We start from the raw sequence: 107,979 nt of genomic DNA on the forward strand, positions 1-107,979 counted from the left end.
TGCCACTCTTATGTTGCTATAGACTACAATTATCAGAACAATATGAACATTCATTTGAAAGTTTTCCATCCACCCATCCATCACTGGATGAGGAATAAGCACCGCAAAGCGATCAATTCTCACCCAAGCAAGAGCCAGGCTGTGGATTTCTCCGATCCGGTGTTGTGACCCAGTCTCTAGAAATGTTTTGGATGAGTTGCCGACAGTTTGCGCCTCCAGCCAATCTGCGAGCCTGCCTATGCCGTAGCCTGACGTGCACCTCGTAGCTAACGTTACCGGCTATAGCCAGCCAGTGGAACTGTCGTGTTCAGACGGCTCTAGCTCAAAAAGTATTTATGTCAGCTTAGATATTTAGATGGCTAGAATCAAGACAAATTGACAAACAGTTTGATGTATAATATGTCCCATAATAGTTTACTTTCGGATTATATTATGGAGCTACGAACACACAAAAAGTCTCCAATCGCACAGGGAAGAGAAACACAGACATCAACGCCGACCCAATCGGCCTTCACTGTGGTAAATCTGGAATCTGGAATGTGATTGGACTAACAAAATGTCAATATCTGAATCCTGTTCAGACAGGGCCGGAGTACTGTCCTCCCTTGCGGTAATTTTTCAGCGTTTTGGCCAATCACAAATTAGCAAGAAAAAAGGCATTACATTGATTTAAGAGAAAAGAACCCGCCCTAAGGGAGGCTAGCCTCCCTTCTATAGATATCTATGGGTCCTCCAGCTGCATGTTATATATGTCACTGTTGGAGCTTTAGAATTTCAATAATGGGTTTTTATCCATAGGGAAAACCTGCTTTATGAACAAAACTGAGATAATATTAATTATGAATAAATAAATTCATATATTTATATTTTAATCCCTCTCTTCTCTCCAAAAACTGAGGAGGACTGTCCTCCCCTGCCTCAATGGACGAGCCTCCACTGATACATACATACATACATACATACATACATACATACATACATACATACATACATACATACATACATACATACATACATACATACATAGTCCAGTAGATAAACAGACTTTTGAGTAGAGCCTTGAAAATAGATCTTCAGTACAAACGTTCTTATATGGCCATTTTTGCTTTCTTTAAATTACAGACCTCAATTCCCTGTTCACCTTCATGGCAGAATGTTTATTTTATCCCAAAAACTCTAAAGTGAGCCAACTGGTAGGCCTATATTCACTGAAACGCACTACCCAATTAAACCGATACTGGCTTATACAGCCCCCAGTCATATGGCCCTATGCTACAGCATGTTTTATTTATTGTAAACCAGGCCAGGTCATATACCTGGCATATGTGCATGGCTGGCTTGTTTCTGTTCAGGACTGGTAGGATGGAAGCTAGTCATGCCACTGAAATAGCTGTGAATTGAAATGACATGAAATAATCCATCCATCTTCATCCACTTATCCGGGGTCGGGTCACGGAGGCAGTAGTTCCAACAGGGGGCCCCAGACAGCATCAACCAGTTCTACCTGGGGAATCTCCAGGCCAGTGCGGAGATGTAGTCCCGCCACCTAGTCCTGGGTCTACCCCGCGGCCTCCTCCCAGCCGGACACGCCTGGAACACCTCCCTAGGGAGGCGCCCAGGAGGCATCCTCACTAGATGCCCGAACCACCTCAACTGGCTCCTTTCGACGCAAAGTCTCTCCCGGATGACTGAACTTCTCACCCGATCTCTCAGGGAGACCCCAGCCACCCTCCTGAGAAAACTCATTTTGGCCGCTTGTATCTGTGATCTCGTTCTTTCTGTCATGACCCATCCTTCATGACCATAGGTGAGGGTGGGGACGAAGATAGACCGGTAGATCGAGAGCTTTGCCTTTTGGCTCAGCTCTCTTTTCGTCACAACAGTGCAGTAAAGCGACTGTAGAACCGCACCAGCTGCTCTGATACTCCCTCTCCATGGTTCCCTCACTCGTGAACAAGACCACCAGATACTTGAACTCCTTCACTTGGGGAAAGGACTCATTTCCTACTCGGAGCGGACAGACCACCGGTTTCCTGCTGAGAACCATGGCCTCAGACTTAGAAGTGTTGATTCTCATCCCAGCCGCTTCACACTCAGTTGCGAACCTATCCAGAGAGTGCTGGAGGTCGCAGGCAGATGATGCCATCAGGACCACATCATCTGCAAATAGCAACTGTGGTGCGCTGGCTTACAGACATACGCAAAAAGGGAGCAGAGAGGACAGGAAAAAAGGTTGTGGCTAAAGTTAGGAATCAAACAGGTTCGTTTTCAATCGGGGATCGAACCCCTGATCTCCAGTATGGAAGTTGGACGCTTAATCCACTACACTACCGAGCAACTTGAAAGTGTGGGATGTCATAGCGTATTTATTTTAGTGTGCTGGGACTACTGCCTCCTGTGGCGGCAACATAGAAATGCAGGTCAACAACGGAATGGAGTAAGGGAGGGAGGGAGGGAGTGACAACCCTAGTGCTAACCTACAGGGCAATGAAAGGAACAGCCCCCTCCTACCTCCAGGCCATGGTCAAACCCTACATCCCCTCCCGACCGCTACGCTCTGCTACCTCAGGGCGACTGGTTGCCCCGTCACTCCGAGGCTCCTGCGGTCGATCGACACGGTCACGGCTCTTCTCTGTCCTGGACCCGCAGTGGTGGAATGAACTGCCCACTGATGTCAGGACAGCAGAGTCGCTGCCCATCTTTCGTCGCAGGCTCAAAACTCATCTCTTCAAGAAGTACTACAACAATCCTCCCGCCTAAGCACTTATTGTATTATATTATATTGCACTGTACTTTAGATTGCGATTCTTGCACTTTGCCTTCAGCACTAGTTTTAGAAGGAAGATGCACTTGTGAGTTCTGGCAAGTAGTAGTACATTGGCTCTTCCTACGTTAAATGCAATTATTGTTAGTCGCTTTGGATAAAAGCGTCTGCTAAATGACTTTAATGTAATGTAATGTAATGTAACCCGACAAACTATCTATGGTGGCTTACAGCCACGCACAAAAAAGCTGGCTTACAGCCACGCACAAAAAAATAAAAAAAGTTATTAATATTTGTTATTTATAAAAAAGTTAATTTCTTTTATTATTTATAAAAAATATATATTTATATTTGCCTTATTTTTGTCTTTTATTGAGCATGAACTGCCTGTATATAGCCTACTATAGTCTCTGTTTGTTGTTGCATCTTGTGAAAGCTAATTCATGCAAGCCATAGGCAGGGTGAGATACAGTATGGAGGTGGAATTGCAACTAAATACTAATGATGGGAGTTTGCAGATAGAGTGACACAGTTGGCCGTAACAAGGCTATTTCAGTCAGCAAGACAGTTCATTTTCTCTGTAATGTTTCGTCCCGCAATTCATCTCTGACACATAAATTGTATTTGAGCCGGATCTTCTGAGGCCTAAAGTGAAGTCCCTCCTCTGAGATGTTAAATGACCTCTGAAACAATTTGATTATGATGTTCTGCTGACAGACAGATTTATCATGGGAGTGGGGGCTGGGTAATGGATACGAGCACAGCTCCGGCGACACTGTAGGAAGGAGGGTGTGGTAGGCAGGGGACGGGTGGGGAAAGGAAAATCAACCAAGGAAGTGCTTTGAGGCTCTTAGGCCCTGGTAAGTAATCCCTTTACAGCTATGGCAAACGCTAACAAGTGACTGATCATACACTATCTGAGCCATTCGGGCTAGAAAACATGAAGGATGCCTTTAGAATACCTATAAGTTCACTGGTGGCAAATTTGTCTCTGGAGAGCAGTTTTACTTCAGTACCCATGCATCACTAAAATACAGTACCTCCTCTCATGAATGGAATGGCAGTTGGGTTGTGTAAAAAATGTAATTCCTTTGATCACTCTCCGATCTATCATGGTATGGGGACAGTTCCACCGTTCCATCAGTCTGTCCAACCACTAGCAGGGTTGGCATTGTCTCAGCAGACACAACTCAGACACTCAGGACTAGATGTGACTTAGTCATGTTATATGGAGCATTGTACGAATGGAGTGCACAGTGTCACTATGGGGCCTACCTCTTCTGCATAGTCTTAAGTGTTGAACCCTTCTCTCCCCTGTCATGTCTGTCATGTAATTCAGTCTCAGTAGAATAGAAACACTGAGGGAGTAACACTCCTGACATTTGTAGAGAGAACATTGTAATAACCAGGGACAGATGGAAGAACAGTGCCACTGATAGAAATATCTGGTAGGGAAGTGTTGACATTATTCTTCCGCCTACAGTGCACTTCTGTATCATTCACTGCAGTTACCAGGGAGACTGGGGACGATAAGGGTGGGACGGGCATGAGGGCTGGCTTATCTGTCAAGAGAGACAGGAATAATATGTCTGGTCCTAACAGACCTTTCCCTGCTCTGCTCCTCTGACACCTGGTCTTTTTCAATTGACAGGACACAGCAGGTATTAGGTTTGCTCTGTTAAAGGAGAATTCTGCTATGTGCTGTCCATTCAATCATGAAACAAGCACCAAGAATAAGTGGCAATTTCATGAGGTTTTGGTTAATATATGTGATAGCAACATAAACATTGCAATATGTAAATGGTGTGTATTATGTTGCAAAATATACATTTTTCTTCAATCTTCATCACTTATGTGTTCATTTCAATACATTTGCAGGGCAACACATACATTTACTTTTGATTTCTTGGAAATGCAATTCTCACACTCTTTCTATATTCACGGTTAAGGTTAGGTTAAGGGTCAGGTTTAGGGCTAGGGCAAGGGTGAGGGTGAGGGGGTGAGAGTTAGGGTTAGGCATGCAACTCTGGGTGGTCAGGTACAGTATAGGGTTAGTGGAACAAAAAGCACTCTACTTGGCTGGTGTCCACCCTGGAAAGTGCTGGTCTTGACCTCAGGATGCATGGATAACATGGGATTTACCCCCTTCCACAACCCAGCCTGCCACCTTAATCCCTAATCGCTATTGTATTTCAGAAATCTGTCCTATAACAGAATTCCAATTGTGACCGGCACTGGAGGTTTGGTCCTGATGTCTGCCAAGGTAATTTTTCAGTTTACAAATCTGCAAATATTTGAGGAAGATATGCTTCTGTGAATGTTGGTACACCTGAATTCACTATAAGCAGAGAAAAAGATTCAAATCCTGTTCACACCTCTCACAGGACGATTTTGGTGACAAAAAATGACAAATTTATGTTTGCTATATTGAGGGGGTTCTTCGCAACTTCAATTTTCATATTATGAACAAAAGGAAAACAGGAAAATAAGTATTTTGCCCTCTAGCACATTTTGAGGATTGCAGATCAAACCTCCAGTGGCGGTCATATTATGTTGCATAGATGACTATATTCATTTGTATCTTTTCAGGTGACATACTGTACAGAATAACTACTAGTGAAGGACCTTTTTATATTTTCGTGCAAATTTGTGCTGTTTCCAGACCACGGACTGGGACCTGTTCATGGAGGTCTATGGGGAGGACGTTGAAGGTCTCTGCTACTGCACTACACACTACATCAGGTATGGGGTGTATCGTACCCACCAAAAAGGACGGTTGCTTTCCCAACAATAAACCGTGGATTAACAAGAACATTAAATCCCTACTGAAAAGAAAGAAGAGGGCCTTCATGGCAACAGGGAGGTGACCAGGTCAATTCAGAAGGAGCTGATGAGGGAGTTGAGGAAGGCCAAGAACAGATACAGGGAGAGGCTGGAGGTAAAACTTGAGCAAAAAGCACCAAGGAAGTGTTGGACGGGATAAAAAAGATCACAGGACAAAGTCAATCAGGTCCAGCTATGTGTGTGTGTGTGTGTGTGTGTGTGTGTGTATGTGTGTGTGTGTGTGTGTGTAGGGAGTGGGTGGCAAGAACAGCATAATGAGCTAAACCAGTTCTTCAACAGGTTTGACTCAGCTACTACCCCCACCCCTGTGAGCTCAAAGGGCAGCCCAATGCCCCTGCCCCAGCCCCCCTCCACGCCCCCTACCCCCACCAGTCCATTCATCACAAACAGCCAGGTAAGAGGAGAGCTTCTCAGGCTCCAATTCAACAAAGCAGCAGGCCCAGACAACATAAAATCAAATCAAACTTTATTTGTATAGTGTATATACTCTCGTAGGATATACACTGCTCATACACATACAGCATCATCTAGTTCCTCATCAACCAATAAAGGCCGGTCCCTACGCAACACACATCTTATACACACAATGCACTATACTGTAGGATACACAAAGGATATACTGTACATAAAGGATTCACTAGCAGGCTGGGGGCTGCCTCTCTGTGTCTCTTGGTCCTGGCTAGTGATTATAGGCAAGATTAAATAGGTATGTATTAAGATCTCGAAATTCCACAGTTTCAGCCATTCTTAGGCTCTCTGGCAAGGTGTTCCAGAAGCTGGGGGCACAGAACCTGAAGGCTTCCGTCTCTTGGTCCTGGCTTTTGGAACTGTTAGGAGTCCAGTACCCGAGGACCTGAGGGATCTACTGGGCATGTATCTAACAAAGACGTCTGAAATGTATTCAGGTATATGACTGTGGAGAGATTTAAAGACTAGTAACAGAATTTTGAAATCTATTCTGAAACTGACAGGTAACAGTGCAGTTATTTTAAGACGGGTGTGATGTGTGCCCTCCATCTAGTCTTGTGCTACAGCATTCTGTATCATTTCTAGTTTAGAAATAGCTTTATTTTCACTTTGTCAACTGGTGGAACCTGACACTGATTCAGTAGAAATATCAATTTGTTGTTGTTGTTGTTGCTGTTGTTGTTGTTGTAAATAATTGACTGTATAAAAGAGCATAACCTTGTGGAGGAGTATACAAGTGTATGTTTAAAAGGAAATTATGGCTCATGGCTACTTTTTGGCGCATAATCGATTAGTGATTATTCATGGCAACGTTCATACTCAGCTGTTTCTCAGGTCTGGGATCAATACTGTACAAACAGGATTATCTAACCTGACTGTTCTCAACATGTTCAATTTAAACTTAGAGAACAGGTAGCACTACTGAGACAGGGCTTCTCAATTCAAACCTCACATATTCCTCATTAGGACCTAAATAAAAACCGCTTGCACTCACTCTTTGATGGCATCAGTGATCTAAGATGGGGAGTACCACTCTTCACCAAGTGTGGGTTGGCATGGAATTCAAATAATATCTTAATGATAAATCCCAAGTAAAGCTTGGGCAAAAGAGTCACACTTATTTTTTCATATGTTCATGACATTAAATTCTAGTTGGAAATCCTCTTACATGGTTGTGTGTTGTTATGTTAATGAATCATCATCATTAATCTTGCATAAAGAGAGATTGCACTCTGCATTTCATATGCTTCAAGATGATGAAAATGATTGAGAAAAATGTTGCTCTCTCTATACATGAAAACCCACACAGAACAAAACAGATATGGGCAAATAATCTTAAACATATACTGTAAAATGTATTTATTTTGCCAACAAGCCAACTGAGTGAGCAAGACTAATCAGAATTTAAATACATTTATTTAATACTTAATTTATATTTAAATGTAGGCTAGTAGTTTTAATAGCATAATATTATTACCACAAAATTCTGCTATTGTGATTTAATGACTTAAGTGTTATGTGCTGTCCTATAGCTAAAGCAAGTCTAGCATTAATAACTGATCCATAAATTGTATCAAGATGTATCACAGTTGAAATACTTCAGACATCTACAGATGAATCATTGCACAATCATTGTTTGTCAATTAATTATACAGTTGACATTTCAGTGAGTGCCATAAAGTGGGCTTTCATAGAATTAATCATCATCAAGTGTTATCGGAGATGTCCACCTGCAGAATGCCTCATACAGTAAGCCATTACAAACATGGATAAGATAATTAGATTTCTAAAATAAATCCTACAGTAATATGAAATCTAGAATCGTATATGGAAAACATGTTAATTATAAACCTTTAATTATAAACCTTAATCTATTGAGAGGAACCCTCATTTTCAATGATACCGAGCATACAAAGCCTTAAATAATACATTCAATAAATGAAACCAAAAAAGATACATGATACATGATACCTGAAACATGTAAAAAAAAAAAAAAAAAAACACACACACACAAAACACATGATTCCTGGTTAACTCTTGTGGTAACTGACCTACATGGGAAGGCTAACAACAGACAGATGTAACATTACATATAGAGTAGACCATAAGGATCTTTGAAAATGTAATATATGGGAAAACATACCTTATCGTATTTCTGTAGGAAATCCTTGGTCCTTTGTTTCTTGTTTTCCCTATGTAGTTGGAGGCAGTGCTGACATGGCAGCTGCCCCAGATTTGGTTCCCAGTAGTACAGCAGCGTGATCAATAGATTGGGATTCATCGGGACCTGTAAACAGCAGTATGAAACAGCTCCTGTTCGGACTTCACAGAATTGCCTGTGCAGGGTAAAATCAATCAATTAAGTCTTACAGAAAATGTACAGGAGATTGATTATACAAGCCAAAATGGGCCATTTCAGCATTATCACAGGTCACATATGCAGCATACTCTATATGCTGGAGTCAATGAAATAGGATTGCAGCAGCATTTGCAGTCAATCTTCTAAAGGTCCTAGGAGGTAAAGTGTGGATGTGCATGCTTCAGTGCATGGCTGTGTGCATGCACAGGGCAGTGTCTACTGTTGAATGTCCTCCAGTGTTGTAGTCGAGACACAAATCTCGAGTCCTCCAGTGTTGTCGTTGAGTTCCCTTTACCTGAGTCTTAGTTGAGTCCCCATTACCCTATGTCCGAGTCATCAAGATTGAGTCTGAGTCTAGTTCCAAGATGGGCTCCAGTACTCCACTCAGGCACAAGAGCAAAGAGGGGTGCTGTAAAAAGAGGGGGTGGTGGGGTACTGACAAGAGTCGAATGCAGTCAGTGCTCGAGTCCAAGTCCAAGTCGAGTCACAAGTCCTGAAAAAATGAAGGTTACGTATTATAACCCTAGTTCTATGAGTAGAGCGAAGTCCCATAGGGCAAGAAAATAAACATACACGCACCTGCAACCAATCAAAACAGGGGCACCACTATAAAGTGCGCTGACAGCCACACATCTGCTTCTAGCCGGAACTTTCAGCGAGCAGACTGGGGTTCAGCAAAGTCTGCACCCTGTGGGGTTTCGCTCCACTCAGAGAACTAGGGTTGCAATACGTAACCATCGTTCTATTTCGTAGAGCTCCGCCTCACAGGGCAAGTTCCTTATTGGTGTAAGCGGAGCTACACGACCACACCATACACTCTTGCTGAGCCCGTTAACAAAAAACAGCCAGCCAGATCACAAGCTAGGGCTCCAAGTTAGTGACAACACTGAGAAAGCATACAGCAGTGCCTTCAGACAGGGGGCATGCACAAACGTGTCCACTTCTAGCGGAGGCTGGTCCCACTGACTCTGGGAGAACCAGAGGGGACACTTCGCATTATCTTTCGAAGTGAACAGATCCACCTTGGCTGTCCCGAACCAAATCCAGAGTTGAGCTACAGTACAATCAGAGGATGTAGGCTCCACTCACCCCTTTGCAGCCTGCCCCGGGACATCAAGTCTGCCCCGACACACAGGCAACTGGCTATGTGGTGCGTCATCAGAGACGGAAGGTTGACATGAGCCCATTGCCACAGCTCCCCCGCCAAACGGTGAAGCATCGGTGACCAAATTTCTCCCTGCCAGTTGATGTGAGCCACAATTGTCTGGTTGTCCGACCAGACCATCACATCACCCGTACCATGTGGGCGAAGTGGCGCAACACCAGCGACACTGTCTCTAGCTCTAGTAAATTGATGTGGCGCCGCTCTCCGATGACCCATAAACCATCTATGACCTGGGACAGACATGTACCATCCCAGCCGTCAAGAGACGCATCTGTGAAAACCATGACGTGAACTGACACCCTGCCTATTGGAATGCCGCACACTATTACACATTCTCCAATAGCTGAGGTCTGCTTCCAACGACCTCGGTACCAATACAAGGCGCCATCTGTGTCTCACAGGATCTAGACGGAGCCGTGCAAACCACCTCTAGGTGCGTCTCAAGTGCAGCAGACCCAGTGATACCACCGTGTGAGCTGCCGCCATGAGACCCAGAAGACGCATTACTGACAGAACCGAGACCTTTACAGAGGGGCGGAAAACACTGAGACTCTTCTCCAGCATTTCTCTCCTTGGTTTGGATAGGCACTCTCTCATGGTGCCCATGTCCAGGCTGATACCTAGGTAAACAACCTGACGGGCCGGCCATAGAGTGCTTTTTTCCCAGTTGACAGCAAACCCCAGGTCGGTGAGATGGCTCACCACCACGGCAGTACAGTATGCTTCAAAGCGGCGATGGAGCCAGAACCAGCAGGTTGTCCAAGGGGGAGGCAGGTTGTCCAGCAGGTTGTCCTGGGGCAAGAGTATACCCAAATGGGAGTCTGGTATACTTGTACGTGAGAACACCGCCATTCATAACAGACTCTTGAGCTTTGCCCGCTCATTTGCATAACTTGCTGAGGCTGGCAAGGCTACGGCCCGGGATCACACGAGCCACTCGCATCTGGGGCTTCGGAGGCTGTGTCACCGTCGGCCTCAGAACCTTCTTCTTTGTCAGACGGAGGAAGGGACAGCATGGGTGCCGGCTGCTGGGGCGGAACGCTGATATCTTCTCCCTCGTCTGAGCTGCCATCTGGGTTTAGTTTAGATTTCAAAGAACACGCTGAGTGGTCGGTCAAGCTGGTTTCAAACAAAGACAATAAGTTTATTCTATGTTACGATTTGCAAGTCGGACTCAATGCACAGGAAGTAAATCCAGGCAAGAGTGAGTGACTGGGGAACGAAAGCGATAGTTTATAACGTGAAAAAGGAAGTGACACAGTTTCAGGATGAAGAGGACAGGGAAGTGATGTCACACAGGAACAATTTGTAGTTTTAACAGACTGATTCTAGAGGAACGAACTACAAATTTAGAACAACAGTCAAGTAGGAAAACAAAACACAGTGGTGAGACTTGAGTTTCATTCACACTACCAGCTCCATGTTGAGTCACTGGCTAGTCATCTTCTTCTTTCTTCTAGTCGTATGTGAGCTGAAAGTTTCTAGGACCAGATGTGTGGCTGTGAGCACACTTTATAATGGTGAACATGTTCTGATTGGTCGCAGGTGCGTGTATGTTTTTTTTCTTCAGTCAATGTCTACAGTATGATTGGTTAAGCCAATAAGGATCTTGCCCTGTGGACCATAAAATAGAACTGGACTGGACTACACCACTGATGTCCTCATACTGATGTCTGTAGGAATACTGTATACAATACAACTTATTTAAACTAACCAGGGCGAGTTTGTCAGCACAACGAGGGAACAATTTAAAAATAGGGCTTGAAGCCATCATGTTCAACTATTGAAATGTAAGTAAAACGCGAAAACGCATGCATCTTTTAAAGGGAGCTTTACTTCGTAAAATGGATTGCGGTAATGTGATAAACGTTGGGTGACTAGTTTTAGCAGATCAAATCATATTTAGACCGGTATGGTCCTTTAAAAGCATGCATATTTGTGACTCTGTGTGTATGTGTGTGTGTGCGCAAAAAAGTTTACACAGAAACAATCCTTAACTCCACCTGCAACGTTTCCTCATGATTGCTGCATTTTCAGCTCCGGCAAATGCTCTCGATGATTCATCCTCCAATTAAGCACCACCAAATAAGGGCAACCACTTGGAATCCAGACAGTTGTATTCAGTGTAGATGTGGGAGAGTGAAAATGTACTGGGGGAAAAAGGTGGGTTCTGAAGTCCAGTCCAGAGAGAAGTGTTCTTCTGCCCACCTGGCCAACCTGCCCACCATGCCTGCCTCACAGAAGCAGGGCAGGTTTATCCGTTGGCACAGAGATCGGCCCAGCCTCTTTCTCCTCGCTGCGCTGCATGCTTTATCCACTGCTTAAGCAGCCGGCAAATTGGGAGAAGTTGTTTTTTTCTAATTAAAAGGCTGTATCACTAACAAGGCCCCCCATCCCCCGGGCAGTTGCTCTGTGATTTATGTGGTTTGGTCTTGGGAGAATAGTCATTCAAAGGATGCATGTGTGACAACGAGTGTTAATGATGCACAACTGCAAAAAATGACACAATTAATGAGCAACAAAGCTATGGATGCTACCATCAGTAAATGAGTGCTAAGATGCACTTGTTTCCCTGTAATCTTTCACGCTGACCCTGAAATATCTAAATAATTGAAGAGTCAGCGTGCGGAGGAGCCTAGAATAAGGTTAAGCTGTTTATGTACTGCTGTTTACCGTCTCTTATGTGACTACTACATGCCTCACACGCGGTAGACTTCAGCCATTAAGCTTCCCCTCTGTCAGAGACAGAGCTGAACTTGTGTGGGAACTTTAATATGAAAGTTTCTCATGCTCTCAGACAGAGCTCCGGGCTGCTTCCCAACCCCAGGCAGTGGGGGCTCATTTCAGGGCTCAGAGGGATTCTGTCTCTTATCTCCCCTCAGAGGGAGATGATACAGGTTTGGTGATGTCTCACCCTGAGCTAGTGGCTCCTGTGCAGATAATAAGCCTTTCCTTAAAGACATATTTTGTCCATTTTGAAATGGACATCTATCAGAACCAAATCTAATCTTTTTTTTCTTTTTCTTTTTAAACATGAATTTTTGCAGTTTAGCATGGTATAGCTTTGCTGTAGATAGGGTGTATACTGCATTTGAATATGAACACCCATCCACCATATGGTTTGCTGCTCCAACCCGATCCAGATCAATGTCCCAGTGAGTGAGGCCTGTGAGTCAGGCGCTTCCCTCTGGCTGCCGAGCTCTGTAATTGGCCAAATGGGATCTAATTCAGGGAGATTACTGGTGAGGGCCTGCTCTGTAGAACAGCTGGGAGAAGCTTGGTGAGGAAAAGGTCAGCAGATTGCTGGTGTTAGAGCATAAAAGGAGGATTCCACCAGTGTGTCCTTCACTTTAGGCCATCTTCCAAGGAAGGCCACAACTTGAACCCCTGGTGTGCAGTGTTCCACTGTATTAGATGAAAGAAGCTAAGCTGCACAGTTAAATTGTTACTGTCTCACATGTACATGGTTTCCCCATATTGAGAGCATTCTGCAGAGCTCCTAACATTTTCAAACAGTGTTCTGTTCTGTGTATTGAAGAAAAAAGCATGATTCATGTAATTCAATGTATATTATGATATTGTATGACTCCCTCAGGCCCAGTTCTTCAGTATGATACTCATTATTACAGCTACAGCGAACCATAGGCCTGTGGGGAGTTTGACTGCTTTCAATTCCCTCAAAGCCTCAAGACAAGGTTTCCATTTTCTGTCAGTTCTTCCCCATCTTCTAAATCTCAGTAGCTTGGTTTCTGTGTGTGAGTAAATTAATTCTCCCGATAGTCAGGATGAGATCTGAGCGCAGCAACCGGCGCACTTAAATCTAGACTATCCATCCAAGAGCCCCCCCCCCCCCTTCACCCCAGTCTCAACAATCTCTGTTCAAACACTTGCTAGCAATACAAAAGAGATTACAGGACCGCAGCTCTACCTCTCTCCACCCTCTCTCTTTCCCTCTGTATGTCTCCCTCTCTCCCCTCCAGACCATCGCTCACTCCCTCTATCCCTTTCTCTCTCCCTCTCTCTCTCTCTGCCTCTGTCTTTCATCTCTACTTTTCAGTGTCTCTTACCTCACTCCCCTCTCTCTCTGTTCCACTCTATGTTTCTCCTGAGGAAGAGGCGCTCTGTTGGCAACACCATTGCTCTTTCCTTTGGGCTGAACCAAACTAACAATAATAGCCTAAATTTTAATAATCTTCCTCACATTATGAATCAAAAATATATATGTGTCAGTTGTGTTAGATGGCATTCAATGTTAAGCAAGTTGTTTGCAGCCAAAAATATCATGAAATTACATTTGATTTGCAATTACCTTTATTTGTGCATGGCTTTGCAATCACATGTACATGAAAATGACTACCTTATCAGAACTTTTCCATCCATCCATCTCAATGGAGGCTCGTCCATTGAGGCAGGGGAGGACAGTCCTCCTCAGTTTTTGGAGAGAAGAGAGGGATTAAAATATAAATATATTAATTTATTTATTCATAAATAATATTATCTCAGTTTTGTTCATAAAGCAGGTTTTCACTATGGATAAAAACCCATTATTGAAATTCTAAAGCTCCAACAGTAACATCTATAACATGCAGCTGGAGGACCCATAGATATCTATGGAAGGGAGGCTAGCCTCCCTTAGGGCGGGTTCTTTTCTCTTAAATCAATGTAATGCCTTTTTTTCTTGCTAATTTGTGATTGGCCAAAACGCTGAAAAATTACCGCAAGGGAGGACAGTAGCTACTCCGGCCCTGTCTGAACAGGATTCAGATATTGACATTTTGTTAGTCCAATCACATTCCAGATTCCAGATTTACCACAGTGAAGGCCGATTGAATAGGCGTTGATGTCTGTGTTTCTCTTCCCTGTGCGATTGGAGACTTTTTGTGTGTTCGTAGCTCCATAATATAATACATCCGAAAGTATTATGGGACATATTATACATCAAACTGTTCGCCTATTTGTCTTGATTCTATCCAAGCTGACATAAATACTTTTTGAGCTAGAGCCGTCTGAACACGACAGTTCCACTGGTTGGCTATAGCCGGTAACATTAGCTACGAGGTGCACGTCAGGCTACGGCATAGGCAGGCGCGCAGATTGGCTGGAGGCGCAAACTGTCGGCAACTCGTCCAAAACATTTCTAGAGACTGGGTCGCAACACCGGATCAGAGAAATCCACAGCCTGGCTCCTGCTTGCGTGAGAATTGATCGCTTTGCGGTGCTCCTCCCAGCCGGACATGCCTGGAACACCTCCCTAGGGAGGCGCCCAGGAGGCATCCTCACTAGATGCCCGATCCACCTCAACTGGCTCCTTTCGACGCTCTACTCCGAGTCTCTCCCGGATGACTGAACTTCTCACCCGATCTCTCAGGGAGACCCTAGCCACCCTCCAGAGAAAACTCATTTCGGCCGCTTTTATCCGTGATCTCGTTCTTTCTGTCATGACCCATCCTTCATGACCATAGGTGAGGGTGGGGACGAAGATAGACCGGTAGATCGAGAGCTTTGCCTTTTGGCTCAGCTCTCTTTTCGTCACAACAGTGCAGTAAAGCGACCGCAGAACCGCACCAGCTGCTCCGATTCTCCGGCCAAACTCCCTCTCCATGGTTCCCTCACTCGTTAACAAGACCCCCAGATAATTGAACTCCTTCACTTGGGGTAGGGACTCATTTCCTACTCGGAGCGGACAGACCACCGGCCTCCTGTTGAGAACCATGGTCTCAGACTTAGAAGTGTTGATTCTCATCCCAGCCGCTTCACACTCAGTTGCGAACCTATCCAGAGAGTGCTGGAGGTCGCAGGGAGATGATGCCATCAGGACCACATCATCTGCAAATAGCAGCGACACGATCCCCAGCTCACCGAACTGCAAACCCACCTCCGCACGACTACTAGAACTTTTCCTATTTTTCATTTTAATGCAATCATAAGAAACACAGAAAAACAATGCAGTACAAATGTGACATGTAACTAAAACCCCATCATCTGTGAAAAGATGTTTTCAGTGACATCTGCACCATCTAAATGAGACTAATTTGAATGTTGTGTGTGTGTCCTCTTTACAATCCATGTGATGCATGCATATGACAGAGCAATTCAAAGATTTGACATGTCATGTTGGTGTGTCAATTTAAATAAAATCCCCAAAACACACACAACACAGTGTACGATGTAAAGATCAGTAAAAATGAAAGTTTCCCTGTAATACTGAGCATTTATGAAACCAAACTGCAATTCTCCCCAATGATGAGCAAGTTTATAATGTTGAGACAGCAGTATCATTTTCATCCTCATCATTGTGCTGAAAGAACGAAGAAGAGCGAGAAAAACAATAATGTTCCTGAAGTCTAAATTGTGTTTGCTGATAGCGCTATCGCTCGGCTGGCTGTTGATGGATATTATTTTCCCTGCCGTTCCCCAGGCCGGCCTTTTGAAATGAGCGATTGTGTGATGCTCCTCTTAAACTAGTTCAGCAGGGCATCATTCATCATCCTCCTCTCTGCCAGTGGGGAGCTAAGACATCCCCCAAGTCTGCAAGTCACAGCGGGGCTGAACAGAGAAACGTCTCCTGTGAATCTCACAATGCAGTTTGCATTCTCCACCACTGAGGCAGATCTGTCTCATAAGCATTCTCTCATCCATTTTATAACATTTAAGGTTTTTTTCCATCCATATCTGTAGAGCAGGCTATCGGGACTAGATAAGAGACTGTGATCGTGTGGGGACAGAACATGTACATTCTTTTCACCACTCTTCTCTGTCTCCCTCTCTTTCTCTTTCTCACACACACACTTCCCAGATAGTGTAGGATTTTGATGGTGTGCTCAGACAGAGTTCATCCCTGGTAATAAACATTATTTTGAGCAAACCCCTGGTGTCACGTAGGATCACCTCCAGAACTCCGACTTCTTTGTTTAATCACGTCTCCAAGGGTTCCATAGCTGCACCAAGCCAGGATTGCTCCAGGCATGACACACAAGGCTTGGTGGAACTGGTTAGGATTATGGATTTATTTGAATACCTAAATACAGTACTTTATACCTCTATTGAGTCTAAACGTTGATAAGAATTAACCTATCAGCATTTTAATTATGACATCTTGAATCTGAATTTTTAAAAACCCAGTGTTTCACTTCTATAATGTTTATAAAGAGCCTGCTGTCAAATGCTCCTGATATCATTGTGCACAGAAATTATCTATTCAAGATTCATAATGCTTCAAGGTTTAGAGCTCCTGCACAAGAGAACAAGAACAAGAGAAGAACAAGAGAGCAGCCATGGGAAGTCACAACCACACATTTTCACATTTCAGGGGAGATGTTGCTGTGTCTAACTCAAAAACATGTAATATATTTTGTATGCTATTTAGCATTCTACCCAGAGTGTACAACACCACAAAGAACCAAGGCAGTCTGTTCTTCCACTGTGGAAATATGTAAGATGTTAAATATAATGGAATGGCACCTGCTGAATATAAGCCTATCATGGTGCTTTGCAGAGCAATCAATTCATTGTTACCACTTCTACTTGCCTGTATCAAAGTTCCTTACTGTTGTCCCTTGAAACACACATGCTACAATTATTAGGCTTCTAGGCATTGTTAGAGGCAGTGCTCTTTATTGTTGTACCTTGACACACACACATACGCGCACCCACCCACCCACACACACACACACACACACACACACCCACCCACCCACACACACACACACACACACAAGCTGTAAAGTGTTTTTCTATGTTCTCTGTTTGTCATGATGTTAGTCTGCTGGCTTGTTAGTGGGTGGTAGTAGTGAAGCTGGAGATATCTTTTGGTGGGAAGGCCCCTCCAGGAAGTTGAGAGATAGTTTCTTTAGGACTGATCTTTGATTGGGATATCTCAGGCTCCCATGGAGGAGAGAAACAGGAGACTGAAGACACAAGCTTAATGCTCAAGTGGGAGGAAAAGAGGATTCTGTAGGCCAGTGAGAGACAGCTGGATTCCATGAAAAGATTTGTGTGTGTGTGTGTGTCATGTCATTTGTGGCTGTACTGTCAGTTATGTACACTCTTAGAACATATGTGTTAAAAACAACATATGTTGTGTTATATTGTCCTTAAAGGAGTAGTAATGGGAAATGCATGTTTAGCCCTGTTTTAAGGTTACTTATGATCATATACAATGGTTCAGATCAAAGTTGACAAAACTAGCACTTTTGAGAAAGTCTGATAATTGCTCTACCACCGTTTAGGTCATACAATGGATGTGGATGGGCACCGTGAAAAATCTTTCAAAAACAAGAAAAACTCTTGAAAAACTTAAACTCTCGATTTCAAAGACAAGAAGCTCACCGAGGGGGGTAATTGGTGTCCATTGGTGTTCTGGCATCAAATTCGCCGCAAAGTATGAATCCTGTAGGGTTTTATTGATCATTTTATGAAATCCATTGACTTGTATTGAAGCGACCGTTGTAGATGTGTAGATCAATCCGCAGAGGGGATTCAGGAAGCGGAACTATTTCAAGGCATTGCACGAGATCGGAATCGGTTCAAGCGGAAGTTTACACACGTATGTGCTGCGACTAAATAGTTCTATGCTAAATATTTAAAAAAGCCTTTCCAGATGAACTAGAATCTTACTTTATGGCGAATTGTATGTCAGAAAGCCAACTAACACCTCGGTGAGTTTCTTGTCTTTGAAGTTGAGAGTTTACAATGTTTTTTGAATTATTTTTCATGGTTCCCACCCACATCCATTGTATGACCAAAACGGTGTTAGAGCAATTATCAGACTTTCTCAAAAGTGCTAGTTTTGTCAATGTTTTGATCTGAACCATTGTATATGATCATAAGTAGACTAGAAGAGAGGAGACGCCACACACTCTGGCAGGTCCGATGCAAGCAATTTATTACGAGACTAAAACAAATGTATCGACGTTTCGGCGTGAGCCTTCATCAGGATAGAAGGATATCCTGATGAAGGTTCACGCCGAAACGTTGATATATTTATTTATTTGCTGTCTAAGCAAACAATGGTATCTTTCTATGCATGTAAAACTAAATAATATCTGATTCCTGAGAAACAAATCATATTATTCGGAACGGTATTAGGAGAAAATTCATTTTCTTAGCCTGGATTCTGAGGTAGGCTATTACATATACACTGATGCGTGACTTCAACCATTTCAACTGAGCTACACCAACAAAACGCATTGATGCATGCCGTGGAGGCCTGTGCCCTCTGAGCACCCTTTCAAGTTTTGTATCTCAATTAGGAACCATACTGTAGGTCCTTCCTACCATCCTCCATCAATCTGTTTAACGCCTCCCCTCACTGGCTGATGGTAAAGGCTATGACAAGAAAGACATGGACATGTCCAGACACTGTGGTCAGTACACTATTGGGTTGATAATGGTGAGAGCAGAAGTTAGAGGATATAGCCATTGTAAAAGAGTAAACAGATAAACATTACATGTGCAGTATATCACATTTGCATCAGTTCTCTGGCACCATGGGAATTGCGTCTTAAACTACTGTAAAATGTGACAAAGGGTTATTTGTATGTAGTTCTTTGTTGTTGTCCTTCTATTCCCAAGATGTCATTGCTAATGAGCGTGGGTCTGTTGAAAGCTATACTGTAGCTTTGCTATGTACTGTAGCAGAGTTGCAGAGACTTGGGATCCTGACATTTGACAGAGAGAGAAAGATAAATGGAATGGAACAGAACTGCAGTATGTTGAATAATTTAGTGCAGAGCTCCCATCAAAGATCTGACTACTCTCTCGTTTAGGAAGATTAACATAGGCGACAAATCTTTCTGGTGTCAATCTTTTTTACACTTTTCTGTGAACTAAAACTATGAATAATTCTCCTTTCATGTTTCCAATGGTAGCAGTTCCTTATGTTTTCCCTCTTGCTCATCCCTCTGCTTTCTTTTTCTAAAAATAAAAAAGAGAAAAATGTATTATTATCATGTGGACTGAGTGCCGTGGTTTAAGAATTGTATCTCTGAGCTGTTCATATCGTCCTCTTCAAATGCTGCCAGTGCAGCAATTTGGAATCAGTTAGTTTAAAGAACTTAACTTCCACTGGCTCCTGGATCTCCACATAATGATACTGTACATATATGGGGCTGATATAATACACAAGATGAGTGTACCTGTTAGTGTTGAGTAAACCAGGGGTCCCAGTGTAATCACCTTTTTAGAGTAGCACCCACCTGGGTGATGCTTGTCTGCATTAAAGCAATCACCACATGAAGTAACATTACAGTTGAGAGACTGACACATGCCAGTAGAAATGTGAGGTAGATTAATGGTATGGTCAGATAAGAAAATGTGTCTAATGTACTCAGCTAGCTTAGAGTACTGTAGTTTACATCTTGGTACTGTTTGCTTTTGGTTATAATAAAACTCTAAGCTAGCTATCATAAAATATGATTTACTTTTACTGTAATCTACTATAGTTTTGTCTGGTACAGTAGATTTGTTGTTGTTTCCCCTAAGGGCAATTATAATTATCTTGGTATTAAATGAAAGCTAACACCTGCGGGGTGGCTGCAGTGTCCGAATCAAAATAGTTGTTACTGTGCCAGAGCAAATAGACCTAGAACATTGTAAAAAAAAAAAATAATCTAAAATTCAGTAATCAGCTAATAAAAAATATAAATGCTTTTAGAGTGAATATCAGCTTAGAAACAGGAGATAGTAATACTGTGAGCCAGTGCAATTTTGGAGAGGTTTTAGTATGTCCAGGCGGACCACCAAATTGTGCCATTTGGAGACTTTTTTCTTCAGTGACATTTTACCTTATTTGCCGAAAATGTAAAACCATTTGGAAAGGCACACAACAGTTTATATAAGGTCTCACACTTGACAGTGCATGTCAGAGCACAAACCAAGCCATGAAGTCAAAAGAATTGTCTATAGACGTCCGAGACAGGATTGTATTGAGGCACCAATCTGGGGAAGGGTACAAAACCATTTCTGCAGCATTCTGCGGCAACAAGCACAGTGGTCTCTATCATTTGTAAATGAAAGAAATTTGGAACTATCAGGACTCTTCCTAGAGCTGGACACCCGGCCAAACTGAGCAATCGTGGGAGAAGGGCCTTGATCAGAGAGGTGACCAAGAACCCAATGGTCACTCTAACAGAGCTCCAGCGACAGAGACCGCAGTGACGGAGTCACTCCATGCCACGAGAGCGAACTCTCTCCTCGGTCCTGATACTCCTAGACCTGTCAGCAGCATTTGATACGGTAGACCACCAGATCCTCCTCTCCACCCTCGAGGAGAAAGGCGTCGCTGGCTCTGCACACTCCCTGTTTGCATCCTACCTGACGGGCCGCTCCTACCAGGTGACATGGAGAGGGTCGATGTCGGAACCGCACAGTCTGACTACGGGGGTTCCACAAGGGTCTGTCCTGGGTCCTCTCCTGTTTTCCCTCTACACTACATCTCTGGGCTCTGTCATTCGCTCGCATGGCTTCTCCTATCACTGCTATGCCGATGACACCCAACTGGTCCTGTCATTTCTCCTTTCTGATACACAAGTGGAGACATACATAGCTGGGTGCTTGGCTGACATCTCGGAGTGGATGACGACACATCACCTCAAGCTCAATCTGCACGAGACTGAGCTGCTGTTCCTCCCGGGGAAGGGCTGCCCGCACCGGGACCTGGCCATCACCATTGAAGACACAGTGGTGACCCCGACTCGGACTGCGAGGAATCTGGGTGTGACCCTGGATGACCAACTGTCATTTTCCGCACGTCACATCCGTCACACGTTCCTGCAGATTCATGCTCTACAACATCAGGAGGATTCACCCTTTCCTCACTGATGAAACGGCGCAGGTACTCATCCAGGCCCTGGTCATCTCCCACCTGGACTACTGCAACTCCCTCCTCGCTGGGGCCCCAGCGTCAGCCATTAAACCTGTGGAACTTGTCCAGAAAGCTGCTGCTCGCCTGGTGTTCAACCACCCCAAGTTCTCCCACACAACGTCCCTTCTCCGTTCCCTACACTGGCTCCCTGTAGCGGCTCGCATCCAGTTTAAAACTCTGGCGCTATCCTACAGGTTAATGAAAGGAACAGCCCCCTCCTACCTCCAGGCCATGGTCAAACCCTACACCCCCTCCCGACCGCTACACTGCTACCTCGGGGCGACTGGTTGCCCGGTCACTCCAAGGCCCCTGCGGTTGATCGACACGGTCACGGCTCTTCTCTGTCCTGGCCCCCGGTGGAATGAACTGCCCACTGATGTCAGGACAGCAGAGTCGCTGCCCATCTTTCGTCGCAGGCTTAAAACTCATCTCTTCAAGAAGTACTACAACAATCCTCCCTCCTAAGCACTTATTGTATTTTATTGTATTGTATTGCACTGTACTTTAGATTGCTATTCTTGCACTTTGCCTTCAGCACTAGATTATGCTCTTAGTCACTTGTTTTAGAGAGAATATGCACTTGTGAGTTCTGGCAAGTAGTAGTACATTGGCTTTTCCTACGTTAAATGCAATTATTGTTAATTGTCACTTTGGATAAAAGCGTCTGCTAAATTACTGTAATGTAATGTAACCTGTGCTACTGTAGTTGCAGTAGTTTGTGACTCACGGTGGTTGACATTGTCTGGGACAGGTAACAACAGTGTGGTTTGTCTGTAACCTAGATCTGTTGTGAACCTTTGCTAGTTGCAATACTTTGTTACTCATGGTGGTTGACAATATGGCTACAAAAGAGTTAAAAAAGGACATTGAATATCTTAAAACTTAATTGAACTTAATTACCGAGGATCTGGCTAAGATCACGACCAACCAGCTTACCATTATGTCATTGATGGCTGATATCAAGGACTTAAAAGCAAAGAATGAAGAGAAGGATAAAAAGATTGGTATCCTGGAGAATCAAGTTTCTGACTTTGAACAGTATTCACGAATGAATGATGTCCTCATAACAGGGATGGTGATTAAACCTCGATCATATGCCCACGCCGTGACTTACCCCAGGCGACAGGTCACTGGCACCCTGATCATGAAGATACTACAGAGGCTCAGGTTACTGCTTTTCTGCAGAGCAAAAGTATATCTATTGATAAAAATAATATCGAAGTCCAGACACACCTTGCCCACAAAAAATCAGATGAACTAACCGCCCATAATAGTCCACTTTGCTAATAGAAAGCATAAGATTGATCTGCTCAGGCAAGGCAAGAATCTGAAGGGCTCCAATGCCTATATTAATGAGCATCTCACCCCAAAAAAATGCAGGTATTGAAAAGAAAGCTAGGGACCTTAGGAAGCAGCAGAAAGTCCAGTCAACCTGGACTGCCAATTGTAAAGTGTTCATTAGAACAAATGGCTCACCTTAAGTGCTAAAGTTCTATGCATTAAAGATATCGCACAGCTAGAAAAATGGGACTCTTAAGCATGAATAATGGTCTCATAGGTTGGTTTATAGTTCGGTCTTTCTGTAGGTTAATAGTTCATCTCTCTTATTTTCCATGATGTATTTTGGTCTACCAAACAAAGGTTTGAAAATTGCTATTCTCAGTATATGTAGCTTGATGCATAAGGTACAAGATCAATCAATGATACTGCACAGTGAAAAAATACACATTATGGCTCTATCGGAAACACATCTAGACAATACAGTGGAAGAGATAAATATACCTGGTTATAGCATTTTTAGACATGACAGAAATAAACATGGTGGAGGAGTTGCTATATACATACAAAACCATATTCCTGTCAAGGTCAAGAATGATCTGATGAATCCAGCTGTTGAAGCACTTTGGGTTCAGATTCATCTTCCACATATTAAACCATTAAGCAGCAGTAGGCTGCTTTTATAGACCACTGAGTTCTAGTGTTAATTACAGATGACATTTGCACTATGCTTCAGAAAGTCTCAGAATATGACAAAGAATTTCACTTTTTAGGTGACTTCAACATTGACTGGTTGGCCAAGTCCTCTGCTCTTAAAGAGATATTATTAAGGGTCATGAATGTATGTAATCTGTCTCAGAGGCTGAATGTTCCAACACAAGTGTTCTACAACACTGCTGGAGTAATGTCATCCACATGCATCGATCATATTTATACCAATGCTGTTGAATTGTGCTCTAGGGCCGTATCAAAGCCAGTGGGTTTTACTGATCACAATTTAATAGCAATGGTCAGAATTACTAAAGTACCTAAGCCAGGGCCCAAAATAATGCTTCAAAGGTCCTATAAATTCTTCTGTGAAAATGATTTCATTGAGGACATTAAAAAAGTAAAATGTCTTGAGGGTAGATTAGTACGAATCGTTGCTGAATATATCATTGAACCTGTGTTTTTTTCCACAAGAATGGAAAATCGCCGAGATAATTCCCATACCTAAAAACAGTAAGAGTTCATGGTAACACTTTATAATAATGATCAGTTATAAGGCATTTATAAAACATTTGTTAATAATGAGCTATCATTAACAGATCATTTATAAACATGTGTAAATGATTCATAAATGATTTGTAAATATACTAAAGATTCACAAATGATCTGTAGATGATTTATAACATATTATCAACATTACTTGTAAATGTGTTCAACATTAATTAATGTTAATTAATATGTAGTAAAACATTTGTAAATTATTTTAAGAATGCCTTATTTATTTGTTTTTCATGTTTATCAAATGATTTGTTAAACATTTACTAGAAGTCTACAAATGATTTGTAGACATTATTGCAGCCCCAAAGACAATTTTAAACTACTAGTTTATAATCAACTAATCATTATTCTTATAACTGATCATTATTATAAAGTGTTACCGAGTTCATTTTGTGGTGCTAATAGTAGACTCATTAGCATTCTTCCTGCCCTCAGCAAGCTATTAGAAAGATTTGTGTTTGATCAGATTCAGAACTACTTTGCCAGCAATGAGCTTGATTCTGTTTCAACATGCTTATAAGCAAAATCATTCCACTTGTACAGCATTAACTGAGATGACTGACAATTATAGGCTTAGTCAAATTGATCAGAAAAATATTGTTGGTGCTGTGATGCTAGACTTTAGCGCTGCTTTTGATGTAATAGACCATGAACTATTGTTGGGTAAATTGTGTACTTATGGTTTCAGTAATAATGCTATTAGATGGATAACAAGCTATCTCTCAAAGAGGAGTCAAAGAGTGATTTTTAATGGCACTCTTTCAACTGTACGAAGTGTGATATGTGGTGTTCCACAAGGCAGCTGCCTTGGTCCACTCCTGTTTTCAATTTTTACAAATGACTTGCCACTTGCTCTTAATAATGCAGCTATTACCATGTATGCTGATGATTCTACCTTATATATAGCTAAGGCAAGGCAAGGCAAGGCAAGTTTATTTATATAGCACATTTCAGCCACAGGGCAATTCAAGGTGCTTTACATGAGACATTAAAAGCATTAAAACAAAAAGCAAGACATTATAGACATTTAAAACAAAAGGCAGGACAAATTAAAAGCATTAAAACAAAAAGCAAGTCATTATAGATATTTAAACAAAAAGCAGGACAAATAGAATACAGGAATAAAAGTTACAGTGCAGTATACTGATAAACATAGCTCCTCTTAGAAAGCAGTGGCAAAAAGAAAAGTCTTCAGGCTTGTTTTAAAAGAACCAAGAGTTGCAGCAGACCTGCAGTTTTCTGGAAGTTTGTTCCAGATATGTGGAGCATAAAAACTGAATGCTGCTTCTCCATGTTTTGTGACTGGGCTAAGAATAATGTTTCTGAACTAAACAATATTCTTAAAAGTGAACTCGATTCTGTATTTGATTGGGTTGCAAACAATAAGCTAATACTTAAGGTGGCTAAAACTAAAAGCATTGTTTTCGGATCAAAGTATGTATTGAGAGATGACCAGTCACTCTCCCTCTCTATGAATAATATTGCACTGGAGCAAGTCAAGGAGGTAGAATTTCTGGGTGTCTGTCACCCTGGATGATCAACTGTCCTGGACTAAACATGTTGATAACATTGTAAGTAAGATGGGTAGAGCTGCAATAATAAAGAGGTGCGCCTGTTTTTTAAATAAACATTCTATTAAACAGGTCACACAGGCACTTGTGTTATCCCATCTAGACTATTGCTCAGTTGTCTGGTCTAGTGCGAATAAAAGGGATATACACAAATATTGTTTAATATTATGTCAATATTGTTTTTGTTATGTATTATGTTTTTCTATTAGGTTGTTTTGGGTTGTATTATCTGTGTTGTTTTATTTTATGTTAATACTGGTTTTGTTATGTATTATGTTTTGTATTAGTCTGCTTTAGAATTCTGTTGTAGTTCAGGTTGAAATACTAGTTTTGTTTTGTATTTATTGTAGTTATGGGTTGTATTATTTGTTATGTTCTGTACTACTTTTTGTATGCTTTGTTTTGTATTACTTGTTTTGTGTTTCAATCTTGTGATGCATTTTGTCAATATGTTAATGTAAGCTTATTAGTTATTATGTAGTATATTATGTATTCATGACATGTTTTGATTATGCTGTTTTAATATATTTTAGGACCCCAGGAAGACTAGCACTCACTATTGTGATAGCTAATGGGGATCCAATAAAACAATAAACAAAACAATAAACAGCCCGCTTGGAGTTTGCCAAAAGGCAGATTCTCTGGTCTGATGAAGCCAAGATTGAACTCTTTGGAGAAAACTCGTCTGGAGGAAACCAGGCACCGCTCATTACATGGCCAATACCATCCCTACATTGAAGCATGGGGGTGGCAGCATCATGCTGTGGGGATGTTTTTCAGTTGTAGAAACTGGGAGACTACTCAGGATCAAGGGAAAGATGAATGCAGCAATCTACAGAGAGATCCTTGATGAAAACCTGCTCCAGAACGCTCTGGACCTCAGACCAGGGCGAAGGTCTACCTTCCAACAGGGAATAATAACTAATTATTAATTAACTAATAACTTCGCTTTGCGTCGTGCCTAACAACACCCCCTAGCTGTTATAAAATCACTATAAGCACATAGCCAAGATGACAAAAGAGTGACTTCGGGACAAGTCTGTGTATGTCCTTGAATCGCCCTGCCAGAGCCCAGACTTAAGAGATCTGAAAATGGCTGTGCACCAACGCTCCCCATTAAACCTGATGGAGCTTGAGAGAATCTGCAAAGAAGAATGGGAGAAACTTCCCAAAAATAGGTTTGTCAAGCTTATAGCATCATACTCAAGAAGACGTGAGGCTGTCATTGCTGCCAAAGGTGCTTCAACAAAGTATTGAGTAAAGGGTGTGAATACTTGAGCATGTGATATTTGAGTGTTTAATACATTTACAACTTTTTTCACTTTGTCATTATGGGGTATTGTGTGTAGAATTTTGAGGAAGAAAATGAATTTAATCCATTTTGGAATAAGGCTGCAACATAACAAAATGTGGAAAAAGTGAAGGGATATGAGTACTTTCCGGATGCACTGTATAACAAATGGCAAAGATTCCATCTTTTGTTTTTGGTGTGCATATAAAATTGCTTCAAAAATGGTCGAGAAAGTTTGCGCTCTTATCGGCTCAGGCTTACAAACAATTGGCGAAGGTGTGTGAAGCCAGATGAATAGTCCCAACATAAAAGTAAAAAGTGGTCGCACACTAACAACAGATGAGGCATTCAATGCAAATAAATAAGGTATTTACTCTACATAAGTGCAAAAAGTGACAAGTTGATAAAATAAAAAAGGAACGTTTTGGTCATCAGAGCATTGTCAGCCCTATAGTCCCAGCTGCATCTAACAAGCTTTAAGTAGGCTGGTAGCCACAGGCAGGAGTCAATCAAATCAATCAGGGAAATAAGCCTAACAGAAAAAAGGAAAATAAGAAGGATCTCTATAGAGCCAGCATGGGAGTACATGCACAGAACCATTCACATTATTTACATATTATACATATACTGTATATACACATCATGCACATACTGTAGAACAGAAAAATATTGGACTATACACATGTGATCAGTAGGACAGCAGTCTATGACCAATCCATAGAAGAAGGCTGTGAGCTGAGGTCCGAGGGAGAAAGGGAGAAGGAGAGACCATAAGCCTATAAGAAGCATGAAAAGGACAACTTCTCATTGAGTCCATCGGGATGCAGTCTTCATATAAAAAATCAATTTGCACTCAGATTTGAGAAGTTTTTGATCAATACCCCCACCTCCCACGTCTTTCACATATTTGTTGGATTGCACAGAATGAGAGTGTGGATGCAGGATGATGGGCTTCGTGGAAATGTCTAGTAACAGGAGATCTTATGACATTCCTACGTATAGCACTTTTGTGTTCAATAGCATGTGTTTTGATAGGTCTTGTGGTTTTACCTATGTATTGCAACCCACATGGGCATGACGGGAATGGAGGAATTGTCTGATATAAGTTTTAGAGGTCACATGACTGGTAAAAGTGCTTGTTCTCTTAGAATTCTCACATGCTGTACAGTTGCAACAAGGAAAGAAGCCAGTCATCCCGTCCAAACACCTCTGAACAGGAACAGATCTGAGAGTAGTATCTGCACATACAAGGTAGTCTCTCACATTTTTAGCTCTGTAATGAGAAAAGAGAGATCAGAGAACAGTCTCTTACAGACAGGATCAGCAGATAAGACATTCCAATGTTTTCTAATGATGTTCTTCATATGAGAGGAGAGTAAGTGGTGGCACAGACAATACTTTCTAGTGGAACCCTGATTCTTAGCTCTGCTGACATTCATGTGCCGAACTTTCTCCAGAGCTATATCAAGCCAGCTGGTGGGGTAGGCCCTCTCACGAAAGTTACATTTTACTTACATTTTCTGAGCCTCAAGTTCAAAATCCTCCCTAGTAGTACAGATATGTACTTTAAGTCTCAGAAATTGAGAAAAGGGAAGTCCCTTATTTATTTATTTATTTATTTATTTATTTATTTATTTATTGATTTATTGATTTATTGATTTATTGATTTATTGATTTATTTATTTATTTATTTATTTATTTATTTATTTATTTATTTATTTATTTATTTATTTATTTATTTATTTATTTATTGTAGAACTTATACTTAGAAAATTGCTTGCCATGTAAACTGTGCTTACCGGAGATTTAAAAACAAAAAAAACACAAAAAAACACTTATTTAATGATGTGGTTGAAGTTTTTCTCTCAAGACCAGTGTAGCATAATTCCGGAGGTCTATTATAAGGAGTTGTTAGCTAAGTTATTTACACAAACAAGATCCTTGTGACTTCTTAAAATAAGCCCACCTTCACCTCAGTGATTACACAGTAATGGTGATGTCCCAGTAACATAGCTTACACAGAAGAGCTTCTTGGACTAAAAACAACACAGCATCAATCTCCCACAGAAAGTTATCTTCCATCATGGACAGATGAACACATTTAAGGCTCAAGCTCAAAGTTTCTCAAGAACTTACTCACTATTCACCTCTATTTACTTCCTCAATCTTCTGCCCCTACTCTGTGCTGCCGTGAGACATGATGTGAGGCTGCTGTGTGTGCATGGAGAGGCTGGCTAATTGCGGGGCAGTGCACCTTAGGAGATGAGGGATAAACATCTAGCTCTTTAATCCCCCCCCTGCTCTCGTTGTGTTTCCACTCTCTCACAGGAGACACTGATGTATCATGAATGCTTTGGGCTGGAAGTCTCGTTTTTATCCCTGCTCATCAACAGTCGGGTATGCTCCACATAATTTTACTCTTTTGCTCATATCTCAAATACCTCATAATCTGGAAAATTCAGTTATTTTTTCAGACACATCACTTCCATGTGTTATCAATATGTGTGGGCCTACTGTAGACAGAGAGATTAAATATCAATACTCGGCAAGACAGTCGGCTATGTTAAATACAGAGACCAAAAATAGCTGCTTTTATTCATGCTTTTCTCATTAAACTGACAATGAGCACTCTTGTGGCGCATGCTTTGAGAGGTTTGTTGAGGTTTATGATGTCTACCATTTCTTTATTCTGAGATTTTGTTTGCACCTACTGTATTATGCCACAGGTGCCTTGATTAATGATTAAAGGTCTCTTTTGAGGATATAATTGAATTCACAGCAATTAGTCAAGCAGATTGATCCCTTTGACACACATTCATTACAGGAACTGTAGTTGATTGGAGGAGACAACTACAAAGTTTTAAAAAGCCTCTACATTCTGCTATAAGCTCCAAAAAGACCAGGAATAAAAAACTAATGAGCAACTACCCCATAGATGTTTATTAATAGGCTATTTCCTACCGCTAGATGGCAGTAAGATATTTCTTTACAAGCGAAAGGCCAAAATGCATAATATGTACATAATAGACACGGGGCGACTGGTAGGGGTGATTCATTTAGGTTGGATACTATTAGGACACCATGGCTCAATGAAACAATCTGTTATCTGATATCAGGTGGTTTTAATTAGTTTTGAAAAATGTGGGGGGAAATCAGTTATTGCAGCTTTAATTGATGTTCTGTTTCTTTTCATGGCTATGCTTGTTTGCAATCAGAATAGGTAACTTTTGTTTAATAGTGACACGCACAGCTAGTCACAAGTATTGAATTGAGTACAGGGTAAAAAAAACAATTGAGAGGATGAAATTGAATTTGTCTGCAGTATAATATGTGGTCTTCATTTATGGTATCATAATGCCATCCTGTGAATAGATGAATAATGTACAAACAATGCAGGAATTTGAACGCAGATGGGTCTGCATAAACAAGCCATCACCATTCATTTGGTTCAATGTGTTGTTGTGTTGTGATGTGGCATGTAGGCCTATTAGCATGCAGGCTCTTTAACACAGCACAGCCTTATGCAATATTAAAGCCCACAAAGTCCTAACCTCAGAAAGAACCATGTTGCACTCTATGTGAACCTACAGTCTGTTTCACATTTCCCTCTTTAACATAATTTCTTATTATCCCCAATTTTCCATTGTACAAAGTGCCTTCGATGTGAGGCATACTTCAGAAGGCTGACTTTACCCAGTTGGTTTCTTTGCAGTTGCAAACGGAAATCAAATCAAGCAATGAAATCAATTATTCACCCTCTCCAGAGTAGTAGGCCTACAATAGAAAAGTTATAGACAGTAAAATATTATATCATCAGAAAGTGCTGTTTGGTATGGTAAAAGTCTCTATAAGAAGAAACACCGGAAACATTTTCCGTTTTCAATCTTGGAAAGCTGTGAGACAGAATTGAGACATGTTGGATACACACCTTACAAACACTATCTCCTAGATGCTGTGATAGGCTATGAAAGTGTGATGTAGCCTACAGTATCTGATGTTTTCTTTGGAACATGTTGCCGTACATTATTGAACTGAGTGAGTTTGTATATTAACCCCCCCCCCATCCTTTTCTTACTCAGTTATTTTCCCTAGAACAGGTACACACCTAGCTCCTATTGGATGTATTGACTGAACCAATTATGGATTATTACTGAGTATGTCTGATCGTTCATGTGAACCTCTGTGACACTATACAGTGCATTAAGAAACTAGAAATATATATCATGTGTACAAAGCCAACTACATCATCTGTCACCAAAATTTCTGAAACAGCATGGATCAGGGGGCAACCATAAGAGGAACGACAGAGGCTTCAGAGAGTCAGGGAGCTTTCAGTTTCTTGTTCACCAGGCATATCCAGAGCCTGATATGATATGTATTAATAATCATACCATCAATACTGATTATGATAATATTGATTTTATTAAACCCGAATCTGGTTGATATAGGCTAGCAGTGTTAGGGATGCTACTCTGAAAGCATAGCTGGAGAAGTGGAACAGTGCAAAGCTGTCATGATGATAGCCATACTTTTCATGGGAAAGTGCAAGGCCTACTGCAAAATGTTTAATCACATGTAGTTCACTACTCCTCACTCAAACTGTGATTATTTGTAGGCTACTATAAAATACGGGCGGCTGTGGCTCAGGTAGAGCGGTTGGTCCAATGATAGTAGGGTCAGCGGTTCGAATCCCGACTCCTCCTGTCCACATGATGAGGTGTCCTTGGGCAAGACACTGAACCCTAAATTGCTCTCAATGAGTAGGCTAGCACCTTGCATGGCAGCTGCCGCCATTGGTGTGTGAATGTGTGTGTGAATGAGAGGCCATTGTAAAGCGCTTTGGATAAAAGTGCTATATAAGTGCAGTCCATTTACCATAAAAGTTACAGTGCATCATATTTAAGGTTCATATACAGTATGACTGAGTAGTAAATAACATGTACTGTTTTATTTAGAGCTAAAATAATAATAATAATAATAATAATAATAATAAACTATAGGCCTATACATATATACAACCTTTTACACATCTTACAAGTTCAAACAACTCATACACAAGTTCAAACAGCTCAATAAAAATAATTCTGAATCTTACATACAATATATTCAGCCCGTCCCACACTCGCACAGCCCCCATCCCATGTCCCTAGTGTTGTATAGCAATGCATCACTGCTATCAGTAACGTTAGTGGCCCATTGACCTATTGGCTCATGCTATACCCCTCCACGAGTTTCTTGAAAACCGGTCAAGTAGTTCTATGTTGGCCACATGCTACACCCTTCCACACAGTTTCATGAAAATCAGTCATGTAGATTTTGTGTAACCCTGCTAACAGACAAAAACAAATGCACACACGCCACAGAAAACATTACCTCTCGCCCTGCACTGTCGCTGGGGTGGAGGTAAGTATTCAGATCTGTTCACTTTTTCACATTAACATTAACATAAAAAACAACAACATAAGTATTCAGATCCTTTGCTGACACTCAAAATTGAGTTCAGATAAAGCCTGTTTCCATTGACCATCCTTGAGATGTTTCTACAACTTGATTGGAGTCAACCTGTGGTCAATTCAATTGATTGGACATGCTTTTGAAAGGCACATACCTGTCTAGAAAGATCCCACAGTTGACAGTGCACGTCAGAGCAAAAATCAAGAACCAAGCCATGACGTGAAGGAATTGCCCGTAGATTTCCGAGACAGGATTGTGTCAAGGCACAGATCTGGGGAAGGGTACAAAAAATTCTGCAGCACTTAAGCTCCAAAGAACACAGTGGCTACCTTCTGAATGCACATAATACAGTGTGTGTGTGTGTGTGTGTGTGTGTGTGTGTGTGTGTGTGTGTGTGTGTGTGTGTGTGTGTGTGTGTGTGTGTGGTGTGTGTATACAGCAGAGGAGGCTTGTCCATTGAGGTACAGGAGGATTGTCCTCATAAGTTTTGGAGAGAAGAGAGGGATTCAAATTTAAATATTAATATATATATTTTTATTAATTAATATTTAATATTATCTCAGTTTTGTTCATAAATGTAATAAAAATCCATTGTTGAAATTCTAAAGCTCCAACAGTGACATCTACAAAAGGTGCAGAAGGAGGACCCATACCATGGATGTATTAATAGAACTGGATAGGGTCATTCCATTCACTGACTGCTCGAAAAAGTGAAGCCCTATTGAACCGCGCCATCTTTGAAAAAAAGAAAAAACTTGCGCAGTCAAAGGTATCAATGACGCGTTCTTGTAGTCCACGAACAGATTACAACAAAAGTAGAATTTTGTAATTTTTTGGCATACATCGTTGAATAAGAAATGATATACTTATATCAAAGTTACTTACTTCCTGGAAAATGGTAGGTCACGTGCAATTACGACAACAAGTACCTTAGATTTTAGGCCAATAATCTCACGACAACCACGCGTCAATCAACGCTATCCTTCTATCGAATCAGTCTAAAGTTCTTAAAACCCATCAACGTTCCAATCAAATTCCTTTAAACATTATGTCCCACCCTCATAGCTTGTTTGCATCGGAAATACGTCAAACAAGTTAGATGATCTCAAACGTCCGTTTGTGTGCGACTTTAATTTGCCACAAATTTACTGACGGTGCTAAATGCAACTTAGCCTATGTCCAAATGGGGCAGTGAAGCAGTGCAGCGTGTTTGACTGCTTTAGCGAAGCAGCTAATGCTAAATGTTTTTGAAATTGAGAGTTTAACATGTTTTTTGAATGATTTTTCAAGGTGCCCACCCACATCCATTGTATGACCAAAACGGTGGTAGAGCAATTATCAGACTTTCTCAAAAGTGCTTGTTTTGTCAACTTTTCGATCTGAACCATTGTATATGATCATAAGTAACCTTAAAACAGGGCTAAACATGATTTTCCCTTTTACTACTCCTTTAAGTATCAGAACCGATAGGCAGTATCGGTATTGATAAAATCCTAAAGATACCCATCCCTACTCCTGTCCTCCTCAGTTTTTTGAGTCACCAGCTGCCACTGGTATACAGTATGTACTATACACGTTCCAGCAATAAAAAGTGTTTTGATGTGCACGCTAAGACAGTGTTCAGAACCCTTCATTTTGTGACAGCCATTTATTATAGTCACATGTCTAGCAGAGAACTCAAGTGTGCAGAAGATTGTTCCGTCCGTTATACAAAGAACACTATCACCACCTGCAGTGACCAATCTGCAATGACACCTTGCATTACATGGATTTCTCTTGTTCACAAACACACACACACACACACACACACAAGAAGCCATTCCCTTTGATAGTGTCAATCACATGACATAAAGTATGCAAAGATGGATGTCAGAGTAATGTAAAGTTACATACCGCATGACAACCTCATTTCAGAACATCATAACCCTTCTCTGCTGTTAGGGTGTTTGCTCATTGGCCTGTGAAAATATTTTTCATTGCTTTCAGCTGACAACCATGGACCTCTGACAGAAATTAATATGAGGAGGCATCAGATGCATCAGATAGAATAATGCAAAGGGCCTCTGTGATATTAATGGATTAATTATGTAAATGAGGTAATAGCTTTCATCCGTAAAAGACTACTATGCCACATGCTGGTGCTGCTCAAATTGCTTTTGCTCATCATTTATCAAAGCTCATTCTGTTTGTCCACAAACATTTTCCTAAATCGTTGTTAAACAATACTGATGAATAGGCTACATTCAGAGGCACGCCGAGACTTGTTTAATTACGACTTTGAAATAATCTGCTCTATCCCGGACTCCGGGCTATAGCTTTTAATCACTTCTCCTACACTCATTTCTCCCTCTGAGAGAACATGCCCCCTAGAAGAATTATAGGATAAAAATTGTTCCAACAAAACCCCTGGTTTTCTGCAGAATTGACAGAAGCCCAAGTCAGAGATTTGGCTTCCGTCAGACTGGTTACACTTCAGACAACTGTGGAATAGATGCATTTGCCTGGCTTCGCCAGACCCAACTCGCAAAAATGCAAAGGGTCTGGAAACTCAGTCGCTTTACGATTTCGAAGGGGTGTTATCAACGGGCGTAGACCAGAAAGCCTCTGGACACAATTGGATATACCTACTGTACAACCAATCAGCGAAAATGTCTCTAAGGCACTTCTCTGTTCCGTCATTTTATTAAACCCGTCCAATATTAGATAAACGTTTGTGATTTGCACGAAAACATTTCTGTTCGAGCGGATTCCGTTAGAAGGGTTGGATGTCTAGACTGATCTGCGGAGTGAAATCGAATGTGAGCTTGCGAGATCAGGCTGGTGACGCCAGGTTATAGATGCATCAGCATGATTAGAAAAAAAGGGGGGGGGGGTGCTGCGCGATTTGTTGGTGGGGGGGGGGGGGGGCAGGTCATTCGGGCCAGGCCAGTTGGCGCGCCAGGCCACAGGTACATCGATGGTTATCTAAGGGTGAGGATGAGCTTAATCCTTAACTTTTCCGCCTTAAAGGGCAATGCTCGTTTTTGACAACCTGGACCTTATTTACGACATATTATAAGAAGTTTGACTCACCGAGATCACTTTGGTGTAGTTCGGAGGCCTGTAGAAGAAATTTAAAATCCAGCGCGAGCCAGTATATCCATGTAATGACGGTGATCGGGGCACCGAGAATGCAGTTTCTCAAAATCTATTTTCGTCCGCTAAACGGTTGTTTTCATCAATCAGATTGGATGAATCGACAGTTGAGATTCCTCAACGCGAGGCATTGTTTCGGTTTTCAAATACGGGGTCTTTAGCCTCTGTAATATGATCTTTACACGCCTTTCCCCACTTGCTCCAGCACGCATGCGCACAGGCCAGCGCGCAGACTGGCTATTCTCCGGCTCACATTCTCTGCGCTACGATCGGATTGTTGCTGACGAATGACGACGACAATATTCTCGGCACCAACAACGATCGTAGCGCAGAGAATGTGAGCCGGAGAATAGCCAGTCTGCGCGCTGGCCTGTGCGCATGCGTGCTGGAGCAAGTGGGGAAAGGCGTGTAAAGATCATATTACAGAGGCTAAAGACCCCGTATTTGAAAACCGAAACAATGCCTCGCGTTGAGGAATCTCAACTGTCGATTCATCCAATCTGATTGATGAAAACAACCGTTTAGCGGCCGAAAATAGATTTTGAGAAACTGCATTCTCGTTGCCCCGATCACCGTCATTACATGGATATACTGGCTCGCGCTGGATTTTAAATTTCTTCTACAGGCCTCCGAACTACACCAAAGTGATCTCGGTGAGTCAAACTTCTTATAATATGTCGTAAATAAGGTCCAGGTTGTCAAAAACGAGCATTGCCCTTTAATACACATGCGATAACATCCCCACTCGCCCACTTGCTCAATCTGACGTTTGTCTCTGGTAAAATCGCTGCTATGTGGAAAGCTGCACAGGTTTTACCGTTGCTTAAAGGTGGTATTCCTACTGAGCTAGATACTGTAACTACCCCCCAATTTCAAAACGATGTTGTCTAGCCAAGATTCTCGATTCCTTAGTTTATTCTCAGACTCAAGACATTGCCATATGGTTCACACATAGGCTACTAGGAATGTGACTAGGGTTAAGGCTAGACCTGGTCCAGGGCGATATCCTACGTATAACGCCCTGTTACTCTCAATGCAATTTGCCTATGAAAGCGCTTCATCGGTCCGGTCGTCCGACTCTACAGACAAAACCGTTTCGTTACTCACCAAAGTAAACACATCGTTGGAAAGATGAAAGCCTTTTCTCCTAAAGCGCTACAGTTTGTAGTCCCCCACCTTTCAAATAAAGGGCAAATTTGTACACTTAAATGTTTTATATCCACAGCGCATCGACTGTCTTCTTCTACCGGCGAATCGGCGCTCTCCGCTTTGTTTAGTCTACTCACTGCTGCCACCCATGTCGGGGATGATGCATTACATCTTAAATGGTGTTGTGAGACTCGCGTTGAGGAAGGAGTCTGATTAGCGGGAGAACATTTACGCTGAGTTAACTATGGCAAACGATCTCTTCAGAAAACATTTCGGGAAACATTTATGTAACTGTTGCCTTATAAAATTGACAAGTACAATCATTGGCACGTTGTTAGATGTGGTTGTAGGCCATTGTATTCCCATGCAATTAAAACCAGAGCTGAATTGTATTATTGGCATATGTTTTCTCATTCCCCTATTAAATGGTTTGATATTCTAAAGTAAGTTGTTTTTTATTTGCTCCTTCCTCAACGCGAGTCTCACAACACCATTTAAGATGTAATGCATCATCCCCGACATGGGTGGCAGCAGTGAGTAGACTAAACAAAGCGGAGAGCGCCGATTCGCCGGTAGAAGAAGACAGTCGATGCGCTGTGGATATAAAACATTTAAGTGTACAAATTTGCCCTTTATTTGAAAGGTGGGGGATTACAAACTGTAGCGCTTTAGGAGAAAAGGCTTTCATCTTTCCAACGATGTGTTTACTTTGGTGAGTAACGAAACGGTTTTGTCTGTAGAGTCGGACGACCGGACCGATGAAGCGCTTTCATAGGCAAATTGCATTGAGAGTAACAGGGCGTTATACGTAGGATATCGCCCTGGACCAGGTCTAGGTTAAGGCATACGCTGTTAGATGGCACAGGACACGGTGCAGAACAGGACTGTGCAAAGACATGACTGTGCAAAACAGTACAAAAAACAGTGCAAATACAATTACAAAAAATACAACAACAAAAAAACTGCAACAAAATGTCGTTCAATGAACAAATTATAATATAGCTACTTTATAACCAAATAAAAACAATGGGCTTTTTTTGAGGCATTCAATATTCTTCAACCTCAACGATCAGGGTTCAGACCAGGACATAGTACGGTGACAGCTAAAACACTCATGGTGAACTATATTGTCCTCAGTCTTGATAATCGCCAGCACTGTGTCGCACTTTTTATTAACCTAAGGCGTTTGATACAGTGGATCACTGCATTTTATTAAATATACTATCCTCCACAGGTCTAGACGAGCTATCGGCTAACTGGTTCTCAAATTATCTTACTAAGAGGATTTAGGCTGTTGTTGCTCTCTTGTAATTGGCAAGGGTGTCCCACAGGGGTCCATCTGGGATTCACTTTTATTTACTATTTATATTAATAACATTGTGCCCCCCTTCCCACACTGTTCTGGCCATTATTATGCGGACGACACAGTCCTCTACAGTGCAGGATCCACTCTTAGAGCGGCCGCTGCAAATCTGTAGTCTGCTTTAATCTCTTACTGGCCATAAAAGCGGCTGTAGCTCAGTTGGTAGAGTGGGTCGTTCAATGATCGAAGGGTCAGTAGTTCGAATCCCAGCCCTGACTGTACACATGTCGAAGTGTCCTTGAGTAAGACACCTAACCCCAAATTGCTCTCAATGAGCAGGTTAGCACCTTGCATGTCAGCTGCCGCCATGGTGTGTAAATGGGTGAATGAGAGGCCATTGTAAAGCGCTTTGAGTGCCGCTTAGGTGGAAAAGCGCTATATAAGTGCAGTCCATTTACCATAGGCTTGTTCTAAATTCCATCAAGACAAAAGGTATTGTTCTTTTCAAGGTCTTTTGGGACTGATGCCAGTATAGATATTGGCACTATACAGGGGGCGCAAATAGAAATGGTTGGCTCCTATAAATACCTGGGTATTTGGCTGGATAGCAGGCTATCATTCCAGACCCATGTGGAACACCTCACCAAGAAGCTAAGGGGAAAGATGGGATTCCTCTTCAAAAATAAGTCCTGTTTTTACACTGTTAGCAAGAAAATGATTGTGCAATCATGTATGCCTCGCCCACTTCTCTAAAACCTCTTGATGCAGTATATCATAGTGCTCTGCGTTTTATCACTGGTGATGGGTTTCTCATCCATTACTGTGCTCTGTATACTGTAGCAAAGTTGGATGGCCATCCCTGGCCACCCAAATAGAACAACATTCTCTTTTATTTATTTTAAGGCACTGTCTGGCAAGCTGCCATTATACTTTTGAGTTTTAGAGACTTGGAACACCACACTAGGTCACAATCACATATAAGGCTGAACGCACCTCGGTCTAACACCAAGGCAGGAAGGTCTTTGGTCCTTTAGGATGCCTGCCTTTAGTATTAAGGCACCTGATAGGAACAGGCTGCAGGACTCCCTAAAGCTGAACCAACTTGTCTCGCTGGAGAGGTTCATGGTTCTGGTAGGTGTGCTCCAAGTCAACTGTACAGGTTTCTTGTATCCTTGTTTTTATTCTAGGATCTTATGACTTCGTACTTGATATTATGTTGTTTTGTTGTATCATGTTCCTTTTTTATTTTTTTATTTTGTAATCAGGGCGGCATTGAAAAAGAGAGCTTGCTTTCAATTTTCTCCCCTGAATAAATAAAGGTTTCAATTCAATAGGCTTCACTGAATAGTAAATCTTTAGCTCAAGTTCATTAATCAAGTCTTGGTGCATCCATACACAGACAATAATGAGCACTGGCCTTTTTCAGGGCAGTAATAGTTACACCCATTGTTATGTCCAAAACAGCTTTACATCATCGACGGTTAAAGATGCTCTAAGTTGTGATGTCTAAGGTTAGGATGTCGGATGCAGCAGTAGTTGTACATGTATTGATCAGCCAAAGACATTACAGTACAATTGAAGTGTTATTGCTGGGCATGGCTGGTTTTAAAACAATGCTGCCCCCTAGTGAAGGAAAAAAAAACATGTTTATTGAATTTAACTTTCTGTTGACACTCAGGCTCTGATATGATATGTATAATGATTGATTGGTTGATTTGTGAATGGTTTTCATAAATTATTTATGGCTATGCTGCTTGTTGTGTAGTGGAATAAATAGATCTGATAGAAATGGTTGTTGTGATGATCAGATCAGATATTTCTAATACAGTGCCAGCACAGTCACTCAGTTTCCATGTATGTGCTCTGTCTACATGTAGCTTACAACACTGAGGCCATAAGTTCACCAGTCTTTATGTTCCAGCCTGTGTTCAAACCCAGTTTTCCACTGCGGAGATCTGGATGTGGAATTGTAACCTAGGGAACCAGCCCATGCAGCAAAGTGTGCACTGCTCAACAGAAACTCACTGATGATTATAGAGTGGAGATGTTCAGCTACAGCCGAGGATCGAGGATTGTCTAAGATGAGAAATGTAAAACTAAAACTAAGACAAAACATTTAAATAGCGGCAGATGAAGTAGTGACTAGAGCAGGTGAGACAAGGATATTTATTGTCCATATAGGGGTACGTTCGCATTCTATTTGTATTGCGTATTGTATTTGAACTGTCTTATGCAGTAGGGTACTTTAACATACCAACATATTGTATTATCTGCATTATATGAGAATGCTGGACCTTTTACGGCTGCAGCAAGGGTGAGAGCCCAAGTCACATTTTCCATTCGTGGAACAATAGAGTTGATCTTGATCTTGATGTCTATTGATTAAAATTAGCCTCCCACCCATGCCTCTCTGTCTGTCTGTCTTATCATCTGATGGTCTGTCTTATCAGCACTGAATTCTGACAATTTACTCTCTATTCAAATATATGAAATGTATTGTCTATTGTAATACATCCATTCCAATAGTGGGTTCTGTCAGTGGTGTTATTAAATTAATTATTGATTTTGGCAACTTTTTATTCCACTATACATACACAGTCTGATAATAAATTATCTAGATTAACGTTTAAATTGGTCTCTCCATAACAAAAATGCAGATCCATACACTGTAAATGCTTTAAAAATATTAAAAAATGAACATATATACATGTATCCTGAATTCTGTAAATGCTACATCTTTGACTGTAAAAGCCTAGGTTGTTCCACCTGGCAGCAAACGAGGCAGATCTCTGCATTGTAACCCTCTAAAAGCCTCAATACAAATAGAAAAGTAAAAACAAAACAAGGCCCCTTAGTCAAGTGAGTCCCAGCTGACAGTTGCAGCTACAAGGATTTCCTCCGGGTCTGAGAGCTGCTCATGCCCAGGAAGAGAACTCCGCTGCTGGGGGAGGACTGGACTAAAGTGTCCCTGGTGCTGGAGCAGGCCCTGTCCACCATGTAGGAGATGGAGTTGTAGAAGACCGGGTTAGTGTGGCAGCCCGAGAGCTCACCATGGGACGGCGACGGGCTGTCACAGGCCCCCAGGCCCCAGCATGTGCAGGAACACAGGGAACTGACTCTGGCTTCAGGGGGCTTAGCTGTGACCCTGCAGCTGGCGGTCACACTGCGCTGCTCAGTCGGGGAGGGCAGGAGGTTGGTACAACTGGTGCCACCTTCCATGGGCAGGGAGAGATTGCAACCACTACTGTGCCCATCCTCGCCGTTCGCCGTCACCACAGCCTCTTCATGTCCCTCGTCCCGTTCCACCGCCTCAGAGCCCAGCCTCTCAGGCCCCGCCCCATGCTCCTCCCCCTCAGAACTCCTTCCACTCTCGCCAGTGCTCACGGTGAGGAAACGCAGCACCACAAGGTTGAGGAAGGCCCCAATCACTGTCAGCCCCAACAGGATGTACATGAAGCTGAAGGCCACATAGGGAGTTTTCCTCTGAAGGGCCTCCGTCTTCTGCAGGGCCACAAAGTCCCCAAAGCCGATGGTGGTGAGTGTAATAAAACAGTAGTAGTAGGCATTGAAGAAGGTCCAGCCCTCGGAATGAGAGAAGGCAGCTGCTCCCACACACAGAGTGCTCATGCAGAACAGGAGACCCACGAGGACCATGTTTCCCATGCACACCTCGGTGCGCTGTAAGCCCAGGCACTGCTTGGCCCTGCGGAGGAGGTAGCGCACAAAGGTGTTCATCCTCTCCCCGAGGCTCTGGAACATCACGAGTGTCAGAGGGATGCCCAGGACCGCATAGAACATACAGAACGCCTTGCCACCATCCGTGCCAGGAGCAGCGTGGCCATAACCTGCATCACATGATAGGGCTATTAAAACAACACACACTTGTATAATCTCTCTCTCTCTCTCTGTCTGTCCGTCCACCCGTCTCTCTCTCTCTCTCTCTCTCTCTCTCATTCCAACACATTCACAGACACAAACATATTTTACTTTTCACAAGTAAGTGTTGAGAAAGTTAAGATGTTCATGGAGTTGCTGTCATGTTTTGTTTTCATCTAGCCTGTGGGTAAATTGCAAAAAAAAACAAGAACACAACACAAAACTTGCCAATCGTTGTGATAACGGTGATGGCAAAATAAAACGATCCCGCAAATTTCCACTGTCTCCCGGCGCGATGGGGTTCCGACTGTAGAACCACTCGCTCGATTTCGAGGTAGTCGTCCTCGTTCAATCCGTACTTTTTCTTGAGCTCGTTGCGCTTCTGCTCCAGGATCTTTTTTCGAGAGCTCTCGGTCTCAGACTCAAGCGCATCGAACACCGCGGCCCCCACAAGCAGGTAGGAGATTATGCAGGAGATGAGAGAGAGAGTCCGAATGTTCAGGGTCTTCATCTTCACGAGCTACTAACTGGAGTGGTCGAGGGAGGGTATGTCCCTCGAAAATGAACAAGGAGACAGGTGGGCGCGCAGCTCGCAACTCACGGGACGTGAACCCTCACCTACAGTAGGCTATAGCCGATATACATGGACCCACCTCTTATCCACCACTGATGTAGGCTAGAAACTGTAACATTTCTGTAATTTAGCCATTGCAGTATACCCACTTTCTTTAGTCACCACCACACCATTTTTGATCTGGTCTAATTTTTTTCTTCCAGTTTTCACAAGTCTGTGTTTTAATGAGTCTCTGGGGTCTACTTGATAATCTAGTCCATAATGTGGTCTAGATGGGGAAAAAAGAGTGAACTCGTTCTTTTTCCAGTTTTCACAAATAGGATAAAGGTTCCACAAATCTGAATCTGTGTTTTAATGAGTCTCTGGTGTGTACTTGATAATCTGGTCCAGATTTGACAGGTCTAAGTGATGTGGTTTTTGATCTGGACCTCATCTAATGTGGCGTTATGCCATTGGACTGGACAATTCCAATCAGAAACTGCGAGTCAGTAACCAACTTCATCGTGCCACGAATCGGACCCCAAAGCCTTGTAATTGACCATGAATGTCAAATGAATATCTCATATTCATAATATATCATCATGCTATCGTTACCGCAGTTTTGTGTGATGTGTATGGTCTCAAAGTATGTGTTTTTTTACAGAGGCCTTTCAGGAAACTAAGTAGGCCTAATGAACACACCATGTTTCGCGTGAGGGATAGAAGACCGATCAAATGACAGGTCATGGTACACCATCAATGCACAGCGCAATGGTTCCACCTTTAAATTAGACTGCGGAGGTGATTCTTTTTCAAGAAATGTCTTATTCATGAAAGTGGACAGAGGGACTGCTGTAGCCTGTCCTAGATGCATTCAAGTGATGAGAAGGTATTTTATGAAAGGCCTGTTGGTCTATTGACCCTGTCCTTGGTGCTGAAGTCAATGTTTCCCAACTCTCTGAGAGTGAGAGAATGAGAGGTTAAACAGCAGGCATTTCATACTCTCTCTCTCTCTTTCTCTCTCTCTCTGCCTTGTAATGCGTGCAAGTGTGAAGTATCCACATTAACAATACACTTGGGTAACGTATTACTCTGACTGATGAAGCATGGACTGGTGGTGGAGGAGTTGACCTTTATAAAGCACACTTAGTCCCAGAGTGATCAATGGACCTTTCATCATTAGTTAAGGTAGAGATATACTGTAGATGGGGGGAGAGAGAGAGAGAGTTAACACAATGTATTTAATGAGACCCAGGTGTTAAGAGTTAATTGAAATTTAATCTTTAGAAGTAAAGGCGGACATAAATTTGGGCATGTCTGGCAGATGAGACACAAAATAGCCTGTTATGATATTGGGTCAAACTACTACAGTGGCTAGATCTTATGCATCACTATATAATATACATGTATAATATTATTGCTACGCTCCTGCATACTGAGGGATTTTAATATCATAATGGCTTTTCATGTCATATTTGAGCACCTCATTCAGTTTTACTGAGCGCAAACAGTAAGTAACCCAGGTGATAAGAGTTCAGCTAACCAACAGAGCAATCATCTTTATTTCTGTCATGAGCTTGGTGTGCTTCTGCTCCAGGATCAGATATGTTTCTAGCCAATGTCCAGAGTCCACTAAGAGACTGCATTTAGCTCACTGCTCACAGATTATGAATATAATCCTAGATAAGGTCTTCAAATAAAACGTGTGTATTTAGATCACGCCTATTTAACAATAATAATGTGAGGCCTGTATGGTACATTTTATCATTTTGGGTTCCCAAACCCTCCCCTGGATTTGTATCATGCTGGTTATGTCCAGAGAGTAATCAGAATGTTAATTTGCTTAGCTCATCTCTCTCTCTCTCTCTCTCTCTCTCTCTCTCTCTCTCTCTCTCTTTCTTTCTCTCTCTCTCTCTCTCTCTTTCTCTCTCTCTCTCTCTCTCTCTCTCTCTCTCTCCCTCCTCTAATCTCTCACAGGAAGACATTAAAAGCAGGATGTCGAGTAACCAGCCAGTCATCTGCCATCCCCACTGAAGATCGGAAATGGGAACACAGTATGGTCTTTACACTGATAAGAGTGGCTTACAGTACATGCAGTGGAAATCATGCACTGGCTTCTACAGGTTAAGATAAAGAACAGCAGTTGGTGTAGAGCATAGATTCTCTCCACGAGCCTGCTTATGGATATAAGCAGGGAAACGGTGGACCAGGTTCATGGGGGATGTAGGATGGTAAAATAGATCTCTTTCTCTGAGTTTTGAGAAATCTGTCTTATCACAGTACAGCTGAATAACATCCCAGCTCCCGATGTGTTTATAATGACAGAACCACTGCCCCCCACCACCAAAAGAAACAAACAGGTGCCACAGAGGAACACGGGCTTGAACTTTACAGCTAATACGAGTTGTGCCTGGAGCCTTATTAACCAAACGCGCAGAGATATGGATCTTTAATTCTACTGGGGCTTTACCTTTAGGAGAGGGGCATTATTCTAGCTGATGACATTCTATTCTAGCTGGGACTAAGCGCTATATGGGCAGGGGGCGAGAGGGTCATGAGCTGAAAATGTGAGACTGTATTTGCTTTTTGCCTTTAAAATACCCCTGAAATCAAGAGCTCTCTGACAGTGGATCTGCGGCTGCAGATGTTTTGAGTCATAACAGTTAATTGTTACTTAGCACAGGAGTGCCCTTCTTACAACACTGTGAGGAGGACAGAAGGGCTGAGAGGGCTGTGGAATCGAGGAATATGACAATGGAGATGGCAACAACAGCAGAAGCAGCATCAGCCAATGCACCCATCAAGTCATTTTATGGTATTTATTTGCCATTATTTGATACATGTTCTAATTTGAAGGCTGTAAGCCAGATAAGGAAGGTGTATAGAATGTGTGAATAATACCCTTCGGCATGGTACTGTTCACCCCGCATCCAACATCCAACCAGTTGAATAGAATATGACCATGAAGGGCATGCTCTCTAGACTTTTTCATCTATAAAGCCTTGTCAGAGGACGTTGTGTGGCCTTATGACAAGCAGCCGAAGAGGGGTGTTTGTTTCCAGGCTTAAGTTTGCCAAGCATCAAACAAAGTTCCAGACTCTGATGTTGCTTTAAAAAGATCTAAGTGATAGGCTATAAAGATATAGTAACATTAACCTGGCCTAAGTCTGTCAGTTGCCTTGGAAACAGAATCACAGTAGCCTATGGTGAAAATTAAAGAGCTCTCTATATGGAATTAACTTTGTTACTTGGGCCTATAGCCTGTTTATGGACTAGTTGAAAGTAGTGCATCCCAAAATCACGTTGTAGATTGTCTGTAGCCCTATATGCAAGGCTTGTATCAGACTTACTAAGGGTCCTATTTTATAGCCTCATATTGCTTGAGTTCAAGACATCAGGATGGAATTACGAGGTTAGGCTAGCCAACTTGTTTTGCCAGGAGTAAGCGCCTAAAAACGTAATACTTAGAATAGAGGGGCAAGCATAAAAAAAAAGTCCAGATAGAAAAGAGGATATACGTATAATCAGTTCATGTACACAAACATGAACCAAGAATATCACCTTTGGCCTATCTCTATTTTTGAGGTGCTGGTGGTCAGAAACGAAAGTGAAACTAAGCTATTAATAGTCATCTTGTGAATTGTAAATGCATCATATGATCACAGAAACGAAAGTGAAACAAAGCTTAGCCTACTCTATAAAAAGCCAAACATTCAAAGACTCGGACATTCAACTACTTTGGTGCATGGTGTGTCTCAAATTAGGGTACAGGATTTTTCCATATTAAAAAAATAATTCAAACTGTAGGCTAATCTTTCTTTACCTTTGGAGTATGTCTATCAAGCCTAAACCAGGGGGCAATGCTCAGGACTGTGATGTGGAAGACATAGAATATTATGTCGAAGTAACTGATGACTTCTATTGTGAGTATGACTCTACTTGGGAGACAAACACAAGTGGAAATGAAAAGAACAGTTGTTACAGAGTAAGTAGGTCTTAATGGTATTTTCTTTCTTTCTTAAAAATATTAAATTGGAGAGGATTTTAATGGTTGTCTTGGGGCCAGTAGGCTAGTCTTTAGCATGGTTTGGCGTGCAGTCGGGTAATAGCCTATTGTCAATTGTTTCAACAGTCATACACTTTTGAGAATTTCAGAAGGGCAGCAAGGGATATGCAAAACTACAGACAAGATTATCCAGTAAGTATCCTAATTATTCAAATGTTAAGATTTTGTTGGCTTGACATTTCCGTTTTTTCCACTCTTTGATGAGCTGTGATAAATTAGTCAGTGGTTAGTCAATCTCAAGTTTCTAAGATCCACCCCCAGCTATCATTTCAGGTGACAGGTCACTTCATTAAGTCATGTTCTGTTTTTGCTTCTCCAGAATCTGATTACCCAATACTCTGCCACCTTGCACCAACAAGTAAGTGTGATTTCATTCTTTATGTACACTTACATAGAGAATATACATAAAGAAGCAATTGTATGTAGTAGACCTATCAATGAGATGCAGGTGGATCAGAGTGACCTCTGATATCACTTTCCACCTCTTTAATTAGGAGGATGACATGCCTAATTTGAAGTTCTACCTTGGACAAAGGACCTCCTGCCCAGATGGTATGCTAGAGTTTGTATATATAGTATAGTATAGTATAGTTTGATGAAAATCAGTTTTGATAAGGCTGTGAACAATTGACTTTTCCCCCCAGGATTCTCCATAGATTACTTCCATGAGATCTGGTTTGGAGATTACACGCGCCTAGAAAGAGTTCACACTTTCATTCAATGGTCAGTTTGTTTTGTTGATACTTAGTTTTCATTTACCAAACATTAATTTCAGGTAGTCAAATTAGTTTCATCTTATATTAATGGAGTATAATGATCAAAATGTGGCCCTACATGTATTTTGGGGGTTTTAGGTTGTTCCCACTTCAAGAACCAGGGATGAATTATCAAGCCATCGAACTAACCAAGGAGGAAATTCAGGTTATACCACATTTATCAGTGTTCAAGTAAGATCATATGAAACTTTGTATGACAAACTTCATTTCATTTGATAATGTGTTCTCCTGTCAGGCTTTCCGTGAAAATCAGACTGCAAAGGATAATCTACTAAAATCCTACAATCTTATGTTGGACTTTTATGGTATTAAGCTATCAAATGAGAAGACTGGGGAAGTCAAAAGAGCACACAACTGGCAAGAAAGATTCAAAAACCTTGACAGGTTAATAATCCTTTCATAGTCATGTTATCATCCTCTCATGTCATAAACATTGTAAGTAAATTTGAACCTTGATTATAATGCAATGAGATAACAGTAGCTTCCTGTGTTATTGTCCTGACAGAAACATACACAATAACCTGCGCATCACCCGCATCTTGAAGTGTCTGGGTACACTGGGGTACCCTCACTTCCAGGCACCATTGGTCCACTTCTTCCTGGAGGAGACCCTTGTCCATTCCCAACTTTACAATATCAAGGAGAGTGTGCTCAACTACTTCATGTTCACAGTCCTCAATAAGCAAGAGCGCAGAGAACTAATTAAGTATGCCTTTCAGCACTTTGGTCAAGGTGAGTTTGTGTGGTGCCCCAAGAGGATCCAGAATATTTGGTCCAGCAACCAGGACTGCAATCCAGGACATGAGGGGAAGACACAGAACAAATCTGTGTCCAAACAGAAAACACTAAGACAACCCCAGGGTGGCACCAATTCAGATGATGATCAAGACTCAGTCACAACCCCTCCTGCCCAGCCCAGCCACCAAGGCTGCCTCAATGAAGAGGACAATAATAAACAGAGAGAACTAGGGGATAGAAAGAAAGATGACAATAGTACAGCACTGAGACTGAACAATGACAATCTATCACAGACTGAAGACAACATGGCTTATTTGAAGGATGGAGATCGGTTGCCTGAGGACAAAAACAGAAACACAGAAGAATCAGGCGAAGGATTGGAGGATTCAGTTAATAACTCTTCCACTGGACAAGTTCCACTACTCCAGCCATGCACAGATGAAAAATCCAACACATCCCCTACTGAACCCAGTGAGACAGAGTGGATTGCAAGTGGCACTGATGAAGGGGTAAGCACCAAGAAGAGCATCAGTGAAAACAAGAGTGCTTTCATGGCTAATGATATGTCAGACCAGCAGATGCACAGCGAGTTCTCCAAGGGTCAAGTGACAGAAACTAGTGAAAATGAGGCTATTGAACAGGTTCAGAACAGTGACACAAGCAGAGAAGAATCAGATAACAGGTTGGAGGAATCAGAGGATAACTCTTCAACTGGAGAAGGTCCACAAAAGGCACAAATCCAGACATATACAGATGAAAATTCCAACACAACCCCCCTGTGAGACAGATAGGACTGCAAGTGGCACTGATGAAGGGCTAAGAACCAATAAGAGCACAAGTGAAAACAAGACTACTCTCATGCCTAATGATATGTCAGACCAGCAGATGACCAGCAAGACCTCTGAGATCTCCAAGTGACCAGTGACAGAAACTATCAATGACAAGGCCATGGAGATTTGAAAGTTGTCCAGATGTGAGGTATCTCTATTATAGTCCTCATCTAGCTCAATAGATAGTGGAGTAAAATAGTTTGAAATCAATTATTTTGGATCAGAATGGTTTAGATTGTTGTAGGTGAATGCTTTCAGTTACCGATTCTGAATTATAGATAAGAGATCACACTTTAATCATCAGTCAGTACTTGCTAATGGGGCTGCAGCCGGAGTTAATGTAGGCCTATACATTTTTATTTTCCTTCAAACTCTCAATGCCTTTTTCATGTGTTGTATTTGTAATGGCCTTAAAGAATTAACATATGATTACAAATGTCTTACATGCACATTCTCTTGATCAGAAAAGTATGATCATAGCAAAGGATCTCCTCCTGTAAATAAATTGACATGGAAATAGCCTATAATAAAATTGAATTCAAGTCACATTATACATTTTCCATGGGATTTTCATTAAAGTTAAAGGGGAACGCCGCTGTCATAGCAAGTTTAGCTCAAATGTCGCTTTGTCCTCAACGAAACCGATCCGTGCAGTAGTAAGCTAGCTCCTTTTTCCTCTGTGCGCGCACCCACTTTATAATGGAGGTCTATGAGCCTCTGCTAAAAAACTATGATAAACATGCATTTTCAAGGCAGGAAACGCAGGTTGTGATCTTACCGGTGTCATTACGCTGTCATGTTAAATATATCGCATTCTCAAACCGAATATTGAAACAAAAGCTCAATTTGAGCCAGAACTATTTCGCCGAACGCACTACACCAAACCTTTCGCACTGTAAACGTCCGCCGCGGTAAAGCTAGACGATTATGTACATCCTCCTGGCCATGCCTAACACGTCAACACATGGGGATGGCGATTCATTTCACAAGACAACATTCTATTGAGACCGATAAGGCGATTCCTGGCGCTTCCTGCCTTGAAAATGCATGTTTATCATAGTTTGTTTATTTTAGTTTTATGACAGCGGCGCTCCCCTTTAAATAAACTTTGCACTTTTTTGGGATAGCCTAACCTTACCTGTATAATAACTACAGGCTGAAATCCATGGGCATAACAGGGTCATTAACATTATGTAGCCTATATAATTCACAAGATTATATGGAACAATTAGGCCTGGTATTCCTCCCCTGAAGTCCGGTTTCATTGAAAGCTTTAAATGTTTTAAACTGATAGCCTACAACCGTTCTGTGGTATTGATGCGCCCACACACTTAATCGATCGATCTGTCCATTGACTTCAGTCATCTTATGATTTACTGTGGCCTACAAATGAGAAACGAAAGTCAAACAAGACCATGACAGCACACAACTTGCAAGAAACATTCCAAAAACTTGACAGGTTAATAATCTTTTCATGGTCATGTTATCATCCTCTCGTGTCTTAAGAATTTGAAGTACATTTCAGCCTTGAATAGTGACATAGATATATTAATGGCATCCTATTAATGACATAACAGTAGCTTCCTGTGTAATTGTCCTGACAAACATACACAAGAACCCGCGCGTCACCCGCATCTTGAAGTGTCTGGGTACACTAGGGTACCCTCACTTCCAGGCACCATTGGTCCACTTCTTCCTGGAGGAGACCCTTGTCCATTCCCAACTTTACAATATCAAGGAGTGTGCTCAACTACTTCATGTTCACATTCCTCAATAAGCAACAGCACAGAGAACTAATTAAGTATGCCTTTCAGCACTTTGGTCAAGGTGAGTTTGTGTGGTGCCCTAAGAGGATCCAGAATATGTGGTCCAAGGGAGGGGAATTCTCATACTATATGGACGGCAATAGAAGACACGAGGGGAAGACAGATCCAAACAGGGAACAACAAAGAGGCCAAGAATGCTAAGACACTATCCCAGAGTGGCACCTATTCAGATGATGATCGATTTCCCCAACCAAGACAGAACTGACTTTTGAGGGCAACCCGGACTGCAATACAAGACAGAAGAGGTACAGCCAGTACTTGATGGGCTGTTTTTTTTTTTCATTTTCATTTTATTTACAGTAATTTCCTTCAAACTCTCACTCCTTTTTATGTTCCTGTATTTTACAATGGCCTGATGGAATGAATGGATGATTACAAATGTGTTCTACATACTGTAAAGTGATCAGAAAAGTATGAGCATGACAGATGGACTTCTGTGAATTGACATGTAAATATAATAAAACTGAATTCAAGTGTCATGGAAAAATTATCATGGGATTTTGATTAACGTTGAATTAGCAACAACAAAATTAGGACAAAATGTTTTAAACTGTTTATACAACCTTTCTGTAGTTAACTGCTGAACACACACACACTTAAAGGTCGAATGACTAGATTCTCACATTATCCAATCAATATGGCTTATAATTTCTATACTTAGAAAAGTTTCATTAAAACATACCAGTATATACACAAATACGTTCATATTTACAGTTGAGGATGGTGAGACGGTTAATCAGTTACTTTAATGTGATTTATGTGATTTTTATAAAAGAGTTTTAACAAGAACAGTATGTAATGTAATGACAGTATCACATCTTGCACACATTGAACTTGTATGACCTTTGAATCAGTTTCTTCAAAAGTGATAAAATTCAACAGATAAGTGGCAAAAAGGATACAAAAATGTTCACTGTTCAACTAGAGGTATACAGTTACATCTTGTAGAAAAACATTTAACACTGTCCATTCATATTTTTACGAATTAAGGTGAAATTCCTTTAAGTCCAGAAAAGAAATACATTAGGATGTGTTTTTATCATTCTCCATTTCTGCAGATTTCTCACTCTCTTTTGGAACATCATGTTTAGCGTCTTTTTTGTCCTCTCTCCTGTCTTTGCTCCGGCTCCTGTCCCTGCGGTCTCTGTCTTTTTCCCTCTCCCTGTCTCTGTCCCTGGCTCTGTCTCTGTCTCGATCCTTCCCGCGCTCTCGGTCCCTGCTCCTGGACCGTTCCCTTCTCCGGTCCTTGATTTCTCTGTCTCGTTCCCTGTCCCGGTCTCTCTCTCTATCTCTCTCCCGGTCTCTGACCCTCGGTCTGTCACGGTCATGGTCTCTCCTGTCGGGCTCTCGCTCCCTCCCTCTCTCCCGTTCACGGTCCCGATCTCTCTCTCTGTCTCGTCTCTTGTCTGCCTCTGGCTCCCTGTGACGGTCTCCATCTGGCTCTCTGTGTCTGTCCCCCTCTCTGCCTCTGCTGCGCTCTCTCTCCCGGCTGCGTTCTCTCTCCCGGTCTCTCTCCCTGCCTCTGTCCCACTCTCGTTCCCGGCTCCAGCGTTTCCCCTGACTCCGGTCCCAAGGCCTACCCCCATGAGGGCCCTCTCGTTCCCTGTCCCTTCTGCGGTCTTCGGACAGATCCCTTTGTCTCTCCTCAGACAGCTGTGAGGACCCAGGGAGAGGCTCTCGCTCTCGATGGCCACCCTCAAAGCGGCTGGGCCTGTCTCCACTGCGAGGCTCAGAGCCCTCTCTGGTGGAGCTGCTTCTCCTCCTCAGGCCAGGCGAGTGTCTGCGCCAGTGTTCATCCCTGTGTGAGTCTGGACTGTGGCCCCCCATGCGATTTGGTAGAGGTATGGGACCCTCTGAAGGTGTTGGGAGCAGTGGCCCACTATGACGCCCTGGTCTCAAGTCATCAGGATGGCTGTCTAAGCGGTACCGCTGTTGCCCAGCAAAATGCCCCCTGTTGTCTTGAAGGGGGCCCCGTGGGTCATCATAAGACCCCCTGTGTGGTGTTGGTGAGGGTGGTCTATACTGGCTATGCAGTTGAAAGCGTTGTCCACCCATTTCTCCACCAGGAGGAGGGCCTCTTCTCCCTTCATACTGGTTTGGTGGAGGTCCCCTATAAGGTGGACCTGGTGGAGGAGCCTGGCTGTCTTTGTACTGTCCCTGGTGGTGGTCCATGCCTTGTTGATAAGACCCGGCACTGTCTTTGTTGTACTGATCTACAGGGCCTCTAGGTTGGTCCATCATGGGAGGTTGGGACCCCTGATCTCCAAACTGAGAGGGTGGAGCACCCCTGGGCCCAGGAAAGTGCGGTGGAGGAGGCACTCTGCTGTCAAAGTGGCCAGGGGGTGGCAATGGGAAGGGGAGAGGGGGTGCTCCAGGTCCAGGGAAACTGAATGGAGGAGGGGGTCCACTGAACCTTGATGGGGGTAAATTGTTCTGCCCATCAAAAGTTGGAGGGTGAAGGCCTGGAGGCGGGCCTTGCTGTCCCATGTGCTGGGGTGGCATGGAACCCATGGGGGGATCGAATATCTGGGGAGGGGGAGCTCTCTGGCCCACTGGAGGGAATGGAGGTGGGGGTCCTCTGGGCGGCATTATGGTCTGCGGGGGAAGCCCAGGAGGCGGCTGCTGCTGGGAGCCCCCCCACTGGTTCTGATAGGGAGGATAAGCACCAGGCGGTGGGCCATACTGAGACTGGCTGCCTTCACCTTGCATGGGTGGAGGAACATGAATTGGAGGAGGAACCTGTATGGGTGGGGGGAGACCCTGCATAGGTAGGGGGCCTGACATTGGAGGGAGACCCTGCATTGGTGGAGGAACAGACATGGGCGGCGGCCCAAGCATCGGAGGCAGTCCTTGCATGGATGGGGGTCGGGGTGGGTAAGTGTTGGGCAGTGGAATGTCAGGAGCAACTCTGTAGTCACTGTGGAAGCTTGATGTCCCCACACGTGACAAGTGGGGAGTATGAGTGTCACCCAAAGTGGTGCTAACCTGGGTGATATTTTGACTCAGTACAGGAATCGTGGACATAGCGGTGGATGTGTTGTCAGTCGATTCATCATAGTAGGGAGTGGAGGTGGATTCTTGACTGGTTTGGTCGTAATTAGAAATCTCCACCACTTTTAAAATGCTGGCAGCATTTGGCCAAATACTGTATCGATCCATCTCATTCTCAACCTTGGCTTGCTCCGCTTGTTCCATTTTTGCTCTTCGGTCTTCCATGTAGTTGACCTCCATATCAGGTTCCATCTGTTCTCCTAACAAAGGAATGGATTCCTCTGTTGTATCTGACTCCAAGAAGGGGAGTGCCTCTGTAATCACTTCCTCTTGTTGCTGCGGTGTTTCAGGTTGTTGGAAAGTAGGCTGCTGTGGTGATATGGTCTCTGTGATGTTAGCTGGCGTCTCCTCTTTCTCTACAGAGTCTGCGTTGGGTCTCCTGCCAGCTGCAGCCTGTCGAGGATCCCTGCTCTGTCGAGGGTCCCTTCTCTGGTTGATCAAAGGGGCGACAGATGAGGATTTCACTAACTCTTCAACCTTTTTGCCCAGCTGCAGAAGCTGGCTATTGGCCAGTATGGACTTTGTGGGATGTGTTATCAAGGAGTCGGAGACAGAGATGGCGGCAGCTGTCCCTGCGGTTGATCTTTGTTGGCGAATGGATTCCTCCTGCTCCTCAAGCTGTCGTTTCTGGTCCTCAATTTGTGTATTCAGATCCTCCAACATTTTCTGCTGATCAGTCAGACCTGCGGCTTCGCCTCCAGATTCGTCCTTAGGTTGGCCAGGGACCTCCGTCTTGACCTCGTCGAATATGGTGTCATCCTCAGGGTCATATGCCACATCATCCACCTCAGTAACTGTTCCCGAAGGTTGCTTGATGACCTCTTGCACTTTGGCCATCTCAACCGTCTTCTTTAATGCTACGTAGCCCATGCTGGGATCGTACTCCTCCTCTGGGTCATAGGGACGGTCGTCCTCATCCTCCTCTCCCTGCTTCTCCTTTGAAGTCTGTCCATACTGCTGAACAATGGGATCTAGTCGTGTAGCAGGGGGGACTGAGACTTCTCCACCCTGGTCGGAAGGGGAGAGGGAGGACTCGGAGTCCTGCTTCTTATTCCCAAAGAGAGTCTTGAGAATGGTCTGCAGTGGGGTGGCAGCGGAGGAGGCTGCGGAACTGGAGGAGGACGGGGAGTCTTTGCCTGTCGGGGCAGCTGTAGCAGGAGCTTTGACAGAAGAGAGCAAAGATAGGACCGAGGATGTGGCCAGGGAGCTGGAGGACGTCTCTGAGGAGCTGAGAGGGGGTGGTGATCCTGGAGGGGTCGTGCTGAAGGGAATCTCCTGGCTGTTCCTTGAGCCTTTCTCTGCTCTGGCCTCAGCTTTGAGAGAGATGGTTGGTTTTGGAAGGCCACCATCATCCTGATCTCTGGTTTGGATCTTAGAACGCTTCTCCTCACCATCCAAGGAAGTACCAGGACGTTTTCTTTCCTTTTGGCAGATCACAAGCCCAAGTAGGAGGTTGGGGCGGGCTGGCTCGAGTCCTACAAGACAATAAGTTGAGATAATTAAGGACAGCTGAATAATATATTGTGAATTGTAACTGGTGTGTATTTCAAAATTCCACAAAACATTTAAATTCAAATAATATTGAAATCAGGCGAAATGAGAGCTTGTTTCATAATATTTCTGAACAATATTATAAATGGCAACAGGCACTCCAAGGTTTCGTTGAGAAAGTCAAAGGTTCTAAAAGGTTTCCACCTTGTTCAACCAAAACTGACCAGTAAAGAAATGCTTTAAAAGTTGTTTAGAACCAATATCTGTAGAATTATCTAATGCCAGACCGGAGGCTACAACTTGGGCTTAAGTCTCCATGTTATAGAGTTCATTTTGAGAGGTACGAATATACCCATATCTCAGGTGTAAAATCTGTTTTGCTGAACATGTTTCACACAAGTTTATTTTCTTGTGGTTAGTAATGATCAATTTTCTCATGTGTAAAAGGTTAATAACACATACTGGTCCAAAATGAATGCAACATTGTTTGATATTTCCAATATGATTAAGTCCATCTCTATCCAAGGCTCTCCAAGCTGGACCTCTCCTATGAAGACTTACCAGGGCTCTCCAGACATTTGAACTGTGGCATTGGATGGCTCAAAACACAGGTTTGATGCTGACGCTATCCCTTCAGTGATGATGCAATGGATGATGCAGACAGCTCCATTGGTGCAGTTCATCCACTTCCAGTGCTGATGTATAGTATTCAGTGTGTGCTATACAATGAGGCTAATGTCTATTTCTGGAACTCTACCATTCCTCTATCCATGCAACATTCAACATTCATTTTATCTACAATACTGGGTAGGTGAGCATAAAAGACCACAAGCTGAGACTAGCAACTAAGGTGGCACCGACCTGCGATGCACAACATCCTTTATTTAAAACAGACGTGTGGAACAAGATCATCAACAGAGAACAAACAGGCAAGTACAGAGGGATGTTGTTCATACTGTAGGATAGATGAGCTTAAGTCTGTCAGTGAGCGCCCCCTACAGTGCAAATTTTTGATCCTGAAACAAGCTCTCATTTCACATTGAACAAAACAAAGGTGTTTCACCCCATTTCAACAGAAAATCCTGAACATACTCACCTTGAAAGTCACTCTTAATTCAAATATTTTTTTTTTTATTAAACAACAAATTTAGCCAGATCCTACAGAAACTAGAGGAAATGTTAAAAGATCCATCTGCATCTCGTCCTGCAAATTCTTACCTGGCCCATCGAAGGGTAAAAGCTTGGAGGGGAGGGGGTCCTTGGAGCTCAAGGGGATGAGGTAGAGATCTTTGACGCGGCGGTTGTTGTAGGCGACCACTCCAAAGCGTTCCTTGCTGCTGAAGTAAGAGAAGAGAGAGACATAGGCCATCTCCTCTTCCTCTGTGGCGGGGTGGAAACGGATCAGGCACAGCTCCTGAGGACAGACAGAGGGTGGGAGGGAGAGAATGGGTGAAGGGGGGGGGGGGGTGACCTCAGGGGTTTCATCAAAACCAGAGTATAACAATAAAAAGGCTCACACGCCAATACCAATTTAAAGCAGAATTTTGACAAATGTACCTTGGACAAAGACGTCTTCAGCTTTCCTACATAATCCCATACTGTGTCAGGGGAGATCCGACCTCTGACCTGGATGGTGTCTGGCAGGTCCTGGATGGGGTTTACAATGTTACCACACTGAATGTCTCAATGAAATACATATCCCGAGTCCTAAAATAGAAACCTGTTCAGCACAAATGTAAAAGATGTTTAACTGTGATCAAATGTCACACAGTTGCAGTTTGCCGTGAGCCTTCCCCTCTGACATCACCAGCCAAATTTGAATCCAGCGATGGCAAAAGGAATATTTCACAACAATGAGGGAAACCAACCTCTTTTAGATGCTCAAAGGATCCAGAGACCAGGTAAGCCTTGGAGACAAACTTGGCCACAGTATGCATGTTAACAAGTCCTTTCCAAATCATCTCCTGGCCAGACAGGAAGAGAGCCGTCTCACCCTCTGGCGGAGGCTGTGATGCACTGGAGAAGCCAAACAAAGCTATTAACACAGATGCCATTTTCCAAGGACATCTTTCAATGATAGAGATATGTTCACTTCAAACCTTTTATAGAGCACTTGACACTATCCTCGCAACCACAAAGATAACTGCTTACAAAATCTTAAGACTCTAACCATGTTGATTTTTTTACATGAATCAAACGGCAATAACAGATAGAAGACCTGGTGGCTGCAGCACCGTAGAGCCTGGTGTCGGATGAGGCGGCAACTTTCTGCAGGACGGCTTTGGGGAGGGATGGAGGCGGAGCTGGGGGCATGGGTAGGGGCCCCTTGGGGACCACCTCCACTGCCGCAGGCAACGCCACAAAAGCAGGCTCTGCTGAGAAAGGCCTGGCCATGGAGGACTCCCGGACAGTGTGGGTAATGGTCACGGCAGAGCTGTGCCTAGCCATGCGGGGGTCCCTGCGGGTGATGCTGACAGAGGAGATGGTGGGGGGCGCAGCGACAGTGGGGGGGAGTGTTTGTGGTGGAGGCAACAGGCTGCGCATGTCCTCCTGCGGAGGCATGGGTTCAGGGACGGACGTGTCACTGCTGGAGTAGTAGGCCGGAGTTACTTCACCCGAGGAGGACCGCGACGGACGCAGGTCCTGCCTGGGCCGCATCACCTCTGGCTTCTTGGACAGCTTGGCTTTCTTAGCTGCTGGCTCATCCTCTGCCCTTTGGCCTGTAGAACCAGGATAGGAGGAACATGTGAAGTACAGTGTTGTTAATGTCAGAAGAATAGACATATCCCATCAAGCAACTTTTGGCAAGTACTGTCGGTTTCGGTTTGGGATATACTTAGTATACTATGGAAGACTGAGATCCTGCCATCAAACACAAACACTTCAATCTTCCAGCCTATTTCTTTTAGTTTTACCTGTGCAGATCTTACAGTTGAGGTCAAAGAGGTGGGTTCTGTGTTCAGCAGTGGTGTCTTTCAGCATGTTGCTGAAGACGTCTGGCACGGCACCACCAGCAGCAGCACCAGCAAACCCCTGAGCTGAGCCAGAGGGAGTGGAACTTGAGTCCTCTTGTTCCTGAAGACATAGGAAAAAGCGACAGTAAAATCTGACTGCCATTCAGGGAGACTCAAATGAGAGACTGATCACAATGAGTCATGACACATTGCATAAAACAAAAACTGATATGGCGTAAGACAGGTCTGGTCCTGTTCAGCCATTACATTAATTATTCTCCATGGCAACAAACTGTAAACTTTGTAGAAGGGTGTGATCGGGGGATTGCAAAGGGCTGCAGGGATGGAAGTAAGCTTCAGTGGCAAAATGGGACACGGTAAGAACAGGAAGGTTTGGCAATAGAGTTCATTTGGAAAATATAACAATTTCAAAAATCAGTATCTTTCTTTTCATTTGTGGTTGTGGCACTGCAGAGGAACCCATGCAAAGGTTAATCTAAAAGAAATATGAGAAAATATGACGATGAAATGGTCAAAGAGGAGGCGGGAGACACCACTTACTGCAGCAGAAGCCATGCGAGGAGAAGGAGATGTGGCAGAGATACATACGTCTCCATCCGACATTGGAGGAGCGTCCTCCATGTCAACATTTGGGTGACCAGCCTCATGCCTGTGGCCTGCTTTGGCCTGCCCTATCTGAGGTCTGGAACTAGGAGCCTGGACATGGGGGGGGGAACAACATCCATGATGGAGACTGATGAGCAAATATCAGTATATGTAGTATTTTAAATACAGATCAGTGCAATAATATTTCACACCCAGCATCTCTGTACTTTACTGTATATGTTTCCATATAATTTGTAGTGATGTGTAATGCTTGTTTGTCTCATGTCTGGCCTCATCATTTTCTCATTGTGAGATAGAGATGACCATGACCTTGATAAAGATTGACCTATGAGTCAATCCATTATGTTTCATGGGGATGCTAGGTCAATGTCCTTTTAGCTTCAATATGATTAGGCAGCAATCAACATGAAAATGACATGACACAATACTTGTACAAGTGAAGTTCAGGATTTGAATGCAGCACAAGAATATTGTTAGATTGTACCTCTGTGCTGTCAGGCTTCCTCCACTCTGAGATCTCTTTGGAGAGCAGCTCCTCAGCACTCAGTCTCACCAGCCTGAAGGGACTGACCTCCGCCCAGACTACCCTGTAGAACAGGCCCTGAGACAAACCCATCACAATCAATAATGTTGACGTGAATAATGTTATTCTCAAACATTATATAGGGCCTAATATAAATATGCATCAAAATTGAACTTGGGCCAATAATATTAATGAAATTAATATTAAAGTTGAACCCAATTTTTGATTTAGCAAAAACCCTTCTGTGGTTTGTGGACTGACCTTGTTTTTGGGGTCTTTCAAGTTGAACATGAGGGACCTGTACTTGTTCTTGTACTTGCTGTCAGTGTTAAGGCACAGGTTGAACATCTCCTTCTCAATAGTAACGGCCAATTTCCCCACCTCACTCTCAGACATGTTCAGGTCATCACTGTCACTCACCCTGATGGAACAACACACACACACACAAACTGATTTTACAGTGTATATGACATACCATTCCTAAGCTCAATTTCAGATAGACAACTTTCAGACAATTATCTTTACTAATGGTAAGCTAAATACTAGTATTAAGAGCCAATACAGCTTTTGTACTTTTTGCACTATACAGTATTGTATACATATATTACTTTGAGTATAGCCCACTCACCTCTTGTAGAGGATGTCAGTGAGTGAACGTCGGATGTTCTGTCTCATCTGGTTGTTAGGTGGAGGTATGGAGGGCATGGAGGCTGCAGAAGAGGCAGGCTGGGGAGGCCTAGAGGAGGAAGACTGGGAATGACTGGAGGACGCTGAGGAGACTGGAGATGATGGGACTCTGGATGAAGAGGAGTGGCTGGGGGCCTGGGAGTCCTTCTGCTGCGGCTGCTTCTTAGGGATAGTGAAGGTAGACTTGGTGACTCTCAAGGCTCCTGTGATGTGAACAGGACCAGTGGATAAGGCAGCCGGGACAGGTGGAGGACCTGGTTTCTTTGACTTGGATGTTTTACTGGGGGCAGTTGATTGCGTCTTGGATGACTTGGAACTGCCGACTGGAGCTGAAGGCTTCTTCCCTTTGATGGTCGCCTTGGCTTCTTTGGGCCCAGAGGATTTCTTGGTTCCTTTGGGGGTTGAGGTGGAATCCAAGGGTTTCTTCTCAGGAAGAACTGGTTCCTTCTTGCTCTGTTCCTCATCAGTTTCATGGTCCTCTTTGGGACCTGCAAAAACAAAAACAATTCATATTAAAGCACTGCTCATGGACCTTCATGAACACCTCCCCATCATAGCCATGTCAAATACAATTAAATTCAGAATGAGGGCATGGAAGCATATTCAATGTGAACGTTGACTAGAGAGCAACATTGACACGCATTGTGATCCAATCAGTATGAATAAGCAAAGGTTTCTTTTTGGACACCCCGTTAGATCTAGAAAATAAAGCCTCGATGTTAGACATGAGAAATCAAAATGGTCAAATAAACACACATACGCACACAACATGGAGATCAGTGAGGAACTTGAAAAGAAGAAGTGTTAAATTCCCTTTATTTGTTGGATAATGATATATATATTAGCTATGGGATGAGTAGACATCATCCAGCCTTTGTAGAGCTTTTTCAGTTCAAACGGTGGTCCTCTTCTTTACTGATGAATCAACATCTCTGGATAATCACAAGCGACCCACTCTGAATTCCCACGTTGTCACATTCAGTGAATATACAGCAGAGTAAATGGGGGGGTGACAGTCTTCTCTTTAGTATCTTGTGCCTGCAAGCCTAACACCCTTCACCCCAGTTCCTTCCTGAGCTACAGAACTCAACCACCAAGCCATCAGCAGATGTTTTACCATGTATTCCCCAAAAAAGGGCTGCATTTCATTATTTGATCAATGATTACTAAAGCTATTGCACTTAATCTTACTACCAAGTCTCCTGCAGAACCTTGAGGCCAACAGGGAATTAGAGCCCCCAAAATAACTATTTGGCAGTGACTACTAAACAGCAGTGACTTACCATGGGTCAGTCTTAAAATACACCTTGACAATTCACTTTAAAACATTTTTAAATGATATGCACTGCAGTTCATGATCTGACCATATGGCTTCTCAATTTAAAAGATGTTCATCTAATGTCCAGTCAGTGAAGTCCATATGCAATAACCAATACCAACTATTCTCAAAGTGCTTGCATCTAACTACACATTTTGCAAGATTTGTCAATATTAACACAAACATCAGTCACAGCTTTTGGCCCATTGCCACCACAATTGTTCTATGGATATCAAAATCACACTATCCTTCAGAATAATCATTACAGCAATCAACAGGCAGATGCACCCATACAAATGTGCTCGCATTGAATACAAAGCAACAGACACATTCAGTGATCGGTATCAACTTAACTGCACCTCGACACTGCTGAACCTGCTTACCTACAATCATTTGTTCCTCAATGATCAGTTATTAACTTGTTCAAATATTGATTACAAGCACAACAAACTATTCACTTCAGCTAGTCAAAAAAACACAACCTCCTAACTCATTGAAAATGTGTTGATTAGTTTTCAACCATAACCAGTGTCTGGACAAACCGTTATTGGGATAAGAGACCTGGGCATACAAGTCATAGCGCTTTCTTACACCATTACCAGCTGCTGAGGATAGACTTGCCACGCATATTCATGTGACTCAAAGCACAATTGTGGTGTGACCACAAACGTGGTCAAGAATAACAGTAACTTGTCACGGCACACCGACTCCATAAAAATAGTTCCTCATTGTTTAAAAAAAAAAGACAAGCAATTACCACTGCACATTGCAAATCATATCAGTTAGTCAGCGAGGTGTCACGGCTGCTGGGGGGGTATCTTCTCTGCTCCGAATCTGTGCACATACATCTGTCTTCAACTCCGGTCTTCCACTCTTCTGATGAAGTCTTCCTACACCTCTTGTGTAGCGTCTTCAGGTTCTCTCATCTCAACTATGGACTTCCTGTCCCAGCTGTTCAGTCTGTGGACTTCAGGTTCTCCCTCAGATCATGTAGAGCAGCAGCACGTGCTGTGCTGGCTGGGTCATTCCCAGTAATCCAACACCTCTCACATAATCAATCAAGGCATCAAAAAATCTGTCATATCACCTTTTATTTTAAAGCCAGAGGGATATCCCAGAAGGATGTGTGATGCATGACATTCAATATGAATAAAAATGATTAAACCAGCCTGTTTTTCACAAAGCTAGTAGCGAAGTGCTTTGCATTATGTGCTGAACAGGTCTACACCTGAACTTGGCAGCACAAGGTGAGCTGTAAAGCTTCATTGGGCCCTGTAATCCAGGGATAAAAAGTCACTGAGACCTACCTGCTGGTGAGAGGAGGCAGAGCCTGTCTTCAGACCGACAGAAGAGTTGGAAAGCTCAGGATGTGGAGAGACACACACACCGGCACACATGCATCGCAATCACCCTCGCACTGAGTAACCTGTCAAAGATTGATCTACTCCCCATTTATCACTTTGTGATCCTTTCTTATCCTAAATCCATTATGAGCCCTACATTTCAACCATGGGGAACTCCAAATCAGCTTATACTAAATTCTATTGATGCTTACTGCTATAGAACTACTGTATGACCCTAAAATCATATCACATACTTACCCACTCTGCATATAGAGCTATCTGACTAACAAGGCCATTACTGCATCAATGTCAAACATTTGTGGACCTGAAATCATCCTGGGTTCATATCCTCCACAATGTCTGTCACACAGTAAGTGCCTTCCCACAGATATGGGTAATTCATCTTTGGCATTATGTTGGCATGACAAGACCACATTTATAATGGAAAAAACAATGTGGATTCTCACAGAGATCCCAAATGCATAATACAGTCCATCACTTGACAACCCCTATAGTGTGAAAAGATAAGTGATGGTTAAACTTGGATTATCAAGACCTTCAAGGAGATACATACACGTTTTGTTTAAAACTGTTGGTGATAAGGGTGTAGTCTTTTCTGGCGTTACTGCATTGTAATTATGGTCGCTGGACCAGGATGATGTGGCGGGTGGCGGTGGGTGATCCTCGGCACGCTCATCTTCATCGTCGTCATCATCATCATCATCACTGTCAGACTCTTCCTCCTCTGTGGACTTCTTGCTTGTCTTCTTCCCAGTGGCAGAACTCTTCTGGAGGGAGGGACGGACGGAAACACACAGACACACACGGACACAATCAGACCACATAAGACAGTGAAAAGCTTTCATAGCCAAATGTTAATGGTCAAGTTGGTTTATATTGGAATTAGGCTGTATGATAAGTTAACTTATAAATGCAAAGGGTCAGTTCAACGAAAATACATTAAGTGTTTAAGGTTACAGAGAAGGCTTTTTTAATTTAACATATTATGAAATAGATGTAGACTGCACACTAATGGCTATAGAAAAATGACACCATCGGCGTTTAGATAGGTTTCTTATTGCCTTGCAAATTCTGTCTGCTATCGTCTGCACCTCAATTAAATTTGCGCAAGCCATCAAAGTAGCTTACATGAGATGGAAGAAGCTAATCTACATAGGTGCGTTTCAGAATCGGCAAAATGGCCACTGATAGTCACAAAACGAAAAAGTATGCGGCACCTTAAGTAAAAATATTCTTCTTCTGAATTCTACCATGATACAAGTTTAAGACTACTAGTCCATTAAAGAATAAGGTAAATAAGATTTCAACATATGAAAATTCATAACATTAGGGGAAAAGTGCAATATATTGAATCCCATTAGATATTTAACAGTGAATGTTTATCAGGTTATAAATAATCAATCATTTCAAATGTTGAGACATTTCTCCCAAAGGCATTCATCTCTCTTCCACGAGATGTGGTCTCCTCTCCAGACCGGAATCACTTAAGTGCTACTACTAGTCTCCACTGATTGGAATCATCACACTTCTCTTGGGACTTGGCTGCAAATCTGTGTCGGTCATAGACAAAAAAAATTCCAGCACGCAACAAAACTTTCTAGTATTTCAAATCATCTTTACACAAATTTCACAAGTAACCGAGGTAAAATCCATCCTCTGATTCAATATCATAGAGATACTACAGCATTACAAAATTGTTCCTACAGCTAAAATGCCCCAAATTAATCTTTGGTATCACAAATAGATCACACTTAGATCTAAAGACATGTATGATCCTTAAGTATGAGTTAATTGCAAGGAAACTATGATAGCTATTTCTTGGTTGCAAAATCAACCCCTTGCAGTGGAACAATGGACTAAGAGACTTGAGACAGGTGTACATAATAGAAGAAAGAAAAGAAAAAAAGACTGCACAATTAGAAATGAAAAATGAGCTGTTGTCAAGGAACGTTCAAAATTGTGTGATGAATGTATTATTCTGCCACTACATGAAATCAAAGTAATGATCCTTCTATTACTACTACATCTTACTAATATGGTAAGATGGCACCGTGAATGGCTGCTTTGCTGCATCCTGTTTTGCATTACTTATAGCGTCTATGCACTGACCCATCCTTTCCTTGCACCGTCTAATGTTGCCTAATCAGTGTTATGCACCGATTGACCAAAACAAATTCCTAATATGTGTAAAATCTGGCAAATAAAACAGATTCTGATTACTAATTTGCTACCATTGTTATTTTCAATTACAATGCTAACTTCTCAATCTAGAAATCCTACACATATTTTAGTTAGAATGTCTCTGATCTGTGAGAGTGTTACCTTCGGTGTTGACCTGGTGCCAGGTTTCTTCCTCTGTGCTTTAGGCTTGTCCTTGTCTTTCTGTTTGGGCTCCTTGACATCTGTGATGGACTTCATGGCTGCAGCAGCATGTCTCAGAATACAGTCGTTGCCACAGTAAACAGAGTCCGGCTGGGCATTCTTCTCACAGCCAGGTCCAATGCATTTGGGCAGATCTGACCCTTCACCTTCCTTCCCCTCTGTCGGCAACGCTGTCTGTGCTGCTGCTGCGGGTGATTGCACTGCTGCCTGCTCAAAGGAATAAGGTGAAAAGACATTGAAAGAACAGGAGAATGACATGTTTCTGTTACGCTGAAATGCTAGATCATAGGTCTCTATAGGAGCTAGCAAGAAAAAAATGTTAATTTTTAAATTAAATTAAAAAATAAATTAATTTACATACTGTACACCCAAATGTATTAGTTCCTATTCAGATGTGACAGAATCAACCCTACTACAGGGATGCAAACTTATCAGGGGCGAAAAAGGCACCTAAGATGTGAAGCAACGGGAAGAATGGACGTGCCTGCTATTCTTCTGGCACTCGCCACTACATTGAATCAATACGAAAAGTCGCCCTAAGAATAATACTGCAAGTTGATCAAATGATGCAGACCTATGCTTGTGGCACTGACACTGAGCCAAAAGGGCATGTGAGCCCTTACTACCATAGTTGATAGCTTTAACACAAAGAATGCATTTAGCATGTCCTGGTGTGTCAACCTTCTTAAAGAAATCTCGACAATGGAAAAAAACAAGATTAAAAAATAAATAAAATAAAAGATGAGAAAGAGGAGGCGGATAGGGAGAGCCATTTCAAAAACACAGCGGATCTGCGTGAATCACACAAATTACCAATTTTGGATTTAGGAGGCGTTTGTTGTCGAAAGGTGAATAGTTTTGCACATTAGTTAGTCCGGAATTTCATGAAAATTGGACAAATTACCCACTTATAGGCATAGTATGGTATTTTTGACATTTTGCAGTATGTCTAACATGGACCTGACATATAGAGACCCTAATATCACTGATCACTCAAGTATTGAGCTAGATCAACATTTTAGTTTGGCCGAATTTCTTTCTTTTTTTTTTTTTTACAATGGAAGTGTACAGGGCCACGGTCATGAAACACAGCAGGTCATTGCAAAAATGTGTCATTTTTCCCAAGACGGGAAGCTCATGGTTTAATCTTACATGGTCTCAGTATGCGGCCCTGTGAAATGTTGGCTATTTGCAAACCGAATGTTGAAACAGCTACATTTTAAACAGAACAATTTAGTCACAGTCAATCGACAGTTAGGGTTGCAAAATTTGTTTATTCCCATGTAACCGTTTTTGATTTCTAATCAAAATTGAGACACCCCTACTCAGTATGTTGTCCTGTGAAATGTAGGCTACATGCAAACTATGTTGAAACAATAGTTACATTTGAAATCATGGGCGATTTTATAGCAAGTGCCCCCCCTGATGGCCAGCCCAACTCTGCTCAAATTCTTTTTTCTTTTTTTAAACTAATTAACACAATTATTAAATACATAATTGTGGTTTGTACCAGTTTGTGTTAGGTCATCATTCATTTTAAAAGTGTATTTATTACTTAAACTAGGCTACCTTTAAAAAAAAAAATATAGTCATAATCCACCAATGGCACAACTCGTCCGTCGACCTCAACTATTTCCGGTTTGATGTTACCGCAAAAATTAGATCTGACTGTATTGCTCAGTGCTCAACAAGCTACAACTAGCCAACCTGCTCACAATGGCGAAAAGAGGTATAAAAACAATTGACCACTTCTTCATAAAAAATAAAAAAAACTGGCAATGCTAATGAAGAAGCTACCACTCAAAATGACACCGCAGCAGGTGCAATCGAATGCAGAAGTGCTCCAGAGGCTATCGAAGCTAGCACTAGCAACATCACCATCGGCGAGGAAGCTAGCACCAGCAGGCAGTTGCAGTTTTATTGTTGTGATGTTGGGTATGGCCTAGTGCTCGGTCATAAAGTCATATTGACATGCTCGTGGTGTCTTTATGAAGTCTGATGCGTTGTGCATATTGAATTGTCCTACGTATTTCTTATTAGCATACTGTTCACAACTGGCATTCTTTGTAAACAGATGGCACGGGACGGCAGAACAGTTTTTTTTTTCTCACGTCAAAATGTTGCCCCCCCCCCCTACTCTCAGAGGGTAAAATCGCCTATGTTTGAAATATAAGTTCTATCTTGCTGACTGCACAGCCACTGTAACCTTCAGCCACGCGGACGACTATCTGTCGTCTCTACAGTAAACAGAGCGAAGGTTTAGTGGTAGTGTGGTTGGTAGGGTGGCAAAATTCAGGAATATTTACTAAAACTTCCCAAAGACAATTTATGGGAATTAACAGGAATAAACTGGAAATGTATGGGAATTTATGGGAATTAATGGGAATAAATTGATCGATTGATCGAAATGGACGTTTGATTTCGATCGAAATCAAAAGCAGGATTGCGATTCTCCCCGTAAAAAAGTAGAGTAACGCTAGTCTGCTTTCCCACCTCTTCCAAAAGGTAGCTACGTTTTCATTTGAGCCAAGCTAAGCCTCATTCCCATTAGCAGTTTTGACCACTTTGGGTGTGGCCGCGTCGCACTGATTTTCTTTTTCGTCGCCAGCGCAGGTAACAGCAACGTCAAGATGGGCATGCCACTGTCCCAGGCAGGATATAGCCAACTGTTTCGTAAGCGAAACAAGACATTTTCATAAGTTCAAAACATAGTTGTTCTTTCCAATATCCAAGTGTTTTCCAAGTGTTTCATTAAACTCAACTGGCCGGACCTCCACAGCTCTCATAATACAAAATAAAAGTTTGCAATTCAGTCCATTAACACACCGCAATGGAATTTATTTCTAATATTTTCAAATAAATTATTTTTCCAAATGAAATGTTTGCTTTAGGCCTATTTTAGGTTTTAAGATGTGCACATCGCAAAGTGAATGGATAGTCTACTGCTATAACATCCATGATAATAAACTACGAGAGCACAATAAATAGGCTAGTAAAATATTCTACAAGTAATACCCTAGGGTATTATATTATTTATCCCCCCACATTCATGATTAGCCTAGGTCGCTGGATGGTAGGCTAGTTTACACAGACTCAATAGACAAAGGGATGAATCCCAGGTGGGTAACTAACTGCAGGTGGGTGTGGTAGGAAATCTCAAACTAAAGCTAGACTGTGAATTTCATCCCATAATAGACTTTTTTGAGTCCCCATGTACAATCTAACATGACCTGCGTATCATCAGTCCAAACTAATTTTCTGTTTTGACTATGAACATTCCATGAAATTGACTTACCAATTCATGGAATGTTCATATTCAAAACAGTTTGTTTGGACCAGTTTCCCTAGTGACTGAAAACTCCACTGAAAAGGTCTATAGACACACCTTCAAACAGGACTGCCTTGTTGTTATGGGAATGCAAATCCCAACCGCGCTGGACTGATGTGCCAAGTCAAACTGCGCTAGGCCAGGCCAGCCCTGCCCATGTATATGGGAATATAGCTCTAGCTGGGAAAGGTAGCTAATCGGTTTTCATTTGAATGATAGCCAAACTAGTTGTATTCAAATCAGACAAGGCGCTTATACATTGGAAACATGGGACAGTTTATACATTGGAAAGTACTGGTGCATGCAGGGAAGAAATACTGCTGTAGGGACTCAGGGTTCATACAAGAATGACCGAGAGAACGTTATCCTGGTGTGGTGTACAAGCAGCCTGTTGCTGGGATTGAAATCAGGCAACACAAAACACAGACAGCTACCGTTAGCTAGCTGTTTTGCTTCATTTCCAATTTCAGTCCCGGCAACTAGGCTACAGTACAGAGTAGTTAACGTTAGCTGTATTTTAGATAATTTTGTAGCTGCATATGCTGATATAATGGTATAATTCAAAAGGTTGGCTACAAGGCTAGAGATGGCATGTAAAGCTGACGTTAACTTGACAGAAAGCTAGCTAACATTACTTTCGACCTGGAATGGGGAATTATTATAAAATCAGAAAATTGAATCATGACCTTACGATCGAAAATTTAATTGAATTGTGGATTTGAGAATCGTGACACCACTAACACTGAGACCAAGTAAGATTAAACCATGAGCTTTCCATCTCAGAAAAACTTTCGCGTTGACCATGGCACCATCCTTTTCCATTGTAAAGAAATTTGCAGCAGACGAAAATGTCAATCTAGCTCAATACTTGAGCGATCAGTGAAATTATGGTCTCCATGTGTCAGGTTCATGTTAGACATATCGCAAATAGGGTTAAATGTCCAAAGTACCATACTATGCTTTAAGGCAGGGGTGTCAAACTCTGGCCCGCGGGCCAAATTTGGCCCGCAGTGTAATTATATTTGGCCCGCGAGGCAATACCAAATGACTACTAGAGCTGGCCCACCAGTATTATACAGCGCATTCACCGCTAATACTACAAATCCCATAATGCTCTGCTGTTGTTTTGGCGCGTCAATCAAGACAGGACCCAGAAACGCCCTCTCTTCTGTGACAGTAGTCATAGCAATCTCATACTACAACTGTAATCGTGTTACCCCTTCTTAAAAATGGCGAAAAGAAAGGCAGAAAACAGAAGCTTTACGTTATGTAACGTCTCACTGTGATAGAGACTGTGTTAAACTAGCCGGCCGCTGTTTTTGCTCTGTTCCTGTTCATTCAATCCTGTCTGCCTTCTTGCCGGCCTGTCTGCCTGCCTGTCTGTCTGTCTGTCTGCCTGCCTGGCTGTAGGACAGTCAGGGTTTTACAAGCTTCTCTACTGAGCAGATGGAGCACCAACACTTGTGTCTGAGGGCGTATTCACATATGTTAGTGCACACCATTGATGCGCACCAAAAGTGAAAGTGATAGGTGCATATTCAATGTTAAAGCAAAACTTGTTCGGGTCCATATTAAAAATTTAATTTGTTCAATGTTGGCCCGCGACGTCGTTCAAGTTTTAAATTTTGGCCCACTGTGTATTTGAGTTTGACACCCCTGCTTTGAGGTAAAAAAAATAAAAAATAATAAGTAGCAGAACTCTACCGGCTGAAAGATCTTGATCTTCTTTTTCCCACTGGGGTTGGTGGCCTTCTCTATCCTCCCTTTGATGCCCAGGTCGTCACTGCCCTTCTCCTCTGTACCGGCAGAGGGCATGGCCGAGGGAGCGGACACAGCAGGGCTCAAAGACAGGCCGGACTCGGCCTTACGGGTTTCAGGGAATGCAGCAGCAACAACAGTTTTGGGTTTCCCATTCTCAGTGGCCATGGCAGGAACAGCCGCTTTGATGGCCTGGCTCTTCTTGGCACTGCAGTTGGGGCAGACGTAGTCCTCACCATTCCTCTCCATCAGACGGCCGCGGGCTTCAGTAATGCCCACGCAGTCACCATGAAACCACTCCTCACAGCGGTCACAGCAGATCATGAACCTGGGAACACACAAGGCACTCACAGTGACGCAGCAGACCGAGGGGGTTGGAGGCTTCAAAGCTAGACAGTTATGAATGTAGAATCTATGATGATATTATAACTTAGTTTACAAGCATAACAGTGGTGTATGAAAGGTTCATGTCTATTCAGGCTCATCAAAGTATTTTGATCACTGAGTTATTAGTCCATCATCTAAAAAATTACCAAAAGCTGAGGGCCTGTGTGATTTTTAATGCAATACAATGGACAAATTGTAACAATGGTTTACAATCTGCAATACATTGGATTACGAAGTGCCTACCGTTTGTTGTGTTTTTGACGACAAATGCAGTACAGTGCATTGGGGTCATATCCTCCACCATCGTCCGGGTCACTGGAAGATGAGGTGGTGGTGGATGATGACGACGACTCCTCGGAATCATCCTCTTCCTCCTGGACCTTGCGAGACTTGGGCCCCGGTTTGGCCTTAGTGTCTCTTTTGATTGGGGTGGAGCTCAAACTGGCTGCCTTGGCTGGAGATCTGTTTGATATACGCTTCACATTGGTCACTGCGGTCTCCTTGCTCTCACCCACCTCCTCCTCCTTTGCCACCACCTCCTTTTCTTCATTTTCATTCTTTTCCTCGCTTTTCTCCTCCTCTCCTTCAACATTGTTCTTCACCGATTCCTGATTTTGCTGAGGTTGTGCTGCATCCCCCTCCTCCGTCTCTGCAGGACTGGGCTTCTCAGTTTCCTTCTCCACATTCAGGTCCCGGTCCGTTGGCTGGTCCCGATTGTCTGACTGGGGTGTTTTGGAGGCATCTCCACCACCACCACCAACATCACCATCCTCTTCATTCTCATTCTCTGAGCTTCCATCATCTTTGACTGAGCTTACTCCAGCCCGGCAACCTCTGCCACCTTTAGCCTTCCCGGCAGTCTTCATCCTGCTCCCACTCCTCGTCATCCGCTCCGGGGACTCAGGCTTGTCATCCACAGACTTCCCATCAGTGTTGCCATCGAAGCTGGCTTCTGATGCAGTCTCCGCGTCGGTGGGAGTTTGTGAAGGGGGATCCCCACCCTCGAGGCTGGCAAGTCCACTCTTCCTTCCTCCTCTCTTGGTGGTGAGCAGGAACTCCTCCAGCTTGTCGGTGCGTTTGGCCTGCCTCCCGCTGCGGCGAACGGGCCCTCTGCCCTCCTGGCTCTCGGCAGGCGCCTCCCCCGGCATCTCTCTCTTTGCAATGGTGGTCCGGCGGAATCCCCAAGTCTTCCTGAACTCACTAGTGGCCTTGGCAGATTTCTCTGTGCCTTCTAGCTGTGCCTCAGGAACATCATCGCCCTCTTGGTCCTCTTCTTTCTGTTCTTTATCTTTCTCTGTGTTAACTGTTGATGAAATCAACACACCAAGTTTAAGAAATGGAATGGTGGATCTGATGAAATTCTCTCAAAATCAATCACTTCGGGTGGTGAAAAAAAAAAGTGAGAAGTTAAGATCCATGCACTCATTTCACTATTCCTGCCCAGTGTCGGCACAACCAAATCAACACCCTTGAAAGGCAGAAGATCCAACAATGCAGTTGTGCCAGTGAAAAGTCATTTAAGAAGCCCCCCTTTTTCATAAGTGGAAAGAAGCTTGTCTGAGGTACCTTGAGAGCTGCTATCCATAGGATCCTGGCTCTGCTCTGGCTCGGGAGCTAGAGAGAGCTCAGGGCTCACATTCTCCTCCATAGATGATGGAGTCACTCACTACTTTCAAACACAATATCTACAGTTAAGAGAGAAGCACAAGAGACGAACTATGAGTTACTCTTGTTTTTGTTTTTTATCATACCTGTACACGGAGTATTACAAGGGTTCTCCAGGTCATTGGAAAGGTTCTTCCATGTTTCCCATGATTTCTCTCTCTGTGGCAGTGAGTGCTCTCTAATGAATCCATATTTCCAGTGTGGCACTTTCCCTCCAACTACATATTAGGGGTGCCCAGATCGATTGGCCAGCAATCGGAATGGGGCAGATATTCAGTAAAAATATGAGATCGGGGAATAATGCTTTCTAGTCGCCGATCATGACAACTGATCAAGAACGCTGTGGAACTACTAAAATGTCTGCGAGACAGATGTAACACATGCCATCTGCAGTGTATGCCAGGAAAAAATTGCCTACGTTGTGGGGAATCAAGGTAAAAAGGTTTCAACACAACGCGGTCTCTCCCACACTCCCTCTGTCTCTTTTTCCTGTCCCCAGTCACAGGCAGCGCGTACAGGTATATGTAGCTCCGTTCTCTCGCATGTAATCTGGGGCAGGACACAATGTTTGCAAACATATGCTATATATTGCAAACAGTCTGAAAACTAAAGGTAGTTTGCGGTGAACAAAAATAAATGCTGGACTGAAGGAAATGTGTTCCCAGATGGGGATTTCAATTCACTCAACTAACTTTAAGTTAGATTGCTGCACTCTATGTAGCCTACATTCACTCGCTGGAGCGGAGTCACCTGAATCACTCACTCACTTCTTTGACTCAGGATGGTGTAAATCATGTTGCGCTACCAAGAATGCACACACGGTTCTGTTTATATAATAATCAGGTAAATAGGTAGGAAAAAATGCGGATAGGCCTACTTTGGACTCAATTTGATGGATGAAATGTATTTAAACTGTTAAATACTGCTATTGCCTACCAGCTGCTAAAACAAAACAAAAAATCAGTATCGGCAGATATGGCTCAGACAATCGGTGATCCGTATCGGCCACAAAAACCGTTATCGGGGCATCCCTACTACATATGAGTCTGATGGACGCACTCAAACTGATAAGCTGTAGCTGAGCTTTACTTTTGTGGACATTTCATTGTCCCACTGTACCATTAACATTTGCTTATTGGTCAAATCAGATTTTGTTGTAGGTAGACTTAAAGGAGTAGGTTGGTATTTAGCATCATACATGACATGAGCCATAAGCACTAATATATCAAGAGTACAAAGTCTGTCAAAATGTGTATATGGGCCATTGTATGTGATAGTAATTAACCTTATAACAGGGGTTTTGGTGATAAATACCAAACTTCTCTTTTAAGCAGTGTGACATGACATAAGTGGGTCATCCACCCCCATGTTATACAATTCTTGAACACCACAATTGAATCCAACCTAGTCTGTAGTAACACCACACTAGTCCATCAGATGTGAGAAGTTTCAGATGGGTAACATTCATTCAACCACAAAAAAACATTTCAGACAGTACCTGCAGCTCTGTAGTTTGGGGTAGCTGAATGGGTGCTTCTTAGATGAGAAAGGGTTTGCTCTTCTCTTTGCTTACATCCAGTTACATTTAGAAGAGGTCATCACAGGTTTGGTACTAGGATACCGGACCTACAGATTAGAGAATACATGTTGAATCAGTGCACTGCAGGAGAGACAGTTCTATAGAATCCATAGGTCATTAAATGATCACTACCATCTCTTCAACTGATGTACAAACGTATTCAAAACATGAACATTACACGTAGAAGGACAGAAAAGGCTTTTCGATACTGTAATATTCACTTGCAGTTTTGTCCCATACCCTAATCAAGAAGCTGGCCCACACTCAAGATTTGGGTCTGGGTCCCAAGAGTAATATTGGCAAGAAACACTACATGGACCCAGTGAAGGAAGGCTCAGAGGTCTCTCACTGAGTTAAAGGTGTAGGACCCACATCTGAGTGTCATTACAATTGGTTAGCCTTCACTTAAGAATCTCTCCCTTAGCCTTCACTTAAAAAATCACAAAGGTACAACATAAAATGTCTTGATAGCAGCATACATGTCGATCAATTGCTAAAGGATTTAATCCAATAATACAAGTGCACACAGTGATCCTGTCATCCCCCATCCATGATGCATGTTGTCAGCATGTACATTTGTTGAATTATGTGTAAGTTGAGTGGGCTTTTCTAATGTAAATTTATCTATAGAGCCAGCATATAGAACCATCACATTTTTTGTTTGGTCTAAAATGTAAGCATTTTATACTAAAGTAGTGAATTAAAATTCCAGTGATTAAAATAGTTAATATTTAAAAAGAACAAGCAATTTAAAATTTCTGCAGGACAACAAATATGTATTCAAAACGACCATGTTTTTTATATATAAAAAAAAGAATAATAAATGAACTAGAAATGGTGCTCAGAGCACAGATCTTCATCCATTAATGCATTTTGCGGCTCTGTGCGCAGGACATGTATAATATTAATACATTCATTAGGTCGAAAGCTTTATGCCAGTCCAATCCCTGCGTCTCTGACCATGTCGAGATACGTCCGTTTCAATTCCCCCTATTGAGCCTAAGTCCAAAAAATTAATGGAGGTGAACGGCTGGCAATGTTTGGCGGCTTGTGCACCCACCCTGACGTTTGTCACTGGGACAGAGGTAGAAAAAAAAAGGCCATGCAATAAGATGGTAAATCTACTGTTCATTTCAAATGTGTCCATCACAAGAGTTTTTTTCCTTTCAGGAGTATGTTACATTCTTAAAACTAGAGCTGTGTTCGAACCATTCCCTATACAGTGCACTATAGTGCCTGCCATTTTTTTCTAGTGTCCGAATTTTAAGATTTAAGATCCATTGTTGTTGTTGACGTTGCTAGAGTTGTTCAACCTTTTTGTCGAGAGAGCCGTCTTGTGTTTATCCTGCCCCTTCTCCACTGTGATTGGACGGCTAGGTAAAAGCTGACATTGATGAGCTCAGCTGGCTCCGAGCTTTTCAGCCCAAGTTGAACATTTTCAACTCGGGCAGACTGATAAACGCTTGTCGTGCAGGGCGCAGCGCAGAAAATAAGCTCAGCGCACGCTACACTGCTGGCGTTTCCAAAAACGCGGCGCTCCCATTATAAAAAATTAAAAACATACACTGTGCTCAGGAAAAAATGCTTTGGTGGACACACGGCCTTATGGTCTATGCCTCCCACTGCTGTCCATAGTGTTACTGTGTAAAATACTTGTTTTTTATGTAAAAAGCAAAATTGATGTCACCTCAATTGGCAATGGGAAAATGAATATTGGCAAGCACCTGTGGTAGTGGGCTCTGGCACGTGTGACGGACGAACAACGTTCACACGCACACAGTAACATACAGCACGCACGCCAAACACTAACGTACAGGGGTCAAATTAAAGCTACATGAGATAACTCGTCACTTTGGCAGCCCCTCTGGTCGTGATAAAATCGGCACTGCGTTTTAAGAACCACACTTCCCACAATCCCCCACTCACTCCCTGAAATGATGGGGAAAGTTAATAACAAATGCGTGTGACTGGATTGGAAGATTGTAGCTACTTTGTGGAAGGATGGCTTCAATGCAGGTAAATACCGGTCTTTCTTTTATGTGCATGTAGATCGTTTCGCGGGGCGCGTTGTTTTTCTGATATTGTGACATGCAAAACATGTCACTTCCGTTTCCACCACAAGATTTCCCGCCAGTGTACTAGCCAGTACACCGAAATTCTAAAATAATAAATTCACAGGGTCTCATGCAGTCTCATGTCACGAAAAAGATTTTGGGGGTCTTGATAAGGCCAATTCATAAACTAATAGAAAGTAAAGGCGAATATTGAACCATAAAAAAATTCTCAGAGCTTTAATACACCCCCCCCCCCCTTCAATTTCATGGGGGGTACAATTAATGATGAATCCATCCATATAGGAAATCAGTAAGCAGTATACACTAGGGCTACTCGTGAATTTTAAAGAAAAATACGTCGGTGGGAGTATGATTCTTCATTCATTTAGTGTGCAAATGACTATGTACCAATGATTTATTGAGATTGAGGTGACATACATTTTATAAGCCCTTTTTATAAGCCCTTTTGGGTTTTCTAGATGTTCACCTGCACAATCTGTTAATTTTCTGTTGTCGTTGTACTCCGTTTTACAAAAGTGCTAATGAAAATCTTTTAAAAATCATTCTCTGGCGTTGTCAGTGTTCACAACACTCGTCGTGAAGGAGGCACGGGAGGTGGGAACTGGCCAGCAGTATTTGTAACACTTCTTTATTGAACATTGTTATGTAATTCTTATGTTATGTTATAAGATATTATGCCAAAATAAAACAAAAAGTGGCCAGCAGTATTCCTGCAGTAAAGAGGGGTGTGCACTTGCTAGCAACATTCGACTAATGTAATGGTGGGCGGGTAGCTGGCTAGCAACTAGCTAGCAAGCGAACCTTAGTCGTGGCACAAACAACACGTAACATAACCTATATTCGCCATCTTTAGCTCTAAAGAGATTAATATTGGCTTGACAAAACATTTAAACAACAATCAAAAGTCTCACCTAACGTTATTAGCTAGCGATCTGCACTCCGCAATGCCAAAGTCGAAGAAAACGGATACATCAAGGTCGAGTACCTGGGGCCTTGCTAGCAAGCTAGCGGGCTAAAGTAACCCTACCTACGTGATCTCCACAGAAGAAGCTAGCTAGTACAATGCTGGTACTTGGGCGAACAAGCAATGTATCCACAATGATAAAGCAAACGTTAGCTAGCAGGTATAGGCCGTGTAGGACATTTCATCACCAGCATGTCAGCGTCTCAATCGTGGCTAGCTTGTTAGTTAGCTACCTACGTTAGATATGCACCAACAATAGCTATTGCTAGCCAACCTTAAAATGAGCCTAACTAACTGATTCTAACATATTTATTTATTTAGACAATGAATCATTCTGAGACCCGAGCCCAAGTAACGTCTCTTTCGCAGATAAGCCCTGATTTTACGTTTACTAATGGTGCGTTCGTTTATAACTGGGAGGTGGCAAATTGCGACTTGCTACTAGGAATGATTAAATAAAACACCATGAACTCGCACTTCCTCGTCGCAAATTCGGATATGTTTCTCAGCCCCCAGTTGCTCGAATGCACTAGATATAACTAGGTAACTGTGATATAATGGAATATAGATATAACTAGGTAACTGTGATATAATGGTATATAGCATGAATGCACACAGGTCGGAGGTAGGTATTTTGCCACTTGCGACTTGCCACCTCCGACCACAAACGAACGCACCATAACGTTAGCTCAATACCTAGCCAACACAAAACACTCACACGCCACCCCGCCATAGGAGAAGCGCAAACCAGTCAGCTATCTCGTGTCACGTTAACATAGCTAATGTTACACGTGCGATTGGCTTCCTTTACCACATCATCTTTAACGTTATCTACATTATGAATGACCCATTACCTGTTAACGTTAGCTAAACGTTACGTTTAATCAGCTAGTCTCCCGACGAGACCAACGTTAAATTGGCTCAGATGGCAACCGCATAACAGTTAACGTTACGTCGTTAACGTTGGATTATCTTCGACCCTCCACGGCACGACTCCATCCAGTACTTAGCTAGCTAACCATCACGATGGGCATCAATGATATCTTTATTAAATGAATACCAACATACGTGCTTTCACTTCAGAATGAAATGTCTAACTTTATGACTCGATCTTGTGGTTAGGTAACGCTCGACGATTTGCAAACGGGATATCCTGCTAACGTCGGCTAGCTGCTAGCTAGCTAGCTACAGTAGCTAACCCACCGCCACGCTATCCCTGCACTGCTTCAGCTAGTTAGCTAGCACTAACGTTACTAGCTATCTAACCGAATGGCTTGCAACTAGCAACGGAGTAGCTCGATAGCAACACTTAGGTAGCTAAACGTACCTAGCAAATTTGATTACGATGGAGTTTTATATCGTAAATCAGATATTGAAAATATTATAAACTCACCCAGCTGACAAAAATGCTCGACGATATTGTGGCGTTCTTGCACGATAAGTCAATCCTCCATTTTCCTTGTGTGTTGGGGGTAGGTTTGCGCGAAGTGAACTTCGTGTAACTACAAATGGCTGACTACATGAAAGCTGCTGTATCTAGCTACAGCGCCGATGGTGGAAAGGAGGATAATAGCATCTTGATGAACAGTTGAAGGCAAGAGGCTCTGTGCACCAGCTCCACTACTTCCTGAAAGTCACTTGGCATCTTTATTTCCTGTCCTATATGATTGGCTTAAGTGATTAATCAGGTGTGCGGAAGACCCAGCACACACCTGATTAATCACTTAATTCAATCATATAGGACAGGAAATAAAGAAGCCAAGTGACTTTCAGGAAGTAGTGAAGCTGGTGCACAGAGCCTAGTGAGATGAATGTGCGGAACCAGGCAGGCCTAGGTATTTTTGTTGGGCTCTCCCTCTATAGCTCCTTCTAGACTGTGGTGTCCAGGTGTGCCTCTTTCAGTGCCCTATTGAAACGCTGAATGGCTTATTGATTGTAAATTGCCAGTATACAAGCCAGGACACCATAATGTATAGTATATAGGCTATATACAGTATAGTATAATGCCTGGTGTCCTGTCTTGGATCCAATCCTTTTGATTAAAATGGAACAAACAGCATAGCTCAGGGAGATTCTCCTGATGATCCTCAGGGGGATGTGGGAGCTGATGGACAAAGTTAGGGAGCAGTGTAGCAAGTAAATTCTGCCGTGTGCTCTACTCTCCCCCAGTTGGTGGACGATGCTATCACCAAACACAGTTATGGACACAAACAGGCTTGATCTCAAAATGAATTCATGTTTGGTATTGGTGTGATCACTGGTACGTATGATTGGTTAGGCATATAGAGGGAATTGTTTTGTGCTCTGTTTTTCTTGGGTGGCCCGCAATCCTATGTTGAGTCCCTAAATTGGCCTTCAGTCATCAAAACTTTATATTACACAGCTACATTATAGCTTTCTTAGGTAGACCAGTTAGGAGAGCAATACACGAGGCCTAATCAAGTCTGCTAGAGATAAAAGCACCGCACAGTAGGCTACTCAAGTAATTACAAACTGATCTTGATTAATCTGGACCTCGAGGGTCTTTATTGGCTTACTTGCTTAAGGTTGTCCGCCGTGTCCAATGATGACAGTCCTGCCTCTGCTACTTGTGAGACCTCTTGTGGCTGTGGACTGGGGGTGTGGATGTGGTACCGGCTTCATGTCTACTGAGATGTCTTCTGATCTGTTGATCACCTCGGTCCTCCTCAAGCTTTTGGACTCCTTGTTGGCAGAGCTGTTGCAAGATGGTGCGTTGAGCGGCAATGTTCTCCAGCTGGATCGGGTTCAGGCCGCACTTTTTCATGATGGTCTTCAGTTGGTCTCTGTACCGCTTTTTCTGCCCCTCTGCTGAGTGGTGGCCAAACTGGCCATACAGCATCTTACGTGGTAAGCTCTCTTTTCGGCATTCTGATCACATGACCGAGCCAGCCAAGTTGGTGCCTTGTCACGGTACCCTCCATATTGATGCAGTTGGTATTGTGGAGTATTTCATTATGGGTCACAAGGTCATGCCAGCTAGGTTATCCTCAGGATGCACACCCGATGTGGAAGGCCTCAAGCATCCTGAGGTGGCGGCTGTGCAGGGTCCACGCCTCATAGCTTTAGAGGAGAGTTGTGATGACAAATGCCAGTACACAGATATTTTGGTATGGAGGTTGCGAGGTCTTTATTTTGAAAGACCCTTCTCCTGAGTCTGCCAAAAGAAGATGACGCCCGTTTAATCCAGTTTTCCCTTTTGATGCTGCAGTCGTCAGAGAAGAAACTGCCCAGGTATTTAAAGGGAACACTATTGCAAGTGGATTGTTGGAGATGGTGAGGGTTGGTAGATAAGAGTAGAAGCCCACTGGCATAATACTTTGGTCTTTGCCAAGTTTATGGAGAGACCCAGTCTACCATGCTGTATGCCCTTGCAGAAGCTGTGTCATCTGCATACTGTATCTTGATGACATGCTCAGATGTTATTTTTGTGACTGCTTGGAGCCTCGGATGTTAAACAGATTTCCATCAAGTGTGAAGTCCACAGTGAGCCCACTGTCCTTGCTCTCCTCGCGAAGCAGCAATGTCACACACAGGAGGAAGATCTTAAAAAGAACTGTAAGGATGCACCCCGGGCGTACACCAGTGCACACCGTGAAGGGTTCAAATTCCTTGCCTCCAGTGGTCACACATGCCATCATCCCCCCATGGAATTGTTGAAGGATATTGACAAACCTTTATGGGCAGCCAAACTCCAGGAGGATGTTCCACAGAAGCTCCCTGTTAACCGTGGCAAAAGCCTTTGACAGGTCAATAAAGGCTATGAAGAGGTCCTGATGTTGCTTCCTACACTTTTCCTGGAGCTGCCATGCTGTGAACATCATGTCCACAGTACAACAGTTTGTATTGGGTTCTTGGGAAACCCTTGCAAACATAGGGAAAACATGCAAACTCTGCACAGAAAGGCCCTTCTTGCTGTGATGCAGGTGAGCGATTTTGGGGTTCAGTGTCTTGCGCAAGGACACTTCGGCACAATGCTGGGATCGAACCAGGGACCTTGCAGTCCCCAGCCAGCTGCTCTACCTCCCAAGCTATGTGCCACCCCTAAATAATAATGTATCTATCTATTTAGTTGTGGTAGCCTACATTTGTTTTGAACAGACTTATTCCCTGCAGCCCATACTGTAGATGGATGTCCTAGGGTCAGTGAGGATCTGGAGGAAAAAATAAGGGAGCAGAGTTTCAGGACTATGCAAAGACTGTGCCAGATGAGAAAATGATCTTGCCAATCAACGTTGGTTCTGAGGAAATTGAAATACAAATAGCTACTACGCTGGGCAGGTTTTGGAGTGATGACAGCGAGCAGCGGTTGAAGTTAGCACATGATAGATGGTTCATCCAATCATCTGACAAGTATTTTTGAAAGTGCCCGCTCTTTTCCAAACAGTTTCCAATGGAGAGTTCCCATATGGTTGTGTGAAGGAAAACCATCTGGCGAGTCAGGTTAGGAATTCTCACCTCGGTGGACAAAAATGTATGAAACTTTTACATTTGCCATTTGGACCCATATTGTCCATCTTGATGGATTTTTCTGCAGCTTGGAATTTTGGCAAAACCTATAAAAAGTTTCTTCTCATGAACACTTCAGTCACCATCGCACATGTGTACTCTTAGGTATTCTCTCCACCAAGGATTATAAGGACAAGGTAAGGTCGTTCCGTGATTTGTGGCTTGACAAAGTTGGTACTTTACGCCAAGTACTGCAGTGCCCATTCAAATCGTGCACACGGTGCCCTCTGGCTGCTAGGTGGTATATATAATTGTACCCATAGTAAATGTGTGACAAACGTTGTTGGGTTGAAAGATGACTGCCATATAGTAGATGGCACTGTGATACCCTACTGAAAAATCCAGCTGGAACCAGCTACAAACTACTCGGGCTGTATCCATAGGCCACCTCATTGCTGCTTGTGGCTATATTTTTTTTTCTTCTATTATTTGTATTAAACCCAGTCTTTTCTGTTATGTTCTGTAAAGCACTTTGCAAAACACTGTCAAAACGTGCTATACAAATAATCCAGCTTTATTGCCAGGTATGTTTTTACACATCTGGCAATAAAACTGATTTATTTGCATAGAACTTTTTAAAAACAATGTTTTACAAAGTGTTTTACAGAACATAACAGAAAAGACTGGGTTTAATACTATATATATATATATATATAAGTAAATATTTATATATATATACATATATATATATATATAAAGTCATATATATATATATATAAGTAAATATATATATATATATATATATATATATAAAGTCAATGTCATTTTATTTATATACTTTAGCACCATTCATACAAATCAATGTAGCACAGTGCTTTACATAAAAAGATGGATAAAAACATAAATCATGTTCTTTATAATAGAATATAGCCGCAAGCGGCAATGAGATGGGGTCCTGCTGATACACCTGCAATAATAAAGTTGATGATGCAAGGGAACTTCAGTGGTCGCGCTTTCAGCAAACACACCATTGGTGGAAACAAGAAAATCACATACTTGGTCTAACACATTTATAAAAAACACAGTATATTTTTATTATTATTTTTTGTACAGAATGTAAACAACAGCAGTTCGTCCAGCTGACAAGAAATACAGTAGGCTACAAAAACAGTTCCATTCTGTGGTCTCCGCAGGAGTAGGGAGAAGGAATTGTTACAGTGCAGTAAACTAGGAGTTCTGAGGCAAGTGTCTTGAAACTGTGACATCATTCAGTTTACTTGTACAAATAAAAGGTTGAGTGGATAAAGAAATTGCTGTCTCATTCATCTCCTGCATGTAGATTTGGTTGTAGTGTTGCAGAAACAGAATAAGGAAGCCTACCTAACATTGTGACCTCCACCCCCAACTCTGTGGTACAGATTTGTTGAAGACCATTTCCATATTTCTCCAGGTGTTTTCTTAAGTCTAGGTTTATGTATTTTCTGTAAAATAAAAACTAGATTTTAATGCAGTATTGTAATTTATTTTACAATGGCAGTAATATAAAATGAAACAGAGAACAGTGAAGGTAGATACCCAATATAAGCACAGGCGTTGGAAACATTTTGAAACATGGGTCAAGAGAGGAGGAAAGAATTTGAAAAACATTCTTTAATAGAACAAAAATAGAATAATTCTTACTTTCAATTTCTGTACCATATTCAGATTCATCAGGGAATCCACTTTACATATGTTATGTAATCTCTGTCATATACGTTGGATGATATACCAGTAGAACTATAAATAATTTAACATAAAAAATGAAAAGGGTAATTCACAGACATTTGAGTCAACAGTCATCTGATGTTTTCCCCCTCTCTGCTCCATTGAAATTTGGTTTGTCATTTTGATCGTCGGTTACACAGTACCAAAACATTATGTATTTCCTCTTAAGTGTTGATCAAGATGGCAAACAGTGACAGATACACTTTTCTATACAGATTAGATATTTCTTCAATTTTGGCCATGGAACACTATCTCTATGTATAAGAGTGTAAAGGAGTGTAATCAGTTGTATTAATAGAAGAGAGAGGTGGGCCTCTTCCCTAATGGTTTATTTTGCTTCATGCTTTGCATTGAGACTCCTTATCATACAGTACACATACAATGGGGAAACAGAGACAACACAGCAACTGTACCACAGGAAAAGTTGAAGCTCAGGCCATCAAAAGTTGGAAAAGTAAACAAAAAAACAGCCTTTTGGATTCCTCCAGAGCAGCAGTGTAAGAGAAATGCTACAGGAAGTCATCCATGTAGTGAAGAAGGTGTCGATAGTTCTATAATACAGGTTCAAGTGCAGTTCCTCACTGTTGGGGTAGATGATTGGGGGTTAGGAAAGACTAACAGTAACACTGTCCTTGCTCTTCTCCATGTCAGAGTCTTTGTCTGTCGGTACACTTGCTGGCATTTCTCTGGGAGAGATCGGCCCACTGCTGGGCTGTCCTGAAACCTTGGTTGGAGCATCAGCTGTGGACTCAGGCTCCTGTTGCGAGGCCGTTGCTAGAAATTTGGAACAGGACAAAATACATACATACACAAAAACGGAATAAGCTGACATCCCCACACAAGTTCAATTGTGTGTTCAATTGTGACCCCTCAGTGTACCATGATGAGATTGACACATTCACTAAATGGTGTGACAACAACCATCTCATCCTAAACGTCACCAAAACTCAGGAGGTCGTGCTAGATCCAAGGCGGGTAACTGACCATGAGCCTGTGGTCATCAAAGACCAAGTAATCATCCAGGTGCCCACCTATAAATACCTAGGTATTCAGTTAGACAACCATCTCCTCTGGAATACACACATAGACAACTTGTGTAACAAACTACAGCAGTCTTTATCACCTGAGGCGACTCAGACTTTATGAAGTAAGAAAACAAATCATGATGATTTTCTACCGGTCAATCGTGGAGAGTGTAATCAGATAAGTTTGGTAACTTAACTGTACAACAAAAAAACAGACTAGTCAGCATGCACAAAACAGCCATGAAAATTGTAGGTGAAGGAGATGTCCTTAAATAAACTCTATGAAAAAGCTGTCCTGGATAAGGCGAATAAGATCATCGCAGAGCCCCAACATCCGCTCTCCACAGAATAGTCCTCCCCCTAGGAAGGAGGCTTCGCATGCCAAGATGTAATAATAATCGCCTAAAACTATCTTTTGTCCCAGTCTCCATTAAATTGATAAACTCACTTAAGCAGAAACGGTAATTATATGACCACCAGCACCTGCACTCTGAAACACCACTTGAAGGGTTATGTGCAATATCTATCAAATGCCATGTCCAGATGGAAGCTGCTGTCAAAATCACTCAATGTTTGCTGTTGACGTTGTTGTTTCTTTTGCCTGTTGTATGTAATGTCTCTGTTGCACTTTGAAGCATTACGGTACTATGCCCAAGACAAGTTTCCCCACTGGAACAATAAAGTATAATCAATCAATCAATCAATCAATCAATCAATCAATTCCTGGTACAAAATAAGTAATTTGCTATTAAAAGTGTCTGATTAGGACTGTTACCTGACTGTGTGCATGACTTCATGTGTTCTGGCCAATGGGCTTGCTGGCAGGGGTAATCACAATAGCTTGTGTTCCAGCAGCAGTAGAAGATGGCCTCCTTCCTGCAGTTGGCACACCACTGCTTCTTCTTGGTCTCATCCACTGCCTGTTGCTTCTCCACCTCCATCTGCTTCTTCACCTCAGCCACCAGACGCTCTCTCTCCTGCTCTAAACTCTGTCTCATCTCTGCCATCGTCAACTCTGCACATGGGCACATACACAAACAACCGTTATTAAATGACGAATGATGCAGTTTTCAACAAAATAAATCTGTATAAGCACCTTGTTACCTAGATTGTGCTTCATTTCTGACAATTCCTGTTGATGCAGCCACTGCAGTTTTTCAATTTCAATTCTCAGTCGTCTAATCTGTGAGAGACAGGGGCACCAATTTATTGGATCATGCTGTTGTTACAATCAGGGTGTTATTTAGGTCAGATGCATACCTCTGCTATTGTGTTCCCTGATGTGCTTTTGGAAAGGTCAGTGTAGATCTCAGTCATTGTCCCTTTAATTGCATCCATTATCTGAAAAGGAATATGTAAGTACATTTATTTTTCACAGAACCGCCGATCTTCCAGTGCAAAACCATGACAAAAACAGTTAGAGGAGTAGTAAAGGGAAAATGCATGTTTAGCCCTGTTTTAAGGTTACTTATGATCATATACAATGTTTCAGATCAAGAAGTTGACAAAACTAGCACTTTTGAGAAAGTCCGATAATTGCTCTACCACCGTTTTAGTCATACAATGGATGTGGGTGCGCACCTTGAAAAATCTTTCTAAAACATGTTTGCATGCATTTTCCCTTTACTACTCCTTTAATTTGCACTGTGTTGATCCATACAGGCCTGCACTCACTTTGTTAGTGTACTTGGCAATGTCTGCTGCTACATCTGCAGAGGCAGTAGGGATCTGGAAGTCTCCAGCCATGGAGGAAGAGGAGGAGGAGGAGGAAGAGGAGGCGGCTGTACCCGACCCTGGGGCTGCCATCATGGCCACTGAAGCTGGGCTACTGGTTACCAGGGTAACTGCCGATGTGGATGTACTGAGTGGAGTGTCCTTCTGCTGGACAGCTAGATTAAGCAACAAGAGGAACAAATCAGTCACATCAACGTTTAGATTCTGGAATCCAATGGTGTAGTTGATTCATCTCCTGTTGTGCCTTGGTACAAATATAGAAAATTCATACTTGAAAAGTTTGTTAATTACATAATCGAGTGATCTACCTTTCACTGCTTGCCTGGTCTGGTACCGCGTGCTTTGGGACGGCTGCTGGGCTGACACTGATAACGATGGTGTTCCAGTGGCTGGGGTCTGGGGCAGTGTTTGTGTCTGCATCTGGCTAGCCTGCACCTGCCCCAACACTGGTGTCTGCAGTTGGGTGGTAGCAGGCTGCTGATTCTGCTGCTGCCGCTGCACCTTCTGCATGTGCCACTTCTGGGAGGAGGTCTGGAACTTGGTGGTGGGGTTCCACACCACAGCCCTCTGCACCACTGGGACTGTCTCCCTGGGCAGCAGGGGGCGCTGTTTCTTCACCGCTGTGGTGGTGGCGGAGGTGGAGGAGACTGGGGTTGTGGTCATGGTCGTGTTGGGCAGGGTGGCTGGGCTTGTAGTGGGAGCAGCAGTAGTGAAGGAGACCATGTTGAGAGGGACTGCCATAGGAGACTGAGAAGGCTCTTTGACACTGGATGTAGAGGAGGGGCCTGGGTTGTTTTGAACTTGGGTAAGGGAACTTGAAGGGGTGGAAGTTTTACCTACAATTAAAAAAACACAACTTAATCAGGTATGAAACCTTTTGACACAGGTTATACTTTTTCTTAGTATTTCACGGACACACCAAATAATAATCAGATCCTGAAAGTCTAAAAAGTCTAAAGCCCAAACACCCAACACACACCAACCTCACGGTCTGCAGAAACAGTGGCGGTCTGACAGGCGTCTGTTGGACTCACTTTCTGGACAATTCAACATAGAATTGCTGGACAATTCAACATAGAATTGCTGTTGCAATCAGTTAGACTTGGTGAGTCATATCGATTTCAAGCCAATCAGAGCACCGTGAACACTGGGTTGTTACTATAATGACTGGGCTAAATTCCGTCTGATTCTCAAAGAGTTGTCAGGAAGTCGGCACACCGTCAGGTTGGTGTGTTTTGAGTTGAATATGTAGTACCTATACTGTAGTACCATTCGCCAGAAAGTGGTGGACAGCAGATGGACTCACCCTCTGTCTTAACAGCTGGAGGATCTTTAGTAGCGGTTGCGTCCTTCCTGCTCCTCTTCCTCTCTCTGCCCCCCTGGTCCTCCCCAAGGTCGATAACCAGCTCCCTCTCAGAATCTGAGTCCTCAACAGGTGTGGGCTGCCTGAGCTCCTCTTTCACTTGGGGCTTCTCTCTGGGGGCAGGAGAGGGCGGGGCACCTTTAGCTGTCTCTGGAGACTCTTTATCAGAGTCTGTGACCTGTTTCTCTTTAGATGATGGTTCCAAGACATTGGCTGGTGCCACTGTGCCCACTATGGTCGTTGTGGCCGCTGTTGAGGCCTCTGTCTTGCTCTCCTTATCTTGGCTTGGGGATGACTGGTCCTTGGGCCCTCTCTCCTTCTCACACTTCTCAGAAGCCTTGGTGTCCTGGGCCTCCTTAGGCTTCTGCTCCTCGTCACTGGCATACTCACTGTCGCTGGAGTCTGTTTTGTCAGAGTCCTCCGAATCACTGTGCTCAACACCCTTATACACGTCCTCAGAGATATCATCTATACCTGGGAGCAGCAGGAGAAGATGTGAAGGAATGATGGGTCTAGTAACGGCTTAAAAGCGGCCTGGTAATATTGGGGCACAAATACTCCCCACGTTTGCTTTAATTCCTCCCGAGTTCAAATTTGCTTTATGATAGCTGCACTGTAAGTGATCACTCACCTAACTGGGCCTTGCAGCTTTCTATAGTTTTGTCCAAGTTGAGCTGGAAGCGGCTTCTGATCTGTCTCTTAGGTGAGGTGAGGACCACTGACGCCCCCTGCTGTTGCTGCTGCACAGTCTCACTCAGCTCCTTCAAGTCCATCTCTGCTTTGCTTCGATCTGACACGACATCACAAAAGCAAATTATTTCACACAATATGTCTTATGGTAAATGGGTCACAATAGTGTGCTATTATCACAATACAGTGCAATACTGCACATTTAAAATGGTTGTACAAGGCTAGTAGGGAGCCTCACCCAGGTTGAGATTGAGGATGCTCCCTGTAGTAGCAGTCTTCTCCTGTTTGGGTGTGACGGGGAGGGCAGGGCCTGGTTTAGGACTATCCATTGCACTGCTTGTGGCAACAGGTCGAGTTGAGGCAGGTGATGCTGAAGAGAGAGTAAAGATGCATAATAATTTTAGTATTCTCTGTCTGAACCGTAGGTTGGTACACAACCGGTAAAATGAAAGCTAGATAACACTAAATTTGTTTTGTGTTTAAAGGCCTTTTTGTTGAAGACCTCAAGTAGTAAATAAGAGTGTGTTCCTGTTGTATGTATTCTATTTATGCGACATACTGTACTGTACAGTACTCATTAAGTACACTCCGTCAGGCTGCTATATGCATACATATACATACATATATATATATATATATATATATATATATATATATAGGTGTGTAGTACCTGTGCAGTCCATGGACTCCTCCCCTGCGCTGAAGTGGCTGCTCGGGGCTCTGGCTTGGCTCTTGTCTGGTGTCTCCTGCTCCCCATCAGAGCCTGTGTGGGCGGAGGAGTTGGTGCTCATAGGGGAACGGGGCATGTCCGTCAGAGAGATCCTCCGCCCGGCGCTCCCTCCCATCCCACCCACCCCTGAGATCATACTCCTGGCCATGGGCACCTTGGGGGACGCGGTCATGTCGAAGCTGAACTTGATCTTCTCCTGCTTCTCAGGCCGGACGGAGCCAGAGGAGGGGTTGGCGGGGTCTAGGAGCATCTGATACTGGTTGTCAGGGGTGTAAGGTGTCCTGAAGGGGGCATAGTTGAAGACCCCAAACTTCCTCTTCATGTTCTCCACATAGACCTCCATCTCCTGCATGGCGCTGTTGAAGATGCTCTTGGTCTTCTTGACCGAGAAGGGAATCTCTTTGGACATGAGGTAGCAGTTGTTTAAGGGGACCCATGCCCTGGAGGGTTGTGATGAAGAGCATGTTAATATTACAGGCTAAAAAAAAAGACATTATGCTGCAAAGTAAAAAAAGAAGAAAAAATATACTCCCTCCCAAATGACCTGGGCCTCACCTATCATGTTGCCCAAAGAAGCGAGCGTCCACCTGGCCATCTTTGTCCCGCAGAGCTTTGGCTGGCCAGAATGGAAAGCCCTTCAGCTTGGCCCATACCAGAGGATGAGGATTACTCTGAGCACAGAGAATATGAAGACTAGTTAGTGAAAATACTAGTATGTTAACATAAGTAGCCACAAAGTCTTTTGCATAAAAAATAATGATGTAACAGAGCTTACACATGGCTCACAGAACCAGTTGTCTCTCTTCTGGCAGGCTGACAGATAGCACTCAGGACACACCTCAATCTCATTCATCTGGAAGAGAATTCAACATACTGTAGATGTGAGTTTTTATAGTAAGAATCTTAGATCCTATTCCTCTAAAACAAACGTACCTCATGTTCACAGATTTTCACTATGACTTTAGCTGTGGCTGTGAGCTTGTGATTGCCTAAAACAGGGAGATCAAAATTAGTGAACTTAAACAAATCTCTGACCAAAAAATCAAATGTTATGCAATGAATTAAACCCAGGACACTAACCTCCATTATAAATTATACAGTTATGTAAAATCCATTTTACATCTGCCAAGAAAGCCTCTGTGCAGCCATACATTTTCTTTTTTATGTTCTGGAAAAAGCCGATGAGGAAGTCAGAGAGGAACAACTCATGAAGTGGTTTGGGATAGTATTTCAAACCTTTGTGGTAAGACACAGTAGACAGTTGTTTACCTTTTCTAATGTGCACAGGTCCATGGCGTGAAATATATACTCGGCATAATCCGGATGTTGTTCAAGAGATACGGGTTTCTGAAAAGGCTCAGTCTGGATAAGAGTAGAGAGGAGAGATACATACCCAATGAATACGCCTACCTATTGTAAATACTGTACCAGCATAACTCACTGCATAACTTCCAACACCACAACACGCACATACACACACAACACACTAGCAGCCCAGGACAGACAACATCAACTAAAAACTCCAACAGACGAACAGAAACCCACTCCACACCAGGAGAGAAAAAAAAAACAACGGGGGTAAAAATATGGTGGGTTCTTTTTGTTAGTGTGTTGGATTGATTACCCAATTAAAAGCCTTTCTCTGCGTAGCGCCTGCATGGGGGGAGTGAGATGACGAGCGTGGTTGGTCCTGAAAGAGAGTATAAGATGGGGAACTGTATCCTCACCACAAACTGCACCCTTAGTTCAATGTAGCCTTTCCGTGTTGTTATGATGGAGGACTGGATTAATAACATGACTGAGGTGGTTTAAAAGGCTAACCCAAAACATACTTCACAATCAATCTTGTAAAGTACATTTTGGTAGGGTGCATTTATGTAGTAGTGGAATGAAAAAAGCATGACTGCAAGTTATGCTGTCTCTGAAGACACACACAAGACCATTCTATTGTGCTTGTATCATGTGGAAACATGACTTTGGCAGACTAAACCTATTAACTCATTGACCATTAGTACTAGTAGGATATTCTTAAACCAAAGAATCAATGTAATTGTTAGAAAACACAAAAGGGAAAAAAATGTGTTGGGGGGGGGGGGGGGGAGGGGAAGGGAAAGTGGTAGCACATCAGTGCTTGTAGAGGATTTATGGTGTCCAGAGCGAACAGGGCTCCTCAGGGCAGGAGAGGAGGGGAGAGGAGGGGAGAGGAGGGGGGGTTGGGTCAGTGCACTTACACCTGGCTGTTTCATCTTCTGGAGGGCAAACTTCAGCAGGTAAGAAAGCTGGTCTAAAGTGAGCATCATCATGGCTTTACTCTGAGTCTCTATGCACTCTGCCACTGTTATTTTCTGAAAGAGGAGGAGAACAGGCTGTCAAATTAAACTGTCCAGTCCAGTCCAATTTCACAGTCTCAATGTTCCTTGTTACCTCTGCATAAATATGTTGTTTTTCCCGGGATGTCTAGTTCTCAACCCCAACATTTATTTGAGGTACCAGGTGACCCCCATATGGTTTTCAGCCAATCGGACATACACACAAGCGAGTACCTCACACTCTGGGCAGAACCAGTCGCCCTCGGGCTCGGCTGGCAGTTTGAGGCACTTGGCGTGGTACACCCTGGGGCAGAGCTCACAGCAGAGCACCTGGCCCTCGCGGTGGCACAGCCAGCAGTAGAAGTCATTTCTGCCGTCCTGCGGTACAACATCAACAGGGTCTGTGGTGAGTGCTGGCTGCTTCACATAGTAAAAGGGACCATGTCTTAGCTCTGACTGGAATGCAGGCAAAAGAAACACAAGATTGGGGGGCATTAAAATCAGGCGTGAGATTACATGAGCAGCACAGCATACATGCACACAGTCAACGTACATAATTATTGGCAAAACAGAGAGTATGTTGAGTCATGAATGTTCTTCTTGGCTGATTAATCATACCACGTACAGTACAGAGCTAAAGAGAATCAGTCTCTAGCCTGTATTAAAATCTCCATCGACCTCAATCATCCATCTGATCAGAATAGCCTTCATTATCACTTAGTGGAATTTAGTGCAGCAGTTTTTATACACACCCACGACCATTTAGCGATGGGTCAACACAAGCCTTTCTGGTACAACTCGGTTCAGGCTCAGGCTCTAATCAGATTATGTAAAACACCTTGTTGTAGATATGAGCATATAGGCTACTGATATAACAGAATTGTTTTGCACAACAGGCAATTTAGCAAAACATGCATGCAAATCAAAAGGTTCAAAATACCAATGTATTACACCAGGTATCATACCGAAGTTAAAATGAAAACAAATATTTTAGACCCATTTTCATGATAACAGGTCTTTTCCAGCAACATGGGCAGAGAGCGACACCGGGGCAGGAGGTGGAAGCTGCACCTGGTCTTTGTTGCTGCTGACCGCTCCTGGTTTTTTCTTCTTTTTCACCGGACTGGGGGAGGTCTCAGCTGGGGAGTGGCCGTTGGATGAATGAGGAGGGCTGCTGGGGACTTTACGTTTCTGGGACGCTCGCTCTGCTGACCCGGGGTCTGAAACTGCAGCCAGAGGGCAAAGGTCATATAAGCTCAGGGTGGCTGATTTATCATTCCTAAAACAGGTTTGCAGTATATCTTGATGGAGAGAGCAGTAGATTTTCATACAGTGGAACTGGAACACGGCTAGTAACCATAGTGACAAAGCCTTGAAGCAATGAAGCACATCGTGCTCGTCCTGCAGCTCAGCTCTCTATCAGGTCTCTAGAAACATACACACATCCAGACTCAAACACGGAGCAACACTGAAACCCTTTCACCATCACCACACAGGCTTGTTACTGGCAGACACCTTCAAAATCACAGTAATCTCTCTCACCTTTGGATCTTGTAGAGATCTCCATCCCCTCTACAGCATCCGACTCAGTCTTCACCTCCTCCTCTGACACACTGACGTAGGGAAAAGAGAGGCACCGTCAAAGCCTGAAGCTATAGATGCCTCAAGACTCTCACTGTGGGGTGCTCCAGTGGCTCATCGGTTTAGGCCTGTACCACATGAAGGCAAGACCTTCTCGCAGCGGCCCGGGTTCAAATCCGGCCCGGTCCCTGTGCTGCATGTCCTCCCCTCTCTCTCTCTCCCACCTTTCCTGTCAGTCTACACTGTCCTATATAATAATAAAGCAGAAATGCCCCCAAAAATCGTTTAAAAAAATAAATAAAAAAGACTCACTGTAACGGGCATGGCTCTGCCATTAGTAGCTCAGAGTATATTTATTTAATGTCACTGGGCAATATAAAGATATAAAGTACTCTAGATGAGAACAAGCACCTGCTTAAGTAGTTGAGGGAGACACATGGGAGTGATATATAGCACTTTCTCTGGTTTCATTTCCAGAGACAAGTTTGGCTGTTAAGGTCCACTTTTTAACCGACTGACTCACCAGTTAGACTCAGTCAGCCCACTACAATGGGCTTATTCTTTGACTGTGGTTCATTTTGCCTGCAGGCAAACTTGTCTAAAGCAATGTTGACTGGAATAGGCCCTCGCGATTGGCTTGGGGACAGACTCATCATAAACCCACAGGCCATTGTCAGAAGGTCCATCTCTTTTTGTGGCAAAGCAAAGAGCTTGGACTTTTCCTCTGCTGACACCCCAAATTCCCCCCACGGGGATTATTAAAGTATCTATCTATCTCTACAGAAATGTCTAATTACACATTGGGGTACAGATCCAGATGGTCAGAGTTATATGAATAATGTGGGCAAAGGACACTAAGCTTCTGTTACTGTGTGTTTAAAATGCTGAATAGCTTTATATCATCATGGATGTGATTAGGCTATAATCTAAAGTATCCAAGAGGAATCTATAAATACTTAAGACACACGGGTCAATTTACAATACCATGCCTAGTTAAGAAGAGATATGCTGATATTTTCTAAAGTTACAATCACATCATGGACTTTGGAAGGACTGTTATAAGCAGGGGGTTTGTTCTGCCCTTATCTTTGCACAGTGACGTGTAGGAGCAACAGAGTTTGATGTTGAGTCAATTGTGAATCATGAGCCTACAGCCTTTGGGCCCAGGAGCTAGCCTATTGAGACCTCTAAAGAGACTGGTTCACAAAAGGTAGAACCAAGAGGGTGATGAACCATTAGCAATAACTAACAAGAGATTGAGGAACATTTTATCATCATTTCAAATAAAACTTCCTCCATTACACACACTATTCCCTCAGAAATTCAAAGCAATGAAGAGAAGACATTTGAGGATCCTTGAAGGAAAGCAATCCCCAGGCCTGTATATAAACATGTCATCCACTTCCTTCAGTCAAAAGGGTGTTGTGAGAAAGGAAGACCTTTTGTACCTAGAAAACCATTAAATTGGTTTTACCCCGTAGCTCTGTGAACTGATCAGGCTTGATTTTCAGCCATCACTGTGTCGATCCTGAAAGCCATTTTCTCTGACTCCACAGAAGCAACAGTCTCGCAAAGACGACGGTTTCTGATCCAGCAGTTTTTATTTAGCTCCTGAAGAGACACAATTAGAATGCGAGAGCACTGCATACAAAAACAGCAGCTCACTGTTCTCGCAGAAAATGCATCCTTTTGCTGGCATCCGTCTCTCCCCACCTTTTCCTCCATCCCTCCATCACAGTGTCCGAAAAAGACAGCTGTGACAGCAGCACAGATGTGCAGGGATGGGTGACAGGCTAGTGGCTTTACTGGCCTCCACCTCTCATCCAGCCAGTACAGACAATGTTCCTCAGCAACATCCTCTCCTCCCCAGCCCAGGAGAACAGAGAGGGAGACAGAGAACCATTGGAACACACCAAAAGCAATTCCTTCCCCATCTGCCAAAAACCTTTTCAGATAGAACATTACAGAACATACATATTCATGCACATTCATATAGTCCTTCCTACACCCCCTCTCACGTAACATTCATGCTTCTACGTAGGAAATCAACAGCATACCTTTTTCTTTATGCACAGACAATAAGATTCTTCAGCCTTTTTTAATCTCTCTTTTTTTGCAATTAGGCCGGTGGGTTATGAGGACAAAGATGGGTGTAGAATTTTCCAGAAGGGCCTGCTCTTCCTGCTGCTCTCTCTGCGATTGTCAATCTTTAACCTCAGCTGTGGGCTGCCGATTGGTTTGAGCACCACATGGAGGTGCCTGATTGGGCGCTGGGCTCGGTGTGCCACACAGACTCTCTTCTCCCCTCTCTCCTCAAACACAGTGCTGCAATGCAGAGAGGATTTCGCCTCACTATCACTAAAACCCCTGGAACCGAGTCCCCCACTCCCTCAGAGCCTGTATAGACCACACTGACTGTGTGCCTTTTCTATAACATGGAGGATGCAGTTACACAGGCTGAGAGGGAGCAGATCAGATTCCCTCCCTCTCCCTCCACAGCCCACAGGCAAGTGTGTGTGGCGTCCATTTTGAAGACATTCCCTCCCTGCCCGCTGCGCGCACACACGCACACACACACACATACATGGACACGTACGCACAGCACACTGCTCCATTCGCACTGTTGTGGAGAGAGCACACAGCTTACCAGTAGACCAGCTCACAGGAATGCAGGAAGTCAGAACCTTAACACTGAGCACAAAGGCAAGGCTGAAAATGTCACAGGCCTCCCAATCAAAATGGATGGCTGTGGTTTACAGAAATGAGTTATTATGTTTTACAGACTGTGCTGGAGACAGCTTTTCCCCACTACATGCTGTTCTAATGGAGTTCCCTGTCAAATATCCTCACAAATCTGTGAGGGTTTGGGGATCATATGTACAATAACAATAAAATAACCACAATATTGCCAGTGGAATAAGTCTACATCATTCTGACAGTTCTACTACCTACAACTAACCCCATCTCTGACATCAAGTCCCAAGATTAATGCTGACATCAAAATTAGCTTAATAGTCACCGTAACCACCACCAACAACAACAACAATAGCAACAAGAACAACAACAAAGGCACTGTCTAAGCACCCTTCTCAACATGGAGAACAAATGAGAATGACATGAAGGTTGTCTGACCTTCAAACAGCATGGGTGTGGTGGGGAATAACTGAAAAGAAGGGGCCATCATAAAATGGATTTCTCAAACATGGGCGGGCTGCCTGCCTGCTCGGTGGACAGCAGAGCCGATTCAGCTGCACCCTCGCCAATCCTAACACCAGAGTGGAATGAAGGGATTAGGGGGCATTACCAAACGCCACACCAGTGGGTAAAAAGAAAGAGTTCTGTTCCTCAATCAATACTGAAAGCTGCCCCTGTAGCACAATATCAACTCTGCCAAATCTAATTTAAGGGAAATAACTGAAAACATCCAACACAATTCAAAACTATTCAAATTCAAACCATCCAATTAAATGTATTAACTTTACATATGCTATTCTGTTTTAAACAAGCAAGGATACAGCCATTTAGCTTAACATATGTAGGAGAGAAATGACTAGCCTACTACACACATAAATCTCACAAGCAGCATATTGTGTGCTAAATACATGCATTCCAACCTGTTCAAGAGTTCAGAAACAGATAATCTTGTATATTTATAGGCAGATGATTCTGTTCTGTCCCGTGTACTCTCTCAGAAACAGTCCTTCCTGTCCTCGTCAGGCCTCAAAAACACCCAGCGTGCCTGGAGCCGACGTGCAGAAAGAGGAAGCTCCCTGAAATGGCTGCCACCCCACAGTAGAGAGCAGGCTGTGAATTTAAATACACCATTAGGCCTACTTTACTATCAGATACTAAGATAATGCTTTGGGCACAGTCCCAAATAAGCGACATTTAAATATTTGTTTAGACAAAACCTGTTCAACAAGCATCTGTGCTCATTTTAAAAAGGTTCCGGCAGAGGGTATTTGTGTACTACCCTTAGGCCCACAGGCCTGGTCTAGAATAATACGTTGACTAGACCAGATGAGCCTGTGAGCTATTTTATTGTGAAAGTCCAGCAAGCTAGGAGAACATTTCTATTCTAGGAAAAAGGGCATTAACAACAGTGCCCTCAGCCCTGCTCTGATGCCAGTCTGAGGCCTAAATTATTCTTGCTGTGCTGTCATTTCACCATCTGTTGATTTCACTTGGGGATCCCCTCTTGAATGTGCTCTGCCTACTCTATCTAACCTTCTACCCTTCCCTTGCCCGCTATTTTGAGAACACAGGCCTGTGACAGCCAGACACAAACCCCTCCTACTCTCCCTGGTAAATATATGCAATACTTCAGCACATCTATTAATTAAGAGGCCATCTTGCAAGGTTGTCTACTGTCGGTAGTCAGTCTGAACCCCCAATATGTGACCAGACTTCCCGGCAGAGAAGAGGCGGCCTGCTGTACAGGGCTGTGCTGTGCTGCACTCTGCTTTCTTGTCAGGCTCCACTCCTGAGCTGTGGGGACAAGCAGGCTTTCTCTCCCCCCCTCTGTCTGCCAGACAAACCTGTATTACTGAGGCACAGAATGATCACACACAGTAGCTGGTAGCTTATCAAAGAGGAAGTGAAAGAAAGGAAAATCAGGCTTACCTCTGTGGATGCATGGCTAACAAACTCAGTGTGTTATGTCAATGCTTATTAAAACATGGAGGACAGCCCTCTCAGCCCTCACTCTGCTCAGAGCACAGCCACGGCTCTCCAGGCTGGAAGATCGGCTGCTCTGATAGAAGCCAGGCGGTGAGTGGCCTGCTGTCACGGGGAGGATGTAAGGCAGCTTCTGATTGGCTGAGGTATTTCCTGGCTGCTAATCTTTTGTTCCGCACAGGCAGGCAGAAGCGCTGTGGACATGCAGGGAGAGGAACTAGGCCCAAATCACAGAACAAACAGTTTCGCAAACAGATATGTCAAGAAAGTAGCACACAGCTGTACTGGATTCTTAATCCTTCTGGGCGTACCATATATTGTGTGGAATAAGTGACTGTATTTTCTCCGAAAAGCAAAAGATGTGTACATAAAAAACGGACCATGGGCCCATATGTGAGAAGGCCTTTGTCTCACTGATCCCACCCATAAATTAAGCTAGCCAAAGTGAAAAAAGAAGCTGTTACAAAAATAGGCAACAAGCAGCAGAAAAACAACAAACCGGAGCTCAATGATGTTCTGGCTATGGTAAATTTACTATTAACATAACACAGTAGGCTACTTTTTTCAGTCTATATATATGGTGTAGAATTTTAGGGTTGTAGGATTTAGCCTAGTTGAGGTTTAAACCAGTTGCTAGAGAAAGAGTTTTTTTTTCTTTCTAAAAGTTATTTTCAGATTTTCTGCCATCAGATACCGTTAGGTCTCTCTTAAAATTTGCTGTTGCTATTGCTGTTTTGTTGAGTTGAAACTCCCAATTGGCTTCTGAGTTTTACAGTTCATAATATTATGGGTTTCAAATGTAGTCCTAGACCTGCCATGCTGGGGACCAACACAGGTGTTTCAAATGAATGAATTAGTTCTACTGCATAGGATGTAGGATTATATGCAGTAGAGCCAATCAGATAAATTGAAACACCTGTGTTGGTCCCCAATATGGCAGATCTAGGACTACATTTGAAACCCATGAATTAGTAAAAATGTGTCTCTCTAAATCTGAAGGACGGCGAAATAACTCGCCTGGGCCAACTTGATATGCAATTTGGGCACGAAATCGATAAGTAAATATTGAAATAGCCAGTAGGTACCTCTGTGCTCTTCTTTTTATTTAAAGCAATATGTGCTACATTGATTTGTATGAATTGTGCAATAGAAATAAAATTACATTGATATTGTGCATTTGCCTCGCAGCCGGGGTCCCAGGCGTTGGCCCCAGGCATGAGGTGACGTCACAAAGCCCGCGCAAGCGCAATAGCATCCAAATGTCTCGCAGATCGCGAGAGCCTGCGCAAGTGGCAAAAACAAAAAAATAATTTGCCAACCTAGCTTAAATGTTCGTGGACATTGTAGCTATCTGTCAGTGGATTTTTTTTATTTTTATAGCAGATGTCTTAGTTATATCAAGATTAAGCTATCTATTGGCAACGGAGTGCTTATCGGTGTCATATTTATTCAGTTTGAGTAATTTACGATCGAGCAGAGCTAACTACCTCTGCGATTTGTCACAGTGCTGCCACCAATCGACGAATGCTGCAGTAGCACATGTTTAAAGCTCGTCACGCAAAGTAGGTACAGGTGGAAGATGGCGCAGCCAACATGTTACACACAACCCTTCTCTTGTCACCGTTACAGCCACTACAACAACCACTAGCTATGGTTAGAACTTGGTTTGCGCTAATTTTGCATGTGCTGCTGCAGCATTCAGCGATTGGTGGCAGCACTGTGACGTATCGCACAGAGCACATGCTATTTCCGGTAGAGCGTGGAAGAAGAACCTCTAGACAAAAGACATCTACAGGACTGCATGGTGAGCGTCAGATTTGAAATTCGCCGCCCGGAATAGTCTGGTCACCCTTTTCTATATCCTATCCTGCTATGGATATCGAGAAGCCAGAGTGAGGATTAGGTTAGTTCACCACTTTTGCAGGCAACTGTGTCTCGGTAGAGTGGGTCGTCCAATAATCGTAGGGTCAGCGGCTCCCTAGCCCGGACCTCCTGCTGGCCATTGTCGGGAATACCAACAATACTCGCTGTCTCCTCCCACTGTCCCTCTGAGTTGGGAGTAGCCCCGATGTGACCCCAGAGATACGCTGTCGCTCCTCTAATCTGGGGTCACGTATATACAAGCCTTGTGTCTCGGGTTGTGGCGATTACCTGGCGGCCAAGGACCGACACACGCTGTGTGTAGGGTGCCTGGGGATTTTCCATGCGCAGGCTGCCCTGAAAGACGGCCGATCCTGCGTCTCGTGTTCCGGGCTCACTCCACGGGTCCTGGAGAGAAGGCTGCTCAGGGCTTGCACCGTCGAGAGGGAGCAACCCCTCCCTCCTCCCATCGCCCCCGGATTTGGTGAATCCTCCGGGGATGGAGAGCCGACCGACGACATTCCCCCTCCAGGGGAGCTACTCGTGCCCTCGATGGGGCTAGAGGATGATGGCTGGGGACACGCCATAGACTCGCTCCTCCCCATGGTGGGACCGAGCTGGGTCCTCGGGATCCCGTACGACGACCTCACCGACGAGGCTAGCATGCCTTTCGATAAGCAGGATGTGAGCCTGGAGAACCGGATCTCTCTTTTCTGCAACTCTCTAGGAGGGCCTCCCACAGGCTCGAGGTCCCTTGGCCCACTCCGCTAGACCCCCAGGAGGGGCGCCGGAGTATTTTCAAGGGGAAGATCCTCATCTCTGCCACTCCGCTCCCTCGCCAACTCCTCCCTCTGCACCCTGACTTCGTTGCGGGCATTAAGATGCACTGGGCCCGGCCCCAGTCAGGTAGGATCCCGATCAAGGGATTCTCCAACCTCGATGCCCAGGGTTTGCAGCAGGAGGGGCCCGCTGAGCTCCCGGCGGTGGAGCCCGAAATAGCGCACCATCTGTCTCGCGGGACTCGCCTCCCTCCGGCGATGGAAGCTATCTCCGGGGCTAATCACTGCGTGTACTAGTCCTGCAGTCAGACTGCACATGCCCTGAAGGCAGTTGCCCTCCTTGCGGCCTACCAGGCTGAGCTTCTCTGCGACTTGGTGGCTCTGCTGCAGGAAGCCCGTTCGCCCACGTCCCTCCTCTCGGAGATCCGTGCGCTGCAGGATTACACCCTGGGAGCCGTGGACGGAGCGACGCAGACCACCGGGAGGACCATGGCTGTAGTCGTGGCCTATGAGAGAAGGGCCTGGCTGGACCTCACTGCACTCCCAGAGAGGGTGAAGTCCCAGCTGACGGGCGCGGAGGTACAACCCCACATCCTGTTTGGACTGGCTCTGACTGACCGACGCGTCACAGAGGAGAGAAGGCAGAAAGAGGGGGAATCCCTCAATTTCTCGTGCCGAAGAAAGGGGGGGGGGGGATCCATTCTGGATCTGAGAGTCCTGAACAGTCATCTGCGGTGCTACAAGTTCAGAATGCTCACAAACAAGGTTCTGTTGCATTCAGTCCGCCCCAACGACTGGTTCATGTCAATGGACCTGCAGGACGCGTATTTTCACATAAGCAGAATTCCAGCACACAGGCGTTTTCTCAGATTTGCTTATCGGGGCGTAGCCTACGAATACCTGATGGTTCTGTTTGGTCTCAGCCTTGCCCCCTGGCTCTTCACCAAGTGTGTGGAAGCAGCCCGTCAACCTCTGAGGTTGGGGGGGATCAGAATCCTGGCATATATCGACGACTACCTGCTCTGTGCCCTGTCACAGGAGCAGGCAGTCAGGGACACAAACACCCTCTTCACGCACCTGAGGTTCAAAATAAACCTAGCCAAGAGCTCGCTGGTGCCGGCTCAGTCAATAGAATATCTGGGTATCAGGCTCAATTCTATTACGTTACGAGCTACCCTTTTAGAGGGATGAGTGGTTTCATTCAGACAGTGTCTGTCCCGCTTCCATCTGGGGGCTTGGGTTCAGTTCAGGGTGTGTCTACGTCTCCTAGGCATCATGGCATCTACTATCTCAGTGGTCCCGCTGCTCATGATGAGATTTTCAACGGTGGGTCAAGGGGCTGTGCCCCTCGCCGTCATCTGCCTCACCTAGTGAGGGTGTCCCACTCTTGGCCCTAGCTCCATGGAGAGATCCTCATCTTTTCAAGATTTTTTCCATGGATCTCTTCGCATCAAGCGCAAATGCGCTGTCCCCTGTAGTTTTCCCTGGGCATCAATGCGCCCTTCGGGATGATTGCGCTAGCCCATCCTTGGCCAAGCGTACTGCTATATGCTTTCCCCCGATCGTTCCCCTGATCCCGCATGTTCTAGCCAGAGTTCGGGAGCAGGGCTCGTCGCTGATTTTGATTGTGCCACGCTGGTCAGGCAGACCGTGGCTGGCAGAGATCGGTCAACTCCTCTCGGGGCAGCCTTGGCCCCTCCCGTTACGCAAGTGTTTCATCCTCATCCGGACCGCCTGGCCCTGTGGGCTTGGCCTGTCCGGGGGTGATTACGAGTATGGATCACTCCTACTCGAAACGGTATGTGGAATCGCCGTTCCGGGCTGGTCCGGCACATTCCCCTGTGCGTGGACCGTTGCTTCCGAGCACGCGAGCGGATGTCCGCTCCCCGACTGATCCGTTCAGCCCCGTGGGCCTTGCCTGTCGGAGATTGGATGTGGACGTGAGTGAACTCACGCTGGGTGTGATTGATACCATGCTCAATGCCAGGGCGCCGGCTACGCAGGCACAATACTCCATTAAGTGGTGTGTGTTTGAGAGGTGGTGCACCGAACAGCACATTATTTCTTTCCAGCGTTCCGCTGCAAAAGTTTTGTGCTTTCTGCAATCTCTACTGGACAAGGGCCTGTCCTCCAAGTGGTTTTGGTTCTTCCACCATGCTGCAGCAGCACATGTAAAATTAGCATGAACCAAGTTCTAACCGTAGCTAGTGGTTGTTGTAGGGGCTGTAACGGTGACAAGAGAAGGGTTGTGTGTAACATGTTGGCTCGGCATCTTCCACCTGTACCTGCTTTGCGTGACGATCTTTAAACATGCTGCTGCAGCATTCACCGATTGGTGGCAGCACTGTGACGTATCGCACAGAGCGCACGCTATTTCCGATAGAGCGTAGAAGAAGAACCAGAAAACCCCGAAACGAAAGAACAGTGAGTGAAAAATAGGCTATAACAGTGGTTATTTCCCCTATAAATGAACCGACAAGGCCCCGACATGACAAAAGACATCTACAGGAATGCATGGTGAGCGTCAGATTTGAAATTTGCCATCCGGAATAGTCCGATCACCCTTTTCATGAAGTCCTGTAGATGTGGCATGGAGTATAAGCTCCGGGCAGATAGAATCAGGCCCCAGAGCATTCCCTAGCTTTACATCCTGGAGGGCAGCAGCGAACTCCTCGGGTGTGAATTCGCCGGAGATGTTGCTGCCGCTAGGAGTTGTAGCCTTCCAGAGGTCAGACACTTCTTTTGCCACAAGACGTGATGATTTGCGGTCTTTGCCCTCGTATGTCCCACTTTTCACAAATTGTGATGCGATTTTGTTTGCAGAGATGGGGCAGTGACGGGGGGAGCGTCTAGATCTACCAGTGAGGTTGTTAAGGATGCTCCATGCCTTGCGGCTGGAGTGTGAGAAGTCGATGGAGTTAATGGCCTTCTCTAGACAGCAGAGTTCCCGGTACGCTTCATCCACATTGTTGGTGTTAGGTGGTGGGAGGCACCTTGTGGGTAAGGAGGCGGTAGCGTTTCCAGTTGGCCTTTCGGAAGTTCCATCGCTTCACCGGCTCACTCGGGACAAGGTCCACGGGTTTAGGCATGGTTATCAGCGATGGTTGATGTTGGGACCGCGGGAACTTTCGTAGCACGCATCTATCAGGGAGCCGGTTGTCAATGCCGACACTCGCGAATGCCAAGTCAGGATTCATCCCAGTTTTCCAGCGACCTGAGACAAAACTGGCTGCACCCTTGGGATCATACAGCAGGGCCAGGCTGTTAGCTGCCCCGAGCAGCCAGGTTTTCTCCATCGGATGTATTGATGCTGTGCCCCCAGTCCTCGTGCTGACAATTGAAGTCGCCAGGATTGAGGCAGGGGTGTGGGAAGACTGGGAGATACGCTGGTGTGATTCGCGAGGGCAGAGGCTTGTAGACGTTGACGATTTTAAAGCCGCCAACGTAAAACGCACAACCACTCAATCTCCGAGCCAGTCAGGGATTGGTCGACGAGAGTCCAGTTCAACCTTTTATGGACGAAAGTAGCGAGGCCATGCTTCCTGCTTAGGGTAAACCCAGCTAGGGTCTCCTGGAGGAGGATGACGAGGTCCTTGGTGGTGTAGGCCAGGTGCTCGATGACGTCGATTTGACTTAGGGTGAGCCCTTCGGAGTTCAGCTGCAGAATTCTGGGTTGGGAAGCAAAGCTCCGCTGGGGCACCTCGAGAAGGTATCTGCCTCGCCCCCCCCCCCCTGTGCACCGCTAAAAGGGAGGTAAAGCGACGAAGCGCCCTCTATCGGTATGGTTCACAACGTTGTATTAAAATTTATTGCTAATTTTTTTTTAAAAATATTTTTTGGGCTGCATTGCATTGTTATTCACATTGTTTCTAAGGCACTTAAATTGAGTCATTGTTTATTATTTTTATGGTGTTTGTGCTGTTAAAGACAGAATAAAACGTTTTACAATGGTTTTTGGAATGCTGGGTGTAAACTGACTACAGTTCCCATGATGCACACACCCTGTGTTGCTGCTACACAGAAATAGCCGATGTGCTTACTGGCTATGTCAATAGAGTGCCTAAGCGGAAGCAGGAAGAGCCGTAACATATTGTTTGTCAATTTAAAACATAATTTTGCAAGTGAAGAAAATCGCCATTTGTCGTAATACTGTAAGACAGTTATTCCGGAATGAGTTTTAAATTATTAAAAGAGTTGAAAATCACTATTAGTCTGGCCATGTTGAGAGCTGCAGGAATGTGAAAGGAGAGTTAGTCAGTTCTGTAAGAGCTGGCATGCGATATCGGCTTTACATGGTTTTGGTGAGTGTTAAACAAGTGTAATGTTGGCTAGCTAATATTAGTTAACTTGCTAGTTAACCGAGATTAGGAAAATGTATGTTTTAAAGCTCAATGAGATAACTTTTTTATAGTTCAATATTCACCTTTACTTGCTATTAGTTTATGACGATAAAATACACCCCCTTAGGGCACAGCACTCAATAGCCTACTCCCCTACTTCACTAATCAGTGTTTAGGCTACTAGCCTACTAGGCTACTAGGCGTATTAGCCCACCACCGCTCCAGGTCTTGATTTTGTCTTTATTTGATTTGGTCTTGACTTCCGTAAGCTAGAATCATTTTACCTGGCCTACAATGCTAAGTGAATAACGAGCTAGTAAGACCGGTGTCAACGGACCGTAACGTGGACTGTATTTTCATGAGGACTGTAGGGGGCGACGGAGCACTACCAAAATGCTAAACACAGATGAAAATTAAGCCATATGGCAGAATACAAGACGCATTTAAGTCAAAAACAGTCTGAAAGTCGAATTCCGTGCCATCTTTCACAGAAAGAAGGCGCAAAAATCAAGTTTTATTTGGATTTGTATGGGTAAGCCAGGCTTACCCTGGCTTATAGGAGCAATCTCCACTGGTAGGGGTACCAATAATTTGCAACACTTGGGACAATTTAATTGTTCCTACCAAACGCAAACAACTATAATTCCACACCAAAACGAAGTCCATCACAAGAGTACGACAACTCGTACGACAACTCGTACCACAACGCCTTTTATCAAACTGAAAATAGCCCTGCCAGTGCTAACCATCTCTGTGCTACTGTATCGCATTCATAAGCCATCATTCTGACATCATAATAAGGGGAAGCTTTTGTCAACGACATGGAACAACAGGTCCTTATCTCTCACATAGCAGCAAACTCACACACATTGCCAAAATGACCAATCTGAAATGCATCAAGCTGCAAAGCAGGACTCACCATTTCATTAGGTTTTGCTAGCCGTTAGCTATCTCCGACTCCCCGGGCCTTGAGTTAGCTAGCTAGCACTAGCTAGCGTGTTAGCTAGCACTAGCTAACGTTAGCTAGCTATCATTAGGCTTCATTTCCTGAACTTAGCTTTAGCTTAGCATGCAGCCAGGTTATGGGTTACTGTTTACTTCAGATATTACTCTACATTTCAACCAGACATTCCAATTAAACCAGGTAGTCAAAATAACTTACCTGATATAAAATGGGCACCGCACGCTTAATAGCTTGTAGCCACAGGCGACTCCAGTTCTGAACAGGCCAGTTTCCTCTAGAAACGAATAAAGTTTGCCACTAGAGCGCCGATTTGTACACCCGTAGAAGCAACAGCCAGACATCTTGATGGTATATAAAATACATCACAATCATAAAATCTCACAATTTTCGCGGTGCTAGGCAGAGCACTATCCACTCGGCCACCGCTGACCTGGGAAATCTGTGGAGTCTTTTTGTTTTGATGTTCTGGGACCACTGCCTCTTGGGGTAGCAACATAGAACTGCAGGTCAACAACGGAGGGGAGGGACAACCCGACATTCGCTCTTCTAGGTGCGCTGGCTTACAGCCAACGCACAAAACATAAGTTGGAAAAGTGCCTCTTTGGTGGTGGATTCTGGTACTACAGGGACTCAAAGACTCACTGACTGACTCACTGTAGCGCTCTACACAAAGTCTAAATAGGCAGAATCCCCTGTCGCTCAAATCATTCCACTAGATGGCATCCTAGTGCTTTCTTCGATCATAAGGTATTCTGACACCTTTGCTGTAGACAGATGTCGGTCTCCCTGCTGCATTAATAAATCACAGCACTCATATGATGCTTGAGGAAAGCTGTCTTGTGTGAGAGGGGTACTAGATGTTAAGGTGGAACATGAGCCATGGTTGTGTCCTACAGATGTGAAGTAGCAGTGGTGGTTGATGAATGAATGGATCATTCAGTCAACCTCAACATTGTAATGTGGTTTGTGTGCCAAACCACATTACATTACACCCACCAACCTCATTACATTACACCCACCAATCTCTCAAAAATACACCTTTTATGCAAACATTGTTTTAAGCAATTGTCCAATAATATAAAATGGATAGTTTCGTACCAGTGGGCTTTTCTGACCTGTCACTGGAAAGACAATTCGGGATATTATTCACATTCACATAAGGTCTCAGTAGTAGTCCTGATCAAGCCTGTGATCTGTTACTGTGTACCATCAGTTGAGGTTCATATAGTCATTACATTTGCCCCATATAAAAGATTAAACACTGCATAATCCCAGAGACTGTCTAAGCACCCTTCTCAATCATGAGCGAGACTAGGTGATACTAAATGAAAACTACAGGGTGCATCAGATCTCTCTCTTGCTCTCTCTCTCTCTCTCTCTCTCTCTCTCTCTCTCTCTCTCTCTGGGTAAACTCAGAAAAATCCCATTTGCTTTATTTCTTCCGATTCTTTATTATTCATCTTATATCTCTTCAATATCTCGTGGTAGTACTTATATTTGTGACAACGTAATTCCTCTCTTTTGTCTCCATCATTAATTCCTTTGTATCTGTGAGCAGTCGAGATCATGGGGGAGAGAAGGACAGGGGAGAGGCAGAGGATTGGCTGTTTGCAGGTAACGCAATCTGAATGCATACAATGATTAGGGGGCTATCTCCTGTCCTTTCAAATTGATATCTCCTGTCCTTTCAAACTGGAGAGGCAGAGTGGGAAGGGGGTTGGGATAGAGCGTCACACTGACAGAGGGGGAGGTCAGTTTGCGGTGTGTGGTGGGGGAAGGGGCACAAACAGAGGGCCATGGGCCCCCCTTAGGTCTCTGTGGAGTGTGGAATGTAATTGAGGCTCGTTCTCTCAATACTCAAACACACAACCAGGCAAACATTTGAATGCATTATAGCCTTCTGTTGTTGACTGTCGTAATCTCTGATATGAGCATATAATGTTTTGATATTGCTTCCTCATCATAAATCAATTTGTCAAGTGATGGAAAGGAATCTACATTCTCCTGGTTATTCAATCATGTCTGTCTTAAGTTACCAATAACTCTGAATTGTGAGTAAATAAGCTAAGTGATGAATGATGAACAACATAAATTCACGAATAATAGGCAGGAGTCTTTATAATCTTATGATGTAGCCTAGATGTAAACATGCCCATGGAAGTGAAACTACAGAGACAATGAACTTCACTGCTTACTCAACAATACCCTTTTGAAGTCAACTTTTCAGAGGCGGTCCTTACTAATAAAACTTTTTAATGACACTTTTACACACATTTATTTTTGTGTGGATTTTCCCCAATCCTTTTTCAACCCTCCATCCTTTGGATTCATGGCTGACTGTAGCGAAAAGTCCAGCCAAGAAAAAGCAAGCAATGAGCTAATTATCAAGTACACTGCCACTTTCCTCCCACTATTCCCTCTCTCTCCCCCTCCCCCCTTCTTACCTCCCTCCATCTTAGCCCTGACTCCCTCCTCAACAGTTGAAATCCTACACTGCTTTGCCTGAGAGATCACCATGGAGACTGCACTATCTTCCGTGGCTCTTCTACTGAGGGGCTCCCCATGTCTCTTGTAGGCTAACTAGAGCATATAGTTCTACACAATTGCAAATTGTTCCCCTTTCCCATGTGGTGTATGCATATCGACCTGTGTTAAGTGTATATACCATGCATGTTTCCTATCCCTCACATAATTGAAACAGACAGACTCCTTGAGTGTTTTCTGACAGTACAATGATAAGAAAATGCATTCATGTCTGGGAATGCATTGTGAATCATGCATTCAAATTCACTCTTCCCCAAATAATGCCTAATCTATCCTGTTAGTCTAAATAGATTTATTTGGCTTTATAATGGACAGTCCTCATATCAATGCATGAATGCATGTTAATAAAAGTCAGCAATATCAAAGGTAGAGCGCCTATCATAATAAAGGTGTAATGTAAAAAGCCCACATCTAGCCTACAGGT

At 43.5% G+C, this 107,979-nt stretch overlaps 3 protein-coding genes across 8 annotated transcripts; all 3 read right to left on the minus strand.

Moving 5' to 3' along the window:
- Positions 1-40,793: 40,793 nt before the first annotated feature.
- On the minus strand, positions 40,794-42,300 carry LOC311311302 (potassium channel subfamily K member 15-like; the record flags this gene model as incomplete). Its single annotated transcript, XM_084440982.1, has 2 exons — positions 42,006-42,300; positions 40,794-41,755 (listed from the first exon to the last, which is right to left on the minus strand). Exons 1-2 carry the CDS (start codon positions 42,295-42,297, stop codon positions 40,794-40,796), a joined length of 1,254 nt encoding a protein of 417 aa, XP_084297108.1. The 5' UTR covers positions 42,298-42,300.
- Positions 42,301-50,933: 8,633 nt separating this feature from the next.
- dido1 (death inducer-obliterator 1) lies at positions 50,934-78,215 on the minus strand. 4 transcript variants are annotated; one of them, XM_084440489.1, is made up of 17 exons: positions 78,122-78,215; positions 73,609-73,736; positions 72,012-72,130; positions 70,689-71,748; positions 70,005-70,386; positions 64,913-65,179; positions 63,144-63,354; positions 59,850-60,396; positions 59,483-59,642; positions 59,183-59,299; positions 58,633-58,788; positions 58,033-58,192; positions 57,336-57,837; positions 56,986-57,133; positions 56,675-56,764; positions 56,336-56,531; positions 50,934-55,101 (listed from the first exon to the last, which is right to left on the minus strand). In XM_084440489.1, the coding sequence occupies exons 3-17, from the start codon at positions 72,091-72,093 to the stop codon at positions 51,599-51,601; spliced, it is 7,581 nt and encodes a 2,526-aa protein (XP_084296615.1). In that variant the 5' UTR covers positions 72,094-72,130; positions 73,609-73,736; positions 78,122-78,215; the 3' UTR covers positions 50,934-51,598. The 4 variants fall into 4 exon arrangements, with proteins under 4 accessions (XP_084296615.1, XP_084296614.1, XP_084296616.1 ...); XM_084440488.1 differs by having other exon boundaries at positions 63,144-63,357; XM_084440490.1 differs by lacking the exon at positions 72,012-72,130 and having other exon boundaries at positions 63,144-63,357.
- A 4,124-nt stretch (positions 78,216-82,339) lies between these two features.
- On the minus strand, positions 82,340-97,125 carry zmynd8 (zinc finger, MYND-type containing 8). 3 transcript variants are annotated; one of them, XR_014630537.1, is made up of 21 exons: positions 97,015-97,125; positions 92,353-92,423; positions 91,882-92,036; positions 91,045-91,266; positions 90,733-90,846; positions 89,771-89,863; positions 89,582-89,669; positions 89,435-89,490; positions 89,277-89,354; positions 89,057-89,172; positions 88,442-88,941; positions 88,010-88,141; positions 87,713-87,871; positions 87,025-87,555; positions 86,027-86,554; positions 85,659-85,873; positions 85,245-85,325; positions 85,089-85,167; positions 84,760-84,999; positions 82,876-83,733; positions 82,340-82,676 (listed from the first exon to the last, which is right to left on the minus strand). XR_014630537.1 is itself a non-coding variant. In XM_084440819.1 (21 exons), the coding sequence occupies exons 3-21, from the start codon at positions 92,375-92,377 to the stop codon at positions 83,564-83,566; spliced, it is 3,582 nt and encodes a 1,193-aa protein (XP_084296945.1). In that variant the 5' UTR covers positions 92,378-92,423; positions 95,524-95,656; positions 96,006-96,201; the 3' UTR covers positions 82,340-83,563. The 3 variants fall into 3 exon arrangements, 2 of the variants coding, with proteins under 2 accessions (XP_084296945.1, XP_084296944.1); XM_084440819.1 differs by lacking the exon at positions 97,015-97,125 and adding exons at positions 95,524-95,656; positions 96,006-96,201 and having other exon boundaries at positions 82,340-83,733; XM_084440818.1 differs by having other exon boundaries at positions 82,340-83,733.
- Positions 97,126-107,979: the final 10,854 nt, after the last annotated feature.

This window comes from Borostomias antarcticus, assembly GCF_949987555.1.
Source record: "Borostomias antarcticus genome assembly, chromosome: 7".
Taxonomy (NCBI): Eukaryota; Metazoa; Chordata; class Actinopteri; order Stomiiformes; family Stomiidae; genus Borostomias; species Borostomias antarcticus.

Bases quoted from the DNA above. Each gene is read 5' to 3' on its own strand.
- dido1 (XM_084440488.1), bottom strand. From the start codon at position 72,093: ATGGAGGAGAATGTGAGCCCTGAGCTCTCTCTAGCTCCCGAGCCAGAG. The intron at 60,397-63,143 runs GTATGTATCTCC...TTGTTTTTGCAG, and splicing joins AACAGTTTTAAACAAAACGT to GTCCCAAAGAGGACCATGAA. The intron at 59,300-59,482 runs GTCAGTCCACAA...GGTTTGTCTCAG, and splicing joins TGAAAGACCCCAAAAACAAG to GGCCTGTTCTACAGGGTAGT.
- zmynd8 (XM_084440818.1), bottom strand. The intron at 89,173-89,276 runs GTAAGCTCTGTT...CTCTGTGCTCAG, and splicing joins ACTGGTTCTGTGAGCCATGT to AGTAATCCTCATCCTCTGGT. The intron at 87,556-87,712 runs GTGAGTGATCAC...TGCTGCTCCCAG, and splicing joins AAGCTGCAAGGCCCAGTTAG to GTATAGATGATATCTCTGAG.